The sequence below is a fragment of the Pleurodeles waltl genome, chromosome 8 (assembly GCF_031143425.1).
Source record: "Pleurodeles waltl isolate 20211129_DDA chromosome 8, aPleWal1.hap1.20221129, whole genome shotgun sequence".
Classification (NCBI taxonomy): domain Eukaryota; kingdom Metazoa; phylum Chordata; class Amphibia; order Caudata; family Salamandridae; genus Pleurodeles; species Pleurodeles waltl.
In genome coordinates, this window is record NC_090447.1 from 1065898608 (window position 1) to 1066042786 (window position 144179).

Consider the following 144179-nt stretch of genomic DNA (forward strand, 5'->3'; position numbering starts at 1 on the left):
GTGCAAAGAATTACAAGGGAATGAAGTCACACCGGACGTGCCACCTCTGAAGACGTCAATTATGAAGACCAAAGACTTGTAAACCAATATGGGGTGAAGATTAGGATTACTTAATGTACTTTCTGATAGGTTAAAGATAGTGGGGTATAACAGATGACCAATAACATTTTGGGGGAATGTACTACGAAAAAGGGGTAAAAACCCATGTCACAAGAAGTCATTTGGAATTAGGAAGGGAATGCTATTGATTTTATCCAGAAACTCTGTCACTCTGTTTGGTGACTTGAGATTTTATTAAAACCATCCTTGCCCTTAGTTTGTCCATTTACACTTTCCTCCTTATGAGGGAAGTGCCCTTTTTGCCCCTTAGCTGAGTTCTGACTGATGGCGATCTGACTGATGTCCTGAAGACGAAGCCTAAACCTGTGTGCTGACCTAATCCTTGGAGGGTAATTATGACAATGCATTTGTGATTTGTCTGTTTGCTTTTCCTTTCTAGGTACCAACTACGTGCTTTTGACAGAGACCTTAGATAGATGTTTTCCAAATTAGTGTTCTAAATTGTTTTGCATGAAGCCCAACATGCAAATGCTAATCAGTGGTTAGGATAGGTGTTCACCAAAACTGACGCAAATAGACAAACGACCAAGACTATGCTTTGTTGAACTGACGCAATATTGACACTCTGCTAAATTTGATCTATGTTCACGCTGTGTTATGTTCTGATGTTTGTGATTCTCGCTTTAACCCCTTCGCTGCCAGGCCTTTTCCCCCTCCTGTGCCAGGCCCTTTTTTGCCTATTTGGGGCAGTTCGCGCTTAGGCCCTCATAACTTTTTGTCCACATAAGCTAACCAAGCCAAATTTGCGTCCTTTTTTTCCAACATCCTAGGGATTCTAAAGGTACCCAGACTTTGTGGGTTCCCCTGAACGAGGCCAAGAAATTGGCCAAAATACAGTGAAAATTTCGTTTTTTTCAAAAAAATTGGAAAAAGGGGCTGCAGAAGAAGGCTTGTGGTTTTTCCCCTGAAAATGGCATCAACAAAGGGTCTGCGGTGCTAAACTCAGCAGCTTCCCAGCTTTCAGGAACAGGCAGACTTGAATCCGAAAACCCAATTTTTCAACACAATTTTGGCATTTTACTGGGGCATACCCCATTTGTGCACTTTTTTGTGCTTTCAGCCTCCTTCCAGTCAGTGACAGGAATGGGTGTGAAACCAATGCTGGATCCCAGAAACCTAAACATTTCTGAAAAGTAGACAAAATTCTGAATTCAGCAAGGGGTCATTTGTGTAGATCCTACAAGGGTTTCCTACAGAAAATAACAGCTGAAAAAGAAAAATATTGAAATTGAGGTGAAAAAAACATCAATTTTTCTCTACGTTTTACTCTGTAACTTTTCCCTGCAATGTTAGATTATCGAAAGCAATATACCGTTACGTCTGCTGGACTCCCCTGGTTGCGGCGATATATAGGGTTTGTAGGTTCATGAAGAACCCGAGGAACCCAGAGCCAATAAATGAGCTGCACCCTGCAGTGCGTTTTCATTCTATACCGGGTATACAGCAATTCATTTGCTGAAATATAAGGAGTAAAAAATTGCTATCAAGAAAACCTTTGCATTTCCAAAAAGGGCACAAGATAAGGTGTTGAGGAGCAGTGGTTATTTGCACATCTCTGAATTCCGGGGTGACCATAGTAGCACGTGAATTACAGGGAATTTCTCAAATAGATGTCTTTTTTACACACACTCCTATATTTGGAAGGAAAAAATGTAGAGAAAGACAAGGGGCAATAGTACTTGTTTTGCTAATCTATGTTCCCCCAAGTCTCCCGATAAAAATGGTACCTCACTTGTGTGGGTAGGCCTAGCACCCGCGACAGGATATGCCCCAAAACACAACGTGGACACATCACAGAAAACAGAGCTGTTTTTAGCAAAGTGACTACCTGTAGATTTTGGCCTCTAGCTCAGCCGCCACCTAGGGAAACCTACCAAACCTGTGCATTTCTGAAAACTAGAGACCTAGGGGAATCCAAGGAGGGGTGACTTGTGTGGCTCGGACCAGGTTCTGTTACCCAGAATCCTTTGCAAACCTCAAAATTTGGCTAAAAAAACACATGTTCCTCACACTTCTGTGGCAGAAAGTTCTGGAATCTGAGAGGAGCCACAAATTTCCTTCCACCCAGCGTTCCCCCACGTCTCCCGATAAAAATGATACCTCACTTGTGTGGGTAGGCCTAGCACCCGCGACAGGATATGCCCCAAAACACAACGTGGACACATCACAGAAAACAGAGCTGTTTTTAGCAAAGTGACTACCTGTAGATTTTGGCCTCTAGCTCAGCCGCCACCTAGGGAAACCTACCAAACCTGTACATTTCTGAAAACTAGAGACCTAGGGGAATCCAAGGAGGGGTGACTTGTGTGGCTCGGACCAGGTTCTGTTACCCAGAATCCTTTGCAAACCTCAAAATTTGGCTAAAAAAACACATGTTCCTCACATTTCTGTGGCAGAAAGTTCTGGAATCTGAGAGGAGCCACAAATTTCCTTCCACCCAGCGTTCCCCCACGTCTCCCGATAAAAATGATACCTCACTTGCGTGGGTAGGCCTAGCGCCGGCGACAGGAAACACCCCAAAGCGCAACGTGGACACATCCTAAATTTTGGAAAAAAACAGAGGTGTTTTTTGCGAAGTGCCTACCTGTAGATTTTGGCCTCTAGCTCAGCCGGCACCTAGGGAAACCTACCAAACCTGTGCATTTCTGAAAACTAGAGACCTAGGGGAATCCAAGGAGGGGTGACTTGCGGGGCTCGGACCAGGTTCTGTTACCCAGAATCCTTTGCAAACCTCAAAATTTGGCTAAAAAAACACATGTCCCTCACATTTCTGTGGCAGAAAGTTCTGGAATCTGAGAGGAGCCACAAATTTCCTTCCACCCAGCGTTCCCCCACGTCTCCCGATAAAAATGATACCTCACTTGTGTGGGTAGGCCTAGCGCCCGCGACAGGATATGCCCCAAAACACAACGTGGACATATCACAGAAAACAGAGCTGTTTTTAGCAAAGTGACTACCTGTAGATTTTGGCCTCTAGCTCAGCCGCCACCTAGGGAAACCTACCAAACCTGTGCATTTCTGAAAACTAGAGACCTAGGGGAATCCAAGGAGGGGTGACTTGCGGGGCTCGGACCAGGTTCTGTTACCCAGAATCCTTTGCAAACCTCAAAATTTGGCTAAAAAAACACATGTTCCTCACATTTCTGTGGCAGAAAGTTCTGGAATCTGAGAGGAGCCACAAATTTCCTTCCACCCAGCGTTCCCCCACGTCTCCCGATAAAAATGATACCTCACTTGTGTGGGTAGGCCTAGCGCCCGCGACAGGATATGCCCCAAAACACAACGTGGACATATCACAGAAAACAGAGCTGTTTTTAGCAAAGTGACTACCTGTAGATTTTGGCCTCTAGCTCAGCCGCCACCTAGGGAAACCTACCAAACCTGTGCATTTCTGAAAACTAGAGACCTAGGGGAATCCAAGGAGGGGTGACTTGCGGGGCTCAGACCAGGTTCTGTTACCCAGAATCCTTTGCAAATCTCAAAATTTGGCTAAAAAAACACATGTTCCTCACATTTCTGTGGCAGAAAGTTCTGGAATCTGAGAGGAGCCACAAATTTCCTTCCACCCAGCGTTCCCCCACGTCTCCCGATAAAAATGATACCTCACTTGTGTGGGTAGGCCTAGCGCCCGCGACAGGATATGCCCCAAAACACAACGTGGACATATCACAGAAAACAGAGCTGTTTTTAGCAAAGTGACTACCTGTAGATTTTGGCCTCTAGCTCAGCCGCCACCTAGGGAAACCTACCAAACCTGTGCATTTCTGAAAACTAGAGACCTAGGGGAATCCAAGGAGGGGTGACTTGCGGGGCTCGGACCAGGTTCTGTTACCCAGAATCCTTTGCAAATCTCCAAATTTGGCTAAAAAAACACATGTTCCTCACATTTCTGTGGCAGAAAGTTCTGGAATCTGAGAGGAGCCACAAATTTCCTTCCACCCAGCGTTCCCCCACGTCTCCCGATAAAAATGATACCTCACTTGTGTGGGTAGGCCTAGCGCCCGCGACAGGATATGCCCCAAAACACAACGTGGACACATCACAGAAAACAGAGCTGTTTTTAGCAAAGTGACTACCTGGAGATTTTGGCCTCTAGCTCAGCCGCCACCTAGGGAAACCTACCAAACCTGTACATTTCTGAAAACTAGAGACCTAGGGGAATCCAAGGAGGGGTGACTTGTGTGGCTCGGACCAGGTTCTGTTACCCAGAATCCTTTGCAAACCTCAAAATTTGGCTAAAAAAACACATGTCCCTCACATTTCTGTGGCAGAAAGTTCTGGAATCTGAGAGGAGCTACAAATTTCCTTCCACCCAGCGTTCCCCCAAGTCTCCCGATAAAAATGATACCTCACTTGCGTGGGTAGGCCTAGCGCCGGCGACAGGAAACACCCCAAAGCGCAACGTGGACACATCCTAAATTTTGGAAAAAAACAGAGGTGTTTTTTGCAAAGTGCCTACCTGTAGATTTTGGCCTCTAGCTCAGCCGGCACCTAGGGAAACCTACCAAACCTGTGCATTTCTGAAAACTAGAGACCTAGGGGAATCCAAGGAGGGGTGACTTGCGGGGCTCGGACCAGGTTCTGTTACCCAGAATCCTTTGCAAACCTCAAAATTTGGCTAAAAAAACACATGTCCCTCACATTTCTGTGGCAGAAAGTTCTGGAATCTGAGAGGAGCTACAAATTTCCTTCCACCCAGCGTTCCCCCAAGTCTCCCGATAAAAATGATACCTCACTTGCGTGGGTAGGCCTAGCGCCGGCGACAGGAAACACCCCAAAGCGCAACGTGGACACATCCTAAATTTTGGAAAAAAACAGAGGTGTTTTTTGCAAAGTGCCTACCTGTAGATTTTGGCCTCTAGCTCAGCCGGCACCTAGGGAAACCTACCAAACCTGTGCATTTCTGAAAACTAGAGACCTAGGGGAATCCAAGGAGGGGTGACTTGCGGGGCTCGGACCAGGTTCTGTTACCCAGAATCCTTTGCAAACCTCAAAATTTGGCTAAAAATACACATGTTACTCACATTTCTGTGGCAGAAAGTTCTAGAATCTGAGAGGAGCCACAAATTTCCTTCTACCCAGCGTTCCCCCAAGTCTCCCGATAAAAATGATACCTCACTTGTGTGGGTAGGACTAGCGCCCACGAAAGGAAAGGGCCCAAAACACAACGTGGACACATCACATTTTTTTATAAAAAGCAGTGCCTACCTGTGGATTTTGGCCTGTAGCTCAGCCGACACCTGAGGAAACCTAGCAAACCAGTGCATTTTTGAAAACTAGAAACCCAGGGGAATCCAAGATGGGGTGACTTGCGGGGCTCTGACCAGGTTATGTTACCCAGAATCCTTTGCAAACATCAAAATTTGGCCCAAAAAACACTTTTTCCTCTCATTTCGGTGACAGAAAGTTCTGGAATCTGAGAGGAGCCACAAATTTCCTTCCACCCAGCGTTCCCCTAAGTCTCTCGATAAAAATGGTACATCACTTCTGTGGGTAGGCCTAGCGCCCACAAAAGGAAATAGCCCAAAACACAACGTGGAAACAACATATTTTTTCGCAGAAAACAGAGGTGTTTTTTGCAAGGTGCCTACCTGTGGTGTTTGGCCTGTAGCTCAGCCGGCCCCAGGGGGTGGGGGGGGCAGAAATGCCCTAAAATAAATTTGCCCCCCCAACCCCCACCCTCCCCCGCCGGGAGCGACCCTTGCCTACGGGGTCGCTCCCCCTGCGTGACATTGGCACCAAAAAACAAATCCCCGGTGCCTAGTGGTTTCTGCCCCCTTGGGGGCAGGTTGACCTAAACTCAGCTAATCTGCCCCCAAGGGGGGCAGAAATGGCCTAAATACAATTTGTCCCCCAGGGGAGCGACTTTTGCCTGATGGGTCGCTCCCCATCTCTAAAAAAAAAAAACAAAGAAAAAAAAAAAGAAAAAAAAGAAAAATTCCCCTGGCGCCTAGAGGTTTCTGCCCCCCCCCCCGGGGGCAGATCGGCCTAATGATAGGCCGATCTGCCCCCCGGGGGGGCAGAAATGGCCTAAAATAAATTTGCCCCCCCAACCCCCATCCCCCCCCCGGGAGCGACCCTTGCCTACGGGGTCGCTCCCCCTGCGTGACATTGGCGCCAAAAAACAAATCCCCGGTGCCTAGTGGTTTCTGCCCCCTTGGGGGCAGATTGACCTAAAATTGGGCAATCTGCCCCCAGGGGGGCAGAAATGGTCTAAATACAATTTGCCCCCCCAGGGGAGCGACCCTTGCCTGATGGGTCGCTCCCCATCTCTAAAAAAAGAAACAACAAAAAAAAAACACACACAAAAAAAATTGCCCTGGCGCCTAGAGTGTTCTGCCCACCCCCCGGGGGCAGTTCGGCCTAATAATAGGCCGATCTGTCCCCCGGGGGGGCAGAAATGGCCTAAAATAAATTTGCCCCCCCAACCCCCCCCCCCCCCCCCCGGGAGCGACCCTTGCCTACGGGGTCGCTCCCCCTGCGTGACATTGGCGCCAAAAAACAAATCCCCGGTGCCTAGTGGTTTCTGCCCCCTTGGGGGCAGATTGACCTAAAATTGGCCAATCTGCCCCCAGGGGGGCAGAAATGGTCTAAATACAATTTGCCCCCCCAGGGGAGCGACCCTTGCCTGATGGGTCGCTCCCCATCTCTAAAAAAAGAAACAACAAAAAAAAAAAACACAAAAAAAAAATTGCCCTGGCGCCTAGAGTGTTCTGCCCCCCCCCCCCCCGGGGGCAGTTCGGCCTAATAGGCCGATCTGACCCCCGGGGGGGCAGAAATGGCCTAAAATAAATTTGCCCCCCCAACCCCCACCCCCCCCCCCCCGGAGCGACCCTTGCCTACGGGGTCGCTCCCCCTGCGTGACATTGGCGCCAAAAAACAAATCCCCGGTGCCTAGTGATTTCTGCCCCCTTGGGGGCAGATTGACCTAAAATTGGCCAATCTGCCCCCAGGGGGGCAGAAATGGTCTAAATACAATTTGCCCCCCCAGGGGAGTGACCCTTGCCTGATGGGTCGCTCCCCATCTCTAAAAAAAGAAACAACAAAAAAAAAAAAAAAAAAAAAAAAAATTGCCCTGGCGCCTAGAGTGTTCTGCCCCCCCCCCCCGGGGGCAGTTCGGCCTAATAATAGGCCGATCTGTCCCCCGGGGGGGCAGAAATGGCCTAAAATAAATTTGCACCCCTAACCCCCACCCCCCCCCCCCCGGGAGCGACCCTTGCCTACGGGGTCGCTCCCCCTGCGTGACATTGGCGCCAAAAAACAAATCCCCGGTGCCTAGTGGTTTCTGCCCCCTTGGGGGCAGATTGACCTAAAATTGGCCAATCTGCCCCCAGGGGGGCAGAAATGGTCTAAATACAATTTGCCCCCCCAGGGGAGCGACCCTTGCCTGATGGGTCGCTCCCCATCTCTAAAAAAAGAAACAACAAAAAAAAAAAACACAAAAAAAAAATTGCCCTGGCGCCTAGAGTGTTCTGCCCCCCCCCCCCCCCCGGGGGCAGTTCGGCCTAATAGGCCGATCTGACCCCCGGGGGGGCAGAAATGGCCTAAAATAAATTTGCCCCCCCAACCCCCACCCCCCCCCCCCGGAGCGACCCTTGCCTACGGGGTCGCTCCCCCTGCGTGACATTGGCGCCAAAAAACAAATCCCCGGTGCCTAGTGATTTCTGCCCCCTTGGGGGCAGATTGACCTAAAATTGGCCAATCTGCCCCCAGGGGGGCAGAAATGGTCTAAATACAATTTGCCCCCCCAGGGGAGTGACCCTTGCCTGATGGGTCGCTCCCCATCTCTAAAAAAAGAAACAACAAAAAAAATAAAAATAAAAAAAAAAAATTGCCCTGGCGCCTAGAGTGTTCTGCCCCCCCCCCCGGGGGCAGTTCGGCCTAATAATAGGCCGATCTGTCCCCCGGGGGGGCAGAAATGGCCTAAAATAAATTTGCACCCCTAACCCCCACCCCCCCCCCCCCGGGAGCGACCCTTGCCTACGGGGTCGCTCCCCCTGCATGACATTGGCGCCAAAAAACAAATCCCCGGTGCCTAGTGGTTTCTGCCCCCTTGGGGGCAGATTGACCTAAAATTGGCCAATCTGCCCCCAGGGGGGCAGAAATGGTCTAAATACAATTTGCCCCCCCCAGGGGAGCGACCCTTGCCTGATGGGTCGCTCCCCATCTCTAAAAAAAGAAACAACAAAAAAAAAAACACACACAAAAAAAATTGCCCTGGCGCCTAGAGTGTTCTGCCCCCCCCCGGGGGCAGTTCGGCCTAATAATAGGCCGATCTGTCCCCCGGGGGGGCATAAATGGCCTAAAATAAATTTGCCCCCCCCAACCCCCAACCCCCCCCCCCCCCCCCCGGGAGCGACCCTTGCCTACGGGGTCGCTCCCCCTGCGTGACATTGGCGCCAAAAAACAAATCCCCGGTGCCTAGTGGTTTCTGCCCCCTTGGGGGCAGATTGACCTAAAATCGGCCAATCTGCCCCCAGGGGGGCAGAAATGGTCTAAATACAATTTGCCCCCCAGGGGAGCGACCCTTGCCTGATGGGTCGCTCCCCATCTCTAAAAAAAAAAAAAAGAACAAAAAATAAAAACACAAAAAAAAAATTTGCCCTGGCGCCTAGAGGTTTCTTCCCCCCCTGGGGGCAGAAATGGCCTAAAATAAATTCCCCTCCCCCCCAGGGAGCGACCCTTGCCTAAGTGGTCGCTCCCTTTGCGTGAAATTCACGCAAAGAAAAAACTCCCTGGTGTCTAGTGGTTTCTACCCCCCTTGGGGGCAGATTGGCCTCATCAAAATAGGCCAATCTGCCCCCAAGGGGGGCAGAAATGGGCAAAATATAATTTTCCCCCAAGGGGAGCGACCCTTGCCTAAGGGGTCGCTCCCCACCAAAAAAAAAAAAAATGAAACAAAAAAAAAAAAAATGGTCCCTGGTGCCTAGAGGTTTCTGCCCCCAGGGGGGGCAGAAAAGGCCTTCCCGAAAATATGCCCCCCTGGGAGCGACCCTTGCCCAAGGGGTCGCTCCCTTTTGTCAATAACAATAAAAAATAAAAAAAATCCCTGGTGTCTAGTGGTTTCTACCCCCCTTGGGGGCAGATTGGCCTCATCAAAATAGGCCAATCTGCCCCCAAGGGGGGCAGAAATGGCCAAAATATAATTTTCCCCCAAGGGGAACGACCCTTGCCTAAGGGGTCGCTCCCCACCTCAATAAAAAAAAAATGAAAAAAAAAAAAAATAAAAAAAAAAAATGGTCCCTGGTGCCTAGAGGTTTCTGCCCCCCCTGGGGGCAGATCGGCCTAATAAGGCCGATCTGCCCCCAGGGGGGGCAGAAAAGGCCTTTTCAAAAAAATGCCCCCCCTGGGAGCGACCCTTGCCCAAGGGGTCGCTCCCTTTTGTCAATTTCTACGAAAAAAAAAAAAAATCCCTGGTGTCTAGTGGGGTTTCAAAAACCGGATTGCAAGCAATCCGGCTTTTGAAACCCTCGGAGGGACTTCAAAGGGAAGGAAATACTTTTCCTTCCCTTTGAAGCCCCTCCGGGCCTCCCAAGTGATTGAAAAAGAAATGCATTTGCATTTCTTTTTCTATCGCGCTGGAAGCAGAGCTTCCAGCGCGACGAGGGAGGCCCCTGTGACACATCAGCGCGCGCGCGCGCGCTGACGTCACAGGGGGGGGTGGGGGGGGTCGGGGGTGGAAGGGGAAGGTCTTCCCCTTCCATCCCCGACTTGGGGGGGGAAGGGGGGTGCACGGGGGGCGCGCTAGCGCGCCCCCAAGTTCCCCTGTGCCATGGACGAGATGATCTCGTCCAAGGCACAGGGGAACTGTAGCCTTGGACGAGATCATCTCGTCCAAGGCACAGAAGAGGTTAATGAAAGCTTATCAAAGTTGCCATATCGTGACTATGCTATTATGTTTCTTGGTGTTGAGATTAACGCATTTGCTGCTAGATTGTAATGAATAGGGAATAACATTTATAAAATCCTACTAAACAAGGTGTGGTTATTCATGGCTGAAAGGTCATGGTAGCTTCATCTGAACTGATTAATGACTTTGACTAAAGTGAAATGCATTGTCGTGATAAATATTGATGACATTATTGATGTATTGATTGATATATTGATTAGCTATCTCGTCCTACGGTGTCTCTCAACTGGTTCAAAAGATTCATTGGCCTAAAACGAGTCCTGATGTGTAATAAAATATCATAAAAGGACGCGTTATCAGTTCTGGTAGCAGAGCAAAGGTTTGGCCCTTTGGGGCCCTAGGACGGAGAATCATTGTTTAAATTGTTTTTCTGAGATAATGCAAATTGAAGGTATGATGTGTTTCTAAATTCACCATGACTTTCCCGGGATCTCGGAGCCTACCTAAGTGAGTTGGGAATGTTCTCGGTGTCATAGTGTGTGTGGTATAGGTTTTTTTGCGCTTCCTCAGCTTATGCCTTTTTGCAGGTGATTGTGAAATCTGTGTGTATTTAGGCCAGGTAAATGTTGTTTTAGTAGGAGTGGGTGTACTCCGTAGTATGAGAGTAGGGAAGTCGGCATACTTCTTATGAGTGTGGCGCTTTGTGCTCAAAATTATCCACGTGGTTGGTTGTTTATGTACGGACCCATCGTGGTCTAAGACTCCGGAGTATATTGACAAGTGTAGGAGACACTTGGGTTTATGTTGTAATCTGTGCGGTTTAATAGGTCAATCGGGCATGGTTGACAAGTCGAGTTTGAGTCAAAATGTATGTGTGAAACCTTCGATGGAGATTTGGCAAGTTCTAAAGTGCACTAGGACGAACCATTGACAAGTCGAGAGTAGGATTTGCGGGTCGAATTCTGCTTGCGTATGCGGGAACTGAGAAGGAGAGAGTAGCGGCCGAGGCTTCAAGTGAAATCTCTGTAAAGTTCTGAAGCGAATGTGTTACCCTTCCTGTAGTAAACCGGCAGATTTGTGTTGTTGTTTAAAGGTGCTCGCAGTAATTTTGCATTAGTTTTGTGTGAATCCAATACTTTGTCAGCTGCAGTGTGACGACAGTGGTGCCACGCTGAGATAGCTCAGTTGTCGAGAGGGGTCACGCACGGATTGGCTGCCGTCCGTGAGGGGCAATAGGTTGAGAAAGGTGGGTGAAGAGTGTCCTGGGAATTAAAGTCATTTCCTGATTAAATACAAATAAGAGAAAATGTAAAAATGAATTTTGTCAAGGCTTTTAAGAGTGCTCTGAAAGGAGACGCATACATTATGGCGAGTGAAGGGGAGCCTTCACCGCCTGAGGGTACTCCAGCTTACATAGTTATGGAGGAAAAAGGTGTTGCGCCTTGTTTATGGATGAAACAGTGGCGCAAATTAACAGAGAAAGAGGGATGTTTAGCGTTCCCAGAACATGGGACGTTCATTACGAGGGTGCTAGAGAGTTTGAGGTGGATGTTAAGTGTACAAAAACCACCTCCGAGGGCATCTCAGTATGAGGCTTTAGCAATTTGGGATTTAATGGCTCTTAAACAGAGACAAGAAAAATTCCAAAGAAGAATAAAAAGGGCAGAAAAGACTTATGCAGAAGCTAGGTGGGATAATGAGAGCAAAATGTGGAGACGGGGAATAGTTGATGGATTGAAATTATTCCCAGCAATAACACAGGGAGAAGAGACGCAGGGAAAGAAGGCTACCTGTAAAACAGACAAAGATACTAGTAAGCCTAAAGAAACTAAGAGACCTTGGGAAGAGTAAGACGATTCAGACGATGAAGAATTCATGGATCGGATATTACATGATCGCCCGCCACCTTATGCGGCGAGCGACAACGTCCCGAGCACTAGCACGGATCCTGGGAACCAGACGCAGGAGAAGGGAGTTACTGATACAGCACAGACTAGTGATACGGGTGTGATACAGAATGGTGTCAGTGTACCCACTGCGCCAGACATGCAGATACAGTTGCAACCTCCACCGCAGATACAGAGAATCTATCCAGACGTCCCAGTGCTAGAGACTACTACAAATCTGATAGTGCCGCCAGACCCGATATATACAAAATCGAGGTTAGTACAGATTGAGTCAACTGCGCAATTGCTGCCCCAGCCGCAGCCACAACTGATACCAGGGTATAATCCAGCAGCAGGTCCTCCATTAATACCTGCCCCGGCTTCACTATATCAGACTTTTGGAGTTGCTGCTCAACAAGGTTTGGGACCAGGTCAGACACCAGCTGCCATATCATTGCCAATTACTGTTGGTCCACCGGTGCCACTGTATGCATAAGATAAACCTGGTGTATGTGATCAGGGAGTAATGACCCAAGATGCAATAAGAGGAGGGTCCTTAGGAACTCCCCAGTTAATGGCTCCAGGAGAGGAAGCGATTGAAAAACCGAGGTCCTTATTAAACCTTAGCCCAACTGAAGCACCCTTGGAGGCAATGAGATAGGCAGGGCTAGGAGTGCTAACCCCACAGATGATAAGTATGAATGCTTCACAATCACCAATAATGCATGCAGGGAACATTTCACTGCAAGGTTTTACAGTACAACAGTTGAATGATTGGTTAGAGAAGACCTATGCTTCGCAGAAGACTACAGTGACTGCAATAGAACCGGAAAGGATAGGGAGAGATGAGTACCTGAATTTTGTGAGACTGGGGATGGAAGCTGCTGAACTAGTGGACGGAACAATGGGGGTAAACAGATTAGAGTCATACACAGAAGCAGAATTGAGATACCTGTGCCCTAAGATTACTAAAGAGGTAGGCAAGGTACATCAGAGATTAGCAAACCTGGCAGACAAATACAACATTGATATTGAGAACACTAAACATTTAAAAAGAAGTTACAGGTTAGACTTTGATTCAAAAGATTTTGAGCATATGAGGTCTGCCGGAATGAAAGCGCATTTAAAAGAAATACTGCAAAGTGCGCAAATCTGGGGAGCATTAGAAGTGGGAAGGCAGATGGGCAAAGAAAAGAGATAAGGAGAAAGGTGACATTCCGGGGTCAAGTCAGGCTAAAGCTTCACCCGATACGGAATCAGTAAAAATACTACCCATGAGAGAAACAGCTGGTGGAGTTTTAATTCATGTGCCGTGGTCCAGAGGAGACATCCTATCTTTTACAAATGATTATCCCAGATTGAGGGAGAAACCGATTGAGTGGTACCAAAAAACAGATAGGTTCGTGAAACTTGCAAAGTGTCTCTGGGAAGACTTGAATACCCTGTTTGAGATCATTGTTCCACCTGATTTGTGGCTTGAGTGCAAGAGATGGGTAGACTGGCCAACGAAGGATCCGGCAAGGGATAAGGTGACCGGAGCTCCCTCTGAGGAGGTGATGAAGTACTATCATAAAGTAATTGAATTTTTGAAGCAGAAAGTGTCGCCGAAGGTGACTGACTGGCAGAAAATCGATCGGACCTCACAAGAGGTTAAAGAATCAATACATGCTTATTATGAGAGATTGTTGAAGGCATTCAAACATTATAGTGGTACTGAGACCATTGAGCCGAAAGACATGAACCATCTCGTGTTCAGATTTGTTGAAGGGCTGAGACCAGAGGTTAGCCAGATGATTAAGAATCATTTGATCTGTTGGCAAGCAAAGCCGATTGATGAGGTGTTGCAGTATGCGAAATACTGTAGTGATGAGATTGAACTGAAGCAGAAAAAGTTGAAGGAGAAAGTGATGGTGATGCAGATAAGGGCTGCACAGGCAGGAATACAGGGAAATGGAGTTCAACAGATGATACAACAGCAACCGCAAGTGAATGGTGTGTTTCAGGCACAACCGAGAGGTCGAGGTTTTGTGAATCGTGGTCCAGACTTGAATACTGTTGTGGTTCAAAATGATGCACAAGGGATGAAAAGGATGTCACCATGTCACGCGTGCGGGGGCGTGGGGCATTGGAAGCGGGAATGCCCAAACGTGGTGCAGGATGGTGTCGTTCAACAAAGCACTAATGTCGGTACATTGCAAAATGTGAGAGGTCTGAAATTGAGAAATCAAAATTCGAACTTCCAAAATAACATGATTCAGATGCAAGGGTTACAGCCCATGCATGCAACAAATGCAAATGCCGCGCGTTCAACCAGTGCAATTGCAGCAAGTACAACAGCAGGTTCCAATGGTACCTAGACAGCAAATGCAATTACCAATGGCTCCGATGGGACAGCAACAGGTGATGCTTCCTCAGCAGGTCACAGGTCAGGTGATGAGTCAAAATAATACAGTACAGCAATTCCCATTGCGTGGTGAAGATGGAATGAATGAGGAGTGGTTGAATGACAGCTCGGATAGCGAAGAGTGCAGGCTTGCAGAGTCCCTAGAGGTAGATCAGAGGGGACCCTATGTAGAGGGAAAGGTAATGGGTCACAAAGTTTCATTCTTGGTTGATACTGGAGCTACATGCTCTACAGTCAGAAGTGCAGAGGTTCCGAAATTACCACTTTCGGGGCGTACCATAAGGGTGGTTAGAGTAGCAAACCAGTACCTGACAAATCCGATTACAGATCCAGTGCAAGTTGAGATGGGCAACTTCCAGGGACTGCATAAGTTTGTAGTCTGCGATTTGAGTCCGGTATCACTACTGGGAAGAGACTTACTGTGCAAGACAAAATGTTCAATTACCTGTTCCAATGATGGAATCGAAGTACAGACAAACAGTGATGATGAACGGGATGATGGTCAGTTCTCAGAGTGTCGAAGCCAAGATGTCGAAGCCAAGTCAGAGTATTTCAGATCCTGACAATTCAGGAAACAAACCGAGACCAGCTGCTCTTCTTTAGATTACTTTTAATAAGAACTAATAAGACACAATAAGAAATACATGTACATGGAGACTGAGCGGGCAAAATCCAGCTTGAACAGTCTACCCAAAGAAGTAATGCATGATCTTTTATAGCATTAAACCGCAGACATATTAATACATTTTCATTGGTTCTTGATAATGTCGTATGATAAAACGTTTTCTATATAGCACACGTGATGCTCCATATAAGGGTTAGGATGTTGGACAGGAAGCTTGCACAATGTCCTCTGAATCAAATGTCTTGTGATACATCTATATGTGGAGAAAGAGGAACCATAAGTGCATACGTTAGTACTTTTAGCAGTGAGGATTTCGCAAGCTAGCATGCGGTGGTGTCTTGTGATGGCCGTCAGTTTAGCAAGCCTTGCAACATAATGCGTTTCAAGCACAATAGACATTTCTTCAAGGCCTAGTTAATTCAACATTGTAATGTGTTCAACAGAAACAGGCCTGTATTTTCATTGTGTATCACAGGGTCTACTAGGTCCAAATGGATCCAGGAGAACGTGATTCCACATTCCGCCCTCTGATACCCAATTAAAACACTCATTGACAGTTTAATCATCCTGATGGACAGGTGTCATTTCAATAGCATCATCTTCCCTGGCCTCATCCTCATGCCTTCTCTTATGATGGTGCTCAGTGTCCTTATGACACATTTTCTTCATTAACATGTTCAAACAGGAAGGACACACCCTTATCAACACACATAGGGGGTTATTCCAACTTTGGAGGAGGTGTTAATCCGTCCCAAAAGTGACGGTAAAGTGACGGATATACCATCAGCCGTATTACGAGTTCCATAGGATATAATGGACTCGTAATACGGCTGGTGGTAAATCCGTCACTTTTCCGTCACTTTTGGGGCGGATTAACACCTCCTCCAAAGTTGGAATAACCCCCATAATCTTATAAATCCTACTATTCCCACCACTAGTACTTCTATCAGCCAGGATCCCCAACCACGGAACCATGCTGCAATGTCCTTTAGTGTTCCTCCTATTTCCGTCACATCTGTCACATCCGCCACTTTCCTTGCTCCTTCTTTGACCACCTCTATTTTCCCTATTGCCATCCTCACATTCCCACTGTTGTCTGGTATTAAAACACAGCATTCCTGATGGATCACGTTACATACACCACCGGCTCTTGCTAAAATGATGTCTAATGCAAGTCTGTTCTGTATTACAACAGCTCTTAAGTCTGTAAGTTCTTCAGTAATGTTACCTAAGGCTGCTGCAGTAGAACTTGCTAATGTTTCTACCAATACTGCCAATATGTGTATTTGATATTCTGAATGCGCTATTCCTAATGGCATCACAAATATTCCTTCCACTGCTATGAACCTATCCAACCAAGTAGGTGCCCTTCTTCTTCGTACCCTACCGGGTGCCTTTTGTGTTGCATTGGTCAAATTTGTTATATGCAACATTCGGGGTAGTACGAACGCCAGGTAGCAGGAGCCCTGCCACCCTGCAGGCAGTTTAAAATATGCAGATGTCCCGAATACTATGTATATTTCCCTTGGAGCTGAGAGACCTATAGACAAACCTTCTGGGCCCTTCCGTATGTTATCCAAATCAGAGTATTTGGAGCAGGTGCTTTCTCCTACCTTTATGCTGCTCTTATTATAGTTGGGGAGGTGTATGTTAGGGCATTTCATTACTGGTGTAACCATTCAACACACCTTATCATAAAATGTATTTGGCCTTGGGATGCTGCCTTTGAGGTATTGAAAACAACATGACCCCTTTTTCTCCTTATGTATAGAAAGAGACATTTGTGATATATCTATGTTCTTCTCCCCCTGTACATAACCCTCATCTCTTCCTATGTTGAATGCTTCCAATTGCTCTGTTTCACCTTTTTCCGGTACAAGTTGTCCACACACACCCATCCTACCTCCTCCTTTACTTTCTCTTCCCGCCCCACTGTTTCCCTCCTTTAATCTCCCTTTTCCAACCTTCCTCTTCCTTTTAGGTGGCCTTCTCTTTATAGTCCCATTTACTTCCTTTGCAAACATGCTGTTTAGTATGTGACATGAAGCATACTGAGGAAGAGGAATCTGGGCGTAATCTGTCCTTCCCTGGGCAGAGGTGGGTATATGTGTACAAATATAGCAATCAGACACATTTGCCAATTCCTTATAAAATTTCACCATTTGCACAAATGCATTATCCCTGTAATTATTCCCATCTTCCTCCCATTTGGAATATTTTATCCACTGTGTCCTGTTCCCCACCCTTTCTACCACACTAGAGTTCTCCCCTTGTTCTTGTTTCACTGCAATGGTAATCCCTATTTTATTTACACTGTTATTTATATAATGTTCTTGGTCCAGATATGGGATTTGTATTTCTTCATGGTATATAATAAGTATTATAGTGATAATTATTGCTGGAACAGGGGTACATTTGGCAGTTAGTACCATAGACCACTTTTTCTCTTTTCTTCTTCTTCTAGGCATTATTCTGTTCCAAGTGTCACAACTTGCACTTGTTTAGTTCTTGTCTGTTAATCTCTTATTCTCTGTATCTTCTTGTTGGCACGTCACAGAGTGGTGTCAGATGTTACCTGCACTTAAACCCACTTGCATGATATACGTAGATATTCAGGTAAGACCCGCTTGCACCCATCCCTCTCCTGAGGTGTGCAGCACGAGCAGTCTATGACAAACTCTTTGATGGACCCGCTTGCGTCTCCTGACTCCTGTAGGAGCGCAGCACGAGCAGCCCTGTAGTCTCACCGCAGGACCCGCTTGCACCTCCTGACTCCTGTAGGAGTGCAGCACGAGCAGCCCTGTAGTCTCACCGCAGGACCCGCTTGCACCTCCTGACTCCTGTAGTAGTGCAGCACGAGCAGCCCTGTCAGTGTTGTTTGGTGTTTCTTGTTGATCGAAGGTTGTACCCCTGCGGTGCAGGTGTGACCTTTATGGGTACCGCAGGTGGTGGCTGGATGACCTCAGGTTCAATTGCTCTCTTGGTGTGTGAGCTGTGGATCCAGTATTTGAGACCCTCACACTTGACCGCTGTGGCTGTTGTCAGTAGGACTTGGTAAGGCCCTTTCCACCGTGGTTGAAGGCAATGGCGCCTAGTGTGGGCCTTGACCCAAACCCAGTTGCCAGGCAGTAGTCCGTGTTCTGGTGGTGTTCCTCCTTCTGGCAAGGCCTGCAGTACCTGGCGGTGAAGACAGCGTAACGTCGCTGTTATCTTCCTGCAATATTGTAACAAAAGATCATCTGTTATTGCCAATGGGGCAACTGACATGTGGCCTGGAATATTAATGGGGCGCCCAAATAGCACCTCATGGGGACTTAATTTTGTGACTCTATCAGGGGTACTTCTCATAGCGAGGAGCGCTAATGGTAATGCATCAATCCAAGATAGTTCAGTCACTGCGCATATCTTCCCTATTCTGTTTTTCAACACCCCATTTTTTCTCTCTACTGCCCCTGCTGCAGGTGGATGGTATGGGCAATGCAACTTTTGTGTTATTCCCAGCCCTTTGCAAAGGCCCTGAATAACATGTGAAATGAATCCTGGTCCATTGTCTGAACTTAAAAGAATCGGCCCCGCAAAACGTGGTATTAACTCTTTTAAAAGGCACTTAGCCACAGTTTGTGCATCACAGTTCCTGGTGGGGTATGCCTCAGTCCATTTGCTGAACATACAAACTATTACCAAAACATATTTTAGCTGGTATACCGGGGGCATCTCAATGAAGTCCATTTGGATGCTCTCAAAGGGTCCATGTGGCGGTGGGAAATGGCCTGAAGCGGTTGGTGTACCTTTTCCCGTGTTGTACTGTGCACAAACCGTGTATCTCTTACATAAATGTTCTGCATATTGCCGAAATTTGGTATTAAACCAACATTGTGAAAACAGTCATATCATTCCATCCCTACCCACATGTGAGGGGCCAAGGAAAAGGCGTGCCATAGAGGACAGTAATGTGGATGGTAGACATATTTTACCGTTGGGTCCCACCCACACACCCTCCCCGTCTGACTTGCAACTACCCTTTTCCCAATCTGTTAGTTCTGACCCGTCAGCCTGCTGTTGAACACATTTTGGATCAAAATATGTACTTTCCTCCTTAGCTATTGTACTGGGTTTAACCTGGACCATTACATACTCACACCCACTGAGGGCTATTCTTCGTGCCTCTTTGTCAACAAAAGCATTTCCCACAGAAACATAGTCCTTAGCAGAAGTGTGGGCTGCACATTTTACAATTGCAATTTTTCTGGGCAATAGTAGAGCTTGCAACAAGGCAGCAATCAATGAAGCATGTTGTATGTGTTGGCCTGCTGAAGTGAGAAATCCCCTCATTGCCCACAGTTGACCGAAATCATGAGTGACCCCAAAAGCATATTGGCTGTCTGTGTAAATATTTGTTGTCTTTCCCACTGCCAATTTGCATGCTCTGATTAGTGCTACTAATTCTGCTGCCTGGGCACTTTTAATCTTTGTTAGCCTTCCTCCTACAAGTAATCTTTTGGCCGTCCCCACAGCATAGGCTGCTTGTAGCATCCCTGTGTGGTCCCTAGTGCATGAACCATCCACAAACAAATCACCCTCGGCCTCAGGGAATTGGGTGTCTCTGAGATCTGGCCTCACCTTGGTGTGTGTCGACTGCCATAATACAATCGTGGAAAGAATTATCTATGGTGGGATCATCGTGATCCATTTCGGTAGGCAATAGGCAGGAGGGATTCAATGTTGTGCATCTCTTTATCCTTATATGTGGTGCCAATAGTGTCAACTCATAGCGTGAGAGGCGAGCATTTGTCAGGTGCTGGGTCTTAGTGGTAGTTAGTAATGTGTCAATTGCGTGTGGGACATGTAACACCAAAGTATGAGCCAGGACAATGTTTTCTGATCGTTCCACTGCTAAAGCGGCTGCTGCTACTGCCTTCAGACATGGGGGAAGACCTGCTGCTACTGGGTCCAGGGTAGCTGAATAGTAAGCCACTGGGCGGTAGAAGGTGCCGTGTTTTTGTGCCAAAACCCCTAAGGAGCAACCACCTTTTTCATGGCAAAATAAATGGAAATCTTTGGTGTAATCTGGGCGGCCTAATGCTGGTGCCGCACACAATGCTAACTTTAATTTCTGGAAAGCCTCTTCACAGTTTTCTGACCATGGTACTTTGTCTGGCACATCCTTGTGTGTTAAATTCAAAAGTGGTTGTGCAATCAGGGAGAAATTCGGTATCCAATGCCTGCAGTAACCTGCCACCCCAAGGAAAGCCCTCACCTCCTTCTGTGTTTGTGGCCTGGGGTGCTGAGTTATTGTTGCTATCCTATCTGGTAGCAATCTCCTGGACCCTGGTGACAGTTCGTGCCCTAGGTACTTCACCTTTGATTGGCAGAACTGCAACTTCTTTGGGGAGACCTTATGTCCTTTTATGGCAAGGTGACAGAGTAGGGCCACGGTGTCCTGGACACACGCTTCCTGTGATGGTGAGGCTAGCAACAAATCATCAATGTATTGTATCAAAGTTGATCCTCCTGCAAAGTGCAATGATGCCAAGTCTGCTCTTAAAGCGTCTGAGAATAATGTTGGACTGTCCACAAACCCCTGAGGGAGACAAGTATATGTCAGCTTTCTATTTTTGTACGTAAAACAGAATAGACCCTGAGACTCCCTATGAAGAGGCACTGAGAAAAAAGCGTTACTGAGATCTAGGACTGTGAAGTGAGAAGCTGTACTGGGAATGTTTGATATGATGGTGGCTGGGTTGGGAACCACAGGGAATGATGGTATAACTGCCTTGTTCAGTTCCCTAAGATCTTGAGTAAATCGGTATATCGGGGACCCATCTGGCCCTTTCGCTGCCTTTTTCACGGGGAGAATAGGAGTGTTGCATGGGCTGTGTCGTACCTCCCGCAGTATTCCCTTCTTTAAAATCTCTTCTATTACTGGAGCTATCCCCTCCTTGCCCTCTTTGGCTATTTTGTATTGTGGCACCTGTGGTAGATGGGCTCCAGGGCGCAGTGTCACTCGCACTGGGGGGCAATCTAATATTCTTCCCACATCATTTGGCCCCTTTGCCCACACTTCACTGGGGACCGAGTCTTGTAATTCTTGTGGGAGACTTTGTTCTTGTCCCTTACCTGTGGAGTCACATCCCATGAAAGCCTGTAATGCTATCCCATTCTCCTTGCTTTCCAGGAAGATCCTTTCAGGTGAGCAGCTGATGGTGCACTGTAACTTACATAGGAGATCCATTCCTAGCAAATTTACTGGACAGTGTCTCCCAAAAATAAATTGATGATTTACAGTAATAGGGCCTACTTTGAATTTCAATGGTTGTGTTAAGTATTCACTCATAGGTTGTCCAGTCAAACCTACGGCTGTTATTTGAGTTGCTGATAATGGTGCGTTGGGTACATCAGAGGCCTTTAGCATTGACATAGTGGCCCCAGTGTCAACTAAAAAAGGCACAGTTCTGCTTAGCACTGTTCCATCTACATATGGACCTTCTTGATCAACCAACAGTACTGGGCCTGTGAAATGTGTCTCCACAGGAGGTGGGTATGGAAACCCATGTCCCCCCTGAGGTGCCTGTGGTATGTCTTGATATGTATCCCCACCCCGCACAAGCCGGGTCATTTACTGTGGCAGCATCATATGCATTGTTAGTATAAGGTGGGGGTAGTAACTGTTGTGTCCCGTATTGTATACTGCCCTGTTGTTGTCTCTGCTGACCTCTACTTCTTTGTCCCCTGGCTAAAAAAGGGCAATCTGCCTCCCAGTGTCCCTGTTGGTTACAGTGGAAACAGGTGGTACCTGGCGGGGGTGTGAAAGGTACCCGTTCACCCTGTCCTCTGCCCCTGCCCCTTCCCCTACCCCTGCTTTGATTATTATTGTAAAATCGTTCTTGTGCCACCATTAATTTGACCTTATCCTTTTTCAATTTCTCATCATCTGCCCTTTGGATATTTGTTTGATAGTCTGCGCAATACCTGGCTGCTGCTAACACTTTGTCAATGGGTTCTTCTTGCCAACACACAAAAGACGTTTGTAAATGAGTTTGTCTAGGCTGCTGTAATCCATATACAAAGTTGGTCACAAACGCAGGCATCGCCTCACCCAGTGGGTTCCTCATTCCACTACTCTGCTGGTAGACCTGTAGAAGGCGGTTATAGTAACTTGTCACACTTTCATTCTTTTCCTGTTTTGTATGTATTATTTTAGACCAATCAACCTTTTCCTCTGGTACTTTTTCTCGTATGTATTTCATCACCTTGTCTCTTGCTGTCTCTACCTCTTGTCCCGGTGCCCCCCCTTTTCCCCTCACTGGTTCCTCTACCGGCCATCCTACCACCTTCTTACAATCCTCCCATAAATCTTGTGGTATTATTATACTGAATAACATGTTCAAATCCTTCCACAACATTTCTCCCATTGCCACTATTCTATTCAATTCTGTGTACCATTTGTGTGGCTCATCGCGTAATTTTGGGAAGTCTTTGGTGAAGGAAAACAGGTCAGCTCTATGGCAAGGTACATAGACATATGTTGGGGTATGGCCATCCTCCCCTAAGGAGGACGAAGGTACCTCTCTCAGAGGCATCATCTTTGTCTGTACCTGTTCTGTCCCTTCCCTATTTTTCTCAAGGCTCTGCAGAACCTGAGCTGCTTTTAACCCTTCTTTCAATTCTTTCCATTTCTGTAATTTTAATATAGCGTATTCCAGTTTTTCAGACAATTTGTCGTTACTCCAGGATGGCACGTCCGCATCTGTGAAACTCATTTGAGAAGTGTCCCAACTGTATTCTTTTGGCAGGATATTTGTGCTGTTAGTGTAGTGAGCAAATATCTGGTGTATCTCAGGGCCTAGGGCCATCAGTTCTGATCGCGCCATGGCTAGAAGTTCCTCTCTGTATTCCCTATTGTTATCTCTTTCTACTTCCGCAAATGTCTGTCTTTTATCAATGAGATCTGAGTATGGCACGACAATTTTTTCTGTCTGATTTCAGGAACTTAGGGGGTTATTACAACTTTGGAGGAGGTGTTAATCCGTCCCAAAAGTGACGGTAAATTGACGGATATACCACCAGCCGTATTACGAGTTCCATAGGATATAATGGACTCGTAATACGGCTGGTGGTATATCCGTCACTTTACCGTCACTTTTGGGACGGATTAACACCTCCTCCAAAGTTGTAATAACCCCCTTAGTCTTTCTTAGTGTGCTGGGAGAAGCACTCGGTGTACCGTATGGTGAATTTCCTTTCATTTGTGTTGCTGTGAGGCTGTTCCTCCTTTCAAATAGACTTCCGTCTAAAAACCTCGTCAAAATATCAATGTTATGCTTCGTGTGGTGTGTGAAAATACATATCTCCCATATCAGCTCATGCAATCCCTTTATCCCTTCACTACTGTCCCTGGGCGCGTCTTGGAACTGCTGTTTCCAATGTGTATTCAACAATTTTGGTCCATTTCCTTTCTTTGTAGCCTGCGCCAACAAACTGTCACTTTACTTGTTCGTTTTCTGAGCAATGTGGGCCACTTCCTCTCTGACTTCCTGCAGCATTTGAAAGTCTTTCAATTGGTCAAGGTTCATATTTGTTAGTTCCTCTTTTATTAAACCATGTGCAAGCTCACGGGCTGTAGTTTTCTGAGCCAGAGATAGCTCAGGAGGCTCTGTACCTGTCGCTAAATGCTCAACGTGCACTTTTTTCTGAGCCAGAGATAGCTCAGGAGGCTCTGTACCTGTCGCTAAGTGTTCAACGTGCACTTTTTTCTCCGAACTCACTGTTTTGTTCTCATTACCTAACCTCCCCATCAGTATGTCTTCTATGAGGGCGTCCTCGGTCTCTTCCTTTGTTGTTCCCTGCATACTGTCTTCCTGTGATGGTGCACCTACCACAGGAAGACATGGGAATGTTCCTACCATATCCAGCATTTTATCCCTCCGCTCCTCCCTCTTCTCATTTCTCTGTCTTTCACAATAAAATCCGTCTTTCAACACCACCAATTCCTTGCACACCTTAGCTTTTATGTCGTTTGTATGACGGAGGTCTCGTAGGCAATAGTCCCAGGAATAGAAAGAGTCCCATTCCAGGTTACGAGTCTTACGTCCCCTTAGAATCAGCATTTGTCTCAAGTATGACAACTTGTTCATGTCATATGTGCCATTACTTGGAAACTGTAAGTAGGGTCGCCTTGCCGTCAGTCTGTGCCATTTGTCAAGAAACATTAATGCATGTAGTCCTTGCTTAACGGCTACTTGGTAGGCAGGACTATCCCTAGGGGGTGTGATTTGGTGTGTGTCCAAATGTTCCTTACTAAAGGGGTTCCCCATAGCTAAATAAAAGGTCACTGCTTTCCCTTACCACTTAACGTAAACTGTACAGTCACACCAGGAAACACCAGGGAGTCGGCTATTTCTGCCGCTCATATCAAATGACACATGGGGAAAACCCGCACTCAAATCAGCACTGCCAACTGCATTTGTTATTAGTGAAGCGGAGAGTTTGTCTGCAATCACACAACAGTACACGCAGCCTTGTTCACCGCAAGCATGCACAAGTTTGGAATGAAAAAAAACAGTGCCAAGGTGCTGGTGACGGCGTACACTGGCGTCCTTTTAGCGAATAAAAGATGACAGGAAAGTCAAGAGAGAAAGGAAAAGATCCCACACCCTTGCTTTCCTGCCCTGAGACAGGGTGCAGCTGTATGGGATTAGAACCCGGACCAGATCCGTGGCGGGTGACACACAGGTAATGCAATAATGGTGAACAGTGCACTCAATCACATATAGGACAATACGATAACAATATAACAAAAACAGGTACTTGCCCTACGTGGTGGTCATGCCTCCCACCCTTTGTGCTGGTGCGTGGTGACAGTAGAGTGTGGTGCGCAGTCAGATCCTGTCAGTCGTAGTAATCAGTCACTGTAATGGTACTGGTGGGCGTAATGCTTCTGAGTTCTGGTACAATCGCAGCTTGAGTCAGTCAGTTAATACACATCCCCTTCCTCACTATATTCTCACTACTATCCTAACACATAATTCAACCACCCCGTCTATCTCTCCATCTAACCAGCAGGAGAGAGAGAGAAAGAGAAGAAAGAAGGAAGGAAAAATTCAATACGACGCCCCCACAGAGCACAACACCGCAACGCTATCAGCGCACAGAGAGAGAGAAAGTAAATAAATAAATGTGCGAGAACACAGCCCTGCCTGCCTTGCCTGCTCCACTGGAGTGGACACCTACCACTCGATCAATCACCGGGCACAACCTGCCCTTCCTGCTGGGGTGGACAATCACCACCCCCTCTGGCCAAAGTATTCCTCCCCAGCCCCTCCGGCTGGGAAATGCTGCCCCAACCCTTTCCGGTTGGGAGCTGTGGCCACACAGCGCCATCCGCTGTGTACCGAGACCATACCACTAACAGTCTCACACATGTAGTGTCGCTGGATAATCAGAAACCCTTGGCTAATATTTACAGCAACTACTGAACCATGAATTCCTTAGCACTGAGAACAAAAGAGGGAAGGAAATGGCGCAATAAGGCAGAAACGATAATATCAACACAAAACTCCAGCACCCGGCCATCTGAAGGCCATCATCTGAATGTCTGAACAAGGTACTCTAGAAGAGTCTGAAATAATGGGGACAGGAACATCTGCATGCCACCGTAAACAAATAACAAACATAACAAGAAAGAACAGCAGGCTAATAGGGATAGCATATAGTACAATTATCCACAACTCCATTTAGAAGTGCAAATGTAAATTACCCCGCCACCTCCCCCCTATACAACACCCTCTGCGAACAGAGGGAGAGAGAGAGAGAGAAGAAGAGGGAAACAAAAAACTCAAAACATAAACAGACGGGACCGAGGAGATGACAGATACTCACGACAGCACCAACACCCTTCCCCTGAGGGGGCCCGACCAGCCCAAAACGCCGTTGCCCCCCTCCACAGAGAGGCAGGAGCTGAGCCTGTGATAACGTAAATCGAATCGCAATTCTCCACCAGATGTCGAAGCCAAGATGTCGAAGCCAAGTCAGAGTATTTCAGATCCAGACAATTCAGGAAACAAACCGAGACCAGCCGCTCTTCTTTAGATTACTTTTAATAAGAACTAATAAGACACAATAAGAAATACATGTACATGGAGACTGAGCGGGCAAAATCCAGCTCGAACAGTCTACCCAAAGAAGTAATGCATTAACTTTTATAGCATTAAACCGCAGACATATTAATACATTTTCATTGGTTCTTGATAATGTCGTATGATAAACCTTTTCTATATAACACACGTGATGCTCCATATAAGGGTTGGAATGTTGGACAGGAAGCTTGCACAATGTCCTCTGAATCAAATGTCTTGTGATACATCTACATGTGGAGAAAGAGGAACCATAAGTGCATACGTTAGTACTTTTAGCAGTGAGGATTTCGCAAGCTAGCATGCGGTGGTGTCTTGTGATGGCCGTCAGTTTAGCAAGCCTTGCAACATAATGCGTTTCAAGCACAATAGACATTTCTTCAAGGCCTAGTTAATTCAACATTGTAATGCGTTCAACAGAAACAGGCCTGTATTTTCATTGTGTATCACAGGGTCTACTAGGTCCAAATGGATCCAGGAGAATGTGATTCCACATTGTCAGAGTTAGAGACAGGAAATGCAAATGAAGATTACCCCTTGATTACATTGTTGCAGATGCTTACAGTGATTGACCTACCTGCAGAGTTACAGGGAACGGTGTCAGAGAAAGTGTGGGATTTGACAGGAAAAGAAGTGGGATTGATAAAAGGAGTAGAACCAGTTAAAGTACAAGTGAAACCGAATGCAGTGTTTCCCCAGGTGCCACAATATCACATGGCACAAGATGTTCTTAATCAAGTGTCACAAATAATTGCAGACTTTGTGAAACAGGGAGTCCTGAAGGAAGTGTTGAGCAGCCCATGTAATTCACCGATAATGGGTCTGAAAAAACCTTGTGGGAAGGTTTGAATTGTGCAGGACTTAAGAAAAATAAACGAGATTGTGGTCAAATGTTGCCCTCTAGTACCCAATCCAGCAGTGATTATGTTTCACGTCCCGTGTGATGCTGAATGGTTCACCGTTGTAGACCTGTCACAAGCTTTCTTTTCGATACCTCTTCACGAGGACAGCCATTTTGCAAATGAACCCCCCAACAACGAAGAGAGATGTCAGGAAGTTTTTGGGAATGGTGGGCTACTGCCGCCAGTGGATACCCAACTTCTCGATTAACTCAAAACCTTTGATAAAGCTGACAGGCAAAGAGATTAAGGATGAACCATATACCATAGCTTTATTGAAGGAAGAGCTTGAGGCATTCATGGAATTGAGAGAGTGCGGAGCAACATGGTGGCAGTGTAATCGCGAGGCTTGTCTGCCCCGCCCACTCGGGATCCTGAGGCCACAGTCGGCACCGCGTTTGCGGCCAGGTAGCATCGGGCGTGGAGACTGGGGAGGAGAACCGCCGGCAACCTCTGGCGCGCCTGGGGATTCTGCCCTGAGAGGAGGTGAGAGTGGCGGCAGAAGCGGCAATTTACAGATAACAACTTGTGCGGGAAACATCGTAAAATCAAGAAGCCGTCTCGGAGTAGGGCGGCCCGAGCCCTGATCACGGGCTGGAATGCCACGAGGCTGGTCCGTGATGGCCCTGTAAAACTTTACGGCTGGGCCGAATAAGGAAGGAAAGGATGCGAGGGGAACCGCTATCTAAGCAGATGGTGAAGACGTAATGGAGAAGCCTGCAGACTACGTCCACTGGAGCTACGTGCCGCGTTTGGCTGTCTTTCTAGTTGCGGCAGCTATCAGATAGCTGCTGGCTGTGTTGACTGCCGCCCTACCATACCGCGGCGCGGATGCCACAGAAAAGGGAACTCCCCCCACGGACACCAGCGTTTTAGCGGAGTCATAACTGTCTTGCTGCTTATAAAGTGGCTGCCGCTCTCTCTCACTGCAACAGCCACCACAACGAGGACTCTGGTGCATACCTGCAGCTGTTGCCGTTTTTGCCACATATAGTGGCCGCCGCTTCTTTACCGCGGCAGCCATTGTAATGAGGACAGCCACAGGATCTCGGCACACAGCCGTAACTGCCCCGTGCGAGCATAATAAGCATAACAAGGAGTGTCTATCGGTGGCAAGGAACACAGGGGGCACCCTGGCTGTAGGTTGTTGGGGCTGGAGCAACACGGTAAGAACTGAAACAGCGGGAGCACGCTGAAGTGCCATGTGCCGGCAAGGAGGGTAAAAATTTTGTTAAAATAGAGCACTATCCGAGGTGATGAAAAACTCCCCTGGTTTTCTGACTCTGTGGCTACCCAGGGAATTTTTTTTTTTTGAATTTCTCTGAATTTCTGCAACCAAGGACTTGGAAAGCAAGGGAAAGTATACTAACTATAGGAGAAAGGATATCATGACAGGAGAAATGATATTAGCCAGCGGTATCTGATTCTGCTAGTTTTTTTCTCTCTTCCCTGTCCCTTTGTCCCACCATCAGGAAAATAGAGGAGAAGGATCTGAAAAAGTTCTGAAAAGAGTCCATTATTCAGGGGAGGGAAGAGGAAGAGCCCTAGGAGGCTCCAATGCTCTTGATCACACAAAGTAATGTATCTTGGCATATGTCTACCCCCCATGGCCATCAAGGAGTGTGATTAAACAAACAATAACAGAGGTATTGGCTATAGCGGTGGGTATAACAAGATTCATCAGATTGTTATCTCATACTATAAGAATAAATATGGCACCCAAAGTTAGTAGGAATCTGGGAGACAGAAGTGAGGGCGCTAAGACCTCACGCACTGGCAGGGAAAAAGGAGAGTCAGCCGGTTTAAATAAACGATTGACGTCTACAACTGGCAAAGCGGGTGGGAAAAATACCTCAGGACTGATGAAAGATGCCAAGATGAGTGACAGCACTACCTCCCTGTTGGAAAGCAAAGTGAAAGGTAAAAATCAATCTACTATTACGGCTTTTCTTGCAGGTGGGGTACAAGGTACCTCTACTGAAAATGTAATCCCCTCCCCTGAAAATAATTGGTCAGGAAAAGAATCTACTCCCCTAGAGTTAAGTATTAGAACCCAAGATTATTGTGATAAATCCATAGAGAGCCCGTCAGAAATTCAGGACATTAACAGGGAGACAATCGGAAAGGTGCTCGGTCTCCCCGGAAATGGACAGCTACAAATTCAACAAACGGATCAAAGCAAGCAGTTGGACCATCAAAATAAGGGGAAAACTGGAAGCTCATCAGGACCTACAGCAGAGGAGAACGACTCTACTAACCCTTCAGGTAGCCCTAAAAAATGGGATAAAATTATGGGGGGGAAAAATCCCCAACTAATGGATTGGGGCAAAGATAGTAGTGCCAAGTTTTACTCTCTGACAGAAGAGTCTGATCTCGGCAACGCCGACCTCAGTTTTAGTGAAACTGATGAGAGTGAGACATCTGAGACGGGCAACAAATCTCCAAGTGGTGAACATACAGTTAGTAAGGCTCGTCAACGGAAATTTGTTAAATCACGTTATGGTTTACAAGAGGGCTCGGAAAGCACGGCATCTATAAGTGGTAGGACTTTAAGGTGGGATTACTCGGGGATCGGCTTAGCAGATACTCCTACCGGTGGCAACCAAAGCCCCGCCAATGATAAAAATGGAAGTGATCTGGGAGCTGCAGCCGGGAGCATTGGCAATCCCGGTAATATTCATGTGATGGGCACCGAGGCGGGGATATTGCAGTCAATATACAGTTCAATTAAAGAGTTACAAACAGAGACCAGGATCAAAAGTCGGCGGGCAAGGGTTGCTACAAAGAGACTGCAAGGATCTGTCCGTAAGGTATCAAAATCATGCATGGAAATTGAAGCTAAGCTATGTTCTATGGAAGATCGGATAGTGGCAGTTGAGGAGGATATGGATACTCTCAAAGAGCAGAATGCTTCTAGAGACGGACAATTGACGGATGTGATGTGGAAAATAGAAGATTTGGAAAATAGACAGAGAAGGAACAATCTTCGATTTCTGGGTATACCAGAAGGACTAGAAGGGAACAATATACAGGCATACATGGTTACTCTTTTGCGCGGGGCCTTTCCAGAACTGGGGGATCGGGACTGGGACAATGAGGTGCAGAGGGTCCATAGGTTCCCGACAAACCGACGGGAGGGGTGTCAACGGGCAGACTCTAAATACCCAAGAGCGATTCTGGTATATTTTGGGAACTATTTGGTACGTCAGGAGATAGCTGATAAGACTCCTCCCAATACCCCACGCTCCTGTAACGGGGTTACCTTCTTTACCCGCCCCGATTTCTGTCACACCACGGTGGAGCGGAGATGGCGGCTCCAGCAGCTTATTAAGTCATTCTTCGAGAAAGGAGGGGAGGCTTATTTGTTGGCCCCTACTAGACTAAAAACAATAATGAATGGAAAAGTGAAAGTTTTTACTTCAGAACTTAAGGCAAAAGAATACCTGATGGGGGTGAATTTATAGAGTATAGAAAGAACAGGGAAGGTAAAGGCACTTAGGGTACCGGTGGGAGGGTAGGCCGATGGATACACAACACCAACATTCAGGCCATTAGGGGTCTGATTGCTCAACAGGGTGGGGGGCCAGTTTCAGGGGGGGAGGGAGGGGGTCGGGGAGGTGGTAAGGGGAGACTGGTCCTGGGTGGGGGAAGGGGGGACGGAAAGAGGAAAGCAGGAGGGGGTGGGGGGGAGGGACAGGGGTGAATCATGGGAAGAAAATGGAAAGGAAACGATTAATGGAGGTGAGAGATATGGGGCAAAGAAGTGGAAAAGGAAGGAAAGAGAATTCAAGAGACGGTGTAGTTAAATATGTAAACCTGAGGGATCCCAAAGAGAAAAGATTTGAAATTACAAAAAGGAAGGGTTATGGCTAGACTTAGAATTGTGTCAATCAATATATGTGGACTGAATGATCCTCGTAAAAGAAGGAGAGTTGCCGAAGAATAAAAAACTTTCAAGGCAGATATTTTCTGCCTACAAGAAACACATGTGGAATATAAAAACTCTGGGATCCTCGGCTCGCTTGGTATGAAGGTAATTGCTTGGTCAAAACAAGAAGCTAGAACTAAAGGAGTGGCGATTCTAGACCGGACTAATAAATTAAAATTTACTCGGCAGAAGGCAGATACAGGTGGAAGATGGGTAATAGTAGAATGTAGTTACGGTCATAATAGCTTTACACTATGTTCCATATATGGGGTAGTCACGGACGACCCAATAGTAGTTAATACCCTTGCTATCGAGTTAACAGGATGGGCCCCTCCCTATATTATATGTGGTGATTTTAACTTTAATGGATCGTGGGAGGGACTACAGGATTTATTAACGTCCACAACTGAGAAGTATCAAGGGCGTAAACCTCGGGTATATAAGGCAATGGGTGCTATTCAGCAAGAATTAGGGTTAGTGGATGCCTGGGTAAAGTTGCGTAAGCCCGACCCCGGATATACTTATTATTCGGCCCCTCATTCGAAATTAGCACGACTTGATTATGTTCTAATCTCTCCTGTATTTCTAAAACAAGCCAGGATTGAGTTATACTCACGGATGGTGTCAGATCATAATCCTTTAGTCCTGGATGTGGAGCTGGATGGGTTAGAACCAAAAGTTAGCAGATGGACATTTGAAAGGGGACTTCTAAAAAACCCAGAATACTGTGAGCATATGAGTAAGTGGATAACTGAATTTTGGGGGTTTAATCAGGGGTCAGCCTCAGTAGAGATAGTCTGGGATACTCTGAAAGCAGGTATTCGTGGAGAAACATTAAGTTTTAGTATTAAAAGGCAGAAGGATGCTCGAGGGAGAATAATAGAGTCCCAAGCGAAGCTGCGGTTTGCAGAAAGACAACTGGCTATAGCTATAGAAACTGGAGTAGATATAAGGAGAGCGCAGGAAGAAGTTGCCATAGTAAAAGCGGCAGTAAACGAGGTCACAGCCCAAAGAATAGCAGAGAAATATTTAACACAGCGTGCACAAGGGTTTGAGTTCGAGAAAAAGTTGTGCGGCTGCTAGCGATACGGACAACCCAGAAAACAGCGGCTGGGGTAATTAGGGAGATCACAGACCAGCAAGGACAGATAATATCAGAAGTGGGTGGAATCAGAAAGGTGTTCCATGGATATTATCAGGAACTTTATGATGAAACATCAGTATATTCGGATGAAGATATTTTAGAGTTCTTATACCCCATTAAGATGGAGAAACTAGATAAGAGCGACAAGTCACGACTTGGAGAGCAGATAGATATTTCAGAAATAGAAATGGCAACGAGTAACCTGCCCACAGGGAAAGCTACTGGTCCTGATACGATTCCTTTAGAATTTTATAAAACTTTTAAACTATTGTTACTTCCGGTTATGTTAGAGCTGTATACTCAGGTACAGAATGGAGGGAAAATCCCCCCATTTTGGGATCTGGCTAATATAGTTATGTTTCAGAAGAAGGGAAAACCCCCGTTAAATCCAGCCTCATATCGCCCGATCACATTAATAAATAGTGATGCCAAAATATATTCAAAGATCTTGGCAGTTCGATTATCACTGGTGATTAAGAAGCTGGGGACAGATGTAGGAAACACTTTGCGAGTCGCAAACGGCAAAATCTGCCGTTTGCGACTCGCAAATGCGTGTTTCCTATGCAGAAATGCATTTTGCGAGTCGTTACCGACTCGCAAAATGCATTTCCGAATCGCAAATAGGAAGGGGTGTTCCCTTCCTATTTGCGAGTCGCAGTGGTATGCAACTCCATTTGCGACCGCGGTCGCAAATGGAGTCGCAGTTACCATCCACTTCAAGTGGATGGTAACCCACTCACAAATTGGAAGGGGTCCCCATGGGACCCCTTCCAGTTTGAGACTGGACCCCAAAATATTTTTTCAGGGCAGGGAGTGGTCCAAGGGAAAACGGGCTACATTTAAAAAAAAAAAAAATGCTTTATTGAAAAGGCAGGTCGCTAACATGGAGGCCTGCTGACGTCAGCAGGCCTCTATGTTAGCGAGTGCCTATACTCGCAATGGGGCCGCAATTTGCGACCCACCTCATGAATATTCATGAGGTGGGTCATTGCGACCCCATTGCGAGTTGCAGACGGTGTCTGAGACACCGTACTGCATAGCAATTTGCGACTTGCAAATTGCGAGTCGCAAGGACTCGCAATTTGCAAGTCGCAAATTGCTTTTTTGCTACATCTGGCCCCTGGTTTCTCCGCGGCAGCATGGGTTTGTCCCAGGAAGAGATACAACTAATCATATCCAGAGAGTTTTAGCACTCTTTGACTCTACGGAAGTGGCAAAAGAACCTATGGCGGCTGCATTTTTGGATGCAGAGAAGGCATTCGATCGGGTGAATTGGAAGTATTTGTGGTATGTTATGGAGTATTATGGGCTAGAGAAGAAATGTATTATAGCAGTAAGGGCCTTATACAGATCCCCGGCTGTGAGAATACAACCAATGGGAGGACAATCTGAGAGTATTTCAATTAGGAGAGGTACCAGGCAGGGATGCCCATGCTCCCCCCTCCTGTTTGCTTTGTATATAGACCCTCTCCTGAGACAGTTGGAAGAAAACAGTAAGATTCCACCAATTCATAGGCAGGGATGGGATACCAAAGTCTTAGCATATGCAGATGATATAGCCATACTAACCCCCTCTCCTGATTCAGCACTGAGAGAGATAGAAGTGGTGGCGAAAAAATGTGGAAGGTTTTCCGATATCTGTTAAATGGAGCTAAAACACAGCTGTTGGGTAATCAATACACAAATACTAAAGACACACGGAGGGTGGATCATGCAGTATATTTGGGTATTAATATTACACCAAAGGTAGATGAAGTTGTCAATTTAAATATAGATCCTATACTTGCAAAATTGAGAGAAGATATTTGCAGATGGAATAACCTGCATTTAACTATTGTAGGGCGATGCAATATGGTAAAGATGATCTTCCTCCCGAAGCTATTGTATCTATTTTGCGCTATACCACTGAACTTTTCTAACTTAAAATTTAAAGAGATCGATAGAGTAATCATGAGATTTATATGGGCATATGGTAAGTGTAGGAGATCAAGCAAATTTATGTCTCTTCCTCGGGAAAGGGGTGGGTGGTCCTTACCGAATATAAAATTATATCAAATGGCAGCAGCTTTCCAGTACATGCGCCCGTTATGGGGTCCTAATAAAGAAGGAGTTATAAAAGCAGACCGCCCCAATGTATACGAGTTGCAGATAGGAGCAGTAACCAATGGGTGTTTGGTAACATATCACGAGCCTGGATATTATAAGAAAACTAGGTACAAGGTTTTGGGAGCGGCTCATAAGTGCTGGCGATTATGGTACAGAAAGAAAGGATTTGGTAGATACAATTATTATACCATGATCGAGAAGAATCCACTACTCCCTGAAATATTTCATGATAAATATATGGCAAATTGGTCCACATTAGGTGTAACCAGGTTAGGAATTTTTTGGGATAACTCGGGGGTCAAGACGTTTCGAGATCTTCAGGAACAGTATGGTCTAGAGAAAAGGGACTTCTTCAAATATCTACAGATAAGGGATTTTTTAGAGAAAAAAACAGGGGGGGTCCAGGGATTCAAAAGTAACCAACTGCTGAATGATATTCTGGCTAATCCTAGTATAACTATTAGGTCAATTTATCCTTTCTTAACGATAGAACAATCAGATGATCTAGAAAAGAACAAGGAGAGGTGGAGCAAGAAGTTGGTAGATGGGAGTAACAATTTTATGAGGTCACTGGAGTTGGGATGCACTATTCTATTATAATCTTCCTTGGGAACGCAACACTACAAGACTATGGCCCTCATTCTGACCTTGGCGGTCTTTTCGCAAGACCGCCGAGTTACCGCCGCGGTGAAGACCGCCGACCGCGGCGGTATGCCGCTGTGCGCATTCTGACCGCTGGGAGCGTTCCGCCGGAAAACCGCCAGCAGCCACACTGGCGGACGGCGGGAAAGTGGAGACTGGTCAACCTCCACCGCCACGCCAGCAGAACACCGCCCACAGAATTACGACCCACATTTCTGTGTGGCGGTCTTCTGTTGGCGGTCTTCTGTTGGCGCTCACCTCCCCATGGCTCCCGTCGCCTCCCGGAGGACCAACGCACAAGGTAAGTTGACCGTCCGTGAGGGGAGGGGGTGGGGGGGTGTTGTGTGATGTGGGCGTGCATGGGGGTGTGCGTTTGAGTGTGTAGAGGGGGTGTGTGAGTGCGTGTATGCGGGCGGGGGGTGCTGCTGTGTCTATGGGTAATGTGTGCTGTTCGGCAGGTGCGCATGTCTGCATGTATGTGTGCGGGTATGTGTCCCCGTTGTGTATGTGTGTGTAGGGGGTGTGTATATGTGCATGTTGGGGGTGTGTGCATGTCGGGGTGCATGTATGTGCATGTCGGGGTGGGGGTGGGGAGGGGGTTCGTACCACCTCTGGGGGGTGGCAGGGGGGTGGAGGGTGTGGGGGGAGGACTCGGGTGGGTAGTGGGGGGTGGGGGAGACCCCTATCAGTGCCAGGGAAGGAATTCCCTGGCCCCGATAGTGCCTACTGCCATGGTTCGCACGGCGGTTCCCGCCCGCAAGAAACCGCGGCGGTAGGCAGGGTCATAATACCCTTGGCGGTCTTGGGACGACCGCCGGGCCGGAGTGCGCAAACTCCAGCCCGGCGGTCATGACCGCCGTGGCGGTCGGAGTGGAGAAGTGGCGGTCTGTTCGCGGTCCGACCGCCGTCTCTCCGCCGACCGCCAGGGTCAGAATGAGGGCCTATGTTTGATCTCTATCATACACCACCCCACCTCGCCAAATGGGGATGTGTGTCAGGAATAAACTGTCCAAGATGTGGGATGTATGGTTCAGACATCATACATATGATGGCTACATGCGGGGAATTAAAGGCCTTAAGGGAAGGCATTCAATCTGTTTTGAAGGAGGTATTGGGATATGGTTTTGTCATTACACCTGAGATCATGGTCTTTGGGACTGATGGCGAAATAGCTGGATCACATAGAGCGTTTATCTTTGTAGCTATGGCGGTGTATCGAATTTGTATATCAACAGCATGGTTGGATTTACGACCCCCGTCCTGGCAACAATGGTTGACTAGGCTGCTGTCTGTATATCATTTGGAGATGGCATTGTATGAACGGAAGGTGAAACAGGCTAGGAGGAAAGGGAAGGCAATATGGGGTCCATTTCAGGCTGGGATACAGGTCCATAATGATCGGGGCCACCCCCTTCGGAATTAATGGGTACCATCTCTAGATAGGATCTGAGGGGTGGTTAGGTTTTGTATTATGTACGATTTAACTGGGTGATGTCTTCCTCTTGTCTTTTCCACTCTATATCCTGAAAAAATATTGTAAGTCTTCAGTGTAAAATGACTCAAGAATATATGTGTTATATGTTTCCTTCCAATAATAAAAAAAAAAAAAAAAAAAAAAAGGAAAACCCGATGCACTACAATGGAAAATTCATCAACGATGGGTCTGAACAATTTTCATTTTTTTCGACTTGTAAAAATTGCTGTTTTCAATGAATGGCATTTTTATTTTGGTTCTAATATTCAAAGACACTGCTTTTCTAGTCACAGTCTCTCACCGGTATAGCACATTTAAATATTTGCAACCCCTGATCAGTATTCTGCCTTTCAATCTAAAAGCTGTATAACTGTTCAAAACCCATTTGCTTCAAAAAAAAAAAAAAAAAGGAATTGAGAGAGTGCATGTGCAGGGCACCAGCGTTGGGTATACCTGATTAACCAAAGCCTTTTGTACTGTTTTGTCATGAACGTGATGCTTGTTCTTTGTCTGTCTTGACACAGGTCCATGGAGATGCAAATCGCCCTGTAGCATATTTTTCAGCTACCTTGGACCCCGTCACAGCAGCCTTACCGGGTTGTTTGCGCGCAGTTGCAGCAGTTGGTCAGAGCCTCACGCAGTGTGAAGGTATAGTAATGGGATTCCCCCTAACAGTAATGGTTCCGCATTCAGTTGAAATTTTTGTTGACTCGAACCAAAACTCAGCACATAACATATGCTCGTCTTACCAAATATGAGACAATTATACTGGGGTCACCTAATGTTTCACTGAAACGATGTACTGTGTTGAACCCGGCAACTCTACTTCCTGCTGAGAATACTGAAGTTAATAATGAAGAGGAAGTTGAGCATGATTGTCTTGAGGTAACAGAACTATGTACCAAGCCACGACCTGATATTCAAGATACCCTGTTAAAAGAAAATGACTGCATTATGTTTGTTGATGGATCCTGTTTGAGAGACTCAGTCAGAATGCTGAGAGCCGGATACACTGTGGGCCTGATTCTAACTTTGGAGGACGGTGTTAAACCGTCCCAAAAGTGGCGGATATACCACCTACCGTATTACGAGTCCATTATATCCTATGGAACTCGTAATACGGTAGGTGGTATATCCGCCACTTTTGGGACGGTTTAACACCGTCCTCCAAAGTTAGAATCAGGCCCTGTATGTACCATAGCTGGTATCATTGAAACTTCCTGGCTCGAAAAAAGTGTATTCCACACAAGTGGCAGGCTAATTGCCCTTAATAAGGCATGCAACGCAGCTGAAAATCTGAGAGTCACTATCTATACTGACAGCAGATACGGATTTGGAATTGTACATGATTTTGGCCAATTGTGGTCGCAGAGAGGTTTCATGACCTCTTCTGGTTCTCCTGTGAAAAATGGTGAACAAATTAAGGATTTGTTGCATGCGATTCAGTTACCTCTTGAAATTGCCGTGGTGAAATGCAATGCTCACGTTAAGTCACAAGGCTTTGTGTCCATGGGAAACGGCTATGCAGATCAAGTCGCAAGGTTTTGCGCATTGAACTGTATATCGTTTTAAGGATCAGTGGAAATTTATGCCACAAACTGAAAATGACACATGCTTAAACCTTGCATTAAGGGTGGTTGATACCCTAGATGAGTTAAAGACACTGCAGGGCCATGCTAGCAAAGAGGAAAAACGCTCCTGGCAAAGAATGCAATGTGTACAGAGGGCTGACGACTTGTGGGTCTCAGAGGAAGGGAAATTGGTTTTGCCAAACAGTCTTCTGTCACAATTTGCTAGGCTCTATCACGGACAGGCTCATCTTGGAAGAGATGCAATGATCAGGTCATTCAAAATCGATTGGTTCAATCCAAAGTTCAGACATGTTGCAGAGGTCACCTGTCACAGGTGCATCATCTGTCAACAGATGAATGCCGGAAAAGGGATTGTGGTAACCTTGAGCCACATTGGGAGAGCTGACGGTCCATTTAGCAAGATGCAAATGGATTTCATTGAAATGCCTGTTTGCGGAGGATTGAAGTACGTGTTGGTGATTGTGTGTGTTTTCAGTCACTGGATTGAAGCTTACCCCACACGTAGAAACGACAGTCTCACAATTGCAAAGCTGCTGCTTAGGGAACTAATACCCAGGTTTGGGTTTGCGGTCTCTATAGAATCAGATAGGGGCAGACACTTTGACAATGAGGTGATTAAGCTCTTGTGTGCCGCATTAGATATCGAACAGAAGCTGCATTGTAGCTACCGCCCTGAAGCATCAGGATTAGTAGAGCAAATGAATGGTACCTTGAAATCAAGAATGGCGAAAATGTGCGCAGCTACCAACATGAAATGGCCAGATGCATTACCCTTAGTGGTGATGTCAATGAGGAACACCCCTGATTAGAAGACAGGACTATCACCACATGAGATCCTCATGGGCAGAGCTATGAGGTTACCTGCAGTACCTGTAAATGCTCTAGTGAATATCACGGATGATATGGTGTTGGACTACTGCAAAGGATTGGCTGATGTGATTCTTTCTTTTTCTCACCAGGTAGAAGCTAACACATTGCCGCCGATCGGTGATCCAGGTCACACTCCACAAGCTGGTGACTGGGTGGTTGTCAAGAAGCACTTGAGAAGGTCGTGTTTGGAGCCGCGCTGGAAGGGGCCATATCAAGTAATTTTGACAACAACCACTGCTGTGATATGTGCAGGCGTTCCAAATTGGATACATGCCAGTCACACAAAGAAGGTAACGTGTCCAACTGATGAGGAACTTGAAGTTTCCGGCACAACAGTTCTGAGGAGGAAAGTCTCAGGGCCAGAAACCAGCCAAGAGGGAACTGAGAGTGCAGGAGATCCCACTGAGAACAGCCTAGTCCCTCAAACAGTAAATGAGTTCAAGAGAGGTGACAGTGTGCCTATCTCAGTAGAGGCAGCAGGAGAACTAAATCAAGGAGAGGTTCTCCCAGAAATAGACGGATTCGGGTTAGAACTTGAACCCGTTACAGATCAAGAAGAAGGGGAAATAATAGAAAGAGACCAAAGTACTCCGGCATCCCCTGAGCCAGTTGCAGGTCCATCAAGAGAAAACACCATATTACAAGAGGAGGGTGCTGCTCAGCGTCCTGAAAAGACAAATAGGAAGAAGACGCATAAAGGAGATAACTGGCCAGAGAAACAGGCTGCAAAAGCAAGAAGCGTACCAGGTGAAACAATTACAGAAGAGACTGATACATCTCGAGTAGAAGATCTGAGTGAAGGAGAATTGAAAGGTGAACGCACACTAAAAAGAAAGAGAACCGCGAATGGAAGGTACGCAGGTCCTGAATGGGCGTATGCAACAACATCTGAATGGCAACAAGAATTCTTAGCGTTCTGTTTTGATCGAGAAGTACCAGGCCAATACTACAGTACCTGAAGTAACTCAAAGAAAAAGACTTTGTTAAAATCGAAATCTGAAAAACTAAAGAAAAGAGACTTATAAATTACAGGATGAGACACTGATAACCTGATTTGACTTGAGAAATCTGATTATGACAAGCTGCTAACCTGATTTGACAAAAAGGGGTCCTGGAGTGAGTGAAACGCTGTAAATATATGCAGAGAGAAAGAGACTTTTTGCATCAAAGAAAAGAGAAAAGAAAAAAGCTTTATATCGTCCTCAAGTTGATTGTTATTCTGTTGTCTGATTCTTTACAGGACATGGCTTATAATAGAGGTAATAACAAGAAGGGTAAGGTGTGTGGTTGGTTGAGTCTTATATTAGGTGTTGTGTGTGCAATAATAATTGTGGGAGTGATTGTGGGAATGCCGTGGTTGGATAAGAAGGTGACTAACAATGCTTCAAAACCTGAAACTACAGCACTAACACCGTGGGAAAAGTTTGAGCAGGATGCAAAGCATTTGCATGAGGGAACTAATTAAAAGGGGGAACTTTCTACTAATGTCTTCTATCGTTTGCTGAATGAGTATGTCGAGACCATGGATGCGAAAAACTGTTACGTGTGTACAAAGATTCCTTCATCAGTGCAAGAAGGGGTCACTTATCATAGCTTACCGTTAACTTATGGGATAAGTTGTAGCTTGCTATTAACAAGATTCTATGATCAAGAGCATGTGCAATACTTTTATTCAAATTTGGATGTTGTGTTTTCCTTTGTGCCTGTGATTGAGTTTTTAAATAACCTGGCTAAAGAGCATAGTATAAAAATAGTGAGAGGTTTCTTTGAACCAACGCTTACATATGGGACAGCTTATGCACACCGCAACAACCTGACTTGCTTATTGACACCTGTAGAGAAAAGCTTTTTAGATCACTAATGATAGACGCAAAGCATTGAAAGAGAGATTAGAGAAGGGGTTAGAAAAACGCACATATGCAAATGATTATGCTTACACTGCAATAAAGACGCAAGGCAAACTGTGAGAAAACAGGGCTGATTGCAGAGGCCCCATAACTTTTTGCCCCCATTTTCGTCTTTTTGCTGGTGTTTTCCTGACTTTGATGGTGCCCTGGGTACTGCTAACCAGTCCCAGGGCCTGTGCTCTGTGTAAAATCAATATGCAAATTAGGCTAATTATAATTGGCTAAGTTAACCTACCTATAAGTCCCTAGTATATGGTAGGGCATGTAGGTTTAGGGACCACAGCATAGGTGGTGCACACCTAGGTGCACTGCTGAGGTGCCCAGTGTCATTTTAAAAGCAAGCCTGCCTTGCTGGCTGCTTTTAAATTAAAGTTATATGCAAATTCGACTTTGGAATTAAAGGTACTTCCAAAGTCTTAAACTACCTTATTTTTACATATAAGTCACCCCTAAGGTGTGCCCTATGTGCCCCTAGGGCTGGGTGCCATGTAACTATAAGCAGGGACTTTATAAAAATAGATTTATAAGCCCTGGTGAGGTAAAAACAGCCAAATTCGTTTTTCCCTCATTGAAGTGAATGGCCTTCATAGGCTAGAATGGGCAGACTTTATTTTAAATTTTAAAGTCTCCTTAAATGTTACATACCAAGAATTTGGTATCAAATTGATTGTTGTAATAAATCCCACAACTTCCAGTTGTTGGATTTAATATAACTTGTCCAGGTAAAAAGTTTAGACTTTACCTAAAAAGTTGCCAATTTCAGCTCTGCATTGTTTTTGCTGTTGTGCTCTGATTGGCCAGCCTGCAGCAGCTTCTGCCAGGCTGCCTTGATGAGGTGTGAAGTGGCCTGACTTCACACAAAGGAATGTGCTTGGGGGAGAGAATCTCCCCTCAGCAGATGGTGAGGCAGGAAGGGGGAGGGCTGCCAAACTGGTCTTCAAAGGCAGAGAAGGACATTTGGAGCACCCAGCAACACCCCCACATCCTGCAACCCCAGACAATTAGGTGCCCCCTTGATTAGATTAGGAGAGGGCAGGAGAGGGGTGTGTTTATGATTTTTAGCCACACCAGTGGGTGGGCTCAGCCAGATGTAACCTCCAAAAATCAGATTCATCCATGTTGGATTTTTAGAGACTGTTGCCTTCTGGGATGGATTTTTGCCACACTTCCCAGGAAGTGGTCATCACAGGGGGACGACCCTGTCCCTGATTGGAGAACCAGGACCCCCCTGCTTTTCACCCAGGAGCAAGGATAAAACTGGCAGACCTGCACCCACACCTCAGATCCCCACCAAATTTCAAGAAGAAAGAACTTAAGGAGAAGAAGGACTGCCCTGCTGGACCCCTGGCCTGCACCTGGAACCTGCACTCAGAAGGACTGCACCAGCTGCACACTTGGGCTTCACCACAAGAAGGACTTTGCCTGGCTTCAACTGGTTCAAGGAGGGACTCCCTGTTTGCTACAGGTGAAAAATTGCTAAACCAGAGTCCCCTGCACCAACTCCTGAAAAAAAGCGACCAGCTGACCACTGTCCAGTGGCCAAAAAGGAGTTTGTGCCAGGTGCATTCTGGGAGTTGAAGTCCTCACCCCCCAAGGACCATCACAGAACTTCTGGACCCTTGGGGTGAGCTGTGGACCCCAAAAGAACCTTAAAAGAACATCTGGGTGAAGCCCCAGAAGTTTGGAAAAGATTTGAGAATTTTTGGAAAAAAGCTCCAGAGAGGGACCGACCCGCCGCGGAAATTCTAGCCGGCTTGCCTCAACCGCGACCCGGCCTGACTTCGTGGTTCGTCCCGGTAAAGAAAAACATCCAAAAAAGAGACTAAGTCCGAACGTAAAAAGTTGACCGGGACCTCCCAGCCATCGTATCCGAGAGGGGCTCCATGGACGTCGGATCAAGATCCAGGTTTACCCCGGTCGAAGGATTTTCATCTCGAAAAAACGACTAAGTCCGAAGGTAAAAGTCTCCACCGAGGAAACCCACATCGCGTATCCGGACAAGGGCTCCAGGAGGTCGGATTCAACTGGCAGGTTCGTCCCGGTGAAGAAAAACTTCAAAATAACGACTGAGTCAGAAGGTAACTTTTTAACCGAGGCCTCCCGCGACCTGTAGCCGAGCAGGGCTCCATCGCGGTCGGCCTGAAAGTTTGACTTTGCCCCGGTCGAGGTGCAACCAGATGACCCGATTGGCGCTTTTTGTTTCTAAGCGCTAGAAAAGTAATAATTCTTTAAAAATTCATATCTCCGGTTCCCCTGAACCGATTTTAATCGTTTTTGTGTCATTTTAAAGATAAAAATATAAACTATTTTTATAAATTGGTTTTGGATTTTTAAACTGTTTCTTGTGTTTTATTTAATTACTGTTTTGTGATATTTGAATGCTTTACACTTTGTCTCCTAAGTTAAGCCTTGACGCTTGTTGCCAAGCTACCAAGGGTTGAGCTGGGATTAATTTACTGAGACCTAACTGTACCTATGTGGAGGTTAGTGGCTTGTTGCTAGGTGTAGGTACCTACCTGCCCTACCAATAACCCATTTTCCAACACAAACTAGCTATAGATGCACTGCATGTAGGGAGGCTTTGTGTATATATAGTCCAAAATCCAAGCATGACACTTTGTTTGTGGGAACGAGTGACTGCAGACATGTGTTTTTGTTTCAGAGTAAATGGACTTTCATGTTAAATGGACAGGATCCAGCGATCCCTGGGATCTATTATATTTGTGGACTTAATACTTATTACCGTCTCCCTAAGGGATGGTATGGGACATGTTATTTGGGAATAGTTTTCCCAAAGATTTACCAAATTGATGACTTAAAGCAAATACCTAAAACGTCTGAATTACAACATGCTAGACAAAAACGAGAGACAGCGGCTGCTGTCGTGGGAGATATATTTGGAGCCATAATTCCTTCAGTAGGGGTTATCTTAAACTCCATAAAGATTCAATTGTTGTCTACTATTGTTGATAACATGCTGACAAATTTTACAGGGGCTATACTCCTGATGGATACTGAACTTGCTGCAGAAAGAGCTATAACTCTTCAAAATCGGCTTGCTTTAGACATTCTTTTAGCAAAGAGTGGCCGAGTCTGCAAGATGCTCAACGAGTGTCATTGTTGCTCATTTATACCAGATAATAGTAAAAAGATTAGAGGTATGCTTACTAACTTAACTAAGGATAGCGCAGATTTGAAGGACTTGAAGGAACCTGGAGTGTGGGAGAAATTTGGAAAAGGAATTGCCAGAGTAGGGAGCTGGTTTACCAATATTTGGAATGGGGTACTTGCAAAAAGTTTAGGGGGTCTAATAATAGTTTTGGCCTGTCTATTAGTATTATGGGGAGCATGCAAAATTAATGATAAAATCAAAAGAAATTGGACAAAGAGAAGTAAAAGGAATGAGGAAAATGAAAGGGAGAAAATGTTTAATGAAATTTGGGAGAGTTCACACAAGGGATAAGATGTTGAAATGCGCATTATGCGTAAGGTGAAAAATTAAAGTGAAAGGTCAAAGGGAAAGGTTTGTGTGATGACAAACGTCATCAGAGGAGGGACTGAGAGAGCGTAGCCTATATAATCTATATTTCCATGAAATGATGATGAATTAAGGTGTGTTACTGCCGCATAGAAACTATAATAATAGCAATTTTGCTTAAACGTGCACTTGAATTGTGACCACGAAGAGTGGCCACCAATGTATACGCAAACTAATAATGATGATCAAAATGTTTATGTTACAAGCTTAATTTGCGTTATTAAATCTGTATTGAAAACCCTATAGGCCTTAAGTTAGCATGAGCTGCATCTTAGCTGTTTGGCTCTCATATTAAATGCATTTTTTCTATTTTTCAGTGTGCTTACTCACAAGGGTCCATGACCCTGTTTGTTCTTTTTCTTCAAACTTGGAAGATGAATGTAACCATGTTAGATCCGTTCTCAAGCATATTTTCTATGCCCATGGAATAAATGTTATAAATGAATTGAAACAGTGTAGATTAATGTAATGTACAAGGTCATTCAAACCGGTGAAGACAATGGAACTGCTGACCAAAAGATGTGCAAAGAATTACAAGGGAATGAAGTCACACCTCTTTTTGCCACCTCTGAAGACGTCAATTATGAAGACCAGTCAAAGACTTGTAAACCAATATGGGGTGAAGATTAGGATTACTTAATGTACTTTCTGATAGGTTAAAGATAGTGGGGTATAACAGATGACCAATACAATTTTGGGGGAATGTACTACGAAAAAGGGATAAAAACCCATGTCACAAGAAGTCATTTGGAATTGGGTAGGGAATGCTATTGATTTTATCCAGAAACTCTGTCACTCTGTTTGGTGACTTGAGATTTTATTAAAACCATCCTTGCCCTTAGTTTGTCCATTTACACTTTCCTCCTTATGAGGGAAGTGCCCTTTTTGCCCCTTAGCTGAGTTCTGACTGATGGCGATCTGACTGATGTCCTGAAGACGAAGACTGAACCTGTGTGCTGACCTAATCCTTGGAGGGTAATTATGACAATGCATTTGTGATTTGTCTGTTTGCTTTTCCTTTCTAGGTACCAACTGCTTGCTTTTGACAGAGACCTTAGATTTAGATAGATGTTTTCCAAATTAGTGTTCTAAATTGTTTTGCAAGAAGCCCAACATACGAATGCTAATCAGTGGTTAGGATAGGTGTTCACCAAAACTGACGCAAATAGACAAACGACCGAGACTATGCTTTGTTGAACTGACGCTATATTGACACTCTGCTAAATTTGATCTATGTTCATGCCGTGTTATGTTCTGATGTTTGTGATTCTCGCTTTAATGAAAGCTTATCAAAGTTGCCATATCGTGACTATGCTATTATGTTTCTTGGTGTTGAGATTAACGCATTTGCTGCTAGATTGCAATGAATAGGGAATAAAATGTATAAAATTCTACTAAACAAGGTGTGGTTATTCATGGCTGAAAGGTCATGGTAGCATCTTCTGAAATGATTAATGACTTTGACTAAAGTGAAATGCATTGTTGTGATAAATATTGATGACATTATTGATGTATTGTTTGATATATTGATTAGCTATCTCGTCCTACGGTGTCTCTCAACTGGGTCAAAAGATTCATTGGCCTAAAACGAGTCCTGATGTGTAATAAAATATCATAAAAGGACGTGTTATCAAAGGTCTACAGGCCAAAATAAAAATTTATTTAAGATATAATATTTTAGATATTGGCATCTGTCTGCCTTTGACTTTTTAACATGATAATCAGCACCCAAGGAACTACAAATTTAGCTTTCTCTGATTTGCTATGGGGAAGGGCAGGGAAGCTGCTTGTCAGATCTTTAAGATGCAGAACATTGCAGCAGGCTTCTCCTGGTCATCTGCAGCAGCAGAAATGTTTCTTCTGCCATGCAGGGACACTTTACAGCTTTTCATGTTTTTGAAAAATGTTGCCAGGTTTTTACTTTGCAAAGCATTGCAGTTTAAAATTATGGTGCAATAAACCGAGAATCTTAATTTAGTTTTCAGAATATCTGTGATGGTGATTTGTGCATCATAGCAGCTATTAAACTCTGCTGACTTCACTCGTCTCCCCAGGCCTGAAGTTGTCCAATGTCAATTGTGTTAATCATTAAAATAAACAATAAGGAAGAGTCCATGAGGACGTATACCCATTTGAAACATTAAGGTGAAAACCTTTTGTTTTTCTGTTCTAAATGCCCTTGGGTGGGCCAGGGTAATCCTTGTGTGGGCCTGGCCCACCTGGCCTACCCTTTAGAACTGGGCCTGTGTACTACTCACATGATAATATGTGAAAATCGGGTTTTAGCAAATATTTATCATTTGTGCACTAAGAAAAGTGCCATGATTTGTTTTGATCCTAATAAAACCTTTCTTTCTTTCACCATTCAGAATATCTAAAATGTGCTGCATGTGTTCTTTCCTAATGGTTGATATATATTGAAATATTTCTACAGTTTACTTATGGGTCCGAAGACCACAGGTTGGGAACTACTACTCTATATGACATACATGCTTTTGTACTGTTTTAATTTCATATGTTGATAAAAGCTAGAACAACCTAGGTCTTGATTTAGAGTTTGCTACAGGGGTTACTCTGTCGCAAACGTGACAGATATCCCATCCACTGTATGACAATCTCCATAGGATATAATGGGACCGTAATATGGTGGACCGGATATCTGTCACATTTGTGATGAAGTATTCACCTCCATCAAGTTCTAAATTAGACCCTAAATCTATTTCTGTGGCACTTAACATACTCAAGAATGTCTTACTCTTTTTTATTTGCAAATAGATATTTTGCATGATTCTGCAAATGAAAGAAGGATGCGGGTTGACAAACACAGGGCTGAAAAAGCTCCTGAATATTCTAGTGGATATACAAATTTCAGACCTAGTATCATTTGCAAGCAGAGAGTACGCAGGTGGCTGAGAAGTGGTGCAATATTTTTTGCTTGAGTTTCTTTTATCATTCTTTGTCAAAGGTTGCCTGTGATCACTCTTATTTCTCTCAGTGTAGTTTTTAAAATTAAAACCCATGAAAATGGTGATAAGTGTGGTGCACAGAGTAAAGAAGTTGTGTTGTTGTGGTACTCGGGAGAAGTAGTGCCTGAGCATGTAGAATGAGAATGAAAGAAAGACAGTGAGTCGAAGGGCTAGCAGAAAAAATTACAGTAATTCTGGCTTTCTCCTTTTAACTTTCAGCTTTCCCTTTCCATCCCTACACAATGTATTTACTGGTCCATCTGTTTCTTCAACCTGACAATGCCAACATCATCAAAAGTTTATCTTCAATAGAACCCTCTGTCTCTACAATAGTCAAAAGGCAGGCAAAACAAAATAAACAAAGTAATGTTTAATTAGAAACAACTAACACAAACATATAGAATGCAATGCTTCCTGAAGATAGCATGAAGGTTCAAGGAAGGGTCTCAAACATCAATGATAGCAGGTAAACAGTTATGCACATACACGTTTTCTTAAAAATAAGTGTAGCTTCAGGACCAGAATGATGATGGAGCATCCAACTCAGGACAAGATCAACTTCAATGAAAGTGGAAGACCAGTTACACGCTAAGACGCATAGCCAGGTTTATAAGGAGAAAGGAGGAGATGCAGGAGCACCAACCACAAGAACAAGTGAAATAATTTGAAATGGAAGGGAGGATTTGGAGGAGAAGCGGATGATGTAGAGAAAGGAGACTGAGGAAACGTAATTTCTTTTTAGTGAGTGGAATTAAGATGAACAGTGTACTATGATCTATGGCTCTCAGGTACAAAGTTACGAATATAGTACAATTGTTGCATGGCTGATCATTAGAGTCTTGGGTGCAGTTCGGTGTACTACAGATAAGAATGAAATAGCAAAGTGGAATGCAACTTCTGTAATCTTGCTGTGCAAAACGAAATAGAAACTCACATTTTCTTTGATTGCATGACGCATGCAGCTACAAGTAGCACAAATGCATTCAGTGCTAGGCACAAAGGCAACTACAGTAAGACCAGTAAGGAGGTTAGTTAAAAGTATTTCACAATTTTGAAGAAGTGGTTCCAGACAAACAAGGGAAATGTCAATCTCCCATTCAAACAGCTTCTCACAAGTCAATCTTACATTTGAACTTCGAACATCGCAGGGATCACTGCCCCTTTAGTATCTTATTTAGGTCATACCTATGCTATTTTGTGGTTATCTTCAGGGCCACTTGCTGGGCACTGTGCTTTTTAATTTTTTTTTATGGCACACTTGGCAGCCATGATTTTCTCTTTTGTTCTTTCCTGCATGTGTTATGCGTATGATATATGGGCTATGCTTATGTTTCACAGAATAAGGTGGCACTCCAGAAAAAAAGAATCTTGACTTAAAAGTAGTGGATTTGGTTTTTGGAAATTGCTTTAATTTGAATTCTGATGAGATGGTAGCAGTTGGGGGCCAACTGTCAGTACGGAGATCTGGATTTTGGCAGTAAGCCTTATGGACCTATCGTTTGCCTGCCAAGACTGTGTCTATTTGATGATTAACTGTCATTGAAAGCCCACATAGGTAAAATGTATGTTTTTCCATCTCAGTGTGCTGAGCAAAACACTTTGGTGGTCATTCTGACCTCGGCGGTAAAAGGCGCCTACCGCCGGTCAGAAATCCTCCATAATCCCGCCGCGGTCGCGGAAACCCGCCACGGTCATTCTGACCCGCAGAAGGCAAACCTCCGAAAATCCGACCGCCACAACAGACCGCCAGACCAGCGGTCGGCGGAAAAGTGGAGGTGACAAAACCTCCACCGTCACGCCAACAGAAATACGCCCATGCCATTACGACCCACGAATCCACACGGCGGTCATTCAAACGCGGTATTCCATTGGCGGGACACACCGCCGCGGTCAGAATACACACAAACGAACAAAACTCAGCCACATTGGACGATTTGAATCCCACACACCTGATACACATACACACACCACTCCCACACACACAATACAATATAAAACACACACCCACATCACCCACAAACCCCTACGCTAAAAAATTCTGAAAGAAGGCCAGAGCGAGACACCAGCATCCACAAACTAACAGCCACAGCCACTCAACACCATCACCCACACACTATCCACACACAAAACAACACACACCACCACACTCAACTCACTTAAATACACATACTCCACCCCACACATCATACACACCACCCCATGGCACCCCAAAGACAACCCCGCTTCACAGACGAAGAACTCAGGGTCATGGTGGAGGAAATCGTTCGGGTAGAGCCCCAGCTGTTCGGCACACAGATACAATACACCAGCATTGCCCGGAGGACGGAGCTATGGCAGAGGATTGTCGACATGGTCAACGCAGTGGGACAGCACCCCAGAAATCGGGAAGACATCAGGAAGCGATGGAACGACCTACGGGGGAAGGTGCGTTCCATGGTATCCAGGCACAACATCGCCGTGCAGAAGACTGGCGGAGGACCCCCACCTCAACCCCCACAATTCACATCATGGGAGGAGGAAGTCTTGAACATCCTGCATCCTGACGGCCTCGCAGGAGTCGGCGGAGGAATGGATACTGGTAAGTTGAAGCTTCAATACTGCTTCCCCCCCACCTGCATGCCAAATCAGACCCCAACCCTCACCCCCATCCTCGAACCCCACCCTCACCCCCACACCCATCCTCACCCCCACCACCATCCTCACCCCCACCACCATCCTCACCCCCACCACCATCCTCACCCCCACCCCCAGCACACCTATTCCCCGCCAATGTCTCACCATCACAACCCACACATCCCAAAACCTAGGCCTGCATGCGTCCACTAAGCATGGACACCCATCACCAAAGCATGCCCAATGCATATACACATCCCCCCCACAAGCCACCCTCACCAAAGCCCCCACACACGAATGCCAGCACTTGGGGACACGAGAACCCATAGATACACCCATATGCCACACATTGAAACTATAACCATACCTCTATACCCCTGCAGGACCCGACCGTCAACACACCGCGGCGGAGGGGCCAGAATTCTCCACACCCCCCACCCAAGAGGCCGTCAGCGATGACAGCAGCTCTGTCGACCTGGACACCGATGACCAGCCCGGACCATCGGGGACCTCTGGACAGTCGGTTCCCCTCACACAGGCCCAGGCCACTACAGACCCAAACCCCTCTGGGAACACCAGCACAGCTCCCACCCAGCGGGCCCATGCCTCTGTCTCCAGGGCGCGTCAATCTGCGGTGTGTCTACCACTACAGGGCACCCAGGATAACCCACCACCCCAACAACAACAGGGACCTGGGGGCAGTGGTAGTGGGCACACCGGCCAGGGGGCAGAGGCCCAGGGAAACAGGGCAACTCGGAGGGCAGCTGTGCGACAGGGGGGGGAGGAGAGGCCCAGGGAACCCACTCTCCACGAGGTCCTCACCACCATCATGGGAGCATACAACCGCTCCCAGGAGACGATGGCGACGGTACTGGCCCGGTTCCAGGAGATCCAGGTACTGCAGGAGGAACACTATCGGGGGTACAGGGAGGACATCAGAGCCATCAACACCACCCTGGTTACCATGGTAGGGCTGCTGCAGGACCTCGTCAACACCAGGGCGGACAGTCAACAACACCCAAGGGCCCCTGCCACTAGCCTGGACCAAGAACAGCCAACCACGTCCGCCGGCGCTAGTGGACAGGAGGCCCCCGCACAGCAGCAGCCCACCAGACCCCCACCTCCTGCAGGAGAAGAACCACCCCGCAAGAGGGCCCTGAGATCTCGCAAGAAGACAGAGTATGATGTCAAGACCCCCGCCAGCAATGGATACCACCTGATGTCATCCCACTGTCCCACATTGTCACCCTGTCCATCCTTGAACTGCCCATGCTCCATCTCTCCACAGGCCTCTGGACAATGCACCTGTGTGACTGTTACTCTGGACTCTGCCATGGACATTCCTTCACCATAGCCCCCACCCACTTGAAACCACCCATCCCATTTTGAGCACTTCAATAAACACCTATTTTGCACCAAAATATCTGGAGTCTGGCTGTGATTTCAATATATTGTAATTGACATGACAGTGCAAATATGTCCTTGTACATGGTGAAGTCAACAAACAGCTGCCACAAAGCTGTAGTCCATGGGGAAACGAAGCACAGGACTCGTAGTGGGGACCCCAGATCTGAAATAGGGAGGGAAAAGCCAAAACTCAGTCATCATACACTGGGGCAAATAGACAGGCAGCAGAGATGCAGGAGAGTAGTTCACATTTACTAAATTATCTTTGAAATGTTACCTGTGTCCTATTGGAAGTACTGTTCAATGATTCTGTCCCTGTAGTCTGTTTCAGCCCCGTCGTCTTCCTCCTCGTCACTCTCCTCAGGTTCCACCGCTGCCACAACACCACCGTCTCGACCATCCTCCTGCAGGAAAGGCACCTGGCGGCGCAAAGCCAGGTTGTGAAGCATGCAGCAGGCCACGATGATGTGACACACCTTCTTAGGTGAGTACATTAGGGATCCACCTGTCATATGCAGGCACCTAAACCTGGCCTTTAGGAGGCCAAAGGTGCGTTCGATCACCCTCCTAGTACGCCCATGGGCCTCATTGTACCGTTCCTCTGCCCTGGTCCGGGGATTCCTTACTGGGGTCAGTAGCCACGACAGGTTGGGGTACCCAGAGTCCCCCACTAGCCATACACGGTGTCTCTGTAGCTGTTCCATCACGTAAGGGATGCTGCTATTCCTGAGGATGTAGGCGTCATGCACTGACCCTGGGAATTTGGCATTTACATGCGAGATGTACTGGTCAGCCAAACACACCACCTGGATGTTCATTGAATGGTAATTTTTTCTGTTCCTGTACACCTGCTCCCTGTCTCTTGGGGGAACCAAAGCCACATGGGTCCCATCAATGGCACCAATTACGTTGGGAATATGTCCAAGGGCGTAGAAATCACCCTTCACTGTAGCCAATTCGCCCACCTCAGGGAAAATGATGTAGCTCCTCACGGATTTCATCAGGGCAGACAACACTCTGGATAACACCTTCGAAAACATGGGCTGAGACATCCCAGAAGCAATTCCCACGGTTGTCTGAAATGACCCACTTGCCAAGAAATGGAGTACTGACATGACCTGCACCAGAGGGGGAATCCCTGTGGGTTGGCGGATGGGGGACATCAGGTCGGGCTCCAGCTGGGCACACAGTTCATGGATAGTGGCACGGTTAAGACGGTAGGTCAGGATAATGTGGCGTTCTTCCATTGTCGACAGGTCCACCAGCGGTCGGTACACGGGAGGATTCATCCGTCTCCTCGCCCAACCCAGCGGACGGTGCCTAGGAAGGACAACATGGAGCACACAGTCAAGCAACCCACAGGTACGTACTCACAGCTAGCACAGTAAACGATTCTCTATGCAGTGAATGGCGTGTCTGAGTGGCTATGCAAGGCCTAGGCCTGTGTGACGCAGTTGAAATTGAGCCATGTGGGCCCTGGAAATGGCGGCTGCCTGACCTGTGAAGTGTGACAATGGGATGTGAGGTCAATGCGCTGGCGTGGCACACCGCGGAGGGCGGCGGGCGAAGACCGCGGCGCCAAGCCGCATTGGTTAACATTGAAGCCTATGGGTTTCAGGAGCCAATGGCGAAGGGCGCCGGCGGTGGCGGGACGCACCGCCGCGGTACGCACCGCCGCGGACGTGACCGCTATTTTCTATCTACTTATCCACTTGCGACTTGAACTTTCACAGGAGAGGACCTATACTGCAAGTGTTGCTGTGACCTCGGTCTGGAAGGGACAATGGCTGCTGCACCTGGGGAAAGGGCCCCTGCCTTCACTGGAGAGGAGTTGGAGAAACTTGTGGATGGGGTCCTCCCCCAGTATGCGCTACTCTACGGTCCTCCAGACCAACAAGTGAGTTTAATTCAATCTGGATTTGGGGCCACTGGCTGGCTTGGGGGCCTGGCGGGGGGCATGGCGGGGATGGGGGGCATGTTGGGCCTGGCGGGGGGCATGGCGGGGGGCCTGGCGGGGATGGGGGGCATGCTGGGCCTGGCGGGGGGCATGGCGGGGGGCCTGGCGGGGATGGGGGGCGTTGGGCCACTGGCAAGGAAAATGCTGACAAACTTGAACGTGGTATTTCTCCCTCCCTGTACGTGTCACATAGGTCCGCGCCCATGAGAAGATCGGGATTTGGCGTGCCATCACCAAGGAAGTCCGGACCCTGGGGGTCCACCATCGACGGGGCACCCACTGCCGCAAGAGGTGGGAGGACATCCGCCGCGGGACCAAGAAGACCGCCGAGTTTCTGCTGGGGATGGCCTCCCAACGTAGGCGGGGTGCCTGCCGTCAACTGAGCCCCCTGATGTTCCGGATCCTGGCGGTGGCCTACCCTGATTTGGATGGGCGCGTGAGGGCAGCACAGCAGACACAAGGGGGTGAGTACAAGCATTATCTACTCTGTTGTCGCGCAGTGGAGGTGTCTGGGTGGGGGAGGAGGGCTGGGGGTCCCCCTAGGCCAGGGCGATATCTGTAGGCTGGGCACCCCCGTAAGCCCCTGTGTCCCCAGCCACCACCCTCAGTAGTTTGTCAGTACAGCCATCCCTGGGCCGTGTCATCCATGGGTGCAGTTGTCAACTCTAGGCGTGTAGGGCATGTTCCACGGAATGCGTAGCGGACCCCAAGTGCGCAACTTAGTGCAGGGGGCATCTGTGTCTGTCATGTCCGCTAACTGTCCCGGAGATCCATGTAATCAATATCCCTTTATTTCTCTCTCCCCCCCCCTTTTTGTTTGTCTTTCTGTGCTTGTGTGCATCAGCATCATCAGGCGGAGGAGAAGTGGCATCGGGGCAGGAGGGAGCTGCATCTCACATGGCCCAGGAGGGCCATGCCACAGAGTCAGACTGGACCAGTGAGACGGAGGGCGAGGGGAGCTCCACGACGGGGACGACTGGACCCTGCAGCGACACGGACATGTCCTCGGAAGGGGGCTCCCTTGCGGGGGTGGCACCATCCGTGCCCCCCGCCATTACAGGTACAGCCGCCACCCAGCGCACCATCTCAGCCCTCCCAGCAGCCCCTTAGCATTCGCCCCGTGCCCGCTCTGCCAGGAAGCCGGGCATCTCCTTCGCCCCAGGCACCTCAGGCCCTGCCCCAGTTACCCCCGCTGCCCTCAGTGAGGAGGTCATTGACCTCCTCCGAACGCTCATTGTTGGGCAGACTACCCTTTTGAATGCCATCCAGGGGGTGGAGAGGGAGGTTCATCGCAGCAATGCGCACCTGGAGGGCATTCATTCGGGTCAGGCTGCCCATCAGCGATCGTTCCAGGCTCTGGCCTCAGCACTGACGGCAGCCATTGTCCCTGTCTCCTGCCTGCCTCTACTAACTCCCTCCTCCCAGTCTCCTGTTCCTCTGCCTGTCCCACCCACACCATCAGACCAGCCTGCACACACCTCAACACCCAAGAGAAGCTCATCCAAACATAAGCACCACAGATCACGCAGACATTCACACACGCAACATTCCGATGCAGACATGCCAACAGTCACTACCACCTCTGTGACCCCCACCTCCTCGTCTCCCTCCTCCCTCCCTGTGACGTCTACACTCACACCTCCATTCACCTCACCATCAGCCAGTGTTTCCATCACCAGCACACCCTCCACTCCAGTCCGCACACGTGCAGTCACCACCCCCACTGCCATTTACACGTCCCCTGTGTCCTCTCCCACTGTGTCTGTCACCCCCTCTTCCACACCACACAAACGCAGCCACCCACCCACCCAACAGCCATCCACCTCACGACAGCCTATCCCTCCTGCACCTGCACCCAAAGACAGCAAACGTGACTCACCTACAACCACATCCTCTCCCTCCACTCCCATTCCCACTGTACCTACCACTCTCCATTGTCCCAAGAAGCTCTTCCTCGCCACTACTAACTTCTTTCCTGACCCTGAGCCCCCCCCTCCTTCTCGTCGGGGTAAGAAGAGCACCTCAGCCACCACCAGCCCTGCAGCCCCCTTGACAAGGGTGCAGGGGTATTGGAGCCCGCCAGCCCGCATGTCTGGATCTTCGCCCAGCAGCAAGGGGACAGCCAGCCCACCCCCTGGGAAGAGGAGCAGAAGGCGGAAGGGCCGCCGCAGGAGCCCGCCTTCTACATCCCCCCCGGACACCACCCAGAGACAGTCACCAGCCACAGCTCCAAAGGGAGGAAAGGGCCACAGGCCCACGACTAAGGAGGGCAAGGGCAGCAAGTCGGAGAGGTCAGGCAGCAGGCCTGCTGCCCAGGAGGAGCCCACAACCCCCATAGCCGCTGCCCCAGGAGGAACCGGCACAGCTGCCCCGGGAGAGCCCACCACCCCCATAGCCGCTGCCCAGGGAGGACCCAGCCCAGCTGGCCAGGAGGGCCCCACCACCCACAGCCCAGGTGGGCATTGAAGGAGCACCATCCCCGCTGCCCAGGAGGGCACCACCAGGCAATTAGCAGTTGGCCATAGACCGGCCGCCGTCTCCAGAACCGCTGAACTGGGCCCCGCCGTCTCAAGCACCGCTCCGCTGGGCCCCGCCGTCTCAAGAACCGCTGAACTGGGCCCTTCAAGGCAAGGACCACTGAACTGGGCCCCGCTGTCTCAAGCACCGCTCCGCTGGGCCCCGCCGTCTCAAGAACCGCTGAACTGGGCCCTTCAAGGCAAGGAGCGCTGAACTGGGCCCCGCCCTCTCAAGAACCGCTGAACTGGGCCCTTCAAGGCAAGGACCGCTGAACTGGGCCCCGCCGTCTCAAGAACCGCTGAACTGGGCCCTTCAAGGCAAGGACCGCTGAACTGGGCCCCGCCGTCTCAAGAACCGCTGAACTGGGCCCTTCAAGGCAAGGAGCGCTGAACTGGGTCCCGCCGTCTCAGGAACCGCTGAACTGGGCCCTTCAAGGCAAGAACCGCTGGCCCTTTGGCAGACGTGGCAGGGCAGGATCTATCTCGGGCAGGGCTGCAGGATGTCCTCTGGCCAACTTGCCTCCTCCAGTGGCAGTGGGGTCTGTTATGGACTGTGGCTTTGCTCTCCCCAGGATGGCCCAGTGGGCAGGCCACCCACTGTATGGACTGTTTGGACTGTGGCTTTGCTCTCCCCAGGATGGCCCAGTGGGCAGGCCACCCACTGTATGGACTGTTTGGACTGTGGCTTTGCTCTCCCCAGGATGGCCCAGTGGGCAGGCCACCCACTGTATGGACTGTATGGACTGTGGCTTTGCTCTCCCCAGGATGGCCCAGTGGGCAGGCCACCCACTGTATGGACTGTTTGGACTGTGGCTTTGCTCTCCCCAGGATGGCCCAGTGGGCAGGCCACCCACTGTATGGACTGTATGGACTGTGGCTTTGCTCTCCCCAGGATGGCCCAGTGGGCAGGCCACCCACTGTATGGACTGTTTGGACTGTGGCTTTGCTCTCCCCAGGATGGCCCAGTGGGCAGGCCACCCACTGTATGGACTGTATGGACTGTGGCTTTGCTCTCCCCAGGATGGCCCAGTGGGCAGGCCACCCACTGTATGGACTGTTTGGACTGTGGCTTTGCTCTCCCCAGGATGGCCCAGTGGGCAGGCCACCCACTGTATGGACTGTTTGGACTGTGGCTTTGCTCTCCCCAGGATGGCCCAGTGGGCAGGCCACCCACTGTATGGACTGTTTGGACTGTGGCTTTGCTCTCCCCAGGATGGCCCAGTGGTCATGGAGTCCCCTCGTGGATCTGGCGTTGTGTACTCAAGTGGCTGAGGTGCCCCCCCTTCCCTTCCCCCTGAGGTGCCTGTCCTATTTTCTTTCTGATGCGCCAGCAGTGTTCTCTCCGTGGAGTTCTTGTCGTGGGACTGGGCCTTGCCCCTTTGCACAGGACCCCTGTGATCCACGGACAGTGGTTGGACTACATTTAGTAGCTGTATATATTTTGTACATAGTTTATTTATTTATTGGGATTACTGGTGTACATATTTCAATATATCTGCCCGTTTATGATCTCTTCTTTTGGTCTTTGCATTATTTCGGTGGGGGGTGGTTTGTGGGTTGTGACAGTGATCTGTGGGAATGCATTGATGTGTGTGTTGTAGTGGGTGTGGGTGGGTGGGTGTGTGCCGGTAATCTTTTCCCTCCCCTGTGTCGTAGGTGCAGTACTCACCGATGTCTTCCGCGCCGCCGGGCGTGCTCCTGGTATATGAGCAGGTATAGGAGTGCGGGGATGACCTGCAACTCTGGTTCCATACTGCCGGAATCTCGCGTGGAGTGCGTAGAGGTGAGCGTTTTCCCGTTCGTAGTCTGTTTCCGCCGTGTTCTTATCGGCGGTGCTCCCGCCCTGGAAAAGGTGGCGGATTGGTGGGTCGTAATAGGGTGGGCGGTACATTGTCTGCCGCCTGGCTGTTGGCGCGAACCGCCGCGCTGTTTGTTTGTACCGCCGTGGCGGGCGGAGTGTTAAGTTGGCGGCCTGTGTTGGCGGTTCCCGCCAGGGTCAGAATTGCATATTTTAGACCGCCGGCCTGTTGGCGGCTTGGCCGCCGCTTTATCACCGACCGCCAGGGTCAGAATGAGGGCCTTTGTTTCTGTAAGAAATTATGCTATTTGTTGAAAGAGGTGAAAACGCACTTCAAAGAATAATCGCATTCTTGTAAAGAATAACCACAAACCTTGTAAAGGTGACACACATTTCAATAGATGATCCTGCTCTTCCCCCTCTGGTAGCTTGGCACAAAGTGCTCAAGCTTAACTTGTAAAGCCAAAGTGTAAAGCTAAAGTGTAAAGTATTTTTGAGAGACTAAAACAGTAATAAAGTGAAAACATAAAACAGAAGAAAATCCCAAACCAATTTAGATAAAAATGGAGAACATTTTAATGAAAATAATAACACCAAAATGCCAAAATCTAATAAGTAGAACCAGAGTTATGAATATTTAAAGTTGAAGATTAAAAATAGTTCCGAAAGGCATGAAGCCACATCTGGTCATGCCGGATGAAGACAAAGCCAAAAGTTTAGGTTGATTGCGATGAAGGACAGGACAGGCATGGAATCAGGTCTGGCCCTCTGGGAATTCAACCTTCTGTCTTTTGTTGGGGGGCTGTGCAATGCTGCAATGCACAGGTCTGCATTACTCTGCATTGGATACTGTGAAGCTGCCGATCAGGAGCTACATGGTGCTGCAATGAAAATCCCTCTGTCACTCTGTGTGGAATGCAGTAAAACCTTCAGTTAAGGAAGGAGAAGTTGTAAGAAACGAGGTCTCTGGTTGAGGGGGTAAAACCCTTCTCATGCAGCTACTACAATTCTTATCATATCAAGCCCTCTAGAGTGGGGCACTCTTTATGCACTTTGCAGAATTCCTTCCTGGTGGGGCTACCTTCAACTTTGTCAACCAGCAAGCTCAGCCAGGTCACCCAAGGTGGCACCATCCACCCCAGTTGGCCCAGGAGCATCCTCTTCAGATGCCCCATCAACCTGGACCACAAGAACTTCAGGGGATGGTTCTTGTGATTCTTTCCCCAACACTCTTTTGCAGTAGTTTGGGCCATTGTTCAGGGCTCAAGAAGCCCTTGACTCCATGGACCTTGTGGTAATACAGACCCATTCAGGCACTCTCATTGTCTCCAAGTGTGACCTGAGCTCTACCTCCCTCTAGGTAGTGTGCTCCAGGTTTTTGCCTAAGGAACAAGCTATTACAGGGCTCACAGATATTTTTAGAGAGCCTGACCCCCCCCCACACTCAAAGGGAACCAGAGGCACCAGTAGATAACTCTCATGATTGTCTGCGGCTATGACTTGGTGTAATGTGCTAGGGAGAACCAGCTTTGAGGACACCAGCTGAACCTCAAAGTAGATATGCTGGCTATTGAATCTCTAAGAGTCTCCACCCGTTGCCCATTGATGGTGACCCACTGCCTGTCCTTCGATGCATTGGCAGGCATATGGGCTTTTGGCAGCATCTCCTTATACTCCACAGATACTAGGGTCACCTCTATCTGCTCCCCAAAGCTAACTGGGACACCTCATACCCAAGCGCTTTGCTCGCCAACCTAGGAGTCTGCCCACAAGTGGGGGGCTGTGACCTCTTTGGAGATTTCGGGACTCCATTGGGGTGTCCATTTTTGTATCACTCAGTACATTGAGAGGGAAACCTCCCTGTCTGCTTGCCAAGTCCCTTTTTCTTGGGCTCAGACTGGAACTGATAACCACTGTTTCCATAGGAATTATTTTGGAGGCCTTTTAAGAACTCCTTACTTGTAAGTTTTTCTCCTCCCTTTTTATTCTAAGAAGATCCCTGACCCTCCTGTTGGGAGTTTGTCCAGGTGCCTTTTAGACACTCTGGCACTGACCCAGAGGTCCGTTTCCTCAGCAAGCTTTCTGGTGTCAGTCAGCTTGCTGTACAGTAGCTACTGGCACAGCTCTGTAAAGCAAATATTTTTTTTACCTTTTTTTTTACATTTTCAAGTGCATTAGATTATCTTTAAGGCTCCTTTCATGAGCCAAATGTGCCAAAGCAAGTTTCTCCTCCATCCTGATCTTTACCATTTGCTGTTGAAACTCCTTCTCTGCCTTCCTGTCCGCCAACTCATCTGGGGTCATGCAATGCATTGAAACACTGCTCCCTGCTCTAGCAGGGATTCCCAATGGAAGAGCTCGGTCCTATCCTCCCTTGGAAATTGCACTTCAGGGCTGATGTCCAGATCGTAATCCTGCTCCACCACATCATGGTCATTCTCTAGCTCCTCTGTGGTTGTCAGCGACTGGTGGAGCTCCCACCAGCCCCTCAGAGCATTCTGCAGCTCAAACTGCTTGATACCCTTGTTGGTGGGGATCCCCCCTCCAGGCAGAACTGCTTCAGTTTAGATAAAGCATGACTTTGCAGGGTGGTATGCCCGAACTCCATCACTGCAGATATGGTCACAGAGAGTCAAGTAGCAAAGAGAGTGGTACTGGTAAACAAATAGCCAATCAGGGAGAATGTGAAAACTCAAAATGGTCTTACATTATTTATGTGGGGTCGTAGTGTGACACAAAATCATACACACATAAGTCCAGATCCCACAACTTCTACCAGTGTAAAAATTGGGTTACTGGTTGAGTGTGGTAAAAACCTTCTTAAGCAGCAACCACAATTCTTCTCAGGGTTAAATCACATGCAAACACTAAATGAAACTGTGCTCAATCCTCAGGTAGCTTTGTACAGAGCAGTCAAGCTCAGCTCAGAGGACATGTATAAAATATTTGAGGAATATTTCAAATAGTAACACAGTGAAAATGCAGTACAAAGGAAGCCCAAAACAGAGCTAGAAAAATAAAGTATTTTTAATAAATAAGACGAGACCAAAACAACAAAAATGCAATCAGTGTAATCAGACATATTTAATTTTAAATATTTTAGTAATAATACCACTAAAAGTTGTAAAGTGCAATTTGTGAACATCTGGCCTTGCCGGACCGGGACAAAATCACAAGCTCAGGATATCTGCATTGGAGAGCAGACTGGCTACAGGTACCCAGTTAGGGCTTCTGAACAGATTACCATAAATACTAGTTTGCACAGAGTTGCAAGGATCAATGTCGAAGATGCTGCCTGCAGCCAAAGCGATGCATCAGCTCTGAGATGCAGCAAAGCTGCAGTATGAGGTCCTACTGAATCAGCGCCAACGATCCCGTCAATGATGGCTTGCATTGTGAAGTCCAGAGTCAAGTGTACATCGCAGTTAGAGTGATGCATTTGTTCAGAGGTAATGTGAGGTTGTGATGTGGAGTCGAGGATCATCATCAAGGCTGCCCTCAATGAGAGATGTGAGGGCCTGTGCTGAGAATGCCTTGCACCACAACAGTTCAATGATGGGCTGTGATACAATGCAGGTCATTGAGGCTGTTCCAATCCATGCAGCAGTGTTGATGCGCTGGCTCTGCTTATGGTTGTGCCTCACCACACAGGAGATGTGTCAGTTCTACTGGACCGACAGATGTCAACATAGCACCATAGGTCCACTTTCAAGGGTTCAGGACTTGCAAGGGTAGACTCACAGTACATGTGCAGAACAAATCTTGTTGGAGACTTCTGTCCCTGAGCCTCAAGCTAGGAGGCTGGCCCTTAGAGTCACTCAGGGGATAGGGGTTCAAAAGATGCAGACCCAGTCCTTCTCACACAGGTAGGAGGGCAGCAGGTCAGAATAGCAAGGCCCACTGCATAGCAAAATGTTAGTCCAGCAGGGCAGTAGTCTGGCTGAGTGACAGCGCTTTAGCAAATCAGGAGTCCTTCTTCCTGGCAGTATCCACAGGTCCAGAAGTGCACTGAAGAGGTGGTTTCTAAGGTTAAGTATTTATACCTGGTACCCTTCCTCTGGAAGGTGGGGGAAGTTTTTAGAAATTACTTTGAAGTCCCCAGGTACACTGCCTTCCCTGCCCTCATTCCAGACTAGCTATGCAGGTTCAGTGGGTATGCAGGTGTTTGTGTAGGGGCAGGACAAAGCCTAGTTCCCCTCCTCCATCCTGCCAGTGATGCCCCATCGAGTAACATATAAGGTCTCTATTGTGTGTGGCTGTCTAGGTGGAATACAGAAAGCCCAACTGTCAGCTACTCCCAGTCATGTGACCAGAGTAAGCCTACAGGCACTAAATGGCCAAGGCAGGAAAATTTCACATTTCTAAAACTGGCATTTTCAGAGTTGTAATTTAAAATCCAACTTCATCATTATGTTTCACTACAATTCCAAATACACTAAACACAAAGTGGATACCTGCTCTCATTTAGAAACGGCAGCTTATTAAATATAGTAAGATAACTCCAATGTTAGTGAATAACAAATGTAGCAGTTTTTCACTGCCAAGACATAAAAAACTCAAAAGTGTATGTTCTACTTTTTAAATACACTGCGCGCTGCCCTGTGGGCTATTTAAGACAGACCAGGACCAATAGAGGAGGAGGGCAAAACGCTTCAGGGAAGGCCACCCCAAGGCTGAGAGGTGTAATAGAAGTACCCTATGACTCCAGCCAATGGTCCAGGACCTGAGGACAGCACTTTTGGGTTGGGACTCACTTCCACAGAGGGCAGTAAAGGGGACCGGGTCAGCTCATGTAGAGACTGATCAGCTGGAAAGGCCTCAGGAAGCTTGGTGTGTCCCTATAACTCAGGCAGGACTTTATCCAACTGACCTGGGAGTCACTTCTGGAAACATGGACTCAAGGCAAGCAGGTCAAGACTTCTTTCATCAGACATCAGGGCAGTCCTTCTACTGAATTTTCCCAGATTCTGGAGTTTTTTGATTCCAGGTTCTGAGGATGCCACTTTTATGCCTAGTGCAGCATGTGGCTGGGAAGCAATCTCTTGTGTACTTCTGTAATGGTTCTGGCCAGTCTTTCCCAATTCCCTGGGCTTAGTCCCAGTTTGACTAGTAGCGCACAAGGCAAGAGCAAGCCTGGACTCAGGTTGCTTTGCGTGTGCTGAGGTAGCTTCCTTTGAAGAGTAATTAGGGTGGGGCACAGCTCCTCCCCATACATCCTGTCAGAAAAAACCCACTCCCTTCTATACCCAGGCCCCATAGTGTACTGTCAGGCCCCAGCACAGGGGGGGAACCATAACTAGCCAAAGAGCAAATTACTACTCACAGAAAGGTCATAAAAATACAAAATGGCAGGGAAATGTCAACTTTCTAATAGTGGCATTTCCAAAATAACCAGTAAAAACTCAATTTTGCAATAAGGTAAATCAGTGTTAGTTCATGGGAGATCATCCTTGTCACATTGAAAAATAACTTAACGGCTTTTCACTGCCAGGACATGTAAAAGATTAAATATACATCTACTACTTTTTCAATTCTCTGCTCCCTACTCTATGAGCATTTAGGGCCTACCTTACAGGTAGGGTAAATCATAGTTGTTAAAAAAGATTTATGCTTGGTAAAGGGGTTATTTTGTCATGTTACTGGCAGTTTAAAAACACACTGTAGTTTGCAGTGGCAGGCCTGGGACATCCTTTAGGGAGCTACATTTGTGGGTGGAACACTAAGTGCTGCAGCTCACTGGTAGCATTACATTTAAATGTAATACATATACTAGAGAAGTATAGGTCAATTAAATGTACCAACAAGGTGGATTTCAATTTTGCCATGTTTAAAGGATTGATAACACACTCTATACCACTGCTTGGCAGGGTAAAGTGCATCAAGACTTAGGTGTTCCTTATGACATTGGTAGTAAATGCAGCTTACTGCCACACTGACGGCCATCAAATTACCGCCACAGTTGCAGATATCCGTTCACCATATTATGATACACACACACCTATTCGACAGAATTCAGCCACATACACAAATCCACCACACCAAAGGTCAGTGACAAAGTGGTGGTATCAAAACCCACACTGTTACGCCAACAAAACAATGTCCATCACATTATAACCCACAAATCACCATGGTGGACATTTAATGGTGGTAAACCATTAGCGGAATATAACGCTGCGCTCAAAATGGACACCCAAATACAAAACAACACCACATTGGACAATTCAAACAACACACACCTGACACCCATACACACACAGCACAACCACACCACTATGAAACACACACTGACATTACCCACAACCCTTTATGAATACAAATCCTTGCCACCAGAGAGACACCAAGACCACTGAGACAACTACATACACACACTACTCACACTTATACACCACTCCCGCACTCAACATCACACACCCCAATATACTACCCAACACACCTTCACCAACACACCTCCCATAACACCCATGGCACCACAAAGACACCCCCGTTTCACAGAGGAGGAGCTAAGGGTCATAGTGGAGGAAATTGTCAGGGTAGAGTCACAGGTATTTGGAGCACAGGTGCAGCAGATATCAATACCCAGGAAGATGGAGCTATGGCGGATAATCGTGGACAGGGTCAACACCATGGGACAGCACCCCAGAACTAGGGATGACATCAGGAAGAGGTGGAATGACCTACAGGGGAAGGTATGTTCCATTGCAGCAAGACACCAGCTCGCTATCCAGAGGACTGGCGGTTGACCCCCACCTCCTCCCCCACAACTCACAGCAGGGGAGGAGCAAGTCTTGGCAATACTGCATCCTGAGGGCCTGGCCGAAGTCAGAGTTGGACTGGGCTCTGGTAAGTCAACTCTCTACTATTATCACCCCCCCTACCTGCATGTCATCACATACCCTCACCTTCACTCCCATCACTCCACTACATCCCGCATACTCCACCATTACATCTCACTAATCCCAACGCCAAGCCCTGCATGCTGTTCCAATGCATGGACACCCATCACAGCCCTGCACGGATACTCATCACTAAAGCATGCACAGCATAGAGACCTAACAATCCCACCATAAATTAACATATAACAGTTAAAGCTGGCAAGGCAAATTCAACCATAGAGGGGAAGCCAGGGATGTACAATATGTGATACACATTAACCATAACACATTATTTACATCCCCACAGGTACCCCAGCCAGTGTCACCTGAGAGCAGGTGCCACCACTATCCTGTCACCCAACAGAAGAGGCCCACAGTGATGACAGTAACTATGGCCTTCAGGATCTGGACGATCTACCTGGCCCTTCAGGGACCACTGGACAGTCACCCAAGCCCAGTCACACACCACCACAGAGCCTCCCCCATCAGGAAACAACACCACAGCACCCACCCAGCGTACCCACACCTCTGTCCCCAGGACACGTAAATCAGCAGTGTGTCAACCTCTACAGGGACCCCAGGTCAGACCTCGTACATAAGACAATCAGGGACCTGCAGTCAGTGTTAGTGGGTACACATTTCAGGGGACAGAGGCACAGGCCAACAGGGAAATTGAGAGGAGTGCGTGCGCCAGGGGGAGGACAGGTCCAGGGAACCAACTCTCCTGGAGGCACTCTCTGAGATCCTGGGAGCCTCCCAACATTCCCAGGACACAATGGGCCAGATCCAGGACACCGTGCAGGAGAACAGGTGACTGCAGGAGGGACAGTACCAGGGAGGACTTGTAGGCCATCAACAACACCCTGATCTCCATTGCAGGGGTGCTGGCAGACATGGCCAACATTATGAGGGAGGCAGTCTCACACCAGCGGGCCCCTGCCACTAGCCAGGCATCTGAACAGCCTTCCACTTCCGCTGCTACTAGTGGCCAGGAGGCCCCCCCACAGGACTCACAGGTCACAGCACCACTCCCCCTGCAGAAGGTGAACCACCCCGCAAATGTTCTCTGTGATTCAGACAGAAGCCAGAGACACATGCCAATTCCCCTGCCAGGGAAAGAGACTCCCCTTATTGTCCCAATTGTGACCCATTCAGTCACCTTGTCCACCTTGAACTGCCATTGCTCCCCTTCCTATGTCCCCTTGGACAATGCACCTGTGCTACAAACAGACTGGACCCATACCCTGGACTTTCCTCCATCATCACCACATCCATTGCACTTTCCCCCTATATTAGCACTTCAATAAACACCCTTTGAAAAAAATCAATTTGGGGTATGTCATGCATATCAAATATGTATTTTTTGAAACAGGTACAAACATTGCAAATGAACTGCACATAGAATGAGCATAGATGAATGCTCTGTAGCTGGCTGTAGTAATCACACCAGGAGTATTTGTCAAATCACCAACATCTGCAAAATGAATTGCCAAAGGGAACAGTGAGTGGGCATAGACGTGGGAAATATCAGCATGCCATTGCCACACAGAGTACAACCAAAGTCATTGAAATGTAAAGTTAACCTGTCTTACCTGTGTGTCATTGGAAGTACTGATGTATCACACATTTCCTCATCCTCATCCTCTGCCTCCTCATCCTCACTGTCCAAAGAGTCTACTGCTGCCACAGGGGCATCTCCAGTCTCCTCCTCCAGCAGTAACGGGACATAGTGTCTGAGGGCCAGGTTGTGCAACATGCAGCATGCCACTAGTCTCTGGAAGACCTCCTTGGGAGAGTAGCACAGGGATCCACCTGTTAGATGGAGGCACCGGAATCTGGCCTTCAGGAGGCCAAAGGTTCTCAGTGATCCTTCTGGTTCACCCATGTGCCTCATTATAACGTTCTTCTGCCCTTGTCCTGTCAGGGGTCAACAGCCATGATAGGTTTGGGTAACCAGAGTCACCTGCAAATATTGAGGGACAACATTTAGCCACACACTATCCTATATGGCCCACATCATACCCGTTCACCAACGTATACTGGGTGGGAGCCAGGGCTTACCTATTAGCCACACCCTGTGCCTCTGTAGTTGGCCCATCACATTTGGGATGCTGCTGTTCCTCAGGACAAAGACATCATGCACCGACCCAGGATACTTAACATTGACATGGGAGATGTACTGGTCCGCCATGCATACCATCTGAACATTCATGGAGTGGAAACTCTTACAATTCCTGAACACCTGTTCATTCTGCCGGGGGGGGGGGGAAATGCAATATGTGTACCATCAATCGCCCCATTTATGTTGGGGATATGTCCCATTGCATAAAACTCGACTTTCACTGTGGCCAAATCCTCAACCTGAGAGAAAACAATGTATCTGCACATGTGTTTTATCAGGGCAGACAACACTCTTGTCAGCACATTTGAGAACATTGGCTGTGACATTCCTGCTGCCAACCCGACAGTGACTTGGAAAGAGCCAGTTGCCAGTAAATGGAGAACTGATAGCACTTGCACAAGAGGGAGGATCCCAGTTGGATGACGGATAGATGAGATCAGGTCAGGCTCCAATTGGGCACACAGCTCTATGATTGTGGCCCTGTCAAGTACATAGGTGAGGATAATGTGCCTGTCCTCCAGTGTAGCCAAGTCCACCAGGGGTCTGTACAATGGGGGTGTGTCTCCATCTCCTATTCATCCGCAGCGGTAGGTATCTAAGTGACACAAGAGTGATAGGCTGTCACAATCTGAACACTGGAGCCACAATAGTAGTTTGCATTCTGTAAACATGTAATGGGCCATTGTGATTTGTCAAGTATGTGCCTATTTCTCCTGTGAGGCTTCCCCCTCATGAAATGGCGTCCGCCTGTCCTGTGTGGAGGGGCAGGTGGAAGTGAGGTAATTCTGCTGACGTTATGTACCATGGCGGGAGGCTGTCGGGAACCACCGTGCAACTCCTCATTGGTTAATATTGTGCCTTATGGATTACAGTAGCCAATGGTGATCTACACCGTCGGTGACAGTATGTACCGCCTCGGACGTGACCGCCATCTGATTCCTCACTTGCCACCTGACCTTCCAAAGGAGAGGACCTACACTGCATGTGCTGCTGTGACCTGTGTCTGGAACCTACCATGGCCCGTGTGACCGGGGAAAGGGCCCCAGCCTTCACTTCGGAGGAGTTGGAGAGACTGGTGGATGGGGTCCTACCCCAGTACGGACTGCTGTATGGGCCTCCAGACCAACGGGTGAGTACACTGTGGGCACGATGCTTGTGGCATGAGTGCATGGAGTTGTGTGTGTGAAGGCCTCGTATAAGGGGGGTGGATGTCCTCTTTATGGTGTACACATTGTGTGATTGTGTATGCAAATGGTGATGGAAACGGGTATAGTGGGCCATATGTGTAACTGGCTGGAATGTTTGTCTAATGGTGTTTTCCTGTGTGTATTGCCTCTGCAGGTCAGCGCCCATCGAAAGAAGGGTATATGGCATGCCATCACCTAGGACGTGCGGCACCTGGGGGTCTATGGCAGACAGAGTACCCACTGTCACAAACGGTGGGAGGACCTGAGACGCTGGGCACAGAAGACTGCGGAGACCCATCTGGGGTTGGCCTCCCAACGAGGAAGGGATGCCCATCGGACCCTGACCCCCTGATGGCCTGCATACTGGTGGTGGCCTTTCCAGAGCTGGATGGGCACTTGAGGGCATCACAGCAGCCACAAGAGTGTGAATAAAGTGGCTATCATTACAACTTATGGCTGGTGGGGTGCTATCCGGGTGAGATGTGTGTTAGTGGGTGGCCCTAGGCCAGGCCTGACATAGCAGCGTAGGTCCTCTGGTGGCTAGGGTTCAGAAGGCATAATCCTGCTTACCTAGCTTGTAAGCATCAACTACTGGTCAGGGCTGCATGGGTTTCAGGTGTGCTGCAGTTGGCGGTGTGTGCCCCTCCTCAAGACGTTGTGGCTAGCAATATCAGTGATGGTGCAATGCATAGTGCGTAGGCCTGTTCCCTGTGTATGAGGGTGCTATATATGCCAACGGTGGTGTTGGTGCAGCCATTGACCCAGTGCATCCTTTGTCTCTATCCCCCCTGTCTTGTTTTGAGATCCTGTCCTTATGTGCATTAGCATCTGTGGCCTATCACTCTAAGGACCATGAAGAGGGCTTGTTGTCCCCTCCAGAACCAGTGGGGAAGACACCTACTCGAGATACTGTGGCCTATCACTCCCCAGGATGAAGCACAGTGCATGTTGCCCCCTCCAGAACCAGTGGGGAAGACACCGATTTGAGAGACTGTGGCCTATCACTCGCCAGGACAAAGCACAGGACATGTTTCCACCTACAGAACCAGGGGTATTGTTTCTGCTTCAGGCTGAAGTGCCCCGCCTGCCCCTGAGGTGCCTGCCTATTCGCCAACTGATGCCCTTGCAGTGTTCTCTCCGTATTGATGCAGGTGACAAGTGGGGCCTTGGACTTTGCCCTGTGGGTTATGTGGCCCACACAAACTGAGGATTGGGCAGTGTCTCTTTTTCTGTACATTTGTAAATATCTGTGGCATTGGCTAAATTATTATTTCTACTGCGTTGATCTTAATACAATCACTTTGGTACATTCCTGTTGTCCTTGCATTAGCCTACTTAGCTGGGTGTACTTGTTGTCTTGTGCAGCTGGTTGTGTTTATGGTATGTGTGTATGTGAAGTGTGTATGGCGCATGTGTGTGTCACTCTTATTTTCCTCCTACCCTTCCTTGTGTGCTAGGCAGCTGTACTCACCGTCGTCATCTTCGCAGGCGTTGGTGTTTGTGGTGGAGCAGAACGTAGAATATCATTGGAAATACTTGCAGTTCAGGTTCCATGGTGGCGTGGTTCTTCCCTGTATCTCCGATGGTGACTCCTTTTACTTCTGTGCAGTGTTTCTGCCAGGCTTTTGATGTTGTTGGTCCCGCACCAGAAAAGGTGGTGGATAGTCTGGTCATAATATGGTGGGTGGAACTTTGACTTCTGCCTGGCTGTAGGTGGCTATCACCATGGTGCCTCTTGTTTCCGTCCTGGCGGTCAGGTGGTACATTGGCTCTTTCGAAGATCTTTCCACCATGGTCATAATCTGGCGGTAGTCACCGCTGGCCTGTTGGCGGCATGACTGCCACTTTGTCTCCGACCGCCAGGGTCGTAACGTGGGCCTTAATGTCAGCAAAAACGTGTTCAGAGACAGAAGGTAAAAATCTGGGGGAGTATCACACAAAAGACAGTCATATCTAAAAATTTCCAACCAGTCAATTTACTCTGTACCATCTCCCAAGCAGCTGTGGTGCCTTCTGTGGATTATGCTAATGCTCTTTGCCTTGGCTTTCAGACTTGCATTACCCACTAACTCCAACTTCTTCAAATGCAGCTGGGGTCTACAACTTGGGCTACCTAATTGGACTCCAATATAAATTCATCGTCATTTATTACACTAGCTCGAGATCAAGAAGAGGGTTGTTTAAAAAATCTTTGTATTTGTTTTCAGGCTTTGTATGCTAAGGTCCTCACCTTTATTAGGCAAAGGCTTTTCAGGTATTGCCCCATGCATTCTTTAACATCTGCCTCCTCTTCTCTTCCAGTGGTTTCCAAGCTTTCAATAACAAGGCAGAGTGGCAGTGTTTTTTTGTTCCAGACACATGTGGCCGCAAATACTCTCCCCCTAGAGATAATGTTATCTGACAATTTTTAATCTTCAGAAAGAAACCAAGGACTTGGCTCTGTAGGCTGTAATAACTAAGATGTGGTTGTTGCATCATGTATAATACAGACCTTTAATTCAGCACCAGGGCACACTTGGGAGTTTCATACTCTATAAACAACCTGGTAAAATAAAATAGACAACATGTCTGCTGGATGGTTATCCTGACAGCCAGTGCTCTTAGGGTATTCAGATTATGCTAATGTTATGAGTACTGTGGGAGTATTTTAGTGAAGGCGGTTTCAATAAATTGGCACTGGAATATGCAACAACATGATCTACTGCTAGTGGTGGCAAAGGTAAAGCTGTAAATGTGGTATATCTTTGGATCCTTTTAAAATGTTTGAGAAAGACAACACAACATGATTGTATGTCAGAATAGAGTACTAAATAGTAGAAAATCATACTATCACTGTGAAATGATTAATAATAAAAATACTGAGGATGTAAGTATATATTAGAGAATATAACTGTGCAATTTTTAACCCCAAAATATATTTGCGCTGACGCTATACTTATATTGTCAAATAAGATAGTTATGGAGTTAGGAGTGGAAAGTTTATACTTCCTGTAACATTGCTGATAAATTGTTGGCCTGTGCGGAACTTGCAGAGTTTTGCTGCGTGGAATTCCACCGAGTTCCCAAAAAACTTCACAAGATTCTTTGTAACTCTGAAAACGGCAAAATTAGTGCTTGGCTGCCTGTTTGTGCTCCTTTTTCTTGGCTGTAGCACTTTCCACTCTGAAAAAAGAACGCAAACAGCAACACACGGTCGCATGGGCACTGCCATTTTATTTTACCTGCTTTCTGTGCATGGTACTGGACCTGATTTTTCAATCTAATCTAAATTGTTCTTATCCTCCCCTTACCCCACTCATCAAACCCTCATTTACCTTTATTTTAACAGTGTATGTCTTTATACATTTTAAATTTTTGTCTTTTTTTCCATGACTTTTTTTTTGCCCTCATCGTGATTTCCAATCAGCTAACAATAGGACAAAGCTGTTTCTCCAACCATCGCCCTCTGATCAAACGTGGTTAGGAAAGAGACCCTTCCTCTACTCCCAAGCCGCTCCACAGGAAATCATAAACCAGCACCTCCATTCCTCTAAAGTTGTTGGTTTGACTCAAGAGGGGAGTTTTACCACTCTTAATCATCAGACAAACCTACATACAAACATCTCCTATCTCTTTGCCCAGTGCACTCAAAATCTATCTCTCTTCTTAGATGAAAAACCATGTTCTAGGCAACACAAGTTCGTAACTGAGTTCTTCCTTTCTTGTACTGTGGGGGCCAAGGAGGAAATCCATTTTAAACATATCTCACGACGTGCTAAGAGAATTAACAGGAATAATAACACATTTTTTGGGGTAGATATTTGCTTTTGGATCAATTTATCTTCACATATTACCCCAAATATTTTCAGAGGCAGGCATACCTCAACACCCACACTTATTACCTGCTTAATTCCTTTACCCACATCCTGTCAAAATTGACATAATTGGGCAATGCCTAAGCATATTAATGACATCTGCTCTTTATTCACTACAATGAGGACATATCTTCTTGGCCCCCCAAAGAGCAGTCAACTTGTTTGGGGTCCAGTACACGGTAAACAGATGATGTTTCTATAGGTATGCCAATTTCACCACATCCCACAACATCTTCATAGATGCTTGCCAGAGAGAAGTAACATCCAGTTCACAAAAATCAGTTCCCCACTTCTTTTCGGGTAAAGGGGGGGATTCCTCTCTTGCTTCAATCAGCATCCAGTACCATAAAGTGATCTCCTTAAAGACAAAACCTCTTTGTGTTAATCTCTCCTCCCACACATCCCTGTTTGGCCACACCCTTCCTTTGGTAGCTTACTTGCCCAACTTGCCACTTGATAATACTTGAATCTCGAGAGGGCACCTCCTACCCTATCATTAAGTACTGGCCAAGCTACCAAAACATTATCCACCAGATACTGACCCCATTTCTCCAACCCACCCTTCTTTAAGGAAATAGGTTACTTATCCTGCAAAAATTCTGGGGTGCCTGGTGAGCCCCAAACTGGGGCAAAACTGCTGTAGTGCGATATTCCAATAAGTTTCCAAACTTGAAACCATACTTTACATGCCGCCCTTAGACACTTCAACATTATCTTCTTAAAAAACTTCGGTTGACCAAATTTAAATAAGAAATACTCCCCGGCTTCTTGGAGATAACTGGTTATAGTCCTGAACATTGGGGTAAAGGAGAGACTCTCACTTCGTACACTTCTCACATTTTTAACCTGAAAAGCTAAATAATACTTATACAGATCAGGGCTCACTAGTCCTCCGTTTCTTTTCCTCCTATACAATTTTCCCCATGCAATACGGCCCTCTTTTGATGACCATACAAAGGAGGTTCATTCTCCCTGTAGTTTTTTAAACCAATCCTTCTTGAATTCTAGGGGGATCGCATAAAAAAGAAATGTGAATTTAGGTAAGATAACCATCTTCAAGATATTGGATCTCCCAATAAGGGAAAGGGAAAAACCTGCCCACATACTCTTAAAAGATTCCTAGTCCATTGCTTTGTTAAAATTTACCCAAAGGATTTCGTCCAAATTTGCCTTAGCATATACCCCCAAATACATTATTTCCTTCTTTTATCAAGGACTATAAATAGTAGTCCAACACATTACCTCCACTTTTTGTTCATTTACTGAGTACCCAGATTTCTTCCCGAATGCCTTTAAGGTTAATAAAATATTTGGTAGAGAAACATCTAAATCCCTAGTAAATATCATTAGATCATCAGCATGAAGGGCAACTTTCTTCTCCCACCCCCTGTATTGGAAAGGTAAAATAGTTGCATCTTGTCTGATCATACCCGCAAGAGGCTCGATATAGAGATCAAAAAGCACTGGGGAAAGTTGGCAGCCCTGGCGAGTCCCTCGTTCAATGCGAACTTGCTGGGAAAGCTTACCATTAACCAGCACATTAGCTATGGGATTCCTAAATAGAGACCTTATTACTCTAGTAAACATTCTCCCAAGTTTGTGCCGGTTGAGAACCATATACAAAAAAGACCAATTTACCCAGTCGAAAGCCTTGGCGGCGTCAAAAGCAAGCACCACCAATGGTAAATTTTCTAGAGTAGCCAGATGGATAGCCCCCAATAATTCATGCATTAATTCAAAACGTTGTCGGCCTTTAATAAACCCTTTTTGGTCGTGATGAACCAGCGAGGTAACCACCATCCCCAATCTTTTAGATAATATATGTGTAAAAATCTTATAATCCGAGTTTAACAATGAAATCGGTCTATATGAATCACAATTTAATGGATTTTGTATCTGGCTCAAAGATCAAAGTTATAGTTGCCTCATCCCAGGAATTAGGCAAATCTCCACCTTAAATAAAAATATTATTGAAAAACTCAAGTAGAAAAGAAACCAGTTCATCCTCAAGTAAAACATACAATTCATTGGGCAGGCTAACAGGCCCTGAAGCGTTCCCCCTTTTTAGAGACTTGGAGCCAGATGTAGCAAAACTTGGTTTTGCGACTCGGAAATTGCGACTCCGAGCGACTCGCAATTTCCGAGTCGCAAAACCATATGCAGAACGGTGTCTCAGACACCGTCTGCGAGTCGCTATGGGGTCGCAAAGACCCACCTCATTAATATTAATGAGGTGGGTCACAAATTGCGGCCCCATAGCGACTATGGGCACTCACTAACATGGAGGCCTGCTGTAGTCAGCAGACCTCCATGTCCGTGACTGCTTGTCAATAAAGCATTTTTTTTTTTTTAAGTGTAGCCCGTTTTCCTTAAAGGAAAACGAGCTGCACTTAAAAAAAAATCCGAAACCTTTTGTGGAATTTTTTCAGGGCAGGTAGTGGTCCCCTGGACCACTACCTGCCCTGAAAAAATATTTTGGGGTCCATTCACAAAGGGGAAGGGGTCCCATGGGGACCCCTTCCAATTTACGAATGGGTTACCATCCACTTCAAGTGGATGGTAACTGTGACTCCATTTGCGACCACGTACGCGGTCGCAAATGGAATTGCATCCCACTGCGAGTCGCAAATAGGAAGGGAACACCCCTTCCTATTTGCGAGTCAGAAATGCATTTTGCATAGGAAACTCCGGTTTGCGACTCGCAAACGGCAATTTTTGCAGTTTGCGAGTCGCAAACTGTTTCCTACATCTGGCCCCAGATGGCTTCATTTAGTTCTCTTATGTCTATCTGGGAACCCAAATTATTTTGTTCATCTTCATCTAGACAAGGGACTGGACATCTCTCTAAAAAACCTTGGATTTGTTCCTTTGTAGTCACAGAGTTCTCTATATATAGATCTTGAAAAATAAGATGAGAAAGTGAACTCTATTTCATCATCTCTATTATACATATGGCCAGTATCTTTGTCCAAAATTGATTTAATTCTACTTCTAGTATGCTCTACTTTAGCCTTCCAAGCCAGAAGCTTGCCGCAGCCTTCTCCATAATCATACTGGGCAAACCTACTATTCTCCCATTTTCTTCTAATCTTTGTGTCTAGAAAAAGATCTAGGCCATTTTTGGCTCTCCTTATCTGATCTTCCACATTTGCTGTTACCTGATCAGCTTGACTCTGAGCCTCATCTTGTCGTTCATGTATCTTCATCTCTAAACATTTTATCTGCATTTTTTCAGCTTTATGCCTAAAAGATTTCATGCTAATCAGTTGGCCCCTTATATAAGCTTTATAGGCATCCCATACTTTATGGTTAGTAATAGACCCATAATTTAACTCCAAAAAAGCCTTAGTATCCTGTTTTAATTTCTCAACGTCCCATTTTTCCAGGAACAGGACCCGGTTTTCTGTCCATCTTACGCTAACCAAAGGTTTATCCAACAACAGATAGAGCCTCACTGCTGAATGATCGGATAGATGTTCAGGGATATGTTTCACCTCAACCACTTTCTCACATACACTCCTACTCACTAAAAAGAAGTCAATCCTTGAATAATGCCCATACCTTTTGTTATGAAAAGTAAATCTTGATCTAATATCACCCTTCCATCTCCAAATATCCACTATGCCGAAATCCCCCATTGCCTGCTTTACCCAGATCCTAGTCTTGGGGGTGTTTGTTGTATTCCTCATTGTTGATTTATCCAAACTTGGGTCTAAAAGGACATTAAAATCACCCTCCATAATAATCTGGTATTTGGAGTCTAAAATTGTATTATAGAGCTCCTGGAGAGGGGCTGGATCATCTATATTGGGACCATAATATCCTACAAATGTCAGCCAAGATCCGTATACATTAGCTTCCACCACTAACCACCGCCCTCTCGGGTCTACCCTAGCCCTACCCAACTTTACTTTTAATGATTTGTTAAACAAGATAACAATCCCTTTAACTGTAAAAGGCTGGTTGGTGCTAGCCCAATGAGCCACCCATGGCACCAGCTTTAAGCTACTACTCCATTCCTCTTGTGATAGGCGGGTCTCCTGAAGAATCAGTACCTCTTCTTCCAGGAGCCTCAAATATAAAAAAATAAAAAAAATGTGTACGTTCCCTGATCCTAAGACCATTCAAGTTCCAAGTTAAAATATTCAACTGACCTGGGGCCATTCTATAAATTCAAGAAACCTCATTAAAAAAGTTATGTTGAGAATTAAACACTATGAGGACTTTTTTAATTACTTTTTTCCAATCTGCTCCCACACCCACACCAACACCCTGTGATATACCAACCTCTAACTAGTGCCCCAAACCCCATGCCTCCCTGGGGAACCCTTCCTGTTCTAATTGGGATAATCCTAGTATTAGCCCAAGTGAGCCCACTCGGTTCCGGGCAGCAATGAAAACGAAAGGAGAAGAGAAAAAAAAACAATTAAAAAAAGAATTTACATATCTAGCACCCTGCTTTCATCTGCTCCAAAAGGGTGTGGACTTCAATTGGATCTCTAATATTATGCATCTTGTTTTCCCATGTAATCCTAAGGGTTGCAGGGAAATGGAGCTACGGAGCTGTACACTCGCCCCCATAGCCCTCAGCTCCTGCATATATTTTCCCAGCTCTCACTGCCTTTCCTGTGTTACCCTTGAGATATCTGATCTAATGCGAAAAGTCCAATCACCCTTACAAAAAGCTGTTCACTTTGAAAGCCTCAAGCAAAATCTTTTCCTCGATAGAATAGGAGCAAAAGTTAACCAGAATTTTCCTTGGATTTTTCCTGGCTGGATTCTTCTTAATGGGATCCTGATGCACTCTCTGAATATCTTCCTCCAGATTGAAGCCACTCTTTACCGGGATTGACTCTTTTATTAATGCTACTACACAACGCTTAATGTCATTCCCCTCTTCACCTTTAGGAACATTTAACAGCAGAATATTATTTTGCCTCATATTGTTTTCTAAAGTCTCAAGCTTCTCTTTTATCTCCTTCTCACCTATTCCTAACTGTAATATTTCTTATTTGTTCGAGGTGACTTGTTTGTCAAGCTGTTCAAATGCAACCTCCATATTTCCTACTCTCTCCATTAAAATACTTATCTTACTTTCAATTGTCACCCAGGTTTGGTAAATGTTTTCCTGGTTGCACTCAGAAGTCTCAAATCTCTCTCTTATATCTTCTTTTAGTGATAGGAGAAGACTTCTCATGTCGGTTTGGGGCTCCAAACGTTTAGGCTGAGGCACTGGTTCCTCCCCAGTATACATTGTGGGTTCAGTGTGTACTGTCTCGTCACGCTCTTGATGCAGCCTACCCTTTCCTTCTGAAGCTCCCTCAGTAGCTCCTTTTATAGTACTTTTATCGAGCATCCCGCTGATAGAGCTCCCCATCTGACCAGGGTTATTTGCAAACTTTTCAACCTTAGCAAGAGGGAGCTTAAAAAAGGGGTGTGATAAGGGAAGAGACTTAGGGTTCTTAAAATCTCTCTGAGTGCGAGCTTTGTCAGTGGGGGAATGAGTTAAATCTTTTTTCCCTTGGTTCTTGCTGATCAATTTCAGAGGCCTAGCAGGGCCTTTATAACCCTGCCTCCTTCTAGCAGCACCAACCTCTTTTTTTTTTTTTTATGGCGCCCTGTGAGTCCACGCCCTGCAGCTCAACTGGGGAGCCTCTTCTTGCCTGCCCCCATCCAAGGTATTTTGGTATCCCTCAGTTGCTCTTATTTGTTTACCATGAGCCAGAGTAGAAAGTGGGGGCTGGAAAGCCCGAGTGGTATGACAAGTGGGTGTCATATAATGCCCCCCAACCAATCACCACAAACCTCCAGGGCTCCTAAAATTTACTCAGACCAAAAAACGCCTACTGCGTTCTATGTCCCTCGCCACCTCTGCCCAGATTCCAACAATGTTACTAACGTTCGCTTTGTCCTGCGAACCTACTGGCAGATTCTTATTCCGAGCTCCCTGCATCAGCAACCAAACTCTTTCTCCGAGTCCCGGCCGCACCCGCCTCCTTGCTCGGGCGGCGCTAACAATCTCCACTTCCAGGCCAGCTGCATCCTCCACTCCGCGCTGCTCGGTGCGGTCACCAGCCTCATACCAAGGCCCTTGCCAGCTCTCTCCTTACAAAATAAAAAAATAGTAGGACGGGCCCCTCAGAGTTGCCTCATATTGCGGTAAGTGTTTGGGCCCCGAGAAATAACAAATAAGCCACCCGGGCTCTGAAAGCACACGGCTGGTCTGATCAGCCTGCCTCCTTGTCCCCCGAGCCATGACTATTTGTACTTATTTTGGCTTTCCCTTTTATTTCCTTACTTTTTCCTTTCTTCTTTTATTAATTCCTTATTTCCTTCCGACATTTCCTATTTCTTTTTTTGTCTCACCTGACGGCAGGCCTGGGAGTGGGTGCACCCTGCAGGGATCTTTGGCTGCTGTAGGGAAGAGTGCACCAGAGGTCTGGGGTCAAATGCAATCAGCAGCTGCTGATGCACACCTGGGCTGCATACTTCACCAGGAGCAGGACATGCTCGACCTGCTGGGCATCGAGGTTTTGGCGATCATTAGTAAATATTTATTTATTTTCTTCTACACTGCTAATGTTTTTTTTTCAAATAGCATGCTGTTCACACTCAGAGGTAAGTTAAGTTTATGTAATATCACAAATATTATGTGATTCAATTTGAGCAAGCCAGGTGCTCAGTGCTAACTAATCGTACTTATCAGCTTTCACATAGGCTGTTTATTTATGAAGTCATGCAGACTGCTCTGTCCTGTCACTAAGAAAGTAGTAGTAGAAGTATCAGTGTGTTAGTGTTCTCTGTGCCTTTCTTTTTGTAGCTCATACAGTCTTTCTGTGATGTGAATACATCTATGGATTGAAAAGGGAGACGGAGTTGGCCCATCAAAGGGGGTCGAGAAGCAAAGATAATTTGTTGCAATGCATTAGTAGTTCTGAATGTAGTTTAGAAAATTTGGAATAGGCCTTAGGTTTCAGAAATTAGGAATAGGGAAACTCTATACTACTACTATACGTGATATGATGTGGAATAGTACAATGTTAATGCATTTGCCTTTGCCTGACAAAACAGTTTTTATAAGCTTACCTGTACCACTAATCTATTTTTTATCTTCTTTATTTGTTACATCAGGACTCAAGGGCAAAAAGAGGGCATCGGAGGAGGGGGTCAGGATGAAGCGGGCTGTCACCACCAGCATTGGGGCAGATGGTTCTTCTGGCGTCAGTAAGTCCTCCTTTTAATATTGTTACTATTTCCCTAACTTTTATCTCGCGTCTTTTGTAACAATTTTTCTTTGCTTTGGTTTATACTGTGACTGTCTCCTTTTTATAACTCACCTTAGTTTATTTAATTTTACCCTTGCATTATCCTTTTTTCTATATTTTATGTTTATGTTGCTGACTTCATCCTGTCTGTACTAATCTGTAGCTTTCTTCCGTTTTGTTAGCAACCTTCCCCTCTCTCCCTATATATTTTATGGACTGGTACTGTAAGACTAAGAGAATGGATTTTAGGTACTCTACTTTGAAGAATACAGGCCCAAGTAAGCTATTGTACACATGTTTATTGAGAAGGCTTTTGTTTTATATGAGAGAGGGTGGCCATGGTCATGGTGGACCCCCCAATGTTGTTTTATATGTTTTATCATTGAGTATACCAGCTGTTTAAATAACAGCGCAGCATGGCAGCAAAGTAGTATGAGGACAGTCCCATTGCATTTGCCAACCAAGTCCTTCATTGACCAATTTATTCCTCCCCTTCACTGCGATTCAATGACTCATAGTCATCATAGCTTTGAACCTCTATTATGAAAGGATTTTGTTTGGCTGACTTCCTGGCTTTTATAACAGTGTCAGCCAACAACATTTCCAAAGTGATATTTTTTATAGAAAATACTGCTAACCCAACTGTAGAGCTGTTTTGCAGTTGTATTTAAAAAAATATTAATAATAAGATGAGGTGTATCTTGCATCTAAAATGTGTAATGTGTTTTATAGCCACACAGACCACTAGTGCCAGGACCGGCGGCAACACCTGTGTGTCAGATACAAAAGCGGTTGGAGGGGGATTCCCAGCAGTGGCTAGAGTCACATTGCTTGCTTTCTGACAAGTACTAGACTACTCACTGTATTTGTTAAGCAAGACAGATATGTATCCCACCGATCATCATCTATCACCTACCTACCCATAGTATTTTGCCACCCATAACCTAAATGTAGCATGGTTCAGTTTGGCACTACAGCATTTGCTGTGCAATGTGCATCTGTTCCCGTTACAGCAGCATTTACAAAGTTTTCTTTGCACTGCAAATTTAAAACATTGTGGGGGTCATTCTGACCCCGGCGGTCTCAGACCGCCGGGGCCAGGGTCGGCGGGAGCACCGCCGACAGACCGGCGGTGCCCCGCAGGGCATTCTGACCGCGGCGGTTCGGCCGCGGTCAGACTAGGAAAACCGGCGGTCTCCCGCCGGTTTTCCGCTGCCCTACAGAATCCTCCATGGCAGCGGAGCGCGCTCCGCCGCCATGGGGATCCTGACACCCCCTACCGCCATCCAACAGGATGGCGGTAGGGGGTGCCGCGGGGCCCCTGGGGGCCCCTGCAGTGCCCATGCCAATGGCATGGGCACTGCAGGGGCCCCCGTAAGAGGGCCCCACTTTGTATTTCAGTGTCTGCTTTGCAGACACTGAAATACGCGACGGGTGCCACTGCACCTTCCCACTACGCCGGCTCAATTCTGAGCCGGTGTCCTCGTGGGAAGGTTGATTTGCCCTGGGCTGGCGGGCGGCCTTTTGGTGGTCGCCCGCCAGCCCAGGGCAAATCCCAAAATACCCTCAGCGGTCTTTCGACCGCGGAGCGGTATTTTGGTGGGGGAAGTCTGGCTGGCGGCCTCCGCCGCCCGCCGGACTTAGAATCACCCCCTGTGTGTTTTCCTTTCCTCCCAGTGCCCATTCAGTCACCTTCTAGTGCTTCACTCTGTAGCGTAGGCTCTCATTATTCTAATGAGACTACTGGATTTCATGCGGTGTGGGAGACTAAGGCCCTCATTACAACCCTGGCGGTCGGTGTTAAAGCGGCAGTAATACCGCCAACAGGCCGGCGGTAAAAAAAATGGGATCATAACAGCGGCGGAGACCGCCAACACATACAGCCACTTTAACACTCCAACCACCAGGGTGGTAACAACAAACACCGGGGCGAACACTGCCAACATACGGGTGGAAGGCAATATACCACCCACCCCATTACAGCACGGCCATCTGCCAGCTTTTCCGGGATGGTACCAATGCCATCAAAAACACAACGAACACAGTACTTGGAAGGGAAACCACTCACCTCTCGACACTCAACGAAGAACCAGGACGCCATGGAGCCCGAGCAGGATGTTCTGCCCATGCTGGTGTATCATCTCATATATCAGGAGCACCAACGGCGGTGACGACGACGACCACGGTGAGTACTGCACCTAGTAGACAGGGGAGGGGCTGGAGGAAAAAGAGAGCAATACGAAACATCCCCACTCCAACCCTCACCCCCAACACCATACACACAAACACATGCAACAACATTACATATACACCCCGTAACCCTCTGGAAGAACGCAAGCACAAAAGGAATTGAGTCAAATCAGTGTAATATTAGAATTCTAGAGTAAGACGTTCATAAATAAATAAACAGTATATACAATATATACAAAATGAGGGACAATGTCCACACAAAAATAGTCTGTTGCCCACTGGGACATTACACATAGGCCAAGCCCACACTTGACTCCTGCCTCAAAAGGGAGAGAACACTACAGGGGCATCAGGTCGAAAACACACAGGTACCTCTGGGGGACAGGGATGTTGGGGTACCTCAGCCAGAAGATGGGACAACGTCACTACTCCTGGAGGGGGCTCCATGCCCATAGCGATGTCCTGGGGAGTGCAAGGCCACAGTCTCTCAAGTCTCCCAATTGGGTGGTTTGCCCACTGCCTGGTCCTGGGGAGTGCAAGGACACATTCTCTCAAGTGGGTGGTTTGCCCACTTCTTGCCCCTGGGGAGTCAAAGGCCACAGTCTCTCAAGTGGGTGGTTTTCCCACTGCTTGGTCCTGGGGAGTGGAAGACCACAGTCTTTCAAGTGGGTGACTTCTTCCACTGGTTCTGGAGGGGGCATTGTACCCAGTGTGCTTCATCCTGGGAAGGATAGGGTGAGTGGATGCCTTTCTCCACTGGTTCTGGAGGGGGGCTTTGTGCCCAGTGTGCTCATCCTGCCAAGGATAGGGTGAGTGGATGCCTTTCTCTACTGGTTCTGGAGGGGGCTTTGTGCCCAGTGATCCAGCATGTGGGGGGTGCCAGGCCACAGTCCCTCACCTGGGTGTCACACCCACGAGAATTGCAGTGGTCAGGATGCATGATAGTCTATGGAGGCAGGGCTACAGTCCTTCCGCTGGCAGCTACGGCTGCACAGTGGTGGTAGTGGTCGTGCTGGTGCTGCCAGTGGTGGGGGAAGGGTCCAGCCCTTCCCCTGCAGCCTCGGACGGCTGCCCACTTTGGCTGCTGCTGGCAGTGGTGCCACCTTCAGTGATGCACTTGGCAGTACTTGAGGTGGTGCAGGTGGTGGTGCTGGCCGCAGTGAAGGTGCTGGTGCTGCCAGTGGTGGGGGGAAGTTCCAGCCCTTCCCCTGCAGCCTCGGACGACTGCCCACTGGGGCTGCTGCTGCTGGCAGTGGTGCCACTTTCAGCAGTGCAGGTGGCAGTGTTTGCGGCTGTGCTTGCAGCGGTGCAGGTGGCGGTGCTTGCTGCGGTGAAGGTGCTGGTGCTGCCAGTGGTGGGGGGAGGCTCCAGCCCTTCCCCTGCAGCCTTGGACGGCTGCCCACTGGGTCTGCTGCTGCTGGCAGTGATGCCACTTTCAGCAGTGCAGGGGGTGGTGTTTGCCGCGGTGCTTGCAGCAGTGCTTGCAGCGGTGCAGGTGGCGTTGCTCGCTGCGGTGGAGGTGCTGGTGCTGCCAGTGGTGGGGGAGGCTCCAGCCCTTCCCCTGCAGCCTCAGACGGCTGCCCACTAGGTCTGCTGCCGATGGCAGTGGTGCCACTTTCAGCAGTGCAGGTGGCAGTGGTTGCGGCGGTGCTGTCCGTGGTGGAGGTGCTGGTGTTGCCAGTGGTGGGGGGAGGCTCCAGCCCTTCCCCTGCAGCCTCGGATGTCTGCCTACTGGGGCTCCTGGCAGTGGTGCCACTTTCAACTGGTGCAGGTGGTGGTGCAGGTGGCGGTGCAGGTGGCGGTGCTAGTGGTTGTGCTGGTAGCCACCAGGCCTTCACCTGCTGGCTCGGATGGCTGAAGTGCATTGGCTGGTGTTTTGTGCCCCTTCCTTCCCTTGGCAGATGGTGGTGTCACCTTGGGTCTTGCAGCTGGAGTCTTTGAGGTGGCTCCTTTCCCTTACTCGATGCTGTCCCCTTCTTCACCTTGCCAGGTGGCGGAATGTTCTTTGCCTTGGCAGGGGTTGGTGGCACACTGGCTGGCCTGACGGGTGCCCCCTTTGAGCCTCTGACAGCTGCAGGAACCACAGCAGATGTGGACGTGGTGGCTGAGGGGCTGGGCTGGGTTTTGGCCACCCTGGCCAGATGGGAAGGATGGGAGGGAGGGGTAGGGAACAGGTCAATGTTGGCTAGGAAAAGCTTCTTAGGGACATTGGGGCAGGAAGAGGTTGAAGGCTTGGAAGTGGAGGAAGAGAGAGTGGTTGTAGGAGGTGTCAGTCTGCTGTGTTTGGGTGCAGGTGCATGAGCTGGATGCTGTTGGGAGGTGGATGGCTGTTGGGTGGATGTGTGCTTGCATTGTGTACTTTGGGAGGAGGGGGCACAGACACAGTAGGAGAGGACACAGGGGACGTGTACATGGATGTGGGGGTGGTGACTGCCAGTGAGGGGTGTGTAGTGATGGGTGTGCTGGTGATGGAGGTAGTGGATGAGGATGTAGTGCATGCAGGTATGAGTGGAGACGCAACTGGGAGAGAGGTGGAGGAGGAGGAGGAGGGGGACAAAGTAGAGGCAGTGTCTTGGTGTGTCTGCATGGGGATGGTGCTTGTGTGAGTGCCTGTGAGATGAAGTGTGGTGCTTGTGTTTGCCTGAGCCACTTTTGTGTGTTGATTTGGGTGAATGCTGGTCTAAAGGTGTGCTTGGGATAGGCTGGCGTTGATGGGATTTGGACTGGGTAGAGGGGGGAAGCTAGAGACAGGGACAATGGCTGTCATCAGTGCGGAGGCCAGAGCCTGAAATGCTCTCTGTTGGGCCGCCACACCACAGTGAATGCCCTCCAGGTATGCATTGGTTTGTTGCAAATGCCTCTCGACACCCTGGATGGCAATCAGAATGGTTGACTGACCAACAGTGAGGGATCTCAGGAAGTCAATAGCCTCCTCACTGAGGGCAGCAGGGCTGACTTGGGCAAGGCCTGAGGAGCCTGGGGCGAAGGAGATGCCCAGTCTCCTGTGTTAGTGGGTACAGGAAACACACCGAGGGGCTGCTGAGAGGGCGGTGCTGGTGGGGGGGTGGCGGCTGTATCTGTTGTTGGGGTGGGCACAGAGGTGTCCGCCACCGCCAGAGAGCTTCCATCGGAGGAGTCGCTGTCTGTAGTGTCCTCTCCTGTCTCCGTTGTGGTTCTCCCCTCACCCTCCGTCCCACTGGTGCCCTCACTGTCAGTGGATTCGGCCTCCAGGCCCATGTGGGATTCAGCTCCCTCCATCGCCAGTGCCTCTGCTCCTCCACCAGATGATGCTAATGCACACAAGGACAGGGTGAAAAAACAAAAAGTGGGGGAGAGACAGAGGATACACTTGGTCAATGCCAGCAACAACACTGCCGTTGGCGTACACAACACACTGGGAGCTACCCTATGCACTAGGCCATGCACTACCAGTTACAATGCTAGTCACCAGCCCATGGTGGACATGGCATAACACCATCAGTTGCACACCTGAAACCCACAGGACCTTTCCCAGTAGTAGGTGCCCACTAAAAACATTAGGTTTGGACTGCGGAGAGCCTGCCCAACAAGGGACCGACCCTGCCCTGTTCACCCTGGCCTAGGGGCACCCACAGTCCACATCCCCCACCCAGGTAAAACCTTAACTCATGAATCTGAATTTTTACCCACTCCCTTGTGGCTTCTGTGATGCCCTCAAGCACCCATCGAACTCCGGATAGGCCACCGCCCGGATGCGGAACATCAAGGGGGTCAGGCTACGATGGGCATCCCTTCCTCGTTGGGAGTCCAGCAGCCATCTTCCTTGCCCAGCGGTGCAGGTCCTCCCACCATTTTGCAGCAGTGGGTGCTCCGACTGTCAAAGACCCCCAGGGTCTACACCTCCTTGGCGATGGTACGCCAAATACTCTTTTTCTGATGGGTGCTGACCTGCAGGAAAAAGACAGAAGAAAAGGGATTAGTCATACCATCCGGACCATCACACTCATGGCCCACCATATCCCTCCCATCCACTACGGCATATACATACATGCAGCACTTTGCCCAGGACACCTCAGCCCCCCCCACATGTGGCTTACACACACAGCACTCCATACATTCATGGCCCACGCATCATGCACGCAGTGTACTCACCTGTTTGTCTGGAGGACAATAGAGTAAAGTAAACTGGGGTAGAACCCCATCCACCAGTCTCTTCAACTCCTCCCCAGTGAAGGCAGGGGCCCTTTCCCCAAACACATCAGCCATTGTCGCTTCCAGACACAGGTCACAGCAGCACTTGCAGTATAGGTCCTCTCCTGTTAAAGGTCAGGTAGCAAGTGAGTGAACAGATAGAAAATGGCGGTCACGTCCGTGGCGGTGCGTACCGTCACCGCCATCGTACATCGCCATTGGCTCCTGGAACCCATAGAGCCCGAAGATGACCAATGCGAAGTTGTGCTGCAGTCTTCGACTGCCTACCGCAACCGCACACTACGCCAGTGGAATTACCTCATTTCTACTTGTCCCTCCTCACTGGTTAGGAAACCACCATTTCAGGGGGGCACAGGCGATGGCACCTAACTGCATCACAGCAGACACTGGCACATCAATTGACTCTTGGAATCACATACTAGTTCTGTAAATGAAGAGATGCATCATTATTGCAATTGATGTGTGAATATGACCCTCTCCTCACCGTTTTCCTCCCTAGGCTTCACCCGCTGAGGATGGATATGAGATGGAGACATTCTCCAGTGTACAGACCCCTGGTGGATCTTGCGACAATGGAGGACAGACACATTATCCTAACATTCAGACTTGATCGGGCCACAATCCAAGAACTGTGTGCCCAATTGGAGCCAGACCTAATGTCAGCTATCCGCCAGCCCACAGGTATCCCCTCTCTAGTGCAGGTCCTGTCAGTGCTCCATTTCCTGGCAAGTGGTTCCTTCCAAACAACAGCGGCCACGGCATCAGGGATGTCTCAGCCAATGCTCTCCAACGTGTTGACCAGAGTGTTGTCTGCCCTGCTGAAACACATGTGCAGCTACATCGTATTCCCCCAGGTGGAGGATTTGGCCACAGTGAAATCTGACTTTTATGCCCTGGGACATAACCCCAACATCATTGGTGCCATTGATGGGTAGACATGTAGCATTTGTCCCCTGCCCGGAGAAATGAACAGGTATTCAGGAATAGAAAAAGCTATCACTCTATGAATGTGCAGATGGTGTGTTACCAGTAAATCTCCCATGTGAACACCAAGTATCCTGGGTCTGTGCATGACTCCTTTATCTTGGGGAATAGCAGCAACCCATATGTGATGGCTCAACTCCAGAGGCACCGGGTGTGGCTAATAGGTGAGCCAAGGTCCCCACCCAGTATATGTTGGTGTCTGGGTATGCGGTTGTCCATAAGGGGTAGTGTGTGTCTAATAGTTGTCCCTCGATATTTGCAGGTGACTCTGGTTACCCCAACCTCTCATGGCTACTGACCCCAGTGAGGAATCCCAGGACAAGGGCAGAGGAACATTACAATGAGGTACATGGGCGAACAAGGAGGATTATTGAGAGAACCTTCGGCCTCCAGGATCCGGTAACTCCATCTGACAGGTGGATCCCTCTACTACTCACCCAAGAAGGTGTGCCAGATCATCGTTGCATGTTGCATGTTGCACAACCTGGCCTTGAGACGCCAGGTGCCTTTTCTGCAGGAGGATGAGCCTGGAGATGGTCTTGTGGCAGATGTGGAGCCTGTGGACAGTGAGGAAGAGGAGGCAGAGGAAGAAGATGTGGACAACAGAAGTAATATCATATAGCAATACCTCGAGTGACACACAGGTAAGACACTGTAACTTCACTTTAATTTCCAGTTTTCTGTCGGACATTGTACATGGCAGCATGATTTTCCTATGTCTATGGCCACTTACTGTACTCTTTGGTATTTCTATTTTCAGATCTCTGTGACCCACTCTGGCTCCTGGTATGTTTACTGCTGCCCACTACAGGTCATACCAATGTATAAATTACTGTAGGTAAGATTTGCAATGCTTTCAGAATGTTGTACTAATGCATATTTCAATCAATTGACAGACACCATACTTGGTATTGCTCCGAGGGTGTTTATTTAAGTGCTAATAAAAAGAGGAGGATGTGCAATGGGCTGGGGTGATGGTGGAGGAAAGTCCAGGGTAGAATCAAGTCTCTTGGTATCACAGGTGCATTGTCCAATGGGACATAGGAAGGGGAGCAATGACAGTTCAAGGTGGACAGGGTGACAGAGTGGGACAGAAGGGTGACACTCAGGAGAGACTTATTTCCTGGCGGGGGTCTTGGCAATGTTCTCTGTCTTTTTCCTGGATTGCAGGGACAGTTTGCATAGTGATTTGCCTTCTGCAGGGGGTGGGGTGCTGGTGGCCTGTTGCTTCTGTGGCGGGGCCTCCTGTCCACTAGCGCCAGTGGAGGTGGAGGGCTGTTCATCGGTGTGGCTAGTGTCAGGGGCCCGTTGTTGTGCCACTGCCTCCCTCGTGGTGTTGGCCATGTCAGCCAGCACCCCTTTAATGGTGACCAGGATGGTGTGGATGTCTTTGAGGTCCTCCCTGATCCCCAGGTACTGTCCATCCTGCAGCCGCGGGGTCTCCTGCAGCTTGGTCAGTATCTGGCCCATGATCTCCTGGGAATGGTGGTATGCTCCCAGGATCCCTGCAAGTGCCTCGTGGAGAGTGGGTTCTCTGGGCCTGTCCTACCCCTGTTGCAAAGCAGTCCTCCTAGCTTCCCTGTTGTCCTGTGTCTCTGTCTCCTGAATTGTGTGCCCACTGCCACTGACCCCAGGTCCCTGATCTGTGTGTGCCATCTTGTGCATGGGTGTGTTTCCCTGTATGGTTGTGATTGCCCTCTCAACTTTGCCTTGTGTGCGTGGTGATTTTGTGGGCTAGGCGATTCTCTCTAATGGGCATGCTTTAATGATGGGTGTCCATGCAGGTCTGTGATGGGTGTCCATGCATAGGTGTTGCATGCAGGGCTTGGTATTGGGATGGGTGGGTTGTGATAGTGGGGTATTTGTGAGTTGGTGGAGTGATGGGGGTGAGGGTAGGGGTAGGGGTTTGTGATGGCATGCAGGTAAGGTGGGGGATATAGTAGTAAAGATTTGACTTACCAGAGTCCAGTCCTCCTGCTACTCCTGCAAGGCTCTCAGGATGCATTATTGCCAAGACTTGCTCCTCCCATGTTGTTAGTTGTAGGGGACGAGGTAGGCGTCCACTGCTAGTCCTCTGTACGGCTACCTGATATCTTGAAACCACAGAACGCACCTTCCCCCGTAGGTCATTCCACCTCTTCCTGATGTCATCCCTTGCTCTTGGGTGCTGTCCCTTGGCGCTGACCCTGTCCACTATTCTCCACCATAGCTCCATCTTCCTTGCAATGGACGTCTGCTGCACCTGTGATCCGAATAGTTGGGGTCTCTACCCGGATGATTTCCTCCACCATGACCCTTCTTAGCTCCTCCTCTGAAAACCTGGGGTGTCTTTGGTGTGCCATGGATGTGGTGTGAGTGGTATGTCCAAGTATGTGTGGGGTGATGTGTTGTGGTGTTTACTGTGAGGTGTGTGGATGGTGTAGGGGTGATGGTGTTCTGTGGCTCAGATTGAGTGGGTGCTCCTGGCTGGTCTCTCTCTCTGTTTGCAATATTTTTTTTGTAGAAAGGGTTGTAGGTAATGTGAGTGCATGGCTGTGGTGGGTCTATGTGTGTCAGGTGTGTGTAGTTTGAATTATCCAGTGTGGTGTAGTTTTGTAAGCTTGCGTGTTTTTTGAGCATGGTGGTGTGTACCGCCAATGGGGGTTGAAAGACCACTGCGGTGATTCGTGGGTCCTGATACTGTGGACGTATTCCTGTTGGGGTAACGGTGTGGGTTTTAGTACTGCCATTTTATCACTGACCTTTGGTCTGGCGGACTTGTGTGGGTGTCGGTCTAGTGGTGGATTTCTCTGTGTGGGTCATTATATTCGTAGCGGTATACCGCCGCGGTCACAGTATGGCGGTAGGCGGCATTTACCACCACGGTTGCAATGAGGGCCTAAGTCTTACCCACTACAGGAGACGCCTGTCGCCCTAATCCGGGTTTTGCTCCGGCTAACTAGCAGTGCCTCACCTCTACTCAAGAGCAGGGATGATTGGGCAGCCGAGGGCATGACACAGTTGATTTCTCAGGGAAATCGTGGTCACTCAGGTTTATCAGTTTCTCTCAGTTACATTAGTCTCACATACACAATGACAAACAGAGGCAGTATATGTTTCAATAAGGTTTTAATGAAGTGACTTTGGGGGTTATTACAACTTTGGAGGAGGTGTTAATCCGTCCCAAAAGTGACGGTAAAGTGACGGATATACCACCAGCCGTATTACGAGTCCATTATATCCTATGGAACTCGTAATACGGCCGGTGGTATATCCGTCACTTTACCGTCACTTTTGGGACGGATTAACACCTCCTCCAAAGTTGTAATAACCCCCTTTATCTTAGATAGCAAAGCATGTGCTGCAATAACTAGGATGATACAGCATAACAAAATTTGAATTGTGACAAGGAGAGTGAATCATAGAAATAACGCTACCTTATTGTCACTAGAGTCAATAGACTAATTCCTACATCGTCTATAATAGAGCACAGCATGTTAAGCTCTAATTCTGCCCTTCAGGTTCCCCTGGGAAGACATCATCCCCCACACCTGAGCAAAGGCCTTATGTCTGCATAAGCAGCTGTAGCAAAGCGTCCAGCAATCAGCATACAGTCGGGGTTCTCTGGCTTGAACCCCTCTCTAATGTGCAAGGGACAAGGAAATGTTTTTTATAATAAAACAGCTGATGTTCTAAGAAAAATGTCCCTACGCAAAGATGTGTGTTTTTTTATGGATGTCAGAAACAAAACTACCATATTCACCAGCAACCTATCTTACTGCAGCCTTGAAAGAAGCACAGAATAAACAAGAATGTCTTGTTTGAGAACATAGGCGGTCATACCGCCGCCCGCCATGCGGTCACCGCCATTTGGCCGCTCCGCGGTCAAAAGACCGCGGAGGCCATTCTGGCTTTCCCGCTGGGCCGGCAGGCGCCCGCCAAAGGAGCACCCGCCGGCCCAGCGGGAAAGGCCCTGCAACATAGAAGCCGGCTCCGAATGGAGCCAGTGGTGTTGCAGGGGTGCGACGGGTACAGTTGCACCCGTCGCGATTTTCACTGTCTGCTATGCAGACAGTGAAAATCATGCTGGGGCCCTGTTAGGGGGCCCCTGCACTGCCCATGCCAGTGGCATGGGCAGTGCAGGGGCCCCCAGGGGCCCCACGACACCAGTTCCCGCCATCCTGTTCCTGGCGGTAAAAAACGCAGGGGGTCGGGCGCCGCCATGAAGATTCAGCCCAGACAGGGGAAATCCGGCGGGAAACCGCTGGATCCCCCTTTTCTGACCGCGGCTTTACCGCCACGGTCAGAATGGGCAGGGAAGCACCGCCAGCCTGTTGGCGGTGCTTCCGTGGTCATCCACCCTGGCGGTCGATAACCGCCAGGGTTGGAATGACCCCCATAGTGCTGGCCTAGGCAAAAACAGCTAGATAGAGAGATATAAAACAAGACCACAAAAGTGGCTAATGTTGAAAAAGTAAACAAAGCTGAGTAAAATATATCTAGTTTAAAGTGCACAGTGGCAGGCCTAGTATGCTAAAATAACATGCATAAAGCAATAACTAAAATGACTACACAACACCTTCCCCTTGTCGTTAAAGGTGGTTGAAAGCCTATGTACGTATAAAAGTTACTAAAACTCAACCTTAGATATTTATAAAAAATGTCAATAATGACAAGTTAAAAGGACACATGGGCATATATAAAAGGACAATTTAAAATGGTAACATGTGGCGTAAAAAGGGCCGAATTTCAAAAGTCAGATTCATTCTGAAAGTTGCCAATTGAATCCGTGACAATGGACAACAGGAAATTTTCCACTTCGGCAGGTGCTAAAGTTGGAAAAGCATCACCAAGAAGGACCAAGGAGCAATTGTGTTACATAGCCTGAGCCTCAGCCGAGGCAGCAGCATTCTGCGGTGTGCCCAGTAATGGGTTCAGAACCGCATCCTCCAGGAAGGGCAACGCATAAGCAGCTTTCCGTAGCAATCGCACCTTCAATGTGCATGTTGGCTAATGAACCCTCGGCGAGAACATCAACAGATCAGCGTCCAATGAAAGCGAGCGCCTCATAGAAAGGCAAACTTTCAGTGCACGTTCGAATGAGCACCAGAAGCACAATAACACAGGCTGAACACAATGCAAAAACGGTCTGAATGACAGAGACCAGTCACACTCCTATTCCTCCAGGAGTGTTGCTCGAAAGTACTGCATCATGTGTTCACGACACAGCTGCGCTGATGGGAGTGCTTCCATTGTTGCGACGGAACAGCCATTGCGTATGAAAAGTAGCAACAGCAAGATGCCAACTATTATGGACAAAGTTATTGGAAATCCCCCCAAAATACTGGAGAATATTGAGTGAATGGCTGATGGTATTAAACCGAATATGGAGAAGGTGTGAACGAAACCAGAAACAGTAGCCTTAAAGAAATGTGCAATTCCAGTACTACTGGACACATTAAATATTCATCCCAGAAGTTCACCAAAGTGTCTTGGAAAATTGGTACTTAAAAGGGACTGTATCTCTGCTGATGACCTTGCCACCTGAAGTGCGTAGGTCTCGCGTGCAGATGTGAGGGTCAAATGTTTTTGGAATAGTAAAGCTTTGAGTCTACTCAACTTTTCAAAATTCACATTAGAAGTAGCAATATGGGGCCAAATGTCAGCTGCCTCTAGTGGGAGGAAAAAGTATGTTCCCGCAGCATGTAACAATCTTAGAGACTGAAACAACAAAAACTATTCCGGCTCACATCCCACAACAGCCTTCACTATTGAGGAGAGCATAGCTGCCATTAGAAAGCATGTTGATCTAATCAAGGGGACTGGAACTCCCTTCAGATTGGCCACAATAACCACCTGCCAGGACATGACAGTGAAGCATTAAATGCCTTTCTGGACCCATTGATGGAGCTGATCTTCAGTTGCATTGATATATTTTTTCCATTAATTACATTTTGCAGGAATACTAGGTGCATTCAATTCCTTAATCTTAGCTAAGCCTAAACAACTGGTTTGTTGTAAAGTTTTATTTAAAGTTATCATTTGAACAGGTATCAGGCATACCCTAAACAAACCTTCTTTCCCCCCGTATTTGACAATGTCTAGTTCCCAACACACGTTTTAAGTCAATCAACTTCAGCCAATATTCATATCCCTCTATAGTCAACTGGGAAACAAAAGAATCTGAATAAATACATTTCGTATTTGTCAATAATATGCATACATTTTCTATTGATGGCAGTTTAAAATAATATGACTCAGCATTTTTATCATCATGCTCAGAAAAATATGCAAAGCTTTTAGAGTATGTTTTAGAACTCCCTTGTGGAGGAGTTGGACAATGTTCTCATTGTGTGTAATTAAAAACAGTTTTGGGGGTACTTGCTCTATGAATGAAATGGTGCTCATAATAATTATAGCAAAACACATCACCATCATTCTTTTTAGATTGGTAAACATCGTTGTTTTCAAATACAGTGTAATACTGCAATTCAGTCATCATAGAAACTACTATCTTCACATCCCAATCATCGTAAGCAACTCCGGGTATTATTACATCGTTCATTGAAAGTTTAAAAACATATGGTATTAGAATGACCTCTGTTGGGCCCCATATATCAAATGTTACTTTATCCCAAACAATCCCATCAGGAATTGGTATAGCGGAAATGTTCACAAAAGACAAGTCTCTGTGGACCTTTTGAGAAGAAACATGTGGTTTTAGGACCTCATCCACCAGTTTAACTGTCGATCTTTCAGGAAGAAAATGGCCATGTATTAATAAAAATAATGTTATAACAAACCCAATCCAAAGTAGGAAAGCCAGTACAGTCAAAGAAAGCCACAGATAGTTCCATGGAAGAATAAAATAAGTTTCCTTAAGCCAATTTATCAGCTTATGTGCTTTTGACAGTTCAGGTGTCGAAGAGGCAAATGAATCCAAAACGTTGACTTTGCTGTTGGCAAAGTATACAGAAGCAGTTTGTGCAAAAGCTGGAGCTGTGTTTGTAGGTGGAGAACCGGTGGGTGTTTCCCATGGTGGTTCAGAATAAATGACGCCATCCGTCTGTGTTGAAATTGTGTCAAATCGATCAGTTATTTTTGTATTTTTTGATGTCAGTGGAACCAATGCAGGATCATTTTCCACCCTCCCCAAGCTCGGAGAGGTATCAGTGTTGCTGCTTACAACTTTTAGAGGAACATCTTGACCAGTAGTGAGAGAGGTTCAGGAACTACTGGCTGGCCTGCTCTGCAGGATCGGCCACTTGGTGTAACTTGACATTGTCAATAGATACCAAGCGATTTTCTTTAGCACCTGCCAACGGTGGTAGAATGACAGTTCTGGTACTGTGTATTCCCAAAACTGGGACCCGTGCACGATAGGAAAGGCTAAACTCCTTTTTCAGAGCAACCTTTTCATGTACTAGATCCCCAATTTTAGGAATCCAGCCTGTAGGCGTTACAGGTACATCCTTAATTCCTGAGGAGGCTGCACTGGCAGAAGCGCCATCTCGGAACTGTTGCAATTCCTGTAAGACAGTGACACGTTCATTTATCTCTAATGCTGTTTCTTCTGCCTCCACCCCAGGACCATCAAGATCTGGAACATACTTTTGAGTTCCGAACAGGCACTCATTTAAAGTACGACCCCCCAGGGACATTCTAGGCAGATTGTTAAGCGCTCTCTAGACTGCATATAGGTGGTTAAGCCAACTACGACCCGTACCTAAGACTCTGGTTGTTAAGGACTCCTTTAAATCACGGTTTAATCGTTCCACAACACTATTTCCCTTGGGATGAAATGGAGACGAGTACTGGAGTTGGACCCCTAACGAAGCCATGGTGTTCCTGAATGCCCTTGAGAGAAAAGCAGGGCCCTGGTCCGAGTGGAAAGCCGCAACTGCATATGTACCTATAAAGACTCACAAATCTTTAATGACAGTCTGAGCGTCAGCCGAGTGTTGTGGCCACACCCATATAAATCTGGAGCTAGAGTCAAAAGTGACCAATACATATTTGTATGCACTATCTGGCCTCAAGGGCCTCTTTGTACAGACCTGGCCACCAAAAACGGGCTTGTAACAATGATGTTGTAGCCACCACACCAGCATGGGCAGATGGTGCCCCCTCATGCGCGGCTTTAATCAACTCTAGTCTTATATCTTTGTTGGGAATTTCTCAAACCCCTACGCCTGGAATCTTAAACTCAGCATTTAGGCAGCCTCCCATTTGGTAGGAGTATTTAGCATGAAATCATTTTGGATAGGGCGTACCTTCAGCAGTAGCTTTCACGGCAGCCCATATGTCATTGCCCGGTTTCTCACCTAAGCGGGTTACTGCAGCAACAGCGGCTGTTGCTACTTCTGACTTTGCGGCTTCATCAGCCAATGTGTTTCCAGCAATGTGTATTCCAACGCACTGGTGTCCAAGTGTATGTACAACATGGACGTTTAATAGAGTTTCCTTCAGATCCGCTACTTTCCCCCACAGAAGTCTGTGTTTGATGGTGTTGCCTTTAGAATCTCTGAACCCATTCTGGCGCCAGTAATGCAGGTATTCATTGAAGGACTGGACACAATAGTATGAATCACAAACAATCAGTGTTAACTGTGCAGGATCTGTATGTTCCAATGTCATTAGCTTTGCAAGTTGTGCTGTGCAATCCCCTATGGTTTGCATGAATGTATGTTAGGGACAACATTTATTACCTTCCATATAGCCATTAACGACTGTGCAAGCAGCGGAGTATTGATGCTTTGTGCAGGTTGTGCTGAGCGGTCGGTGTACATGACTCTTTGATACTGATCAATAGGCAGTGTGTTTGTCAGAACTGGGTATTCTAGTTCATATTGCAAAAATTCTTCAGTTTGTCAATTTGGGTCAAAAATGTAGTCTACATCAGTGGCTGTCAAAGACGTTGGCCATTGAATCCAACGTGGATGTAATGCTTTAGCGTTAGGAATGTTGGCTTTGGTAACAGCCTCAAGGGCTGGAATTGTAGAGACGACAATAATGCGTTTGCCTTGGGCCAGAGGTCTTTCTTAAATGACAGCCATCTGTTCAGCAGTGAGAATTTTCTCAGTGGGAGCAAAGCGTTGTTCTACTGCTGAGTACAAATGTGATTTGTATTCAATCAGGACTGTCTCACGCTCATTGAATGTTACATAGGTGAAACCAATGGCACCAGAAATTAATCTGATGACCAATTGTGTTTTGTTGTCCGTTGTGTGTAAGTGTTGTACTTCAAGCATGTCTGTTTGCAAACCTCTGAGAATGCGTGTGTGTTCAACAGTCCAAAATGTACTTGAAAAGTCAGGACGTATTAATTGCAAACTGATTTTTGCGTGATGCATAATCAGGAATGTAAGTTCTGCCAAAATTTAGGAAACCCAATAGAGATGAGAGTTTTTTAATGGTATTTGGAGGTTGTAACTGTGCGCATTTTTTCAAGAATTGTGGTGCTAGGCTCTTTCCTTCACTCTATAGCTCATATTTCAGAAACAGGACACTAAGGAAGGCTATTTGAAAAAGGATTATTCACTGGGGAGATGCAGGGTTCAATTACGCCCTGGTACTCCAGTTGTGTGAGAATGTCTCTCGAGGGTGCTTTAGCAGCATGTTTTATTGGATATTGGGTTTCTGTTGGTGTTGATTTTTAATAAGAATTACATGGTAAGGGGGATCCTTGTCCAATCCTATGTGGTTGCGATATAACACGGGTGCCTGCGCCAATGCCCAATCAATGGCGTAGGATTCTGCGAGCTCATCAGGAACAAGAGGCAAGAAAGAAGGTTTAATAACATCTTCCCAATATGGGCAGCCCTCAGCACTACACCATGCACTAACAAACCGCTGCGTTGATTCGTGGGTCGTGATAGTGTGGGTGTATTCTTGTTGGCGTGAGAGTGTCCGTTTTGGTATTGCCAGTCTATCACTGACCTTTGGTGTGGTGGACTTGTGTGGGTGCCTGTATTATGTCAGAATCCGGACTGTGGGTTGTAATACCTGTAGCGGAATTCCGCGGCTGCAGCAGTATGTTGGCGGTCTTCTGCACAGTGGTAAGCAGAATTTACCACCAGGGTTGTATTGAGGGACTATGTCTTCTTTTTTGAGAAAGTCCTGCACAACCAATGCACCAAGCGCAGAACCCTGAAATAGCCACCATCAGCCATGGCCTTAAATATATTCCTGCCATTGTCTGTGGCAAAAAATCCAAATCTAAGACTTCTGGGTCGCAGTCACTCAATCACCTTGCTGATAAAGTCTTCCAAGATGTTTGCAGCTGTATGGGATTCCTCCATGGCAAGCATGGCTACTGTTGCATGCCGTCAAACACCCTTAAAAGTTTCTTCAGTGCTGAGACCTATAGAAAACTGTCGCCTAATCACTGCAAAACACATCCAGAGTGCAGTGATACACAAGCAATCAGTTTGGCAACTGCTCCACATGTCTGTGTTCAGGTGGATAGTGTGAATAGCACTCTGCTGCCAAGCTTATCTAAACAATTTCAGCACATCAGGATGGAGTGCTGGAACAGCAACTGTGGCAAAATAGGCCCAACTAGGAACCTTCTATTTCAGGCAGATATCTGGCACAAATTCTAAAACTTCCTTCCACAAAAGTGAAAAAAAGGAGGTCCAGTGCTAACATTTTAGCCATGTTTCCACTGTACAGATGTGCCATTGGGAGGTTGTGTTTATATTTCCCTTCCTGCCTAATCATGCCCATAACATTAGCCTGGATTATTTTTCTTTTCTGATACAACTGACATAGTTGACTAGGAGATTATACATTTAGGGGGTCATTCCGACCCTGGCGGTCCATGACCTCCAGGGCCGGGGACCGTGGAAGCACCGCCAACAGGCTGGCGGTGCTTCCTGGCCAATTCTGACCGCAGCGGTAAAGCCGCGGTCAGAAAGGGGGAACCGGTGGATTCCCGCCGGTTTTCCCCTGGCTAAAGGAATCCTCCATGGGGATTCCGACCCCCTTCCCGCTGGTTTACACCGCCAGGAAGAGGCTGGCGGGAACGGGTGTAGTGGGGCCTCTGGGGGCTCCTGCACTGCCCATGCCACTGGCATGGGCAGTGCAGGGGCCCCCTAATAGGGCCCCATAAAGATTTTCAGTGTCTGCTTGGCAGGCACTGAAAATCGCGACGGGTGCCACTGCACCCGTCGCACCGCAGCAAATCCGCCGGCTCCATTCGGAGCCGGCTTCATCTTTGCTGGGGCTTTCCCACTGGGCCGGCGGGCGATCTTTTGCAGATCGTCCGCCGGCCCAGCGGGAAAGTCGGAATGTCCCCCGCGGTCATCTGACCGCGGGGCGGTGTTTGGGCGGTTTCCGCCTGGCGGGCGGTGCCCGCCGACCGCCGGGGTCGGAATGACCCCCTTAATGTGTATCTTGGGGCAGTCCCTTTAATCTATAGTGTTTCCACTTGACTCTTGTGTCATTTTGAGGTTACTGAGGTGGGTGATACTGGTGCACTGCTGGGGACAGAGCTGCTTTGCGTAAAGCTGTCATCTTGTTCTGGCTCATCACCTTCACCTCCCATCCTGATTGGAGCTGATTCCCTTTTGTCCTCACCACCATGACCTGCAGCGATTTATTTAGGTTGGTTCTCCCCACTGGATTGTGTGATGTTTTTCATATGGGTTAATGGGCCTCCAGTACTAAAAGGTCCAGGCTTACCACAAAGAACAATGTCATGGCTAATGGAACATATTGCAATGTGATCCTCCTGCTTACTAATAGTAATGAAGTCCCAAACTGGGGAGGAAACCTTTTCTAGTGAGTCACTGGTGCCACTGCCAATGCCTGAAGATCTGGAGGTAGGTGGTATGTTGATGATTGCCTATCTGCCGTGTGTACTTCGAATGAGGTGGTGGTGGATGCAGATCTAAGCAGGGGTCTCATATGGAAGATAGTAGTGCTACCAGTGTCACATCCCTTTGAGCAGGTTGAATAGGAGTGGTAATCATAATGTTGGTACCCTTTCAGCCAGCTTCCATGACAGTGAGTGACTCGTTCTCCTCCCCTTCCATAATTCTAAGACTTTCAGGCACTTTCCTTTTCCCTTGTCTCTCATGGCGGGTCTTGGAGTCAACCGGGTTCAATTCCATTTCTGGATCATCAGAAGAGGGGCTTGGAAAATATGGAGGAGTACCCTCCATTTTTCTTGCTGGTGATCAGGAAGTCAGTGGTTCAAGAACAGGTTAATCTTGCTCAGCAGGAAGCTCAACATCCTGTTCTCGGACGACTTTCAGAAGATCTGCTATTGCTGGCTGTGGCTCCTCCTTTTGGTCACTTTGCTCAGTTTCCTGTGACGAATGGGTACTAGTTTGAGGCTGAGACAGCTCCAATGCAGACTCACTGCTCATGACCATGATTGCAGCGGCTGCCTCACTGAAAGACATGGTGTTAGGCTTAGGTTGGGATGGTATTGTTGATACTGGGGTGCTGCTCCCAGCTTGCTGACCAGAGGACGGTGCATAAGGCATACACTTCCTGAAAAAGGTTTCAGTTGACACAGTAGTGGTGGAATTCTGCTTCTTCTCCTTCTCACTGGCCATTTTCTTGGCAGCCCCTTTGTTTGGGGTCATCTTCAAGCTCTGTCAGTTGGCAGCTGCACAAGCAGAAGATAGGCTGGAGGAATTGCATGCTGTGGCCATGTCATTTTGTACCGGGCTTCTGTCTGGCAGTACTCAGTGGGCTAGCAAAACTAAAAGCAAAAAAGCAAGAAAAGCATTTAGTAAACTATGACATTTATGCAGTTTAAAAAAAATTATTCATAGTACATACAATATAATTTAATGCAGTTAGTGTATCCATTCACTAAGGTTAGCTCTGCCTGTGTATGTTTCAGGCATGTGCCCTGGGCTGATCCCGCTGCTTGTGCAGTCTCAGCTATTGACAATCCATTAACAGACAATTTGTGATGTTCTGAATGCCAATTAAATGCTTATCTGAGAGACTATTTAGAAACAGACTGTAGCCACCTTCCCTCCCTGCTGTGCTACGCCTCATGTGCTTTGGCTCCCTTCCCTCCCAGGTCTCACAGAGGGTGAAGGATCCATCTTGGACTGAGCAGGAGGCACCCAGACCTGGTGTGGCACCCTCAGGCGGGTCCTGACAACCAGTGAAACCATGGACAGCAAGTCCCTTTCAGCAGCTCTCAGTCGCATTTGCTTGCATGGCCCAGCTCTCATTCAAAATAGATGGTGTAGCCTATTTAAGCGGAACTATGTGCATTTAGGCAAGGCAGAGAGACAGAGACATGGAGAACATAAAGCAGACACAGGGGACAAAGTGACAGGAGGAAGGCAAAATAAGAGAAGGAGGACAGAAAGGAGTAAGGCACAAATGAGGTCTTGGCTGGAGCAGGGTTTGATTATTGACTGTTGACTCAGATCTTAATTGTAACTCCCAATTTATCTCCATAACAAACTGTTACCAAGATAACAAATGTTGTCCTTGTGTATCAGGTCTCTTAAAAATCGAGAGCATGTTTAGACATCATCTAATCGCATGTACAATTGTTATAAAAACTGGGTACACAGTCAGAGATATCTGGGCAATGGCAAACCATGGAAGGGTACAAGCAGACTATTAAGAGATGCCACATTTGCAATAGCGCTCAGTGTCTATAACCTGAGTGTACTAAGCTACACAACCCTTAATTTGTTGTGTATTGTTTCTATAAAACCTGAGCCTCCACACTACCAATTTAAATTTACTGCAACCATACTTGAATGAGAGAGGACTGATCTCCAGAAACAGTTAGTTTTCTCATTAGCTGATTGCTTGTGGTTTTTTCTATCAAGGTACTTTGAGGTAGTGGACATGTTTGTGCTGAGAATTGTGGAAGGTGATTAGGATGCTTATACAACGAGTGAAATACTAACTTTATCTTCACAAGAAAATGTCTTATTCATGGTATGGCAAAAAGAGAGAAGGCATCAAGCAGTAAATCATAAATACAATTTGGCAATTTATATATTTTGTTTCTCTTAATTTTTCTGTTGGGATGTGCCTTCTGGAAGTTTATACTCCAAATTTGTTTCACTAGATAGATTAAATTGTATTTTATTAGATATAATTAATTCCGCCCCTACATGTTCTCCCTGGAGAAACTGTCTAAATTAAATTATTTGCCATACTGATTAACGCTGCCGGCAGAACGGAACAACAGAATTTATTAGTAATTCTTCATTACAAGAGTAATGCGGAATTACTACATTTCTCAGATTCTGCTGGTGAAATAAAAAATTCCACCCACCCCTACAACATGGCCAACAACCACACGGTCAGACAAAAACAACAGCAAGATTGGAGGCAATGGAAAACAAAGAACACATGCAGTCTATGTAAAAAGCAAAGCACACTGTCTGGCTTGCACAAAATGACTGCCGGCCAAATGGTAAAAAAACAACAACAGCAAACTAGGAGGCATTGGACAAAAAAGAACACTTGCAGGCCTATGGGAACATCACACTGACTGCCTAAACAAAATGGCCACCCACAACATAGTCAAACAACAAGCAAGGAGGCATGGTCAACAGATTACATACAAGGCCTATGGAAAAAATACACTGATTACCTACAAAAAAATGGCCACTGGTTACATGGTCAAACAACAAGAAGAAAGGACGCATTGACAACAAAGAACACATGCTGGCCTATGGCGAAAGCACACTGGCTGGCTGCACAAAATGAACACTGGCCATATGGTCAAACAACAACAGCAAGCAAGGAGACATTGGAGATCAAAGAACACATGCAGGCCTATAGTAAAAGCAAAGCACACTGGCTGACTGCATAAAATTGCTGCTGGTCAAGCAACAGTAATCAAGAAGGCAATGGAGAGCAAAGAACACCTGGAGGCCTATGGCAAAATCACACTGACTACCTACACAAAATGGCCCCGACAACATGGCCTAACAACAAGCAAGGAGACATTGACAACAGAGCACATGCAGGCCTATGGGAAAAGCACACTGATTGCCTACAACAAAAGGCTGCCAGCTGCATTGTTGAAAAACAACAAGAAAGGAGGCATGGACAACAAAGAACTCATGCAGGCCCATGTCAAAAGCACACTGCCTGGATGCACAAAATGGCCGCTGGCCACATGGTCAAACCACAAGCAAGGAGGCATGGACAACAAAGATCAGACGCAGGCCTGCAGCAAAAACACAGTAGCTGGCTGCACAAAATGGCTGTTAGCCACATGGTCAAATAACAGCAACAGGCAAGCAAGGAGGCACTGGAGAACAAAGAACACATGCAGGCCTATGGCAAAAGCAAAGTACACTGGCTGGCTGCACAAAATAGCTGCTGACCGCATCGTCAAACTACAGTAACAACAGCAACAACAGCAAGCAAGGAGGCAATGGAGAACAAAGAACACATGCAGGCCCATGGCAAAAGCAAAGCCTACACAAAATGGCCACTATTCACATAGTCAAACAACAAGCAAGGAGCCATGGATCACAAAGAACACATGCAAGCCTATGGATACTGACTACACAAAATGGTTGCCGGCTACATGGCAAGGAGAACAAACAAAGACAAATGGTAGCATGTGACAAACACACACACTGGCTAGGCAAAGGAGGCATTGTAGCAAGAATTAAAAACAAAAAGACTAACATTAACTTAGCAATGCCAAAAATGATAAGTGCGCTAAATACCTTTTACAACAACACATCTCCTCCCAATGTATCAAATATATACTACCCCAGCAACATACACATGTTGCAGGCAAAAACGTGAAATACAAAAACATAACTCACATTTTAAATCCAATTTGATGCCATCGGTGGCCTAATGATGCTATAAAACAACATATGCCTTCAAAATAGTTGTTTCATGTACTTATGATGCCTAGTACTGGCTGGATGAACTGTGGGCAGACTAGTCCACATAGTAAAATAAGTGAACAGTGCACATTTAACAAACCATTTTCTATTACAGAAGATAACAAAAACAAAATGCAAAATAATAACTAGGTGCCTACTAAAACTCTAGGCCACCCACCACAACCACAAATTTCAACATTGAATGAAGGTACAAATGAATACTGGTGCATGCCATCTATTAAAGAAATAATGGCTTTATACAAATGTTTTTCAACTTACTTGTGATAGCACAAAAACAAAGCCCTTAAAATCATATGCAGCAGGAACTGCAGACAAAGAGAAGAGTGAGACCTCTACCTCAAAATCCAAGTGGAAAATGACCAGGAGATGGACAAAACACTGGGAAGAGACTGCTGGACTGGAGCAGGAAGTTGATGTCTCTGGGACACTTTCTTTCTTTTGAGAGGAAAAAGTGAAATAAAAAACACTTTTTGCAATAAAAAATAACCTGAATGGTCCATTGGAGTAGAATATTCACTTGAAAATGCTTTTTGGAGCAGACAGCTGCTTCTCGAGGAGAAAATCTGCTCTAGAAGCAGCTGCGGCCAGATGTGCTTACCAACATCATGAAAATTGCGCCAGAAGGCTCAGTGGTGTCTGGAAGAAGCATGAGCCACCAAGAAATCCTGCATGAACTCGCTAGTGGCCTACAAACCTCATTGCACTTGCCAGCACATTCCTAAATAACTCTTGTATGCACAAGCAAAAAAAAATCTGTTGCATACTTGAATGCGGAATTTAGTGGGAACACTGTCTTCCACATGTAGAGTAGAGTTCCTGAATTCTGTGAATTCCACTGGAAGAGCAGAAGTTTTCACCCACACCTGAAATGTTGGGCTTCAATCTTTAAGCAACATAACCAAGGTACCATTATATTTATACTCAGGATGCCTGTACTGTCCTCACAAAATAAGCATTGTCTTGATGTAATGACCAACTGGCAAAAAAATTGAAATAAGTGTAACCACCCCTGCCCAACTTTCCTGTTGCCTCCATTTTCAATAAGTATACAAGGAGACAAAAACATCAACAGTCCCAGCAAAATGTGTCACAAAGATGAGGCAAGAGGATGAGCAGTGTTATTTGTGGCTGCACCAAGCATACACTGGATAATTTTGTCAACAAGGGGACAAATTGGAAAAGCACTGTGTTAATAATGTTGCATTCATGGTACATGGGGATAATTGTTGTCACATAAGATGGCTAGTTAAAACATAGAGGGCCCGATTTACAAACTTTTTTCTTTGTATAATTGCATCTTACTCCTGGTATAGATGAGACTTACACCTAATTAACTCAGTCCTGATTCAGAAATAATTTTCTATGAGCTGTTACAAGAAGTATGAGATGGTGACTCACACATTATTGCTTGAAATTCATAGGAAGATCACACCTCAGTTTGGAGCATGAAACACCTTCAGATAGAAAGTGTTGTACCAATCAGACCAGGATGTTTTCATGTAGCCCATATCTAATGATGGAGTATGGCACCTACTCACAGAAAAAGCTTTGTTTAGGATCTGACTCAGGTGACCCATACAACTTTCAGTACAGGTATCCCAGAAGCCAGTCAACCTTTTAGCATTTATCTGTTCCTTTCTTTTCCTTTTATAGTTGGAGGTGTTCGGCTTCACCTCTTCTCATGTATCTTTGAAGCATTGATGGACCTTTGAAGACTATTATTATTATAATTAAGTTTGCTTTAATTGTTCAATTATACATTTTAACTTTAATTTGTTTCTCAGAATGCTCCCCCCCTCCCCGAGCATCAAAAAGGCCATTCGGGACCCCATACCCTGGGGCCAATATTTTCAAAATAAAGGGAGTGTGCACGGTTCCCTTCTCCAAGCCTCAACAGGGACCAAGGGAGCACATTCTCTGAGGCTAAACGTAAATATTATTTGGTGGCGGTCATGTCAGGCACTGCCCTAGTCGCATGTTGCACACGGCCACAATGGTACAGACAGGCTGCAATGGCAGACCTGAGACATCTTTAAAGGGTTAATTAAGTGGGGGCACAATATGTACTGCAGACCTACTAGTAGCATTTAATTTACAGGCCCTGGTTACATGTAGTACCACTGTACTAGGTATTATAAGTTAATATATATGCCAACTGGGGATAAGCCAATGTTACAATGTTTGGAGGAGAGAACACATGCACTTTAGCACTGGTTAGCAGTGGTAAAGTGCACAGAGTCCTAAGGCCAACAAAAATGAGATCAGCCAAAAAGAGAAGTTGTGGAGTTGAAAATGTTAGGGGAAGACTAACCTAAGGCTGACAGATCTAACATGAATGTTTGACGTTTCAGTTAAAATACCACTAAAAATTATAAAGCACATTCCGTGGGCAACTGGTCATGCTAGACCTAGACAAAGTTACATGTTAAGGCTGACTAAGATGGAGCATGGGTCAGATTCAAGGGTCAGATTGGTCCCGGTCAAAGAGTTACCTGAATATGCCTACCTTTGGTGTTTGATTTTTTTCTGGAAGTCAGATTTCCTCAGCATGCCAGATTCTAGGCTTTGGCTGGAGAGGGTTCGACGTTGTTGTATGCTGGTCAGCAGCGGGCTCACTGAATTCAATTTGATTCTGCAGAGAAGAATGAATCAGAGCTACAGTTGAGTCAGGACCATCCGCAGTGCAACCTTAGTGGATTGACTTTGCAGGATCGTCCCGGTCTTCTGTTGATTCTCCAACAAAAAGGCCTTGAAAACATTTCTAAGTCCCAGCTGTCAGGTTTGGGCAAGAGGGGTATACTCTGAACCAGTAAAGGGTTTCAGGACCTAGGAAGCAGCATATAAGGGGGAAAAGATGATCAAAACTCCTACTTCAACTGAAGCCACCACCAGAGTTCTGGGCAGGTCCAGTTGCAACTGTTTGTTACTTTCTGCCGTTAACATTAAGGGAGTTCACCAGGAAGTTTACCAACTATGGAGGTTGTCTGATGGTATTGCCATTCCATGCACACCGCACATGGCTCAGAAGCACCTGTGGGTGCATCCTCAGCCGCAACCTAATTAAAGGTGAGGATGGGGGATGGGCAGCTCCATTACTGACTTGGGCCAAGCTTTGGGTCAAGTGTCCCACAACCTGTCGCCCTCGGCCACAGCTGCTTAATATGCCCAGCACACCCTTGGTCCAGTCCGCTTACCTCCTCACCTTTCTTCACAGCGCTGTTGCTATTCCCATCTGGCGTCAGCATGTCATATCCTCCTCAGCACACTTCACAAATTCCATCAATTGCATTATGCTTTTTCCACTTTTAAACTGGTCAACCTGGTTCTTTCAGGCAAGAGGAATTCTTGCAGCTTTTGTGTCCCTGCATCCTAACAAGAGGTCAGCCATCTGACCCTTGGAGTCCTCTTCTTTGTTCTGGGTACCAGTTGGAGCAGGTCCAGCCCTTAGGGTTCTCCTCCAAACTCTCAACAGCAGTTGCACTCCTCCACAGGATCTGTAGTGCTCTGAAGAAGGTACACTGTGTGGGGCCTACGAACCTGAATCTGCCCCAGTAAAAAATGTATGAGTTGATAATTTGCCTTTGCAGGGACCAGTGCTTGTTTACAGAGACCAATGCTTGTTTGCAGAGACCAGTGCTTGTCGGAACTAATGCTTGTTAAAGACCAATGCTTGTTTGAGAGCACATGTTGCACAAGCCACCAGCATCCCTACGACTCCCTATGGCTGGATGCAGCAGGACCTTAAACCACACCACACACATTGTGTTAAAAGTCACCAGCTGCAGAGAAGAAATCTCTGCTCCTAAGCTTTTGATTTTCATGTTCTGTTCTGTCCAGCATCTTGAAGGCTGCTTCTGGAAGAAGAGAATGAGGAAATTAAGCCTGAAAAAGGTGGTAACGGGCTGCGTGTAATTTTAGAACATTTATTGCTGAAACTTGATACTTGCTATCTTGAAACTTGTCATGCGAAAGTTCCAGGATGCAACATGCCTAAAAGAGCACATTTTTGTGTTTTAAGGTCATTTGGATGTTTGCTGCTTGTCATGCTATAACACTTATAGTAGTTGCTTACATTATACCACAGAAAGGAGTTTCTATTGAACAATTATTATGAAAACGATGTACTGTGAATACGTTTATTATTGCTGAGTTTCATGTGGCATTACTACTGTTGTTAGCGATATGATGTATTGTGAATATGTGATCGGTTATTATGGCTGAGCTCAGAGTGGCTTTATTTGAGTGGCATTATTTCAAACTGCTGCTGGTGATGTGGATCATTCTGTTTTTGCCGCTTAAACAAAGTTGAAGCTTATGTTTGCCATGCTCAAAATTACACCATTATGTTACAGTGATAAGCCGGTTGTTCATGAATTTGAACTCAATTGATTATATGCTATGTTTTCATAGCAATACAACTTGGTCAATATTGTGTCTCTGTATGACAGTATAGCAAGCCCACGTTTCCATTCCCACCCAGACACAATGGAGGCTCACAGAGGTTGCCCTATCTGATTTGGCACACATGCTAGGAAGTTTTCAACGTGAAACCCAGGTATTGTCACAGCACTTAGATGCTCTTCAGCCCACAATTGCAGCTGAACCGCCCCCTTTAAGTGAACCCGCGTTCTTTGTAGCAAGGCCTCAACCATTTTAAGTGGGGGCTGCTCTGGAACAATCACTGAATAATGTCTCAAAAATTCAGGTCACTACACCATTTCCAGTGCTATGAGAACCCCCAGAGCACTATACAGGAAATCCTGCTAAGTTTGTTATATTTTTAAATCAATGTCACCTTCATTTTTTGTGTAGGCCAACCTCTTTCCCCGACGAGCAGTATAAGGTGGCATTTGTTGTCTCGTTTTTGGCCGGCACCGCTGCCTCATGATCTATTCCGTTAGTGGAACAGGAAGATCTGTTATTATATCATTATCAGACCTTTAAACCAGAAATGAAAAAAATGTTCAATAAGCATTATCCAAGCAGTAGACTCTGAAATTCTCAATCTAAAGCAAGGCAATAGGAATTTTGGTGACGTACATAACTGCCTTTAATTGACTGGTGGGCGAGGCTGATTGGCTGACAGAGAATAGGGGGTCCTTGTTTTATAGAGGGTTAAAAAATGAACTTAAGGATCTTTTTACTCAAGTGGTTAGTCCACCCAAATTTTGCGAGGAGGTCATTGATTTAGTGGTCAAATTGGATCACCGATTGTCAGAGAGATGGAGTGACAAGGGTGGCACTGGCCACAGGTTGTTGGGGATTACAGACAAGAAACAAGTCACCAACAAAGGCACTAATGAAGCTGAACCACTGCAAATAGGTACTATTAGGGGCCCACTTACTAAAGAAGAATGACAGCGAAGATGCAACCAAAAGCTGTGTCTGTAATGCGGATAAAAGTATCACTTTTTGAAGGATTGTACTGTTAAGCCTGAGAAACACTGAAAGTGAAAAGTCTGAGGGAAACTAGACCACCTGATTACAGTTGTTTCGGGTGTGAAAAGACCAGAAGTCTCCCCTTATTTGGTTCAAATTAGCTCCCAGAAAGGATCCCATCACTTATATATGTCTGCACAGATAGAATGGCTATCTTCAGACCGTCCAGTCCTACTCAACTCAAGGTGGATTCAGGGACCAATGGGAATTTCATGGATATTGCCTTTGCAAAACAACTTGGGATACCACTTCTGCTTCAAACCAGTCCTGAGGTAGTTAAAACTATTGATGGTAGCCCTTTGTCCTTAGGCCCCTTTATGAAAAATACTTGTGAATTAACAAGGTGCTTATACTCCCATTATCATGAAATCATCCAATTCGATTTGATATGTGCCTCTCAATTCAAAGTAATATTAGGAATTCTACAGAAACATACTCCCACCATCAACTGGGTTAAACAAAGTGTTACCTTACAGTGTCAGTTCAGTAAAGACCACTGTTGGACAGAGGCCCTACCAGATAAAGGTATTGCTTTAAGCTTAGGTAATGCGGAAAAAGGAGAACATGAGTTACCTTTCATATACCAAGACTTTGCAGATGTCTTTGATATAGGGAAGGCCACTACATTGCCACCGCATCATCCCTTTGGATAGATTTACAGCCAGGCTCACAAATTCCTTTTAGTAGAATTTACGCTGTAACAGAATAGGAACATTTGCATTTGCACCATTTCTTAGATGCAATTCTGGCCATAGGATTTAGAAGGCCTTGCGGACGGGTTTGGACACTATTTTTTGTTCCTACGAAAGGAGGGGAACTTAGATTGTGTATTGATTATAGCACCCTAAACAAGATAAAGATCAGAAACAGCTATCCATTACCTTTGATTTCAACCGTTAGAGAGCAGGTAAAAAATGCACACATATACATGAAATTGGATTTATGAGGGGCATACCATTTTGTGAGAGTCTGAGAGGGTTATGAGTGGAAAACAGAGTCCTGACCAAATTTGTTTTTTTATAAGTACCTCGTCATTCCTTTCGGACTCTGCAATGCCCATGCTGCCTTCCATTATTTCATCAATGAGGCAGTACATGATTTTATTGATCAGTGTGCTGTTGTCTATATTAATAACATTTTGATGTTTTCCAACTCCTATGAAGAACATGTAGCTCATGTCAAGGCCATTTTACAAGCCTTGCAACAAACTCATCTCTTCACAAAACCAGAAAAGTGTAGTTTCCATGTTCAAGAAGTTGAATTCCTCGGGTATATCTTAACTCCAAACGGGGTACAAATGGACCCTAGGAAGGTTGAAGCCATCGCTCAGTTGAAGGCTCCACAAAGTGTCAAAGAATTGGAAAGCTTCCTAGGGTTTGCCCACTTCTATAGACATCTCATTGATCACTTTTCCACCATTGTGGCTCTCATCACGAAGTTACTTCATAAAGGAATTAAGTTTCAGTGGGAAGAAGAGGCAGATAAGGCTTTTAATCAATTAAGAGACAAGTTTATCACTGCCCCTATTTTAAAACACCCAGAACCTACACAACCATTTGTAGTAGAAGCAGATGCTTCTCAAGTAGCAGTGGGTAGGGTCTTGTCTCAATGCGACCCTGGAACCGGCAAGATTCATCCAGTGGCTTACTTTTCCCACAAACTGAACGGAGCTGAAACTAACTACTTAGTAGCAGACCAATAATTACTAGTGATAAAACAGGCATTTGAAGATTGGAGACATTGGTGGTCATTATGACATTAGCAGTGAGTGATAAAGTGGTGGTAATACCGCCAACAGGCTGGCAGTAAATACCGCCAAATTATGACCATGGCAGTGATACCTCTACAGACAGCCAATGTACCACATCAACCGCCAGGATGTTAACACCACTGACCACAGCAGTAGCCATCAATAGCCGGGCGGAAGACAAGGTACCGCCCACCATATTATGACACAGCAAACCACCAGGATTTCCGGGGCGGTACCACGCTATCAAATGCTTGGCAGAAACAGAACACAGCAAATGTAAGACTCACCAACAGATACACAGAGGACACCGCTACCTCCATGAAACTGGAACTTCAAGTCTTCCTGATGCTATTCTATGCCATGGCCCTCCTGGAACACCAACGTCGATGAAGACGGTGAGTACAGCCACCTAGCACACAAGGAAGGGAGGGAGAAAAGGAAAGTGACACACATGTGCACAACACACACCATTCACACACCCACCATGAAGAGAACCAGCTGCAGAGTCAAACCAATGTCACAGGACACACATTAAAATAAAACAAGGACAACTATGAGAATCATCAAACACTGTAATTTGATGCCAACTGCCACCACATTCTCCATTCAATTCCAAATGCAGGCGACAATGTTCAAAATGGGCCAATGATCAGACCAAAGTACAAAAGGGCCACATGGCCACAGGGCACAGTCCAAGGCCCAATTTGACTCCTGACAACTTCAGAAGCATCATGGTGGAAATCTGCAGGTTCCTCAGGGGGAAGGTGGGAGGAGTGGGTAGGGAACTTGCCCACTCATTCTGGAGGGGGCTCCATGCCCATTTGTCTTTGCTTGGGAGTGCAGGGCCACAATCTCTGAAGTGGGGGGCTTGCCCACTGGTTCTAGAGGGAGGGTATTCCATGCCCATTTGTCTTTGCTGAGGAGTGCAAGGCCACAGTCTCTGAAGTGGGGAACCTGCCTACTGGTTCAGGAGGGGGCTCCATGCCCATTTGTCTTTTCTGGGACGTGCAAGGCCACTGCCTCTGAAGTGGGGAAGTTGCCCACTGGTTCTGGAGGGGGCAACTTTTGTCTTTGCTGGAGAGTGCAAGGCCACAGTCTCTGAATTGGGGGACTTGCCCACTGGTTCTGCAGGGGGCTCCTTGTACAAAATTCCCCGGAGGGTGGCCTACCTGCCCTCTGCTGGAGGTAAGGGCTGCTGTGTCTCTGCTTGAGGTGAGGGCTGCTGTGTCTCTGCTGGATCTAAAGGCTGCTGTGTCTCTGTTGGAGGTGAGGGCTGCTGTGTTTCTGCTGGAGGTGGAGGCTCCTTGCCCTCTTCTGTTGGAGTGGGCCTCTTGCCTTTCATTGGCAGTTGAGTGGGTCTCTTGCCTTCCCTTGGTAGTTGAGTGGGCCTCTTGCCTTTCATTGGTGGTTGAGTAGGAACCTTCACTTTCTTTGGTGGTTGAGTGGGAACCTTCACTTTCTTTGCTGGTGGAGGGGGGGTCCATGTGTTCCCTCTTGTGATGGGCCCCCTTGGCCTTAGCCATGTCACTTGTGTCCTTGTCTCCAGAACTAGGAGGTACCTCCACTGTCCCCGTCCCTTACTTTTTACCACCCTAGTCCTCCCTTTCTGTGCCAGAGGTGTGCTCTCAGTAGGAGTGGCAGCCGTCACACTCTGAGGCCCCTTTATGCCAGCAGCTGATGATTTGATGAGACCAGTGGCAGACTGCTTGGCTGTGGTGCTGAGCTGGTTGTTGGGAACCTGCTCTTCTGGGCAGGACTGGGGGTTGGAGAGGGGGGGAAGAGGTCAAGACGTGCAAGGAAAATCTTCTTAGGGGAGTTGGGGCAGGATGTGGAAGGAGGGATGAGAGTGGAGGTTGAGGGAGTGGTTGACGGAGGTGTATTTCTGCTGGACTTGGGTGCAGGTGCATGGACAGTGTGAGGTGGATTGGTGTTGGGTATCTGTGTGCGTACATTTGTGTCTCCTAGGAAGGGGGCAGGCAGGGTGGGAGAGGACAAAGGGGACATGTGGATGGATGATGTGGAGGTGTCTGTAAGAGAGGAGTGTGTGCTGCATGATGTGGTGATGGTGGTGTGGCTGTTGATGCAGTGCATGCAGGTATGGGTGTGGATATGACTCCAAGGGGGGAGGAAAAAAAGGAGGGGGAGACAGTGGAGGCAGTGGATGTGGTTGCGTGTGCAACTGTCTGTTGTTTGTGTGAGTGCATGTGGCCTGAAGTGTGCTGCCTGTGTTTGACTGTGCTACTCCAGTGTGGTGTTTTGTGTACATGCTTGTCTGTATCTGTGCCTTGGATGGGTTGGGATTGAGGAGAATGGGACTGGGAAGGGGTAGCTGGAGGGGGGACAGTAGGAACAGGGACACTGGCTGCCATCACAGAGGAGGCCAGAGCCTGAAATGATCTCTGTAGGGCTGCCAACCCACTGTGGATGCCCTCCAGGTATGCATTGCATTGCTGCATCTGGGATGCCAACCCCTGGATGGCATTCACAATGGTTGACTGCCCTACAGAGATGGATCTCAGGAGGACATTAGCCTCCTCACTGAGGGCAGCAGGGCTTACTGGGGTAGGGCCTAAGGCACCTTGGGCGAATGAGATGCCCACCCTCCTGGGTGAGCCGGCACAGGCAACTTGGTGGGAGCTACTGGGAGGGCGGTGCTGGTACAGGGGTGGCGGCTGTACCTGTATCTAGGGATGTTCCAGAGGTGTCTGCCACCACCAGGGAGCTCCCATCGGAGGAGGAATCAGAGTCAGTGTTGTCACTTCCTGTGTCTACTGCGGTGCTCCCTTCGTCCTCTGTTCCACTGGTCCCCTCGGCATCGGTATACTCTGCCTCCTGGGTCCTGTGGGATACAGATCCCTCAGTCACGGGTGGCCCTGCTTCTCTGCCAGATGATGCTAATGCACATATGGACAGGATGACAAAAGATAATTGGGGTGAGAGAGAAAGGGAGCACTGGGTCAATTACAGCAACACCACCACAGTTTTCATAAACATTACCATCACACACAGGGATCAGGATTGAGAACTATACATCGCACTGGCATTAGATTGGCTAAGTGCCACAGCAAAATGAGAGCCAACCACCGCAAACTGCACCCCTCCTGGGACCCACTAAGCCCTCTCTGATTGAAATGCTACCTATCTACGTTAGCAGATTTTTCTGTACACCCATATATTTTGAGCTGGAGCACACAGCAATGGCTGAGCTGGCATAAAGGGGACCCACTAATTGAAACCCACCAACGGGATCCCATGGGACCCAAACATAATTGTTGTCACGCTCACTGTACTCACCCCCTTGTGGCAGCTGTGCTGCCCTCAAGCACCCATCTAGCTCTGGGTAGACCACTGCAGTGTGCGAGCCATCAGGGGGGCCAGGTTCTGATGGACACCCCACCCTCTTTGTGGGGCCGGTCCTCTGTAGTCTTCTGGGCCCAACATCTCAGGTCCTCCCATCTTTTCCTACAGTCGGTGCTCCATCTGCTATAGACTCCCATCTGATGGCTGCTACAGTCCCTTCTTCTGATGGGTGCTGACCTGCAGAGGTAATACAGATAGGAGGACACCATTAACCATACAATCAAGCCAGTCACACATATGGCCCAAAAATACCATTTCCATCTCCATTGGCACACATATCACCTTCAGTACTGCATGTACACTACCACCAAACATACCCCCCACCCAAATTACGCACTGCTAGCACACACATCTCCATGCAACCTTGTCACATGCATCATGCCCATGGTGTACTAACCTGTTGGTCTGGAAGCCCATACAGCTGTTCATACAGGGTAGACCCCGTTCACCAGGCACTCTAACTCCTCCAAAGTGAAGGTAGGGGCCCTTCCACCTGTCACACGGGCCACGGCAGGATCCAGACACAGGTCACAGCAGCACATGCAGTAGAGGTGTTGCCCTGTGAAAAGTCAGGAATCAAGTGAGGTTTTAGACAGAAAATGGTGGTAACGTCCGCAGCAGTGTACACCGTCACTGCCGTCGTTGATCCCCATTGGACAATGTGCTCCATAGACCCCCATTTTAGCCAATGAGGAATAGCACGGCGGTGCAAGACCACCTTCCGTCATGACGCCCAACGCCGACTGAGTTACACCACTTCCACATGTCCATACTTGCAGGACAGGCGCTCGCCATTTTTGGTGGAGGACAACATTCAGAAATTGGAAACTGCATCATTGCTATAAATTGCACATACATTGCCATTCACAATTTCTGATTACATGCATGATCTATGTACACTGAGGTGGTGGTTCCATTGTTCGGATTGTGGCACCTTACTCACTCTTATGTCCCTAGATACCTACCACTGCAGAGGAATAGGATGAGGAGACAAGAGCTGGTGTACAGACCCCTTGTGGACCTGGCTACACTGGAGGACAGGCCTATAATACTGACCTATATACTGGACAGGGCCAAAATCCCAGAGCTGTGTACTCAATTGAAGCATGATCTGATATCAGCAATCCGTCATCCTAATGGGATGCCTCTTGTGCAAGTTCTATTAGTGCCCCATTTCCTGTCAACTGGTTCTTTCCTAGTGACAGTGGCCTTGGCAGCAGGAATGTCACAGCCAATGTTCTCAATAATGAGGGCAATGGTTTTGTCTGCCTTGGTCAAACACATTTGCAGCTACATCGCTTCTCTCCAAATGGAAGATTTGGCCACTGTAAAGGCTAGATTCTATGCAATGGGACATATACCAAATTTTATTGCGTTTGACAGAACACATATTGCATTTGTCCCTCCCCCCGGCACAATGAACAGGTATTCAGGAATCAGAAGAGTTTCCACTCACTCAATGTGCAAATGGTGTGCCTGGCTGACCAATACATCTCCCACATCACTGCCAAGTATCCTGGGTTAGTGCATTATGCCTTTGTCCTGAGGAATAGCAGCATCCCAAATGTGATGGCACAACTACAGAAGCACAGGGTGTGTCTAATAGGTGAGCCAGAGTTCCCACCCACTGTATGTCAGTGTATGCCTTCAGAAGTCATGCCCCATACCAATATGTAAGGCTAATGTTTGTCCCTAAATAATTGCAGGTGACTCTGGCTACCCAAACCTATTGTGACTCCTGAGCCCTGTGAGGAATGCCAGGACAGGGGCTGAGAATTGGTATAATGATGAACATGGGCAAACCATGCGGATCATAGAACATACCTTCGGACTCCTGAAGGCCAGGTTCAGATGTCTCCATCTGACAGGTGGATCCCTGTGCTACTCCCCTGAGAACGTTTGCAAGATAGTTGTCAAATGCTGCTGGTTGCACAACCTGGCCCTCAGACGACGTGTGCCTTCTGTGCAGGAGGAAGAGACTGGAAATGCCCATGTGGCAGCAGTGGACCCTTAGGACAGTGAGGATGAGGAGGCAGAGGATGAGGATGTGGACAACAAAACATCAGTTATGTGGCAGTACTTCCAATGACACACAGGTGAGACAGTGGAACTAACCATTCCTCTGATTATTTATCCTTTCTTTGTGGCTGTAGAATGATGGCAGTCAATTCCTTTGCTTCTCAACTGACTGTCACCTATGCTTTCTCATTTTGCAGATGTTGGTGTTATTACTGCTGTGTACAGATGTGATGTCTACAGGCAGCTACAGGTCATTATTTGTATGCTATCTCAGAGTTCAGGTCATTTGCACAAGATATAACTGTTATCATAATTGCACATTTTCTTAACATAAAGCACTATCACTCAAGTTGTGTTCAAGGGTGTTTATTGTAGTGAAATTTATAGACAGAATAGTGCAATGGAATGGGGTGATGGTAGAGGTAAGCCCAGGGTATTGGTCCAGTCTGTTTGTAACACAGGTTCAATGTCCAAGGGGCCATAGCAAGGGGAGCAGAGTCAGTTCAAAGTGGACAAGGTCACAGAGTGGGACACAAGGGGGACATTCAGGAGGGTCCCATTTCCTGATGTTGGGCTTGGTCTTGGCAAGTGTGTCTGGCATCTGTCTGGGTCAAGGGACCGTTTGCAGGGTGGTTCACCTTCCGCAGGGGGAGAGGTGCTGGTGGCATGTAGGTCCTGTGGCAGGGCCTCCTGTCCACTAGCTGCAGCAGATGTGGTTGGCTTTTCAGTTGACTGGCTAGTTGGTTTGCTGCATAGTCCCTCATTATATTGGCCATGTCAGCCAGCACCCGTGCTATGCAGACCATGGTGGTGTTGATGGTCTGCAAATCTTTCCTGATCTCCTGATGGTGTACCTCTTGCAGCCACTGGTTCTCCTGCATGATGTCAAGAATCTGGCCCATCTTGTCCTGGGATTGTTGGTAAGCCCCCAGGACATTAGTGAGTGCCTCCAGGGCAGTTGGTACCTTGAGCCTGTCCTCCCCCTGGCGCACAACTGTCCTCCCAGTGTCACTATTCCTCTGTGCCTCTGTCCCCTGAATGGTGTGCCCACTGACCTCAGGACCCTGATTTTTTGGCTGTGAAGTGTGGACGGGGGTCCCTCTAAAGGTGGGCACACTGCTGATTGATGTATCCTGGGGACAGAGGACAGAGGTGTGGGGACGTTGGGTGGGTGCTATGGTGTTGGATGCTTAGGGGGGCTCTGTGGTGGACTGGGAGTGGACTGGGGTGGCTGACTGACCAGTGGTCCCTGATGGGCCAGGTTGTTCATCCATATCCAGATGTCCATATTTACTGTCATCACTGGGGGCATCTTCTGTTGGGGAGACTGGATAGCTGTGACACCTCCTCGCCGCTGGGATTGGCTGGGGCACCTGCGGGGATGTAAGTGATGTATTATTCTTCATGTCTGTGACATATTGTACATGCATAGGTGGTGGGTGTGTATGCAGGGCTGGGAGGGCTGTACATGCAGTGGGTTTGGCATGCAGGGCTTGGCATTGGTGCTATTCATATGTGTAGGTCCACTGTGTGGGATGGAGTGGAGTGATGGGAGTCAGGGTGAGGGGGTGAGACAGCATGCAGGTATGGGGGGTGATAGGTCATAAATTTTGATTCACCAGTGTCAAGTCATCCGTCTTACTCCAGTGAGTCCCTCAGGATACAGTATTGCCAAGACTTGCTCCTCCCATGCTGTCAGCTGTGGGGGAGGAGATGGGGTCCACTGCCAGTTCTCTGGATGGTGAGCTGGTGCCTTGCTGACATGGAATGTACCCTCCCCTGTAGGTTGTTCCACCTCTTCCTGATGCCATCCCTTGTTCTTAGATGCTGTCCCACAGCATTCACCTGGCCCACCATTCTCCCCCATAGCTTCATCTTCCTTGCAATGGATATTTGCTGTACCTGTGCTCCAAACTGCTGTGGCTCTACCCTGACTATTTCCTCCACCATGACCCGCAACTCCTTATCTGTGAAACGGGGGTGCCTTTGTGGGGACATGGGTGTTGTGTGGTGTGTTTTGTGCAGTGCGTGTTGAATAATGTGGTGGGGTGTGGGGTTCATGACGGATGGCTGGGTGTTAGTGGTGTAAGTAGTTGTGTCTGTGATTTGCATGTGTGTCTCGTGGCTATTTTTCCTGTTCGTAAAGGGTTGTGGGTAATGTGTGTGTGTGTTTATAGTGATGTTGGTGTGTGAGTATGGTGTGTGTACTAGTGTCAGGTGTGTTTTTGGTATCGGCCAATGTTGTGTTGTTTTGTATTTGGGTGGCCATTCTGACCGTGCCAGTGTGTACCCCCTATGGTTTACTGCCAAAGAACGTCCACTGTGGTGATTCATGGGGCATAATGTGGAGGCCGTTGTTTTGTTGGCATGACAGTGAGGGTGTTCGTACCAACAGTTTAACACTTACCTTTGATCTGACAGATATGTGTTTGTTTCAGTATTCTGTCGGTTTAGTGTGTGTGTCTTAATATGGCAGCTGTCACCGCGGCGGTAAGTGTGATTTACCACCAATATCATAATGATCACCATTATCTTTTAGGGGGTTTACACACCATCACTATTTTAACAGATCACAAGAACTATAATTCCTTAAGTCTGCACATGCTTTGTTGATGCAATAGTTGAGATTGTCACAATTTTTTCATGACTATGGCTTCCTTATCCAGTTCCAACCAGGTCCTAAGAATGGAAAAGCTGAAACACTTTCTATACTAGCCAATACCATTAAAGGACAAGTAGAATAGACACTCTTTATTATTTCATCAGACAACATAATTGGGGCCACTAACCTTGATTTGGACTTCTTGCAAGAAGTGCAACGAGAGCAAGAAAGTACGGTAGCCATAGAAACTGCAACACCACACTTCTAACATTACTAGCCATGGGGAATTAAAGTATGTAGCACAAAGGTTATACATACCTACAAAAACACTACAAGACAAAGCTTGTGAGTGGTTCCATGTTAGTAAACTTGCTGGTCACCCAGGGGAGAAAAATATTTTAGAAACCTTAAACTACACTTTTGGTGGCCGTCCATATCCAAAGACACAAAGGGGGTGATTCTGACCTCGGCGGTAAAAGGCCCTTACCGCCGGTCAGAAGTCCGCCATTCTACCGCCGTGGTAAACCGCCACGGTCATTCTGACCACCAACTGTGAAACCGCCAAAAACACAACATCCACGGAAGGCCGCCTCATCAGCGGGCAGCGATAAACTGGAGATGACCAAACCTCCACCGCCACGCCAACACAAACACGCCCATGCCATTCTCACCCACGAATCCACGCGGCGGTCTTTCAACCGCGGTATTCCATTGGCGGTACACACCGCCGCGGTCAAAATACACACACAGCTCCAAAACACCGCCACATTGGACAATTTGAAATACACACACCTGATACACATACACACAACACTCCCACACACCCAATTAACTATAAAACACACACCCACTTCACCCACAAACCCCTACAACCACAAATATCTGAGAGAAGGCGCAATACACTGAGAGAGAGCACAGGGAAGGCAAAGCACAACACACACAGGAACACAACATCATCACCCACACCACATCTACGCACACATCACCACGCACATCACCACAAACACCACCCCACACCTCATCCACACCACCCCATGGCACCCCAAAGACACCCCAGGTTCTCGGACCAAGAACTCAGGGTCATGGTGGAGGAAATTATAAGGGTAGAGCCCCAGCTCTTCGGCACACAGGTGCAGCACACCACTATAGCAAGGAAGGCTGAGCTATGGCAAAGGATCGTAGACAGGGTCAACGCTGTGGGACAGCATCCCAGAAATCGGGAAGATATCCGAAAGCGATGGAACGACCTACGGGGGAAGGTGCGCTAGATGGTGTCGCGACACAACATCTCTGTGCAGAAGACTGGCGGCAGACCCCCACCCACTCCACCCCAATTCACAGCATGGGAGCAAGAGGTAGTAAACATCCTGCATCCTGATGGCCTCGCTGGAGTACACGGAGGAATGGACTCTGGTAAGTCGAATCTCAACTACTTCACCCCCCCCCAACCACCAGCATGCCAACCCACACCCACACCCTCACCCCCGATCTCAACCCCCCAGCACACATCCTCCCTGCCAATGTCTCACCAGGACAACCCACCCTAAACAACACCAACCCCTGAATGCCAACACAAACCATAGACAGCCATCACCGAAGCATGACCATTGCACATACCCATACACCCCCCCCCAACCACCCTCACAACACCTCCCACAAGGGAATGCCAGCACTGGGGGACAAGGGCACTCAAAATGCACGCCATGGCACAAACAAAAACAATAACCACACTATTTTACCCCTGCAGTGCCCGAACGCCAACACACCGCCACGGAGGGTCCAGATTTGTCCATCCCACCCCCAGAACAGGCACCCAGTGAGGACAGCAGCTCTGTCGACCTAGAACCTGATGAACAGCCCGGACCATCGGGGACCTCTGGACAGTCGGTTCCCCACACACAGACACAGGCCACAGCAGACCCAACCCCCTCTGGGAACACCAGCACAGCTCCCAACCAGCGGGCCCATGCCTCTGTCTCCAGGATGCGTCAATCAGCGGTGTGTCCGCCACTACAGGGCACCCAGGCTGACCCAACACCCCAACAACAACAGGGACCTGGGGGCAGTGGTAGTGGGCACACCGTCCAGGGGACAGAGGCCCGGGGAAACAGGGCAACTGGGAGGGCTGCTGTGAGACAGGGGGGGGAGGACAGGCCCAGGGAACCCACTCTCCAAGAGGCCCTCACCACCATCATGGGAGCATACCACCACTCCCAAGAGACGATGGCGACGGTACTGGCCAGGTTCACCGAGATCCAGGCACAGCAGGAGGAACGCTACATGGGGTTCAGCAATGAACTCAGGAACATCGGTACCGCTATGGGGACCATAGTCCAGGCCCTCAACCGGATAGAAACCACATTGCGGGACCATGTGGCACCACAAAGGGCCCCTGTCACAAGCCAGGACCGGGAACAGCCTACCACCTCCGCCGGCGCTAGTGGACAGGAGGCCCCACCACAACGACAGGCCACCAGAACCCCACCTCCTGCTGAAGAAAAACCACCCCGCAAGAGGAACCTGAGATCTCACAGGAAGACAGAGTAGGATGCCAAGACACCCGCCAGCATAAGATACCCCCTGATGTCATCCCACTGTCCCACATTGTCACCCTGTCCAACCTTGAACTGCCCCTGCTCCATCCTTCCACAGGCATATGGACAATGCACCTGTGAAACTGAGAACTGGACTCTGCCATGGACATAACTCCACCCTCACCCATCACCGTTTTAATATCATGTACCAATATCTAGCACTAAAAATAAATCACTCATTGCACTGAAATTATTCAGGAGTCAGCCTGTATTATTTACAAATGTATAACACATTACTGATCAATAATGTTCAGTTAATTTTGTGATGACAACATACCGATGTCAATAAGCATTAGTCCATGGGCTAACCAAGCAGAAGTCCGCAGTGGGTCATACAGCACTGAAAAGGGAAGGGAAAATCAAACATCAGTTTAAAAGAACTGGGGGGAAATACACAAAGTAAAGATGCAGGAGGCTTTCAGGAAATGTTAAATGGCGTGGGTGATTCTTACCTGTGTGCTACTGAAAATACTGTTGGATAACTGTGTCCCTGTTGTCTGTGTCGTCCCCGTCGTCTTCCTCCTCTTCACTCTCCACAGGCTCCACAGCTGCTACAACACCACCATCTGAACCATCCTCCTGCAGGAAAGGCACCTGACGTCGCAATGCCAGATTGTGAAGCATACAGCAGGCCACGATGATCTGGCACACCTTCTTTGGTGAGTACATCAGGGATCCACCTGTCATATGCAGGCACCTAAACCTGGCCTTCAGGAGCCCAAAGGTTCTTTCTATGATCCTCCTAGTTCGCCCATGGGCCTCATTGTACCGTTCCTCTGCCCTGGTCCGGGGGTTCCTCACTGGGGTCAATAGCCAAGGCAGGTTGGGGTAACCAGAGTCACCTATTAGCCACACACGTTGTCTCTGTAGCTGTTCCATCACATAAGGGATGCTGCTATTACGCATAACATACGCGTCATGCACTGACCCAGGGAACTAGGCATTTACATGGGAGATGTACTGGTCTGCCAAACAGACCACCTGCACATTCATAGAATGGTAATTTGTCCTGTTTCTGTACACCTGCTCATCGTCTTTTGGGGGGACTAAAGCCACATGGGTCCCATCAATGGCACCAATGATGTTGGGGATATGTCCAAGGGCATAGAAATCACCCTTCACAGTGGCCAAATCCTCCTCCTCAGGGAATACAATGTAGCTCCGCATGTGTTTCAGCAGGGCAGACAAAACTCTTGACAAAACCTTAGAAAACATAGGCTGAGACATCCCAGATGACATGGCCACTGTTGTTTGGAATGATCCACTTGCAAGGAAATGGAGTACTGAGAGAACCTGCACCAAAGGGGGAATCCCTGTGGGTTGGCGGATGGGGGACATCAGGGCTGGCTCCAGCTGGGCACACAGTTCATGTATAGTGGCTCGGTCAAGTCGGTATCGTAGTATAATATGGCGTTCTTCCATTGTCGACAGGTCCACCAGCGGTCGGTACACGCGAGGATTCATCCTTCTCCTCTCAAGTCCCAGCGGACGGTGCCTAGGAAGGACAACATGGAGTATGGAGTCAAGCAAATCACAGGTACGTTCACCACAGCTTGCATAGCACACGGTTATCTATGTATTGAAAGGCGTGTATGTGTGGCAATGCAAGGCCTAGGCCTGTGTGACGCAGTTGAAATTAAGCCATGTGGGCCCTTGAAATGGCGGCTGCCTGACCTGTGAAGTGGGACAATGGGATGTGAGGTCAATGCGCTGGCGTGGCACACCGTGGCGGTAGGCGGTCGAAGACCGCTGTACGAAGCCGCATTGGTTAACATTGAACCCTATGGGTTTCAGGAACCAATGAGGAGGTGCGCCGGCGGTCGCGGTACGCACCGCCGCGGTACGCACCGCCGCGGACGTGACCGCCATTTTCTACATGATTAATCACTCGAGACCTGATCTTCCACAGGAGAGGACCTATACTGCAAGTGCTGCTGTGACCTCGGTCTGGAAGTGACAATGGCTGCTGCAACTGGGGAAAGGGCCCCTGCCTTCACATCTGAAGAGTTGGAGAAACTTGTGGATGGGGTCCTCCCCCAGTATGCGTTACTCTACGGTCCTCCAGACCAACAGGTAAGTACACTGGGTGCACATTGAATGGGCTATGCCTGTGTGGAGTTCGGTGGATGTAAGTTGGTGGGGTGGGGAGCGAATGAGGAGTGCAATGCATGACAGATGAGAGCATGTGCCACATGGCAAAGTTGGGGGGGGGGGGCATTCACATCTAACATGCAGAAAAATGATGGAATTTCATTTCCCACCCTGTACATGTCAACTAGGTCAGCGCCCATCAGAAAGTCGACATTTGGCGTGCCATCGCCAAGGAAGTCCGGGCCCTGGGGGTCCACATCAGACGGGGCACCCACTGCCGCAAGAGGTGGGAGGACATCCGCCGCGGAACCAGGAAGACCGCCGAGTCACTGCTGGGGATGGCCTCCCAACCTAGGAGGGGTGCCAGTCGTACCCTGACCCCCCTGATGTCCCGGATCCTGGCGGTGGCCTACCCTGATTTGGATGGGCGCTTGAGGACATCACAGCAGACACAAGGGGGTGAGTATCAGCACATTCTGCTATCTTTATGCGCAGTTTAGGCGTCTGGGTGGGGGAGGAGGGTTGTGGGTGTCATTAGGCCAGGGCGCTTTCTGTAGTGTAGCCCTCTCCTTTAGGCATGGCCCTGTGCCCCCGCCCCCCACCTCTGTAGGGTGCCAAGTACAGCTATCCATGGTCCTGCATCACCCATGTGCGCGTTTGTTGTCCCTATACCTGTTGGCCTAGTCAGAAGTACTGAGTAGTGTACCCTGATTGCGCGGCTTAGTGCATGAGGCTCCTGTGTCTGTCCTCTCCGCCAACGGTGTTGACAATGCATGCACTCAACCTCTTTTTATTTCTCCCCCCACCCTTTTTCTTTATCTTCTTGTGCATGTGTGCATTAGCATCATCAGGCGGAGGAGATTTGGCATCGGAGCACGAGGGAGCTGCAAGTCACAAGGCCCCGGTGGGCCGTGGTACAGACACCGAGGGCACCAGTGATCCGGAGGGCGAGGGGAGCACCACAACGGGGACCGGTGGTGACACCAGCGCCACCGACACGTCCTCGGATGGGAGCTCCCTAGCGGTGGCGGTAACATCCGGGCCCCCCGCCTCTACAGGTACAGCCGCCACCCAGCGCACCAGCCCCGCCCTCCCAACAGCCCCTCAGCCTACGCTCCGTGCCCGCTCGCCCAAGAAGGCGGGCATCTCCTTCGCCCCAGGCACCTCAGGCCCTGCCCCTGTCACCCCTGCTGCCCTCAGTGAGGAGGTCATTGACCTCCTTCAGACCATCATTGTTGGGCAGACTACCCTTTTGAATGCCATCCAGGGGGTAGAAAGGGAGGTGCATCGGAGCAATGCCTACCTGGAGGGCATTAATTCAGGTCAGGCTGCCCATCAACGATCGTTCAATGCTCTGGCCTCAGCACTGACGGCAGCCATTTTCCCTGTTTCCAGCCTCCCTCTTCTAACTGCCTCCACCCTGTCTCTGTCTCCTGTTCCTCAGCCTATCCCATGCACACCATCAGACCAGCCTGCACACACGTCAACACCCAAGGTCAGCTCATCCAGACACAAGAACCACAGATCCCACAAACACTCACCCAAGCAACACCCAGATGCAGACATGCCAACAGTCACTACCACCTCTGTGTCCCCCTCCTCCTCGTCTCCCTCCTCCCTCCCTGTGACATCTACACTCACACCTGCATGCACACCACCATCAGCCAGTGCTTCCATCACCAGCACACCCTCCACTACAGTCCGCACACGTGCAGTCACCACCCCCACTGCCATTTACACGTCCCCTGTGTCCTCTCCCACTGTGTCTGTCACCCCCTCTTCCAAGACACACAAACGCAGGCAGCCACCCACCCAACAGCCATCCACCTCACGACAGCCTACGTCAAAATCACCTGCACCCAAAGACAGCACACCTGACTCTCCTACAACCACATCCTCTTCCTCCACTCCCATCACCACTACTCCCACCCGTTACCTTGGTCCTAAAAAAGTTTACCTCTCCAATCTTAACCTCTTTCCCTCCCCTGACCCACCCCCTCCATCTGCTAAGAGTCCCAAGAGCACCTCAGCCACCACCAGCCCAGCTTCGAGTGTCACTGTGGTGCATGGGTTCTGGAGTCCACCCTTTGGCAGCAGTGACACTTCTATCAGCAGCAAGGGGACAGCCAGCCCACCCCCAGGCAAGAGGACCCGGAAAGTCAAGGGCCGCCGTGAGAGGACTGACACAGCTGCCCCCAAGGACCAAAGTTCGGCCACTTCACCTGCCACAACATCCAGGGGAGGCAAGGGCCAGAGAGCGTCTTCTAAGGAGCGAAAGGGCAGCAGGGCGGAGAAGTCAGCCAGCGGGAGCGCGGAGCAGGAGGGCCCCACAAGCCCCATCCCGGCTGTAAGGGAGGACACCAAAGGGCCCAGGACTCCGTCACCGAAGGGTCCTGCAACTGCACGGTCGGAGGGCGACTGAGCAGGGAGTCCAGGCCAGGTCTGGGTCCCTTGAATTACTGGACAAGCACCGCCGAACAGGGCCCGCCGTGCAGAAGAGCACCGCTGAACAGGGCCCACCGTGCAGAAGAGCACCGCTGAACAGGGCCCCGCCGTGCAGAAGAGCACCGCTGAACAGGGCCCCGCCGTGCAGAAGAGCACCGCTGAACAGGGCCCGCCGTGCAGAAGAGCACCGCTGAACAGGGCCCCGCCGTGCAGAAGAGCACCGCTGAACAGGGCCCCGCCGTGCAGAAGAGCACCGCTGAACAGGGCCCCGCCGTGCAGAAGAGCACCGCTGAACAGGGCCCCGCCGTGCAGAAGAGCACCGCTGAACAGGGCCCCGCCGTGCAGAAGAGCACCGCTGAACAGGGCTCCGCCGTGCAGAAGAGCACCGCTGAACAGGGCCCCGCCGTGCAGAAGAGCACCGCTGAACAGGGCCCGCCGTGCAGAAGAGCACCGCTGAACACGGCCCCGCCGTGCAGAAGAGCACCGCTGAACAGGGCCCCGTCGTGCAGAAGAGCACCGCTGAACAGGGCCCCGCCGTGCAGAAGAGCACCGCTGAACAGGGCCCCGCCATCTCAAGCACCGCTCCACTGGGCCCTTCCTGTCAAGCACCGCTCCGCTGGGCCCCGCCATCTCAAGCACCGCTGAACAGGGCCCCGCCGTCTCAAGCACTGCTCCGCTGGGCCCCGCCGTCTCAAGCACCGCTGAACAGGGCCCCGCCGTCTCAAGCACCGCTCCGCTGGGCCCCGCCGTCTCAAGCACCGCTCCGCTGGGCCCTTCCTGTCAAGCACCGTTCCGCTGGGCCCTTCCTGTCAAGCACCGCTCCGCTGGGCCCCGCCGTCTCAAGCACCGCTGAACAGGGTCCCGCCGTCTCAAGCACCGCTCCGCTGGGCCCCGCCGTCTCAAGCACCGCTCCGCTGGGCCCCGCCGTCTCAAGCACCGCTGAACAGGGTCCCGCCGTCTCAAGCACCGCTCCGCTGGGCCCCGCCGTCTCAAGCACCACTGGCACAATGACAGTGCCGGATCTGTGTCGAGCTACTGTTCACGGTTCACTGTGCCCACCATGCCTCCTCCTTGACCAGTGGAGACTGTTATCCACCTGATGGACTGTGGCTTGGCACTCCCCAGGATGGTCCAGTGGGCAAGCCACCCACTGTAGAGACTTGAGAGACTGTGGCTTTGCACTCCCCAGGATGGCACAGTGGGCAAGCCACCCACTGTAGAGACTTGAGAGACTGTGGCTTTGCACTCCCCAGGATGACACAGTGGGCAAGCCACCCACTGTAGAGACTTGAGAGACTGTGGCTTTGCACTCCCCAGGATGGCACAGTGGGCAAGCCACCCACTGTAGAGACTTGAGAGACTGTGGCTTTGCACTCCCCAGGATGGCACAGTGGGCATGGTGGCCCCTTCGTGGATCTGGTGTCGTGGACTCATGTGGCTGTGGTGCCCCCCCCTTCCCTTCCCCCTGAGGTGCCTGTAGTTTTGTCATCAGATGCCCCTGCAGTGTTCTCTCCAAAGGACTCAGGTCTCCTGTGTGGGCTTTGCCCTTGTGTTGATACACTTTGGCCCACGGACACTTGGAATTTCGTTAAATGTGCAGGACTAATTGCCTCGGTTTATCGATTGCACTAAATATTGAATTGATTTTTTAAAATTTTTATTGCTATTTGACCATGACTTATCAGAGGCTATATTTACATAAATTTTGATTCACAATTTAATTATGTCTTTGCATTTTTCACGGGGGGTTGGGTGGTGTCACTGTGACTTGTTGCTCTGCATTGGTGTGTACATAGTTTGGGGGGGGTGGGGGTTGCATATGTGTGTGCCGTAACCTTTCCTCCTCCCCCCTCCCCTGTGTCGTAGGTGCAGTACTCACCGTTGTCGTCTGCGCCGGAGTTCGTACTCGTGGTAGATGAGTAGGTAGACGAGAGCAGGTATGATGTTTAATTCGGGTTCCATGCTGTCCTCCGTCCTCGTGGAGTGCGTAGAGGTGAGCGTTTTCCCGTTCGTAGTCTGTTTCCGCCGTGTTTTTATCGGCGGTGCTCCCGCCCCGGAAAAGGTGGCGGATTGGTGAGTTGTCATAGGGTGGGCGGTACATTGTCTGCCGCCTGTCTGTTGGCGGTGACCGCCACGCTGTTCGTTTGTACCGCGTGGCGGTCGGAGTGTTAATGTGGCAGTCTCTGTTGGCGGTTCCCGCCAGGGTCAGAATTCCATTTTTTGGACCGCCGGCCTGTTGGCGGGTTGGCCGCCGCTTTATCACCGACCGCCAGGGTTAGAATCACCCCCAAAGACCTTTATAGCAAATTGTGTGACCTGTGCCCAAGGGAAAAGTTCTCATCAAGCCCCTGTTGATCTTTTGCAACCCTTACCTACTCTACCTGCACTGTGACTCACAGTATCTTCAGACTTCGCAGTAGAATTACCAAAATATCATGCTGGGTTAACTACTGTTCTAATTGTAGTAGATTATTTGACCAGGATGGCACACTCTATTCCTCTTAAAGCCTTAACTTCGGCTATACAATTAGCCCATGTACTCCTATAATCTATAGTCTGTTTAAAAGGTCTTCCTTCAGTAGTCATGTCCGACCCAGAAACACAATTTGTGTCCAAATTTTGGAAGTTTCTTTGTCAGGAATTGGTGCTGGATATCCACCTGTCATCAAGTCATCCACAATCACATGGACAAACAGAAAGAGTTCACCAGTGTATGGAACAATATTTTCATTGTTATCGCATAAGCTCAGAAATGTATTGGGCTGAGTGCTTGTGGGCAGCCGAATGTGCATATAGCAATGTGATTCATGTAGCGACTGAATATTCACCTTTTTACTGAACTTATGGATATCACTCTTGAATGTTGAAATCAAGTGCAATATCTTAGTTAACCACTCCTGCACTATAAGACTTTCTACAACAATTGAGCGACATTCAAAAAAATGTGCAGGCCAAATCTAAGATTAGCAAAGCAAACATACAAAATATATGCAGACACGTCAGTGACCAAAGTATGAAGAAGGACAAAAGCTTTGGTTATCAACTAAACACTTAAATTTGAAAGGTGCATGAAAGTTTCATCCAAGATATGTGGGCCCTTCTACCATCGTCTAAAGGATTTGCAAGGTGGCAGTGAAGCTAGAACTTCCCACTTCTCTGTAAATTCATCCAGTGTTCAATGTCTCCCTATTAAAACTGGTAGAAGGCTCTATGTCTTGCCCAAAAAGACCTCTTCAAATCCTAGTGGATAATGAACCAGAGTATGAGGTCAGGGCCATACTAGACTTTAAATGAATACGTAACAAACTTTATTATTTATTAGACTAGAAAGGTAATTGGCCAGAAGATCATTCATGGAAATCAGCAGGACACATACATGCTACTCGATTGGTTTATCAGTTACACCATAGATACCCCGACAAAGTGAAACCAATTGGAAGATCCTTGGGAGGGGTGTACTGCCGGGCCTGGAAACCCAGATAAGCCCCAGAAAATTGATCAATGATTGTTTACAGAGACTAATGCTTGTTAGAGACCAATGCTTGTTTGGGAACATGTGTTGCACAAGCCTCCAGCATCCGTATGACTCACACTGGGTGAGGCTCCCTATGACTCAGACTGGGTGTGGCTGGATGCAGCAGGTATTTAAACCACACTTGGCCAGAGTGAATTGCTTGCTGTAAAGGTCACTGGCTGCAGAGAAGGAATCTCTGCTCCTCCGCTTTTGATCTTCACATTCTATACTGTCCAGCATCCTGCAGGCTGCTTTGAGAAGAAGAGACGGAGGGAATAAACCCTTAAAGAGGAGGAAACACACTGCCCTCGATTTAAGAACATTTATTGCTAAAACTTGATACCTGCTGACTTGAAACTTGCTAAGCAAATATTCCAGGATGTGATGTGGCTAAAAGGGCACATCTTTGGATTTAAGGTCATTAGGATGTTCGCCGCTTCTTATGCTGTAACCCTTAATGCAATTGCTTCTTTAATACCACAGAAAGGAGTTTCTAGTGAACAATTATTATGAAAACGATACACTGTGCATACATTTATTATCGCTGAGTTTAATGTGGTATTACTATTGTTAGTTGTACGCTGTACTATATACGCCGTGAATATAGTTATTATCGCTGAGTTGAAAATGGCATTTGCATTATTTAAAATTGTTGCTGGTGATGCAGAACATTCTGTGTTTGGCGGTTAAACGAAGTTGAAGCTTATCTTTGCCATGCTCAAAATTACGCTGTGATGTATCAGTGATAAGCCGGTTGTTCACAAAGTTGAACGCTAACCCTATGTTTTCATAGTACTACAACATGAACCATAATCCTTGATATTAACCCTATTTTTTCAGTGTGATTTAAACACTGAATTGCGTGCCTTGCACTACTAGCACAGTACAACAGTACAATCATTAGCCCATGAATATCTGGAGAATCTAATTCCCTGAGAGTTTGTTCTTCTAATTGTTGCCTATGTAAAAGTCTATGAGTTGCGTGAATCAGCATCTTGGGAAATGTCATCAAGATGAAAGACACAAGATACCTACTGAACGTCAAGAAACATCTAGGTAGGCTTATTTGAGTTGAAAAGGAACTAATCTGGGATCACAGTGGGATTAGTTATAGACAATATAGGAGGTTCAAGGCTCTTATTCAATTATAGGTAATCCACATTGGTTCTGAAAATTCCTAGTGAGAGGGAAAGCCATCAAAAGTGAAAGAGAAAGGGGACCCCAACAGATACGTTTAGCTTACACATCATAGTTTAACAGTAGAGTATACATGGGTTGTGAGATAGTAGTTATTTGACTGATGTGTACTTTATCATAGGAAAGACTAGCTCTTCAAGAACCGTCACGAGGTGTCCGGATCCAGTACTGCGACTCCAGTGTCTCTCGCCTTCTCTCATCCAAGCAGCTTGGTCAACATTGTGTCTCCGCGGGATGAACAGGTTAGTGCTTGACACCCGGGGTGCCATATTTATGCCTGCCACTAGCCTGTGGGTGGGCCTTACCAAAAGAGAAAAAGTTATACTACCCACCTTTTCAGTAGTTCCTGTGTGCCCTACAGTAAACAATCCAAGAGTGCCCTTCTCAACCTAAAAACAGCATGGCAGATCCTTTCTTCCCCTGTGAAGAGCTCCTTTGTTCACCCTACAGGTGTGACTGGAGAGATGGGCAGCCCTTTTATTGTGGTCACTCAAAACTGGCTCTGAGGATACCCCCTCTTCTATTGGGATTGGTGCAAGACTGGCTAGGAGGACTATGAAGTGGGAAGGCCCAGGTATGAGCTACATCTACCTATGACAGGGCAGGCCCTTTTCAAAATAGTTAAGGTTCTAAGCACTGGTCATCTTTTTAGAGAAACAGGACACCTCCACAAATCCAAGCCCTTTGTATCACCTCTAGGATCCAAAATACACCTTATCAAGGATCTATTCAGCTTTTGGGTAACAGTTGGCAGCTCAAGCAAATTGGTTTCTAGAGGCTTTAGGCACGTATAACATGCCTTTAAAAAGTGCAGTTTTTCTAATATTTGTTACAAATCAGACTTTGCTAATGACTTGAACCTGTAGTAAATATTGAAACATTCCAAGAATGGTCTTTTATCTGTTTCTTAGGTGAAGATAACTTTACTAGTGTTAATAATGCAGCCCTGTGATTGTCTATGGAATAGCTAACCCTGCTACAGTTAAAACATGTTTTAGGGCATTTTCACTGTAAAGGCTTGTTTAACATTAAAGTTTTACATGTCTTATTTTTAAATAACATGTACCCTGTCATAATTGCATTTAAGACCTACTTACAGTGACATTAACATTTAAAAGTAGGGTTTAGGCCTGTAAAATTGGATTATTTTGACAGGGTGAATCAACAGTTAAATCTGCAAAGTCAGGTTACTGGTGGCAGGCCTAAAGCCACACTTCGCATTTTCAACTTAGTGGTGGGGCAGTCCACTAGTCACATTGAACTTACATGCCCTTGCGGCCCTTAGTACACTTTTTACCCTGGTTAGCAGAATCCCAGTGTACAGAGTCAAAACCCTAACATAATCAGTCCTAAAAATGGGGATGCTCATGAGGCATTTTCCTGCAAGATGGATTTTTTCATGTTCTCCGCATACGTTGTGAATTGGAGTTGGTAGAGCTATATGAGTCTACTGCAGATTGGGAATAGGGAGATCTTTAGGGAACCCTACTGCTGATGGGTCTTTAAGACATGCACATGAAACCATTTTGACTTGATTACAGTGATTTCAAAGGAATGTGTTACACCAGTTTCTTTTCTGTTAATCCTGGTCCAATATTTTAGTCTCATAAGCAGAAACCAGTGGTCCAAAATTCAATATAAAGCTGACAGTTTGACTAAGGTAAGATATCTAGACTGTTTTTTGGGGAGGGAGGAAACAAGGGCCCACATTACCACCCTGGCGGTAAATCCCGCTTACCGCCGTGCAGAAGACCGCCAACATACCGTTGTGGCTGCGGAATTCCACTACAGGTATTACGACTCACAGCTCGGAATCCGCCACAATACAGACACCCACACAAGTCAGCAACACCAAAAGGCCAGTGATAAACTGCCAATACCAAAAATCCACACTGTCACGCCAACAGGAATACGCCCACACTATCAAGACCCACGAATCAACGCGAAGGTCTTTTAACCGTGGTAATCCATTGGCAGTACACGCTCAAAATACACACACATTTACAAAGCACAACCACATTAGACAAATCAAAATACACACACCTGATACACATACACACACCACACCCACACACCCAATCCAATATAAAGCACACACCCACATGTCCCACAAACCCTTACAACCAAAAGTTTTAAAGAAGGCCGGAGAGAGAGATTAGCTAACACAACACCAGCATCCACAGACACACAACACCATCACTTAGAAAACATCCATGCACCTCAAACAACACACACCAACACATCACAACAGACATCACCTCACAAGACACCCCAGGTTTTCTGAGGAGGAGCTCAGGGTCATGGTGGAGGAAATCATCCCGGTAGAGCCACAGCTATTCGGATCACAGGTGCAGCAGACATCCAATGCTTGGAAGATGGAGCTATGGCGGAGAATCGTCAACAGGGTCAATGCAGTGGAACAGCATCAAAGAACACGGGATGACATCAGAAAAAGATCAACATGTTACAACAAGCCACCATGGCCACTGTTGTTTGAAAAGACCCACTGGCCAGGAAATGGAGTACAGACAGAATGTGCACTAGAGGGGGGATTCCTGTGAGATGGCGGATAGCTGAAATCAGGTCTGGCTCCAACTGGGCAAACAGTTCCAGGATTGTTGCACAATCAAGTCTGTAGGTGATAATGATGTGTCTCTCTTCCATTGTCGACAGGTCCACCAGGGTTCTGTACACCAGAGGATGCCACCATCTCATCACCTGCCCCAGCAGGCGTGCCCTATGAAGAAGAACAGTGAGCAGAGGGTCATCCAACACTTAGGTATCACAATGTGTTATTTGGTAAAACGTTGGAAATTTGCAATGTGCCTTTATCTGTCCTTATTCCTGGTCTAAATAGGTGTAATGCAGATTTTTTCCATGCCATGTGGCCCCTGAAATGGTGGCTGCCTGACCTGTAAGGTGCGACAAGGGGAAATGAGGTAACTGCGCTGGCGTTGTACACCGTTGCGGTGGGCGGTCGAAGACCGCGGTGCAATTCAGCATTGGTTAACATTGGGCCCTATGGGTCCCAGGAGCCAATGACAATGTACGCTGGCGGTGATGGTACGCACCAGTGCGGACGTGGCCGCCATTTTCTTACTGTTCCCTCATTTGATACCTGACCTTCAACAGGAGAGGACCTACACTGCAAGTGCTGCTGTGACCTGTGTCTGGAAGCGACAATGCTACAGTGTCTGGAGAAAGGGCCCCTGCCTTCACTTCGGAGGAGTTGGAGAAACTGGTGGATGGGGCCCTCCCCTAGTACACACAACTGTACAGTCCTCCAGACTCCAGTTGAGTACAATGTGAGCATGGTGGATGGCACATGAGTGTATGGAGTGTTGAGGATGGAAGAGGGTGGGGAGGGGGACAGGCCAGCATGTCAGGATTGTGTGTGTGTGTGTGTGTGTATGTTTGTCTGGGCCAGGGTGGGAGGTGTTTGGCAATGCATGAGATGAAATGTACGGGATAGAAACATCCATTTTTACTTCACTTTTCTTCTAGGTCAGTGGTCACCAGAAGAAGGGTATTTGGCGTGCCATCACCAAGGGCGTCTGTCCTGCTCCTGATAGAGCAGGAGGAAGATTAGCATGGAGCAAGAAGACGGTGGAGGTCCAGCTGGGGATGGCCTCCCAACGTGGAAGGGGTGCCTGTCGCACCGTGACCCCCCTGATGTACCGGATCCTGGTGGTGGCCTATCCGGAGTTGGATGGGCGCTTGAGGGCATCACAGCAGCAACAAGGGGGTGAGTACATTCTCCTTCAGCTGACTCTGCGCGCTTTATGAGGTGCCTGGGTTGTCGAAGTGGGCTGTGGGTTCCCCTAGGCCAGGGCGAACTTGGTAGGCTAAGGTCCCTTGTTAGGCAGGCTCTGTGGGACCCCAACCCCACTAGTGGTAATAGCCATCTACACCTAGTCAGGGTCCTGTGACTTCCAGGTGTGCAGCAATTGGGCCTAGGCCTCGTCCCCCATGGCCATGTGAATTTTCTAGGAACAGTTAGTGCATGGCTTAGGGCATAGGGCTGGTCCCTGTGTGTTGTGTCCGTCAACGGTATAGCCACCACCCGCCTACCAGCACCGCCCTCCTAGCAGCCCCTCAGCATGTGTCCCATGCCCACTCACCCACGAGGGTGGGCATCTCTTTCGCCGCAGGCACCTCCGCCCCTGCCCCAGTCAGCCCTGCTGCCCTCAGTGAGGAGGTTATTGACCTCCTGAGATCCCTAACTGTTGGGCAATCTACCATTTTGAATGCCATCCAGGGTGTTGAGAGGCATTTGCAACAAACAAATGCATACCTGGAGGGCATTCATTCTGGGCAGGCAGCCCAACAGAGAGCATTTCAGGCTCTGGCCTCAGCACTGATGGCAGTCATTGTTCCTGTGTCCAGCCTACCCCCTCCAACTTCCTCTACCCAGAACCAATCCCCTGTACCTCAGCCTATCCCAAGCACACCATCAAACCAGCATGCACACACCTCAACACACAAGAGTGGACATGGCAAACATAAGCATCACACATCCCACAAGCACTCACACAAGCACCATCCCCATTCAGACACAGCAACATCAACTGCCTCCACTGTGTCCCCCTCTTCCACACCCTCCTCCTCCCTCCCAGTGTCGTCTCCACTCACACCTGCATGCACTACATACTCTACCTCCATCACCAGCACGCCCATCACCACACACCGCTCACGTGCAATTCACCACCCCCACTGATATTCACATATCCCCAGTGTCCTCTCCCAGTATATCTGTGAGCCCTCCTCCCAAAGTACACAAAGACAGGCACACACCCACCCAACAGCCATCCACCTCACAACAGCCTCTGGCCCATGCACCTTCATCCAAATTCAGCAAACATACACCTCCTACAACCACTGCCTCTTCCTCCACTCCCAAACCCCCTCCATCTTCCCGTCCCAGTGTGTCTAAGAAGCTTTTCCTGGCTAACATTGACCTCTTCCCTTCACCTCCCCGTCCTTCCCCTAGGGCCAGGCTTTCCAGGTCCCAGCCCGGCACCTCAGCCACCAAATCCCCAGGCACAGTGGTGCCAGCAACTGCGGGGTCATCGAGTGTGCCACCCATCAGGGCTGCCAGTGTGCCACGTAGTGAGGCCAAGGACATTCCGCTACCTGCCAAGGTGAAGAAGATGCCCTCATCCCAGAGGGAGAAGCCGCACCTACCAGCCACCAAGGGCTCATCCAAAACAAAAGGGGACAGTGGCAAGACACCTGCGGCACTATCAAAGGTGGGGAAGGGCCACAAGCCAAAGAGCAGGTCAGGGCAGGGCACGGTGGCTACGACTGAGGGACTTGAGTCACCCCTTCTGTCAACCACTACACCAACCTGTATGGCGGCGAGCACCGACACCTGTACCACCACCAGCACTGCCACCAGCACCGCCATATGCACTGCCACCTGCACTGCCACCAGGACAGCCACCTGCACCACCACCTGCACGTCTGCAGCCTCAGCAACAGTCCACAGCATCTTCCCCAGTGGGCAGCCATCCGAGGCTGCAGGAGACGTCCTGCTGTGTCCCTCAACAGGTGCTGACACATGCACCACCGCCAGCACCTCCGCCACAGACACCGCCGCGAGCACCACCACCAGCCCCGTGACTTGCTCAGACAGTGGCATCACAGCTGACATGGCTACCATTCCCAGTGGGCAGCCGTCCGAGGCTGGAGAAGAATTCCTGGACCCTGGCCAACTTTCATGAGGCATGACTCTCATCACTGTTTGCACCTGCAGGTGGAAGGCGAAGCCGCAGCAGGGTGGGGTCTGTCTCTGCCTCCATGGGTTATCATGCTACCTGTTCCTAGGCAATTTCGCGGCACACACACCCATGTGAGGTAATGGGACCAGCCACACTGCATGTGGAGCACTCTGGGCACCAAGCCCCCTCCAGAACCAGTGGAGATTCACATCCACTACCTCAGTCATTGGCAGGATGAAGTACTCTGGGCAGCAAGCCCCCTCCAGAACCAGTGGAGAAAGACATCCACTACCTAATCAAATCAAATCAAATCATTAACATTTATAAAGCGCGCTACTCACCCGTGCGGGTCTCAAGGCGCTAGGGGGTTACTGCTGCTCGAAGAGCCAGGTCTTGAGGAGTCTCCGGAATGCGGAGTGGTCCTGGGTGGTCCTGAGGCTGGTGGGGAGGGTGTTCCAGGTCTTGGCTGCCAGGTAGGAGAAAGACCTCCCACCCGCCGTAGAGCGGCGGATGCGAGGGACGCCAGTGAGCTCGAGGCCGGTGGAACGGAGGAGACGGGTGAGGGTGTAGAAGCTGAGGTGTCGGTTGAGGTATTCAGGTCCCTTGTCGTGGAGGGCTTTGTGTGCGTGGGTGAGAAGTCGGAAGGTGATCCTTTTGCTGACTGGGAGCCAATGCAGGTGTCTCAGGTGTGCGGAGATGTGGCTGTTGCGGGGTACGTCGAGAATGAGGCGGGCGGAGGCGTTTTTAATACGTTGCAGACGTTTTGGGAGTTTTGCGGTGGTCCCAGCATAAAGGGTGTTGCCGTAGTCGAGGCGGCTAGTGACTAGGGCGTGGGTCACGGTTTTTCTGCTGTCGGTGGGGATCCAGCAGAAGATCTTGCGGAGCATGCGGAGGGTGAGGAAGCAGGAGGAGGACACGGCGTTGACTTGTTTGGTCATGGTGAGCAGAGGGTCCAAGATGAAGCCGAGGTTGCGGGCGTGGTCTGAGGGGGTTGGTGCGGTGCCAAGGGCCGTGGGCCACCAGGAGTCATCCCATGCGGTCGGGGTGTTGCCGAGGATGAGGACTTCCGTTTTGTCTGAGTTCAGTTTTAGACGGCTGAGCCTCATCCAATCTGCGACGTCCTTCATGCCATCTTGTAGGTTGGTCTTAGCGCTGGCGGGGTCCTTGGTGAGGGAAAGTATAAGTTGAGTGTCGTCGGCGTAGGAGGTGATGATGATGTTGTGCTTGCGTACGATGTCGGCGAAGGGGCTCATGTAGACATTGAAGAGTGTCGAGCTGAGCGAGGAGACTTGAGGGACGCCGCAGATGATCTCGGTGGGGTCTGAGCGAAAAGGTGGGAGGTAGACTCTTTGAGAGCGGTTGGAGAGGAAGGAGGCGATCCAGTCCAGGGCCTGGCCTTGGATCCCGGTGGAGCGGAGGCGGGTTATTAGGGTGCGGTGACAGACAGTGTCGAAGGCAGCCGAGAGGTCGAGGAGGATGAGGGCGACTACCTAGACTTCCACGATCTAGTCTCTGATCCGGGGGCAGCCTTTGAAGTGTGGAAATCTTCTAGACTATCGCACATCTGATTCTGGAAAGTTCTTCACTTCCCTTGTCAAGACTCCAAGAAGTCTGGGTGACAAAAGACCATTGTCAGGTTCCTTTGCGTGTATAAAATCCTCAACGGCAGAAGCATGCACAGTCATGTAGCCTAGGAAACTGACAGATTAACACAACCGGTTAGGGAAAGTAAATGCCAATTTTCTGAAGGTGCCTTTTTGAAAATTGTGACTTAAAATCAGACTTTACCAATAAAGAGGATTTTAAATTTCATATAATTTAGATGTAAACATGGTATTTTGTTTGCAACCAAAAGTTAGCAAGTATTAAATATAATAATTTAACCCAGTGTTTTAGTGTTGGAGAGCTATGCCTTACGTAGTGAAAAACAAATGTATGTGTTTTTCAGTACCAGGACATATGAAACTTAAAAACCCATGCCCTACTTTTTAAACACAGTGCACCGTGGCCTATAGGCATTTTAGTGCCTATCTTAAGGGTAACCTATATGTATTCAAAATGAAAGTAAAGGTCAAGCAAATGATTTATTTGTCGAAATGGCAGTTTAAAATTTCACTACAGGTACAGTGGCAGGCCCTAGGCAAGTTTTAACATGCTACCTTAGTGGATGGCACAATGAGGGCTGCTGCCCAATAGTAGCATTTAATTTACAGGCTCTGGGTACAGGCAGAACCAAATACTTAAGTCAATTGAATTTGTCTATCACATGCAGGTCAATTTCACAGTTTTTTAAGGCAAGAGCACAATTACTTAGCACTAGTTAGCAGTGGTAAAGTGCACAGGGTCATAACATCAACAAAAACAAATTCAGTCATACAGGAGGGATGAAGGAAAAACAGGTCCAACAGATTGGTATTTACTGTGTGCAATAAATACCACCTATTTTTAACTTTGGGCCTAAAATAGGCAACTACATCTGAAAAGAAACAAGAGGCATCTGCTAACTGAGAGATGTACGTGGGTGTATGGATGCAAAAAATATATTTATTGAAAATACATTGTGGACCAATGTCAGGTTTTGTGGCACATAGGCAAAAGTAAACAATTTAGGACAGCTGAATTTATTATATATGAGACGTTTATTTGATGCAGGTGTGCCCTCAGAACCTATGACATCAAGGGCCAGATGTACGAAAGGATTTTACCCATTCTGTGTCTATGGGTAAAAGCTTTCGTACATATGGCCCGAAGTATCCTACGGTAGTCCACCTAAATGCCTACCATTGAGTTTGGTCTGTGAAATTTCTAAATATTCAACATATTTAGTTGGACAAAAGGGTTGCAAACAGAGAAAAACATTTGAGACAAATTGAAACACATTGCATTGACCAAATTGATCATGTGAGGAATGGGTTTGATTCCAGTAGAGATCTTGCATACCTAGTATGAATCTTTACTTATGAAAATTTATATATAATAATAAATGTAGACATTGTAATTGATAAAAGTAGAATTCAAGAATGTACTAAAACAACAACTGGAATAGGTACCACACTGAGATGCCTTGCTAACTGCATTCATTTGTAGGGCGCCCTAGTAATGATGGGTGCCATATCATAATTAGGAGTGGGTGATAAATCCTGCTTCACCAGCGGATTTGGCTGAATTTTGGCCACTCCACATTACGTTTGTGATGCAGAGCTCTGGGAAATTCCACCAAATTCCATGGGGTAGAGTTTTTTTGTGCGTGGCTCGCCAACGGTAAGGATATCCTGGCAAAGGGAAGATTTCCGAAGAGTTGGAAAGGGGCTGTGATAAAACCAATCCACAAAAAAGGTGTTTGTTCTCTCCTGGGAAACTATAGGCAAATCAACTTGCTGGATATAGGTGTTAAGATTTTTTCCAAGATATTATTGAAGATGATTAAGGAGTGGGTGGATGCAAATTCTATCATACCTCTGGAGCAAGGTGGTTTTAAGGAGAGTCACTCGACCATTGATCACTGTTTTCATTTGTGGGCCATTGCAAAGAAATCTATAGAGCGGGGGGCACTTCATTGTTGTTTTGTTGATTTTAGCTCAGCGTTCGATTTGGTTGATCGGGTGCTGCTGTGGGAGGTATTAAAGGGATTTGGAATACCGAAAGATGTTCTTTTAATTCTTAAGGAACTGCATAAGGACAACTGGGCCAAAGTGGAGCTGGATAGTGTGGGCTTACTTTCGAGGAAAATCAAGTTATGAAGTGGCCTCAGGCAAAGATGTGTACTGGCCACTACCTTGTTTTCTCTGTTTCTTGCCGATTTACCTGAAGTCGTAAATTTGCCAAATACTTTCAGTCCCAAAATGAATGGCAGAAATATTAGTTGGCTTTTGTTTTCAGACGATTTGGTGATTGTTGATCAGTCGGGAATTGGATTGCAATGGAAGCTGAATACATTTGGGGAATACTGCATAAGAAAAAAAATGAAAATGAATATGGAAAAAACTAAAGTACTCGAAATACGGTAGCAAGGGAAGAGTATAAGTTGGACAATTAATAATACAAAAATAGAGAGAGTGAGCAAATATAAATATCTAAGGGTATGATTTTCACAGAGTTTAGGTTCGAAGGACCACCTCGCCTCCTCACAAGATAAAGCACTGGTGTCAATAGTGGGCCCAAGGAGATTTGATAAACGATATGGAGGCCCCTCTCTATGACCAGTTTTACGAGCCTATCAAGCTATGGTAAGATCGTAATTTATGTATGAAGCAGAGGTGATGGGTATAGGGGATAAGAAGAGATGGGATTTGGAAGAAGGACAGTGTCTGAAAAGACTACTTGGCCTCCCCACCTCACCCATGGCTCAAGCAATCAGAATAGAGACAAGTTTATTAGGGTGGACAGAAATGTTAAAATTCTGGATAAGAATTGATAACATAGAAATATTGAAAATCTCTCAGTTATGTAAAAAGGAGATACTGCAATGTGAATTAACTTGGGCACGGGGTTAAAGGAATAATCCTGGCCTGTGCCAAGTTACTGAATATACAGGTAACAAGGGGGATCAATGAGATGGATGTGAGTAAAGCAGAGTTTAAAAGACTATTAAAACAGGCCTCCAGCGCTGAGGATCTTTTGTATGTGAGTAATAAAAGATTTGTTTCTCATTTGCTAAATTCCTGGGAGAATGATGGAATCTTCCCCTATTTGGAAAAGATTCCAAACATTAAGATACGTCACAGTATATTAAGGTTTTGCTGTGGAATACGTTTAGTCTTTATGTTAGGCAACCAGGAAGGTCTGCAAAATGACCAAAAGTTTGGTCAATGTGGTCTTAATGGGAAAATGAAATCAGTCTATATCCTGATTGATTGTTTGTGGTTCTTACCCCAACGGAAAAAGAACATAAAACTTATTTTTTTTAAATATGGTATTAGAGAAAGAGGACAAGCAGTTGACATTTTAATGGACATGAGATTTTTAGATGTGACGTGCGCTGGGTCACTTTTTAATCACAGTGGATACAACGTTGAGAGATAATAATGAGGGTTAATTACTAGGTTGAATTACCTTATATAGTAGGGTGTATTTATACAGTCAGGGCATGTTTTATTATATTTATGATCTAGTGTGGAATTATGTACAGTGGATTTTAGGTGACTAGGTGTTTTATTAATGTTTAAAAAAGGCCATGACCTAAATAAACATGTATCTTTGCTGTTAAATTTGTTCTAAGGATATTTAGTGCAAACCACGAAAACATCTGCTGTGCAGTAATTGGTCTGATTAGATGTTCTCGAAATACAAGAAAAGCTATTGATTTCTTATTTATAACAGACGGTGGCCTGGTGATAGTTATTATTTCTTACCTTGGCAACTTACAGAATATGTCGAAGAACTACGTGACTGTTTAATTTGATCTATGACAGTTTTAATTGATTATGAACTATTGACAAGTTTAATCATCTTAGATTCCCAGTGTTGATTTTTATTTGTTGTTTACAGTTGGTAAATGCACAGTGTACTTTGGTTTAAATGTTTGTGTACTTTTATGGCATTGTTGCCAAATAAAGTACATTTTTGACTGACTACTACGAGACATCTGGAGGAAATAATGCACATTTTAAATCTGAAAAACAAATCTAAGAATAGCACCGTTGTGAGGAATTTCATCTTCATATGATGTTCTTGTTGATTTTTATTTTTATTTTGATTCTGTTGTTATTGGGGGTTTGCTCATTAGGTATTAACCACATTTTCTTAGTGAAATCCCTATTGCACCTGAAAGGGCTGAACCCATAAGGTCACATATAAGAAAATGGAGAAGCTAAATATAAACAAAGGCCATATCACAAGGTAACAATATCAATTCTAAGCCTCCCAGACCAATTATGTTGTATGTGATGTGAGGGTGCACAGTAGAATAATTATTTCTTATATCTGAAAATGTCAAGCGATTTATGCTAGCGGCATAAAGCACTGACCCACTAGCCTTTCAGCCCTTTTCTTCTAAAATAATAATTTGCCCTTTTATTTATTAAATTGCTTGCCAGTCATTGATTTGATATTTACTATGTATATGTAGGTTGATCCGATAATGTAAAATCTGCTGTGGTGGGCCCTGGAGGATAAAAGACAACAATTAACCAATGCAAATCATCCAGACCGACCATTGATTCTGCCCGCAAGCTTCAGAGACAACGTCCAGACTAATTATGATAGTTTGGGGCACTTTCCCAGGTTGAGGTAGGGTTAGCATGGAAGTGTGAATAGCCTGTAATACCAGGACACTGACTGTCATTTTCATAACCCTACTGAAACAGGAGTTTGCACATTGATCAGAATTCCGAGTGTTGCATTAAACACTGCGCCATGCAATTTCACCCTGTCGAATTTCAGCAGGTCAAATGTGCAAACTTTTAATGAAGGAAAATAGGTGGAGAACCTCCAATACATTGAGAGTTTGGTGCAGTGAGCACAAATTTCAGATTTACACATTTTCATTAGGGAAGCCGTTTAACAAGTATTCTCTATAATTATAAGGAAGTGTCAATCATCATATCTATAAATACGTTTACTATATACCACTATTTCAATGTAGTTCAAATCAATCCACTTTGGGAGTAACAATAAAGATTCGGCTAGATTCCACTTCGGATTCTTCAAGAAGTATAGCCGACTAGTTTCACAGAATGAATCCACTTTCTTAGGGATGTTAAGTAAAAAGAAAACATATAAATAACATCAGGAGTATATGATGGTTAGCACTTATAATACATTACTTCCTTGCCTGGTTTGGCATTTTTAAATTACATTAATACCTGTGCACTACATCCAGTTGAAAGAGGATTCTCGTTGGAGCTGACGCCAGCATGAAAATACAGAAATGAAAAGAGAAAAACAAAATAACATTTTAGGTTATTGACTACTACATCAAGTAAAGAAAACGCTGGTCGTTTCACAGAGAAACATCATGTGATTTATTAAAGTAACGTTCTACGGCTCACCTTCAATGAAGTGTTTTAGCTGCCTAAGTTGTTTCCACTCTGAGAGTTAATCAAATCTAAAAGGTGCCGGCGCACTGTGCCCACTTTGAGGAATTACCTCATGTGGAACTTTCAAATTACGCTGATGCCCTGAATAAGGATTCAGGTTGAACTTTAAAAGCCCGAAAAAACAGAGTTAAAATCAAAATTAAATTTTCGGATCTCCCTCATATGGCAACATGATAATATTACAAGGAGAAGCAAAGCCGTTATTTCTCTGCACCTTATGTGTCTGTAAAGCGTTCCCTCATATAATGCGTGGAGCCACAAGTATAATTCCTTCTATGGGTTGTGATATATCAGTCGTATCGAAACAAACACGCACTGCAAACTGGAAACAATGTCAAATATATATATATTTATCTTTCTTTGTCACCAATATAAGAGGAACCTATATATAATAACAACGTTATTCTCTCCTCATAGACGGTATGGGTGTTCGACAATAGTTTCAATCCTCTATCCTGTACCATCCTGACATAGTACCTAGCAAGAATAAGGTGCACCACAGCTGAATACTGTTGTTAAGATGTCACTATAAGACCTATTCTTTTGGAATAAACTGTTTAGGATAACAGACAAATGAAGTTCAGGGTCAGTATTTCAGTCCCAATAGAACAAACATGCAAGCTTATATAAAAACCGTGTTTTCATTTTAGTCACAAACATAAACAGTATGCGTCAAAGTTATTTGCGCTTTGTAGGATGGGTTGAACAGTCTGACCCCACTTTCGAACCAACGTCTTGAATATCGTTGTGATTATGGGTGTGCAAAACTTGCGAGTTACATGAAAAGTTGGTGAGATTCCATGGAGTTCTGCGAACAGGGTTAAAATAGCATGTCGCGATGATTTTTAGTGCAGGGAGATCGTTCAACGCTAAAAATGCACAGTAAATTACACCACATCGTGTGTCGGGGGTTGTGATGCTAGAGTTGCTTTTTACATTAGAGTAGTAACTTTCTCAGGAAGAATGGTCGCCACTGATAGAGCGTTCCGTCCTAATAAATTACCTGTATTTGGACGCTCTTGGGTCATGAATCTTTTGACCAAGTGGGGCTCTCTTCACCCGAGAGTAATCAATTAAATCAAATCAATAATCAATAACGAACATAAGCAATGCCCTGATCAACATAACACTTCACAATTAATCCAGAAAACATTTCGGCGAACCATGACCTTTCGGCCATGAATAACCACACCAGTTCATTCAAAGTTAATGAATTTATTTCCCTATATTAACAAAGCTAGCACGATATAAATGTGTCTCAACACCAAATGATATATGTAAATGAACATTAATAGCTGTCCATAACGGCGAAAAAGATGCAATCTATGCAGCATTTGAATAACAATGCATTCGATAATAGCAACGCAAACCACTAAAACTATAATCTGTAATGGGCTAATTGCATACATTAGTCAGCATAACAAGGTCTCAAATTGCATCGTGCAACAAATGAATCCTCATCTAACCTCAAATTAGCATCTGCATGTGGGACTTCATGCAAAAACAATTTAGCAACATTAATTTGGAAAACTCCTAACTAGGGCTCTTATCAAAAATCAGCAGTTGGTTACCTAAAAAGAAACACAATGCAATTGTAAATTTTCCTTTCATATTTACCAAATTCAATCAGCATTCAAGGAAGTCTTCGTCTCACAGGTACCGGTTTCGATCAGCATGGGACGGGGCAAAGGGGCAGGGTGGACGGGGCAATTGCCTCACAGCGGCAAGATAAAAGGACAAAACTACTACTTCATGCAAAGGGGCAAATCAAAGTTAAAGTCTCTAGGGCGAGAATTTCTTAAAGTCTCTTTCTCTCGATTAGAGAAAGCATCAAAGTCTCATCAAACATCAATTGGCATCGTAGAAGATGGCAAAATGACGAGGTCGGCAAGATGGGCCATAATGGCCGCAATGTCCTGCAATGTCTAATGTCCTCAATGGGTGCAATGGGTAATGGCTGGTAATGGCTAATGGCAATAATGTCCGGGTAATGGCCGCTTTCTCCTTGTGCACCAGGTTTAAATAAACAACAGTTCAAATCCAGTAGGGTCTTCCATTGGAGGGTTCATAGGTTGGCTTCAAATTGTCCAATCAAAACAACAATTCACAAGCTTCTACCTAGGCATACATTATCCTTGGAGTCGGGAACGTAAGTTGCAACATATTTTACCAATTAACTCACTTTCAGAGCTTCCATTGTCCGCACCTGCAGATTGACCTTGGAGCAAAGAAGAAGATGCCAGGCTGGCACGAAACCTTAAAGATAAGCATGTGAACCGATCTCACTGGAAAAGTACAGCTTCAAGCAAGAATACACGTTTTATTAGCACATTAGAAAAACACGAGCATCTAAACCGTGAGACAAGGCAACTAGGCCGAAGCCTCCACTAAAGTTATGCTAAGTTAAAACATTTCAAACAAGCAAATCATGGCACACGTTTACGGTTATGTCAGATTAGTACAATTCTAATACATCACATTATATAAAGCACGCTTATAAATGTTGGCAAACTACTCT